This window comes from Scomber scombrus, chromosome 2 (genome assembly GCF_963691925.1).
Source record: "Scomber scombrus chromosome 2, fScoSco1.1, whole genome shotgun sequence".
Lineage (NCBI taxonomy): Eukaryota > Metazoa > Chordata > Actinopteri > Scombriformes > Scombridae > Scomber > Scomber scombrus.
Genome location: NC_084971.1, coordinates 7,878,411 through 8,021,524, shown reverse-complemented (window position 1 = coordinate 8,021,524; position 143,114 = coordinate 7,878,411). Strand labels below are relative to the sequence as shown.

At 39.6% G+C, this 143,114-nt stretch overlaps 4 protein-coding genes across 6 annotated transcripts in view; 2 read left to right on the top strand and 2 right to left on the bottom strand.

The window, feature by feature from the left end:
- Positions 1-14,359, top strand: part of chrna8 (cholinergic receptor, nicotinic, alpha 8) — a 40,123-nt gene extending 25,764 nt beyond the window's left edge. Inside the window, 6 exon segments of the mRNA XM_062427509.1 lie at positions 6,383-6,462; positions 7,119-7,286; positions 10,718-10,912; positions 11,427-11,513; positions 12,897-13,006; positions 13,760-14,359. Of these exon segments, the coding sequence (XP_062283493.1) occupies positions 6,383-6,462; positions 7,119-7,286; positions 10,718-10,912; positions 11,427-11,513; positions 12,897-13,006; positions 13,760-14,359 (1,240 nt within the window).
- Positions 14,360-23,072: 8,713 nt separating this feature from the next.
- dnah6 (dynein, axonemal, heavy chain 6) lies at positions 23,073-77,240 on the bottom strand. The gene is made up of 81 exons (XM_062440562.1): positions 77,171-77,240; positions 76,977-77,053; positions 76,633-76,809; positions 75,860-76,216; positions 75,578-75,712; positions 75,378-75,480; positions 75,221-75,287; positions 74,730-74,916; positions 74,500-74,592; positions 74,289-74,399; positions 74,034-74,123; positions 73,821-73,941; positions 72,437-72,588; positions 71,929-72,081; positions 71,550-71,801; positions 71,267-71,395; positions 70,997-71,110; positions 70,747-70,890; positions 70,435-70,590; positions 69,846-69,896; positions 68,987-69,079; positions 68,694-68,813; positions 68,137-68,317; positions 67,933-68,029; positions 67,526-67,754; positions 66,409-66,573; positions 66,151-66,261; positions 65,882-66,007; positions 65,592-65,747; positions 64,965-65,126; positions 63,118-63,255; positions 62,792-62,959; positions 61,967-62,115; positions 59,991-60,098; positions 59,681-59,807; positions 58,500-58,712; positions 58,193-58,414; positions 57,857-57,979; positions 56,504-56,686; positions 56,076-56,219; positions 54,212-54,433; positions 53,285-53,432; positions 52,776-52,933; positions 50,879-51,010; positions 50,570-50,741; positions 49,502-49,648; positions 49,305-49,378; positions 49,046-49,200; positions 48,085-48,316; positions 47,838-47,990; positions 46,410-46,550; positions 45,649-45,891; positions 45,383-45,550; positions 45,059-45,294; positions 43,762-43,906; positions 43,451-43,571; positions 43,108-43,227; positions 42,775-42,971; positions 42,212-42,415; positions 40,664-40,789; positions 40,297-40,461; positions 39,583-39,650; positions 39,220-39,400; positions 38,865-39,044; positions 38,520-38,753; positions 36,483-36,618; positions 36,040-36,212; positions 35,103-35,293; positions 34,819-34,979; positions 34,268-34,356; positions 31,976-32,122; positions 31,693-31,831; positions 27,785-27,904; positions 27,511-27,632; positions 26,796-26,925; positions 26,453-26,580; positions 25,967-26,152; positions 25,029-25,101; positions 24,305-24,456; positions 23,325-23,547; positions 23,073-23,176 (listed from the first exon to the last, which is right to left on the bottom strand). The coding sequence occupies exons 1-81, from the start codon at positions 77,238-77,240 to the stop codon at positions 23,073-23,075; spliced, it is 12,150 nt and encodes a 4,049-aa protein (XP_062296546.1).
- A 982-nt stretch (positions 77,241-78,222) lies between these two features.
- sclt1 (sodium channel and clathrin linker 1) lies at positions 78,223-93,204 on the bottom strand. The gene is made up of 22 exons (XM_062427847.1): positions 93,185-93,204; positions 92,711-92,758; positions 91,760-91,827; positions 91,467-91,519; positions 91,222-91,294; positions 89,909-89,964; positions 89,310-89,445; positions 88,508-88,630; positions 88,259-88,324; positions 87,291-87,361; positions 85,370-85,460; positions 84,965-85,056; positions 84,397-84,574; positions 84,105-84,203; positions 82,341-82,412; positions 82,106-82,180; positions 81,847-81,989; positions 81,498-81,690; positions 80,244-80,440; positions 79,223-79,301; positions 78,591-78,686; positions 78,223-78,459 (listed from the first exon to the last, which is right to left on the bottom strand). Exons 2-22 carry the CDS (start codon positions 92,742-92,744, stop codon positions 78,400-78,402), a joined length of 2,055 nt encoding a protein of 684 aa, XP_062283831.1. The 5' UTR covers positions 92,745-92,758; positions 93,185-93,204; the 3' UTR covers positions 78,223-78,399.
- Positions 93,205-93,331: 127 nt separating this feature from the next.
- Positions 93,332-97,375, top strand: c2h4orf33 (chromosome 2 C4orf33 homolog). Of its 3 annotated transcripts, none has more exons than XM_062427868.1 (6): positions 93,332-93,644; positions 93,991-94,184; positions 95,595-95,655; positions 95,761-95,812; positions 95,903-96,102; positions 96,657-97,375. In XM_062427868.1, the coding sequence occupies exons 2-6, from the start codon at positions 94,004-94,006 to the stop codon at positions 96,751-96,753; spliced, it is 591 nt and encodes a 196-aa protein (XP_062283852.1). In that variant the 5' UTR covers positions 93,332-93,644; positions 93,991-94,003; the 3' UTR covers positions 96,754-97,375. The 3 variants fall into 3 exon arrangements, with proteins under 3 accessions (XP_062283852.1, XP_062283859.1, XP_062283844.1); XM_062427875.1 differs by having other exon boundaries at positions 93,332-93,649; XM_062427860.1 differs by lacking the exon at positions 93,332-93,644 and adding an exon at positions 93,720-93,912.
- Positions 97,376-143,114: the final 45,739 nt, after the last annotated feature.

Below are 143,114 nucleotides of genomic sequence, written 5' to 3'. Positions count from 1 at the left end.
CATGAATACGATTGGACATTATTAGTCAGTTGTTATCCGCAATGGTAAACGAGCCAATGATTGTGACGCACAGCCAATCAGCTTCCATGCTCCTCTTAAACCAAAATTAGGCTTCACTGGTATGACCTCTTCTATCTTACGGACAAGTTCACAGAGAAAATGATCACAAATATTTTATAATGTCACATCAGTACTTGGTTCTCAGGAATTAAGTGTCATTTTTTCATTATCATATTTGGGGGGATTCCACTGTTTAATCTCTTCTCCACAGGCCTCAAGAGCTCCTAATTGTTCTGACAGGGCCATTTATTATTTCCCAATACTGAATTTAAAAGTCATCCACATAGGAAAGTTTTACTGTCATGAATATGAACGTGAATATATGAATAAATCATTATTAAAATGACCATTCTGGAACCTCACTGTTGCTGGTAATTATCAGTGGCTACTGGCTAGTAGCGTGATCAGCCCCGTGGTTAATCAGCTACTGTTCTCATTTCACCTAATTCTGCATACTCTCTGTTCTGTTTTTGTTCTTTGCTGTTCTCTCCTGCTCTCCTCTCTTCTCCTCTTCTATTTATACCAATTTATTTATTGTCAGTAATACATGGACACATAGTCTCGATTGCTGGGGCTCTGTTTACTCAATAACACAGCGGATAGCAAGAATTCCCCAGATGAAATTTCACCCTTGGTTACAGCCTCGTTAATGAGATAATTGAGTCGATTCCCTCTGGGAGGACATAAACCATAACTCCCAGGGGACTTTGCATCTGTTGCCTGCAATTGGCAATAAAGTGTGCCTGCTGAAAAGCGTCAAGTTACTGAAAACGTCAACAGATAAGCTATTGTGAAATACTAATAAAAAATGTAATATTTATGCTTTAATTTATATGAAATATTAATTATATTATTTTCTTTTGTCCTCTATTTTAGACATCAAATGGTTTCATTTTGTTAAAGAGCTGGTTCACATTCAACCTGTAAAGGTCTCAGTGGAAATCTTATTCTGGCTGAGCTCATTTTTATTCATACCTTGGTCAAAGAAGGAGACTTTTATATTGGTTTCTTTGATTCATAGGTCAGTCAAACAGAACCTTTTTTCCATTCGCCCTGCTCGGCCATCATCTCTGCTTTCTACTTGGTTTGGACGGAGATGAGGCTTCTTTCCCTGTTCTGCCACTGCTTGGTAGACGTAAGATTGCAAACACAGAAAGCCATTAGGTTGCTAGGTTTTTCTGAGATTGATATTCAGAATGTGATCTGGACCTGCTCACTGTCTGAGAACTCTTCAAAGACCTGCCAGTGACTGGATGATTTTCCACAGTCCTTTGTGTTTCAGCCTTTTGTTTAAATTAAAAGAACACGTGTGACGTCAGTTTTGTCCCTAAACACAAGCCGCTTTTAGACAGCTTGTTTATTCCAGACAGCAGCCTAAAAACACATAACATCAAGAACGTTTACCATCTTGCTAAACAGCTGTGACAAAAGGGAAAAAAAGGCTGAAAGGCTATTGAAGAACTGCAACTATGGAACACTAGGTCGTGCCTAAGTCAAGTAGGAAGGGAAGACTGTCAAAAAAGAGAAGTGGAAGGGTGTGAGTGATGCAAATGAAGCATGACATCCTGCGACAACTTGCATATGAGTTCGAAAAAATAAGATTACCGTGCGAAAATATTTGCTGTATCTGTCTTTCCGTTCCTTTGGCTCTGGAGGATTGCATTATTCGTTTCCAGGCCTGCAATGCAAAATTAGATTCAGATAATGCAGTAACAGAAAAACTAAATCAGATGCCGTACAATCAGGGAATTGCAATGTTATTCTATGCAGTTATAGTACCATACAAGCATAAGTCATATTAATCAGGAAGAGAGTACCAAAGAGGTATTTGTCTGGTGCTTCTGTTTATCTAACTGAAACAGCTTTTTTTTATACTGCGTCTGACTATAAAAAGCACCAGGGGAGAAAGGTTATGAGATTGTTGACCATTATTAAACTGTCAAGCACCAAGAGAGGGTATTTAACAAGGTAATATTTGTTTTTAATGCATCAGTCCTCCTCAGTGTCCTGTATCAAACACTATCTCTCACACACACACATAAATACACCCAAAAAGATCACACTTGTAGTGGCAGAAAGACAACACGATATAAGGCAGAATTGAAATTGATTGATGGTACGGGCTTGTCAGCCCTACCTTCAAGGTGATTGAGGATTCTTTTATGGGAGATTTCCAGCTTTGCCAGAGTTACGTGTTTGTGAAGGAGAAAGAGGGGGGAGAGGTTTCAATATCTAACAGGGATGATACAGAACATTAAGCAGCTTACGGTGGGGATCAGAGATCACGAACGATAACGACAATATAGTCCTGACATAGACCCAGATTGAAAGTGACATTCCTTATGCATTCAGTATAAATCATGAGTGAGTGAAATAATTTATTTCTATTTTTATGAAACAAGAAAGCAAGCAGGAAAAGTGATTAAATCTATGAGATAAGAGGAACTTTTACCGATCCCAACAAGGACATTAGATCAGAATCAAGATTCCTGCAGGTACAAATAAAGTATAGGAAATACAAACATTGTATATAAAGTTAAAAAAGTAAACTGTAAAGGAATATTACAACTAACAAAGAGAAACACTGACATCAGTCAGTATTTTGATTTGACCAGAATGAATACCGGGAAAACCTCTCTGAGAAACACCAGCTTGTTGTAATTGTTGGAGCTGTGTTTTCTGGGGCAACAGCAGGTTGGCAAAATTGGCCCCAGGCTTAGGGTTGGACTAGACCAAGACAGACTAAATATGTCAGAATGCTTCAAAAGAAGTCCTCGTCAGATTGTCGAATGATATCTAAAACCCTCTCCTTCAAAACCTTTCCGACATTGACAATCCAACAAGCAGCCAAAAAGCTCTTCCATGAATACCTCAACACTTCAGGACCTTTATCTCTTTTTTCATTCTTTCATTTCTTTTCATTCAACAGCTACTTGTATCGATTTTTTGTGTGAACAAAAATCTCTAAGGGGAGATTGTCTAAACGGCGCAATATTTTCCCTAATTCCCTAACCTGCTTTCAAAAGTGATTATTTGAACAGATAGAAAAACATTTGACTTCAGACGTCGTTCCACAAAACTTTTGTTTGTTTCAAGTGTGTGGACTAGGGTAAGTCTGGACCCTGCCTAGAGACAGGCCTGGCATAATAGCTTGTGGGCATTCCCACCACCCACAAGGTTAGGTGTAGGGATCTGTTGCTTTGTCAGTTATGCAGTAAATGAAGGTAGGAGTCCTTGTGTGCTAACCTCTCACTGTGAGAACTGACTGTAGGGATGCAGAATGTCACTTCTCTCTGTGGGGAAGAAGCTGCAGGTAGTGCAGGGGGTAGACAAATACCAAAGCCTCTGGCTGAGGGCTGCTATGTTGAAGTTTTCTCTGGATATCAAGAGGGTTGACTATGTGATTGTTTATGCCTGTGCAGTGTGCAGTAGATAAAAGTTTCAAGCTTTTTGGAGTCTTTTGGTGGGGTCCTGGAGAGGGCTTGCCTGGGGACTCAAGAGACCTGAAGAGACCTTCAATGCTCATGCGAAAAGAAACCTGGGATTGGACGCAACAGCCTGCTTGATCTGAACAAAGTTGGAGTTTTGTCATAGGACTTTTGTGATAGGCATGCTATATCCATGACATACTGTTTGAGGATAAGGGGGTTTGTACCTGGTAACACAAAACATTTGACCTAAGATCAGTGATCAACTCATTTAATTTGTAGACAATGTATTGTACAATGTATGTATTCCCTGCACAATATGCAGTATCAGTCGGGTTCTTCAGTCCACAGCAGGGTAGTCATGCAACCTGTGCTTCATCTAAGCTAGTCACGACTGTTTGGACATTAATGGTTGTGCAGCCTGACTGGTGGAAGATTTGAACAATAGGCAGATGTATGTTCTGTATATCGGCACAGCAACCAACCTTAAACCCATTTCAGATGAATAATACAGGAACCATTTGTTCAGTCCCAGGCATGACTCTAAATATTTCACCATCTGATACAGACACTGAGGATGCTAGAAACCAAATGGAGAGTTTTTTTTTTATTTCTTTATGTTTCTTATGTAAATAATGAAAGCCATCTTTCTGTTGAGCTGCTTTCTTGACATGTACAGGGAGTTTGGCTAGTTGTGAATCTAGACTGTATAACAATGTCTTCCCTGTCCCTAGCAGCATATCTTGATGAAGATCTTTTAAGACATACGGTAACAGTGTTTACAGGAACTAAATGTGAGTGCGAGTGGTGCCATTTCATTGAACTAGAGGACACTGAAGCAGTAAATTCTGTACTGTATGAGAGGAAAGGTCATTTGCCTAAAACCTTGGTCCTCTTCTGATTTTCCTTTTACTTTCTCTTTATCCTACCGTCAACATTTATAAATAGCATATTTTTTTCCCCTTTTAATGTAACTGATGACACCAAATAAAAAAACGGTTAAACTGTCAAAGAATCCCATTGCAGGCATAAGAACTCCATTGGGATTCAACACCTTTATAATGCCCTTATCTTTTCCACATGGCTTATGACCTTTTAGATACATGTTCTACTTAATCAGTGATCTGATTAAGATAATGCATTTAGTGATATCCTGTGATGCTCATGCATGCTCCCTATACATTGTTTAACCACAGCATAATAAATCTCCACATCTTAATAAGGCTCACCAAACAGTTTTGAAGAATCAATTACTTATCCAGGCATTTTCTCAACCTTAATTAAAAAGATTAATTAACTGTATATCCATCCCATCCTGCATTAGTGTTTTGATTGATGGGTTGAAGAATGGGAGACTGAAACCATGTAATTTCAAAAGCTAATGCTTCCCAGGTAATGTATGTTAGCTAGATCTAGTCCAAATACTATTAAAAGGCTAAATGCTAATTTAGCTCATTTATTTTAGGCAATGGATACGAGCTGTTCTGAAATATTGTCACAGCTTCTTTGTTTTTCCCCCTCTGCTAAGTGAAGAGAGTGATTAGATTTAGATTATTGATATTGTCCTGTTATATGTCTCCTGGGCTCCGTCCCAGTGTACTTTGCTGGAAATTTATGTTGTACCTGTCAACAGAAAGCCTTCAGGAAGAGTTTAGGCATACACCTCGCTCCCTCCCCCTTGCTTATAGGTGGGGGGAGGGAGCGAGGTGTATACTATAGGTGTAGAAATGTACTAATGGACAATGATAGATGATGGTTTGAGTCAGGCTGTTTTGTTTGGCTTGGGATGAGCTCTCATTTATTGTACCTTTTTTAGTGTATCCATGGGGGCACAGAGTACTGGAAAATATGAATAAATATGATACTTATGAATAAATGAATAATGATGAACATTGCGTTATTGTCACAGGGAGCATTTTTACTGCTTCGTTGCTTCTGCCATGGAAATGATTTTTTCAGCCATGTATGTTTTTGTGTCCGATTGTCTCTTTTGTTTGTTCCATTATTCAGCGTTATGGCTCAAAATGTGTTCCGCAGATGTAAATGAAATTGGGTGGAAGTTGGGACAGACACAAAACTATGTTTTTCTGGGTTCACTGGTTTACAAGCTATGGTTTTCCGACTAAATAAATGTTGTTATTCTTCTTTATCCCAAAAAATCATGTTGGCCACAAGACAATCAGTAACTACTGTCTATTACAATGTGTACTCTGATGTACATGTGGAATTAGATACAGATACAGTAGTTAAAAAAAAAACATTTTATGTTATCAAAACAACAAATTTGGAGGACTGTGTAGCCTTGGTGGAATGATTCTTTTTGAAAGAACTATATTAAATGCAGCTCTCCCTAATAAAAATTCACTTAGCCAGGATGACTTTTGTATATTTTCTGCTATGCCTCTTTTGACTGCGGTCAATGCCTCAAGGTACTTTTATATCTAGCCCAGAAGAGTCCTTAACATTTGTAATTTGACTGTTGTCAGATACGCGTCTTCTGCTTTTACTCTCTGAAGTAATAACTCGAATATTCTTATGTTCCCATGCATAATTTTATACTTGTTTGAAATGTGTAATTTCCTGATTATGATGTCTGTCCTTTGGTTCCTGGGGGCACATAATCCCCGTCTGTCTGAAGGACGCCTCGATGCCAGACGTGTTTGTTTAAGATAATCAGTCAAATTAAACTCTGTCTGCCTGTCTATCTGCCTGTCTGTCTATACCTACTCTAATCCCCTTCTCCTCTCCTCTCTTTCTCTCTCTGTCACCTTCATTCCTGCCTGCTGTTTTTTCTAGGTTTCTCTCTGTACTTCTGCTGTCTAGCTTTTAATCTTAAAATGCTCTATATTGTACTTTATATTGTGATTACATCCAACCTTTTTTTCTCCCTGTAGTGCTGATGAGAGGTTTGATGCAACGTTCCATACAAATGTGCTGGTCAATGCTTCAGGAGCCTGTCAGTACATTCCACCAGGTGAGACATTCAAGATCTGTCTCTTTTTACTGTAGTACATATTTTCCATTGATAACCTCATCTATTAACACTACAGTATTATTAGCATACACTATTATCCTCATATATAGTTGTTGTTACAATATCCTCACCATCATCAGCATCTTTTCACATTTGCACTACAAGAATCATCATCTAAATGAAAAATGTCACTACCGTCATCATCCTCCACAATCACGTAACTCACTGGGTTTAACTTCCACCTTTCCTGCAACACATGGTTTCAGTGAATTCCATACAAAAAAGTGCATGACCCAAATGTGGTTGACAAATAATTTGTTTAGACATCTATGTTACATACCTTTACATATTACGTATTACAATATCTGGCTTATACGTATTAAGATGCTATTGAAAAGTAGTAAAACATAGCAGTTCAATGTGTCTTATACTCTGTAAATTAAATTAGGGTTAGGGTTAGATGTCTTTTGCCTAACCCTAACCCTAACCCTAAATCTATGACAAACTGGGCTGTTTGTGATGCACTGGTCATATATTCAATATTTTGGCATCAGAATGGTCATTTTCTAAAAGACATTAAAGTAACTTAATAACATTAAAGTTAGTTTTTAGTTTCAAACAAAAGGCAAATAATTTACCTCAACACCTGTCTCCAGGCATCCTGAAGAGCACCTGCTACATTGATGTACGGTGGTTCCCATTCGATGTGCAGAAGTGTGACCTGAAATTTGGCTCCTGGACCCACAACGGCTGGCTGCTGGACCTCCAGATGATGGACGTGGACATTTCTACCTACATACCCAACGGGGAGTGGGACCTCGTAGGTAAGAAGAAAGGAAACAGACAGACACACTAAATCACATGTACACATTTTGAAGTTTGACACCAGTGGAACAAAGGAAAAAGAGATCAAAAACATGTCTATCCAATAGTTTTTAGCTGGTTATAGTAAAAATAATCATTTATGTTACTTATCTTAAAATCTGCTGTTATTTTTCTTACAGGATTAATGGACTTTCTTAATTCACAATAAATTAAACATTACCTACCAGGCAAAAAAGTTTTGACCAGACTGTTTATTACAGTGAACACTACAGTAACAGTCTTGCTTGTCACAAAATATAAACTTATATTTGAGGGATATGTTGGAGCAACAGACTGGAAGTTCCTGCAGGGAATTCTAAAGACTGTCAGACTCTGAAAAAGACGGACAAACTCTTTTAACATTAGGTATTCCCTTTATGTCATTCTCCATGGAGTAAGACAACCAGTCAGTGTCAAACAATTCTGACAGCAGGTGTTTCTGCTACTGGATGTCGACATCTTTGTAATATGTCATTCTCACTGACATTTTGCTGTCTATCAGTCCTAGTTGAAGAGTGCGTCATAGATAGCACAGGGAAGCTTGCTGCTGTTTTAGCCCAGCAGTATGCACAGTTTCTTTAGGATGATGAATTCGGGGACTCTTATACTATTTATTTAATTATATACAATATATTTGTTTTATAAATACAATATAAATATGCACATTTGCACTTTCTTATTTGCTTTCCCTGGCTTGTTGCTGTCTGTCCTTTACATTGTTTCTTTCTGGTCTTAGCTTCTTTAACTCCTTTCTCTCCTCTTTCTGTTGACTTCTTTCACTTTCCATCCTCTCTTTCCATGTGGGAATGAAGAACTCACATAATCTCTAACCCAGGTTTGGGTACTAATCAGAGGCCAACAGAAAAATACACTTCCACACACATGCACACCACATACGTATACACAAAGTGAGGGTACCCAGCTGGCTGGAGGAATGGAGGGGAAGGGGGGCATGGGTTAGTGTGGTGACAGCTGGCCTGGGGATGGTTCACTTAACTCAGGCACAGCCAGGCAGCAAGCCAGCCAAGAACACGCACTGTCCTGGTGCCTCAAAATCAAGGTTGTTTTTTTGTGTGTGTGTGGTAGCTAACCCCAAAATGCGGTGCATATTTTGAAAATGTTTCTGATTGCTTCATTCAGAACCACTAAACACTTGGAGTATGATTGGGTAATACAGCTGTACAATGATGCTCAAGACATAATCAAATTCAGGCTGTTCCAGGTTGATTTCTACTCAACGCTGATTGTTGACTGTGAGTCACAACTGAATCCCTCACTTTCTGTTTATCACACACGCATGCACACACACGCACGCACACACACACAAAGCTAATCTTTCATCAAGTAAAAAGATAACACCACCTGCAGTCCACTTTGAAATGATTATGCATATGAAATCCATCACAGTCATGCTTACCAATCTCCCCTGAAGCACAATAGATTTCACATTAAGATTCAAGGATGATCACAAAAAGCTTTTTACTCTTGTTTCACTTTGACCATCCCAAGGTGATGCTGATTTCTGTTTCTGGTCTGATGTCCGAGACAGATTAATCGAGTAAACGTGAATACGCCAACAAAGATTACTTCTCCAGCTGCTGAGATGTCTCGTGCTGGCGATATGTTTTACAGAAGGTATAATCTGGCTTGAAAACATATCACACAGTCAGTTTACTGGTTTTCTGCCTGAATCCTTTGAAACAGAGAAGCTACAGTGAACATGAATAGCTGGACTGATCTCAGCTGTCCCTCCTTCCCACAACCAGTGCTCGGTTTACACACAATTCAGCCACAATAAACATTAAGTACAACCTAATACACACACGCTCACATGCAGTTCTATGCGTTTATGGGTCTGTTTGTAAAAATGTGAATTTGGAATCCTTGTTTGAACTTTTTTTTTTTATTCTACCAATTTCATTCTCTCCAATCGCCTTTTCCTCCACTAACAGCACCTATTGAGCTGAGAGTTGTAACCAAAACAAAGCAACCAGTAACCAGTAATTTAGAGAATTGATTTTAAAATAACAAAACTGGTTTCTCTGGATTAAAATCCAATTATAGCTCTGCCACAGTTAAACAGTCAGCTCTTGTGATTTGAGTCTGCCCACTTTGTCAACACAAAACAAAGAAGATGTATTTTATCGCCTAACGCCTCCCTGTTGATCTTGGGTGCTGTCCAAATGTGAAAATGGTTAAATCTAAACATACTGATGTTTACAATTGAAGCTGCATCTTTTTTACAGTTTACTGATTACCTACTTTTAATGTTTTAATTTGTGTATTTTTTTATCCTGTCAAATATATTTTATGATGCAATTTGTAAAGCATATTGAACTGCCAGCGTGCTCTATAAATAAATGGCTCGCCTTGGATCAGGAGCTGTTGCTGATGTTGGCAGTAAAATCTATTGACATGCTGCGTGTATGACATTGGACCATACATAAACTTGATCTGACTGGTTTGTAAATCACTGGTTGGTTTCACTAAACATGTTCAGTGATACATCCAGTGAGGATGAAAGTTTTACAAGTAACAGCTGCCAACCAGTCAGCATGTAGATTCCTAACAGAAAGACTGCTCTCAAACAAAAGGCTGACATTTTTGAAGCAGCATTAGATTTGCTTTAGAAAAAAAATGTATGACTTAAAAACAAGTTTATGACCTGGAACTTGACTTTGGACCTCTGTTGGTCCATTTAGAAGGTGAACAGAGTTGAGTAGATTACTGTTTCATATACAAGATTACATCATTGTGTTATGGATTAATTTAGATAAGAGTGCTGTTGTTCCCAGATGGCTACCAAGAAATACGTTTATGGTAAAATCCTAATCTGACTAAAATGACTAAACGTACCTGTGCTTGGTCATGATTTTACCTGCAGATGAAGAAAATGTAGATTTAAGGGCACCACAGAAAACGGCCTTTGTCTTTTGTGTGATTTCAAGAAAGCCAATATTCAATCACTTCCTACAGTCTAGTATGTGATGAAAAACATGTACATAAACACAAAACGTGTTTTGGGCAGTAGTTAAGTGCCATGCTCAAATGTTCATGTGACAGTGGTTATGAAGGGGCAGGAGATCTTTTATTATTCATGTTTCTAAATGACACATTTTTTTCCTTCCCTTCTGCAGATTCCAACCAGAAACCTTCTCTTTCAATAATATTTAAACTCTACCATCACAGGTTGTATTAATGATAGTTGTTAAATAATTAACTGAACTCTCAAACACTTTTGAAAAGACATTCATATTGAAATCAATCGCCACAGCTGCACGTCAACGAGGTCTCTCAAAATCAGTAGGCCGAGCGCGACTGAACACTAGATCTTTATTTTATAATCCTGAGTCCTGACCTCTAATTGACCACCTCTTCATTACCCTCTAAGGTGTGCCAGCTAAGCGTAATGAGCTGTACTACGACTGCTGTAAAGAACCGTACCCTGATGTGACGTTCACGGTCACCATGCGCCGCAGGACGCTATACTACGGCCTCAACCTGCTCATCCCCTGCGTGCTCATCTCTGGTCTGGCCCTGTTGGTTTTTCTGCTCCCTGCAGACTCCGGAGAGAAGATCTCACTGGGTACGAGGCAGAACACACACATCAGCACATCACTACACACACACGTATTCTCTCACAGTGACACCGAGGGACAATGATTCATGATAGTATTTATACATGTTGACCAAAATGTATTTCTCTTTCCTCCACAATGGTGATCTCAGCCCATCAGGTCCCGACACTGTTGCTAACCCATTTATTTGTCATTACTTTATGTTAATTCTGACATTATGGCTTTCAATTAGCATTTTTTGCTCTATTCATTAGCAGATGAATAAACGCTCCATTATAAACACAGCAAACATAATCACCTGAACCAGAAAATGCCAGCTTGTTTAAAAATGCCACCCAGTGAGACAGGGTCACAGTAAATATATAACTTTGAGTGTTCCCTTGAGTTTAGAGAAGAGGGAGCGACCGGCTACGTTTATTTTAAGTTCTCTCGAGTCAAATCAGAGAAAACTCATCCAGGATGAAAAGACCATATCCCCTGTGTTAGCTAATTATCTCTGTGTCTACTGTTTTTTTTCCCCAGGCATCACAGTGCTGCTGTCTCTAACAGTGTTCATGTTACTGGTAGCAGAGATCATGCCTGCCACTTCAGACTCGGTTCCTCTGATCGGTGAGACACTTTTTTGATGATCATCTGACTTTGAAAAGGATGAAAGAGAAAGAAGAGCAATTAGGATGGATTACGTAGCTCATCTTCCACCAAATAGTTACTTGTGATGTATATGTGACATTTACTCTTAATAATGAGTGTGTAAAAGTGTAAAGTACATTCAAAACCAGAAGAATACACTTATTTGATTTCTTGCTGGGAGTATACTTAGAAGAACTCCAATAAGTGTATTTATCAAACTAGTTAGTTTCATGAAAATCTGTGTGAAAAATGCTGAGCTTCACATCTGAATCTGACCTTGATAAGGGAGCTATAGGCACATTTTGGACAGACTACAGCATGAATGCTCTTGGCTGGTTGGTCAGTGTGGATGTTCTTCCTCATTACCTGTTAGCATTTTTGTCCAACAGACAGATAACCTGGGAAAGGTGAATCCTTTACCCAGCAGGCGGTTGGCAACAATAGGTTGCCATGTTGCATTGGCCAGATTTTTCTACCTCATATTAACACCGCAGGGCAGTTCGTAGTGGAAAATGTCCAGTCTTCGCACAGCTTGACCGATATATTGTGGCCCTGTTGTGGGAGGATGGGTGGGAGGGAAGTTGCTGAAGCAGGATGCAGGATTACACTGATGCAGACCAGAGAAGACAAGGCGGCAGGCCATGAGGTAGGAGGGGCAGGCTGCAGATAGAGATGCTGCTCGGCGTCATTTGGCAGCTCAGTGATGTAAAACAAAGCCATTAGCAAAGTCGCCTTTATTGGAATAGACGTATTATCACAGCGTAGATGGAGCAGAACCTAAAGATTGATGACAGAACAAAATGCTGCACTGCATTCACACCGACAGCTTTTCATACAACTCTAATTATATGCTGACATGAAAAAGGAAACTGATATTTGATTGGTCTGCCTCTCTGTGCGGTCACTAATATTACGACTGAAAAATAAAAAATGACTTCTCTTTACCAAGGGAGCATATGTAATGTTTGTATGTAACTTGATGTGTGTGTATGGGCTAGTGTGTGTGTGCTTACATATAAATATTATACCTTTTTTCCCCCTGTGGTTGTCAATGCCTCTGAGCGTGTATAGGAGTTGGCTGTTTCATAAATTAAGAAACAAAATGTTAGTCATCCTTCCACCAGCCCCTGTGGTGTTATGACCTTAGGTTTGTTGACAGGGATAAACTGCCCACTGACTAATCAACTGACTGACTGACTTGGAAAACAGTCTTAGCAAAACAGTACGCTCACCTCTCTTTCTCACACGTAATCTTTTTTTTATTTAAATGCACCGTTCATTTTCAGATAATAGGCTGTTCATGACTCTGTAATAATTGTATTCTACTGAAACTGTGATATGCTGTTTGTATTTCCTTTTCAGCTCAATATTTTGCAAGCACCATGATGATCGTGGGCTTGTCTGTGGTGGTGACAGTCTTGGTTCTACAGTTCCACCATCACGACCCACATGCTGGGAAGATGCCTAAATGGGTAGGTTAAAAATGTGTTTTAAAGTCAATTTTTAACGTTTGATTAAAGGCGCATTACCTTTGTATAATTCAGAACTATTAAGCAGGATCATCTAGGAGACTCTTTGGGGAAAAATACAGCCTGCAGGGTCACATATTAGATGAAGGCAGCTCACATAGCACAATCATTTGCTATCATGATAACTGTCAAAAGAGCACTATTAGCTGTGCAAGCCATTATTATAATAGTACCAATAAACCACAGTGATTGTAAGTATGATGATGTTGTTTTATGAGTTGTTATACAATGGACACATTCCAGTAGGGACTGATTATTGAAAATGATGTTGTCGTTGTCAGTATAATTGAGTTGTGCCCTCCAAAAGGTGCTTACTAATGCCTGTGGCTGTCTCTGTGGGTCACTGGATCCTCATTGTTGCGATCCGCAAAAGTCTATGTGATTATCCACTAATCCTGAAACCATGTGGTTATCAAAAATGAATGCACTCTCTGAAGGTTAACCAACTTCAGCCTCTTGGTATTTTATAACCTCATGGCTTGTTGTGGATTATCCCTCAATCGTGACAAATGTGGTCCACATATAAAAAAGAAAAGTCAATGTTTTAAGATGCAGATCTTGATTATCTCTCCCCTTTTTAAATCTTGCCTTCATTTCTTTTATTTTACCCTTCATCTCTTGATCTATATCCTCTGATCTCTGCGCCCCTATCACCTCTGTCTGCCATCCTCCACCTCATTGTATCTCTTCATCCAGGTCAGAGTCATCCTCCTCAATTGGTGCGCTTGGTTCCTGCGTATGAAGAAGCCTGGAGAAGAAAGCAAAACAGCTGTGAACTCCAGTAGCCCCCCAACTTACAAGTACTCCCACGCACCTCCTCACCATACGAGCACCAGCAGCATTCAGATGAGCACCATACCAGGCCAGGCCTCCACCCAGTCCACCACAACCAACGGGAACATGAACCTCTATTTCGGCTACCACTCCATGGGCACAGACAACCCAGCTTTCCCACCGAGCACTGATTCAGGTGTGGTGGTGTGCAGTGGCGGAGGAGGCGGGGGCAGCCACCCTAACGGCTCTTCCCCTCACGACATCCATTCCGAGCAGTCGCGGACATTGCTGCTGGAGCAGGTTCCAGAAATTTCCCGGATCCTGGAGGAAGTGCAGTACATAGCCAGGCGCTTCCGTGAGCAAGACGAAGGAGAGGCCATCTGCAGCGAGTGGAAGTTCGCAGCCGCGGTGGTGGACCGGTTGTGCCTGGTGGCCTTCTCTCTCTTCTCCATCATCTGTACCTTCACCATCCTCATGTCGGCTCCCAATTTCATTGAGGCCGTGTCCAAAGACTTTGCATAAAGGCTGAAAGAGAGGCAAAAGCTAACATTTCAAATCCTGACATCATTAGAACTGTGCCACAAGAGCCTCCCTGCTTACTACGACACGGAGGCACACGAGATCCTGTATTTTAAAATTGTTGTTATAGTGCTTCAGAACCAAACCTGTCCCTGTGTTCTTACATATTTGTCAGTAATACTGTATGTACTAACACGGTACATACAGTATGACAAGTAGGAGGCTGAGGTTACATGCAGTAGTTAATGATGTAGAAACTCACACGTTTGATCTGTATCCCCGCTGCGTCGCATCATTTACCTGCAGTCACACGGGCTTCACATCTCATCCGAATATTCTGCTCACGCTCCTTTCAGCTTTTTCTGTTCAAAATTTTCACTTCCTTACACTAGTGTATTTCATCTTCTGGAGGTGTCATCAATAAAGTAAATGTTTTCAGCAGTTACTCAAGGGTCTAAAGAGTTCAATAAATAGTCCTGAAATTGTTGTCTCAGGCCTGATCTTAATGATCTGGTGAAGAAAGTGTAGTGTACATCTCATACTTCATACTACACCTCTTTATTATGATTATTTTCATTTAACATGAATCCGTTGATCATTTTCTCGACTATTTGATTTGTCGTTTTGTATATAAAATGTCATAAAACTGTGAAAAATGCTGTTATAATTTCCCAGTTGTTCAGAAACACAAAGATCATCATATATGACATAGAAAAGCATGACATTGAATCAAAAGTCAGAAAAGGTGAGTGTGGCATTTCTGTTTGAAAAAATGACTAAATCAATTGAACTGAAAGAACTGCTGATTCATTTTCTGTCAATCAACTATCTGCTTCAACTTTAACATCTCCATTTTGTCACCTGTTTTTCATATATAGGTATTACGCTTGTTACTTACCTGCTTCTTCTTTTTTTTGCCTTTCAAATCATCCTCATTATATCCTTGCCCTTCTTCTTTTTACTGCCAATCCTCTCATCTCCCTCCAGCACAGCTCAGACCCAGCTTTTATATCCATAAATGTGAATAGACAAAGTTTTACTATTATTGGTGAAAGTCATATTTAACTGTGATCTCAAAGACAAAGTTTTACTCTTTTTAGGTCAGTTTATTAAACCGTGCAACAGATTGAGAATAGATTCCCTAAAAGCAGTTTTTTGCCTCCAGAATTTGTGCTAATATGGCGTATTTAATGTTGATACACTTTGGCTATTTGTAAATCAGTCACACTCACTCACAATGTCTTTTGATAGTAAAATTTTGTCTGAATTGTGTGCTAGTTACACACTGTGTTGCTGTGTTTTGAGAAAAAAACTGAACAAGTGAACAAAGTCAGTCATGATTGAAAGATGATATTTATTCTTTTTTTAAATAATTATTATATTCTTATGAGACATCAGCACCCAGTAGAGATGCATTCGGTACTAATCTTTTGTAGTGCTGAGTGCTTTGTGTTTTTACTCTGTAATACTCAACGAAAGGCAAACGTTTTCTTCTCTAATCTCCAGAAAACAACATGCAGCAAGGATTACTGGGTGACCTTATAAAAGATTTGTGTTAAAGCTAGTCTCCTCTCACCACTCCTCGAAGTCTCTTCTGATCCCCAGTGGTACCAGTCTCATGTGAATTCTCACTTTTACTCGCGCAGCTGAACTTCCAGACTGTTTCTGACATGTAGGACTTAGGTGTTTTTTAGCATAGTTGTTAGAGGAAGGATGAAAGCAACAAGCCCCCTGTGTGACTACAATGCAAAAATAGTCACTGAAACATATGTCATGCTGTTACTGTTAATCAATTGGCTGAGTTCAAAAAGCTGCCACCCACTGACAACCTTTCATGCTGCTCTATGACTCCAACACTGGAAAAACACTCAATTGTTAACATCCACCACACTTTTTTTTAAAGTCTCTAACCAGGGATGTGATATAGCATTTACATTTGGTTAAACATAAAGATTGTTGTTTTTTTTTACAAAAATGTAATGTAATGCTAATGTTGTAATGTTAAAGGAATGAATTGCAATTTGGCTGTCTTGTCAAGAGTTACATGAGAAGATTGATACCACTCCCTACAAACATAAGAGTCATCTAACTCTAGGCAAGAAATCAGTATCAGTAGTCAAACTGTTCCTTTAATATTGGTCTGCTTGTCATTACACATTGTAGTTGTGGATTGTAGGTTATGGGTTACTGCAGGTGCAAGTAGAAAGCTAAGCATTCATGAGCTGAGAGAATGAAGCTGTTTTTTGGATGGGACTCACACTGTGTTGCCTATCAAAGCTCATGTGGACAAAAATGGAGAGAGAGTGGGGGCCTTTTCTGCAGAAAAAATTTGCGTAATCAGTCAAGGAATGATGCAAAGCCTTGACCGCTGGCTCATCTGGAAGAAGATAAACACTGGATAATGACTCATCAAAGACATAAGATGAAAAGCGTCTTTGAAACACCATATGACTGGGACTGACAACTAATGACAGCCAACTGTGTAGATACTTTGTGAGATAACCTGACCAATTTCTATTGTTACCAACTCATGTTGATGTCTAGTCAGCATATCTTAGTTTTTCATGTGACAAGCATTTATGGGACCGAGAGTGTTCAGATTGTGTCGAATGAAGAATGACGAAGAACTCTCAAATGAGACTGTAACAAGATATGAAAATAAATACTTAGGAAACTCAACAGTCAAAGCTGGAACCATTCAACACGCTCAAACAGTCGTGATGTACAGTTAAAATGAGGTTGTGACAGTTTTCTTTGGACATGCTATCACATGCTTTTTAAAAAAAATCACCAGTGTTGTATTTTAGTCAACTTGAGTGTCTTTTATTTTGTGGTCTGTGCCTCTCTGCTTTGTATGGTTTATTCTCTTTTAAAGGATGTATATAAATGCTCACTGAACATTACTATTTTGAAAAAAAATAAAGTAGAAATGTGCTAATAACTGGCATTTTGCTGACACGCTACAATACAGTAGATAATACACTTTAAAAAAAGAAATGCTTTCACTCACCAAAGTTAGACCATCCTCGCTCCTCTCTGGAGGTTATAGCAGGGCTGCTCTTGTCACTGTTACTGGATAGTGTATTGACAGCCTGTCATCTGACGTGCCTGCTTAATCATAGCATGTAATTGTTAACAGTATTGTTCAAGTAGTTATATAAAATGGGCAATTCTATGGCTTAAGAAAACTAAACTGACAGAAAACTGGGAAAGTTAATCCTTCTCACAGAAAGCTTTAAATCTGAAATGTTTAGCAAAAATTCTTAAAGTCAAACCCAGTGTTTCAGGTCTGTCTTAACAAAAACATAAAAACAATACTCACGTGCTACCATGTATTCTGAGAGAGCTATTGAGTTAGAAAAGCTCAGTATTGTCAGCGCAATTTTTTCTTTTTGTGTTAAAAAGCTTTGGGGCGCACTTGATTTGGCCTCATTTTAGCTTCAGATGAACTTTTGAATACATTTTTTTTCTGTTTTTTGTGGGTGATAAATGCAAATTGACAGATACACCAAAGTCTGAAAAAAGTCTGAGACCACTTGGTGTCAGACTGTATTTGTACAAGAGGGTGAATCATTGTTTCTAGCTTCCTCAACTGAAGTAACGTCAATTGCTGTGGAAGGAGTATTTCATTCCATGAGGTAGTTTTCAATCATATGATCAGGTATAGGGGAGTTAAAGTTAAAGAGAAGTTACAGACTACTACACAAAGTTGCACCATAAGCTTCTCTGCACCCACAGCTGACAGGTCGACATGAGCTCAGATATGTGCACATATAAGAGTGAGAGTTCAGCCGGCGAGGCTTAGCAACCTTCCTCATTTCCCAGCAGGAAGAATAGCTGAGATAGACCCAGTCGGGGGGGATCCAATCTCCTTACTGCCTGTGATATTAGTCAGGATATTTGGCAGCTTACACACACACACACACACACACACACACACACACACACACACACACACACACACACACACACACACACAACACACACACAAACACACACACACACACACACACACACCAAACAGCACTCAGCAGAGTGATGAAATGTTCAAATTGGTCAAATCTAATCTCAGGCTTCACTTCACGCAGACAGACAGCTGTTGGTGGCTTGAATTGCACCACACTGTATCACATCATGCAAACAAACACACACACACACACACACACATACACACACATACACACAAATGCACAAACCGCATATTTGACAACAGGCTGAGCTGACAGACACCGTGTCCCCACTCCAGCCTTCCCTTCAGACTGTCCAGCCTGTTCTAATTCTCAGGGCGTCTAATGCTGACGCTTTTAGGGTGACTTGTGCGACTGCATGAGACGCCAGAGGGGCGTGACAAGGCATATTTGACAGCCCGGGATGAGAACGGGTTGGAGTGTCCCAGTGCTGTGCTGCTTTACCTTCTCTGGTCGTGAAATAGAACAGACCACCTGGGCTGTAGGTGGGAATAGTTACGTAATCCCTATGAATAATGTTTGCTCTGTTTGGTGGCACTGATGGTGCCAGGTCAACTGGAAGTGATCTCTGCAGACTTTGTTCAGTAAGTGTAATGTAAAGACCTCACACCTGCCCCTCCTGTGAGATCTATATGGACATTGGCTTTGCAGAGCGATTGCATGCATGCAAACACACCCTTCTGGTCTTCAGGTGGGGTCCCTGCACTGGTTCAGACAGGGTTCTGCCACGCCTGACTTAACCTTTGCATGACTGATGTGGATGTGTCTCTTCATGATTACAGCCTCAAATACTCTTGATTCTAACCAGCATATAATAAGCTGTACATGACTCAGTCTCATTATCTAGCTCCACGTCCTGCATTTGGAACCAGAACAGGAGCCTGAATCATTGTGTTAAACTACACCAGTATCAAGATATAAAGTATTGTTTATTTTTTTGGGGCATTGTAATATTTTTGGATTTGTATTATTGATCAAAGGTATAGTTCAACATTTCCAACAAATACGCTTATTCAATTTCTTCCCCAGGGTTAGACGAGAAGATTGATACCACCCCCATGTTTTTACTCTAAACATGAGGGTAAAACCAGGAACCAATTCGCTTAGCTTAGCATTAAAGTTTAACTACTAGAGATACAAATGTCTCCTACTTCACCAAAAAGTCCACTCTCAGTGCACTGGAGAATTCAAGTTTCCACATCATACGCCACAAACTAACCATGATGTCACAAATCATGCAGCTACATGCTGCAAACTGTTTTTCTGTTAGCACTGAGAAACTTTTCCCCTTCAACAGATTAATGAGAAAACTAGTCTTCACATGCCAAATTTATTCATGAACACATTCATCATTCTGTACAGTGAAGTCCAAACATTCAAATAAAGTAACATTAAGCAAAATAAATGTTTTAGTGGAGGATATATAAGTAGCTGAAACTGTTTCCAGTCTTTATGCTAAAGCTAAATTACCCGGCTGCGGCTTCACATTTAGTGCAGCATAGATTATTTCCTAAAATGTCTAAATATTACTTTCAATTTGACTCAAGGCAATCTGCTTATTTTCTACATATAAACCTGAAAGTCACTGCTATGTTGGAACATTTAATGAACTGCGTTGAATAACCTGTGGCCCAAACAGTCCGATGTGATATATGCAAACACATTTTCTCTACAGCCCAAATGTTGTCAACATCATTAAATCAAATGACACATGGCTCCATTCAGCGCTTGAGGCTGACCCACTCTCCATCTGTGCTTTTCATTAGCGCAAACATGTCGATAAGTTGTCAAATATTCATGTTAACAGCTCTCCTGGTTTTCATCAGCGTTGGTTGCTTTATATCTCAATCTCACACTCATTTTTAAATTCATTCCCCCCTTTTTTCCCCTCTTCAAAAACCCCCCCAAAACACCTTAATTTTCCTTTGGACCCATCTGTTTCAAACATCAACCATGTTCTCTTCCCTCTGACTTAATCCACGGAGATGGAAGTGTGTATGTGTGTATGTGTGTGTGTGTGTGTGTGTGTGTGTGTGTGTGTGTGTGTGTGTGTGTGTGTGTGTGTGTGTGCGGGGATGATAAAACATTGTTAATCTGGTTTCAGAGTGACTGGGGCATATAATCTCATTTACTCCCTCAATCCCCCCCCCCCTCCCCCCTCCTCCCCTCTTTATTACAACGCCTATCCTAATAACAGTACAGCACATTCACAGTTATTCATAGTGCATAATCTTCACTCATAAAAGGATTGATCAGAAGAAAGTAGGTTAATAAAAGAGGTTAGGAGGTCAGTAGATGTTGCTGTTGGTGACACAGGAGCTGCTGAAAATTGTGCATGTGTCAAGTCATTTGTGTATGCATTCGTGGGAGGAACATTGCACAAAATTACAACTCTAATTAAATTGAACTGGATGGCCATATTTTTCCAATATAAGAAAAAACACTAGGGGAATATGTTTTTGTACAGCAAGTAAAAAATGTGTCACTTAATCTGCATGAAGGTGACATTAATAAACTGAAAGGTTTCACCTCTGAACAGACGAGTCCTGATGAGGTGTACTTAAAAGCCCCCACAAAGCCAGACAACTCATCACCATTTACAGCTTTAGGGAAAGCTTTGCATGGCATGTAACGCATCTGCCTCTGCTGTGGCTCCCAAACCGGCAAGAAGAGAGTCAGAAGGTATGTTAAGGTCGTCTGGTAATAACTAAAGTGAATAGCAGGCTGTTCATGTGGGACAGTGAGGGACAGAACAGGCGGAGGTAAGGTACAATCTAAGAAGACAGACATTGGAAAAGAATGAAAAAGTGAACGTGATAGAAAAAAAAACCTCATAAGAAAGATGTACACTGGTCATTTTCTTTCCTTTGACTGTCTAGTCCACATTTGACTTTATAACATTTTTTAATATGAAAGTCTACATTAATACCATACTCACAAACCCTAGTGTATGCTGAAGGTGTTATAGGACACAGATCCTGTACATATAAGCTGTGAAGAGATTCCGATTCCATTTCAGTGTAAGAGTTGGGGCACCAATCCACAGTAAGGCTTCTGTGTAAAAATGCATTGTGGATATCTTCATGGGTATCATCATTTTAGGGGTAAAATACACACTCTCCATTTTCCCACACTGTGTTTTGCTGAGCTGCAGGGCATGCATAGTAATAAAGAGAGTGAATTTTGTACTAAACTGACTCCAACTTCTGTACTCACTAAATCAGACTGCTTAAGTCTCACATTCATTTTGGTTCAACTCTTTGATGTTTTTTTGTTTTTTTACCCGAATGACGACTACCGTCTTTGTCCGCATATCATATCGTTCCAATATAACATTATGAGGAGATCTCTTCACAGCCAGTATGGAGAGAAGGAATGATTACAGCAACATTTTGCCTTCTATGGATGTAATATGGGATTTACTGCAGTGTAAAATCAGACTCTGGACTTCATTATCTACCTTTACAGAATAATAACTAAAATTAAAGGTTTCAAAACTCGTTATTACTCTGTATCATTTCTAATACTGACTTCTTTATTAATTGCATATTTCCTTTTCTATTTGTATAATTCTGAAGAAATAATATTGCCTACTTTGTTATGATGAGCACAAGTTACAGTTTGACACCATTATTTAATGACTATTTTATGCATTTATTTCACTTCAGTGATTAGCATACAATGTTGTTATGCTCTGATAAATGTACGGTGTCGTGTACTGCTTACAAATGAGGTAAGACGTCTCACATCACGCTGTTGTGGAAACGGAGCCAAAACTACTGTAAAATATTCTCCTGTCATTGGCATAAAATGTTATTTTAGTCGTCTTTCTCCCTCTGCAGCGCCGTGAGCTACTGTGGATGTTGTTTAGTGCTGTTTTTCCCTGAGTTTGTGTTAGAAAATGTTTATATATGCTGGTTCCTTGCAGTTACCGGAGCAGTAAGGTGTGGAGGAGGCAGAGTGTGTGACAGAGGCAGAGATTGAGTGTGTCGGCACCCTGCCCCACAACTGCAGTGGGCGTACTTAATGTGTTTGAAGAGCCATATTTTATGTGTTTGCACTGCATGCCCTAAGTGACACAAATAGGCTGCTGATGTGTGTGGGGGTTGTGGCGGAAACATTTCATCATTTGATGATCATCAGTCCTTCTCCTGTCTCAACTCATCGCTCTTAGCTACCCTGTGTTTTTTTTTTTTTTTTTTTTTTGCTTTACTGTTTGAGAACCATTAACATCTATGTGTCTGTCCTCCCATCGGTGTTCATACATCTACTGTAACTATTCTACCGTCCATCCCTCCGTCTTTTCTTTCCCTGAGGCTAGATATGTACCGTAAATTTCAGTAAGCACATTCATCCAATGACTTACCGCACAGCATGAATTGGAGCCCTCCAGTGAAGGATTCTAGTATATGGTGTTTACACCATGGAGATGGAATGCCCCATCTTCAAAGATCTGGATGTACTGGACTGCGCCGCTCTCATCAAGTGTCAGCAGAATACGACTTTGTTGCTGCATATAACTGATATTAATCTCCTGGGAAGGAAGAAGGAAGCTGATAGATCAGTCAGTGCTAGCTCAGAATTTTATTTATTACACTGTAGGTGGAGTGAAGTGCACTTTGAGCATAAATCTTGTCTTTGTAAAAAGCTTTATAAATAATTCGACAAAAGCACAGATGTTCATTCGGGGAAGTGGTGTATGTTACAGTCACATTTAAAATTCCCTTATTGTCCTTGCATAAAACAACTTAGTCATCCAACTGGCACAGCAGAGCTGAAGCTTTGGATATCCAATAGTCGCTGGGTCGCTTGGATGGAAGCATAACTGTCACAACAAAATTAGTAGAGTGACCTGGAGGGAGATAGAAATGAAGAGTGAGGAGAAATGTAAAACAAAGATTACTCACAACAATATATCAAGGTGTACTTTCATGCTGAAGTGCCCCTCGAACCAAACAACGTTCAGATAAATGTCTGAGCTGTAAGGACTCAGTAAGTACCGGTGGTGGATAGAGTCCCGGCTCTGGCTGAGGTCTTGTACAGAGGAGCGTGGTAAAGATCTGGCTCGGGCACATAGTTCTGCTGTGGCTCAAAGTGCACCACTGGCAGTATTGCGTTCATCACTCGAGGTAATGCATCCTCAATCGCCATGTTGTCATCGTCCCAGCGACTGGCATCCATGAACATGCCATGCACCAGCACGCCATCCTCCGTCTCAGGTAGCTGTTCCACAAATGAGCAATGGTGAGTGAAAGGGAGTCATTATCTCTTAAGTTTTTGCAATAATGCTTCTTAGCTGAGGTAGAACGAAGAAATAAACACTTTTCTTTGCCTTTGTAGGATGTTTATAGCTCTGTGGATTTTATTATGATTTGATAGCTTGGCTCTGGTAAAGTCACACCATTTACTTACCAACACATCTCTCATACATTATTTAAACTGTACAAAAACCTGAGTATAAAAACACGTTATTTACACTGTTAACCAGTCTCTGGTGGTTGCCTGGCAACCTCACAGTTAGGACAAAAGGAAGTCACTGCTCATATACTGCACATTCCCCCTGTAAAACCACGTGCTGCCTAGTTAAATCTGGTTTAAATCATACCTGTAATGACTGACTTCCACCAGCTACTAAAACAGATTTTCAGAAAATGAAATGATTCAGAAAATGAAGACACGCTGAATCACTGGGTAAAGACAATGAATAACACTTAATGACAGGTAGGTGGTTCTGCTCTGGCACAGAACACATCCAGGTCCTGCAGATACTTACATGTGACTGTGCAAAATCTCTGCAGGCAACCATCAGTCAACAATTTGCATAGTTAATTTTGCACAGAAAGGGGAAGGAAGCTCAGGGGCTGAAAAATCTAATTTGAGTGAAATGGTGCATCGGAAGCCTGCAGAAATAATTTGAATTGAGCGAAATTTAAGCCAACCTGAGCCAATCATGATCTTGATCTCAGCCAATCATAATTACCTCCTCATCCATGTCCAGTTTATCGTTGATGGTCAGAGTGCGTAAAGCCTCACACACTGCTGCCTGGTCCCTGTACGCAGGCACCATGTTGAAGCGGAAGTTGAGCTCATCAATAGGCAAATTGTAATGTCTGGCATGATTCTGCAGCACCCCTACACATCAGCAGGGAGAGCAGAAGGTGAACAACACAGTTCATCATGTTGTATTACAAGATTTAAAGCATTTAAATGGTGGCGATGCATCGTTGATTTCAAGACTACAGAAAACTACACACATTATTTTATGCACTTTATACCTGTGGGTCCGAACCTTTGGGCTGGTGAGCCCTAAAAATGAGTCTACCTGGGATCCCTTCTCACACATTGCATTGTCTACCGGTTGAACGGAAGAGGACGTATAACTTTTAGAGGCTTCGGGAGATAAAATATAGTAATTTACAAGAAATAAAGCAACATTTTTGGAAAGATTGAAAAACAAAATTTTTTCTGTTGTCTTATCCAGCGATCGTCATCTCAACTTCCTAAAATTAATCCAGTGACCTCTTGTGGGGGTCCCGACCCCCAGGTTGGAAATCACAGCTGTATACAATAATCATACTATAATAAAACATTGTGATCACTATAATTCCTGAATGTAGTATTTCTAACAGTTTTGGAACTTGCTTTACCGATATGGTTCATTAAAACCATGAAAGACACAATGTTCTAGTGCTGCAGTGAATTACCAGTAAGAAAGCCTTGAGGGAAGAAAAATCCTGAGATCCAAAAAGATTTGGGCTGACCTCGTGTGATCCAAAACTGGAAAGAGAGGAAAACAGAGAGAGGCAGAGATGCAATTAAATGTGTATCATTAAATAACCCATTCAGTGTTTAACAAGCCATGGTACATTACAGACGTCCAGTTACTTCTGAGACCCGAAAGTGATTCGAAAGTGACTCAGTGACTCAACTAGTACTGGCATAGTGAGGTGGATTCTTTCTACTCAGGTACTGAACATGTACAGTCTGAGTCAGCGGCTGCCGGCTACCTATCACTTTATGAAATAATGCGACTCTCCTCTGTTTCTGTCCTTTGTGTTTTTGTGTGTCTGTGTGTGCGATTGTGCAGCACACATGTTCAGACCAGTCTTACGGAAGAGCAGTTTAAGTCAGGGGAGATGAACCAAATGCTGGAAGAGGGTGCAGAGGGAGACAGAGAGAAAGAGAGCGAGAGAGTGAGTGAGAGAGAGAGAGAGAGAGAGAGAGAGAGAGAGAGAGAGAGAGAGAGAGAGAGAGAGAGAGAGAGAGAGAGAGAGAGAGAGAGAGAGAGAGAGAAAGGAGAAAGAGAACGAGAGAGAGTCTGTGCCCCAAGGAAGAGCCCAGAGTGTTTGAGTGTTTTCCAACTTAATGAGAAAACACACACACAATCAAATACACAAACAGGCAAGCAAAGATGCACACAAACACAATCAAACCAGTATGCACAGTCAGACCTCTCTCTCATTTCAGTGTGTGTGAGTGTGTTTCATATTGTTTTGGGTGAATTCAATCCTCTCTGATTAACCTATTTGCTTTGCAGTGAGCTTTATTGACCCAAATTAGTCAGAAAATGCAAATCTATTTTTCACACAAATCAAACGTGCATGCGTGAGTTTGTTCCATATGTTTTCTCTGGTTTCCCAACCTGGATAAAGGAAATCCTGAGGGCCAGGTCTCTAACCCAGGAAGCCAAGGTTTTGAGAGAAGGGTAGGCAGAGTTCGTCCAGTGTGTGGGAACCTGGTTTTTCAGGAAGCTATTGTAGATGCGGTCCATCTCCTCTGACATCACCACCAGACCTGCTATGGCCTTTTTCAGAGTGATGAGAGATATCTAGGAAACACCAAGAGAATCACATGTTTCAGTGAGGTGGCAGAAAGGAATATAAAAATCTCTAAAAACCAACATTTATCAATGTAAATCATTTAAAAAACTAGTTCAAATAAGAGCTTATTTATATTTTTGATGTATTATTAGTGAAAGAAAGACATTTCACTTGTATTTCTTCTCACAGAGTTGACTAATATCAATAAAACAATATAAAAAATGTTGACCAAAGCTGTTTCCTAGCAGCACAGGTCCAATGTAATGGTATGTATGTGTGTTTTTGTTCATGGGTGCAATGTCAGTCACCCTGAGCACTTTCAGCAGGTTGTTGAACCGATCTGTTTCCTGCCCCAACACGGTCGTCAGGGAGTTAAGACGACCGTTTTCATCCCGCACAAAAAGAGTTTCCACCGCCTCATCCATGTCCAGACGCTCTGCACACACACACACACACACACACACACACACACACACACACACACACACACACACACACACACACACACAAGCAAGCAGGGAAACAGAGTCATGCACAGACAGGTATATAAGATAGACATGTCAGATATTGAGTGGAAGTTTTTATGATGATACATGCTCTCAACAATGACAATAATGGTCTGCATGTGTGAGTGTGTGTGTGTTTATATACCGGGTAGTTTGGCTAGTATTGATTCAGCAAGCTCGCAGACTATGTCATCATTACTTTTTGCTCCATGCTGGGCTGAAGAGCGAGGATTAACGTCCATTATGGTGTTGATTAGAGTCACAGTTTCTTGGCGCTGTGGAGGCAAACACACAAGTAAACACACAAGTAAACACACACACACACACACACACACACACACACACACACACACACACACACACACACACACACACACACACACACACACACACACACACACACACACACACACACACACACACACACACACACACACAAGCAACAAGCATCCATTTATTGATATTTGACAGCTGCACTCTCAGGCTTTATGAATAGAAATGTTGTCCATAAACTCTACAGTAGCAGCTTCGGATTAAATCATGAATAGGCTGGTTAAAAAACGACATTTAGTGGCTGCAAAATGATAAATTCAACACATTCTCCATCTGCTAAATAAGCAAAAGGAAAACCAATAGCAATAAAAAAAAAATTTCATATGATTTTACCAACAAATATAAAAAAAAACAGTACATTGTTGTATAGCTGGTAAATGTGTGGTAAATTTAAAACAGAGCAACAAAAACTACTCAAATTGCCTCTCAAATTGAAACATCCATATAGAAGAAACAGAGAAGATAATTGTTTGTTGGGAATAAAGCTTGTTTTGACAGATTCAGAGTATTCTTCAGATTCTCCTCACCTGGAAGGCCAGGTTGGCGTTGCTGTGCATGCCAAAGACCTCAGGATCATCGATGATTGGAAGACTTTCAATGTACTTCTTATACTGCTCTAATTTGTCTGCTTCTGGAGCGTAGTAGATGCCTTATACACGTGGGGAGAAATCATTAAGACAAGCAAATATATGTATGCATTCACAGAGATGCACACACGTCTACTATGCTGAATTTTAATACAAGTGTTCCTGTTGTTTTGTCCTTGCCCTGGATAGATGAAAGCTGGAAATTGAAGAGTACCTGAGCAGGAGTAGGTGTAATCAGGTTTCAGTGTTGGAGGTGAGAAAAAGCCTTTGAGGATGGTCCTGAGGCAGCGCTGGTCCCAGGCATCTGTCACTCTGCCTCCATATGTGATCTCACCTGTAGACAGACACACAGGACCACATAATCATATCAGTGTCACTTTGTAACTGCTTTAGTCCCACTTTTGGTTTGAGTCTGGAGTCCCACACCATAAATATTCATAATCATCCCAACAAACACTGTTTGTGACATTTCAAATGAGAAATTAAATGTTAAAGGCCCCATGAAATGACCCCCAGTTCCCCAGTTTTAATATTGTGTAACTGTGTTAACTGCTCATTTATTTCTTTTTATATGCCAAATATATTCCAAAAAAGATCTGGATCCTGAACTGAAAATGGCACCCATTCAGCCCCTTAAGAATTGCTCAGCTGGCGCATTCACGAAAAAAAAGTTTCTAGCTTCCTGGTTTGCTTCCACATAATGTGACTCACTGAATATGCGCAGTAGTGTTTCTCCCATTGGCCCCACCAGCAAGTTCTCGCACTGCCCATAGACTTTACATTGTGATGACGTTACAGATTTTTAAATCACTTTTCTCAGCTCAAAGAAAGTTTTACAAATATAAAACCTCCATTATTGACAGCAGTTTTACAGACGTCTCTTTTATAATGGTGGTCTATACTTTTCAGACCGCAGGAGGATATTTTCGCTGCAATACTGCGAGTGACCACTTGGAAAAAATTGGCTGCAAGGCTCAATAGCGGCGCCATATCCAGCTCTTTAAATACATCCAAGCAAAGTCCCCAACTTTCTCTTCCTGTAAAATGGTTTCAAATGTTTGATGACTCATCCTGCACCCTGGGGCATTTACATAAGTTCATCCAATCAAATGTGACTTTGGGCCAGTAGCCAGCCACACTGGTCATGTAATATGGAGAGAGATAGAGAGAAATGTGTGTTGGGTTATCAGTTGAAGAAAATTCGAGGTTCAATTCATTCATCTCTCCCTCCTCTTCCTCCTAATCTAACAACAGGTGAGGGAGGTGTGTGTAAAGTCAACAGTCCTCTGTAGCTCTGTTTCTCTCCTCATCATACTAAATTCTAAACCCTTTTTTAGCACTCCAGTTAAATGCAGAGCATTAAAAAGAAGGATTTGATTTAAATCCCTCTTGTAACTATACACCGCTTAAATATTCTGACATTTGAATGTGGATGAATGGATATCAATTAAACCATGTCAGGGGAACGCAGACCTGAAATAAAATGTTTTCACAGCACAGTTTTAATAAGTGTGTATTACTCAGAGTGAGGTTTACTGATCATAATCATCGTATAGTACATATACTGTACTGTATTGTACTATACTGTGTACTTGCCTTGAGACTGCCATGTGTATTGTTTCCTTTGTTTGTTATGCCCTCCTCCTTCTCCTCCCTCTTTCTCAGCGGGGTCTGTTCACACTCATTCTGATGACCTTTTATGTTTACCTTTTATGTACCTAGCCCAAGGCTAAGAAAAGCATCATCTGTACAGCCACCACAGGCATTCAGAAAGCAGTTTTAAAGGAGTAAACACACATGAGTGAAACGCCAAACTCAGGTATTGGGGAAATTGTATGTATATAATGTAAGTACTGTAATCATAAATCCTATTTATCTATTGTTACTAAAATTCTCTTGAAAATGGAAAACATGCATTTTAAAACGTAATTAGAACTGATAATGGTAATTATGAATCTGTTTAAAGATTTAAGTGCTTCCCGACATTTAAATGGGAAATTGCTATTGGATGAGGCTTCTGCTTCTATCTGCTTTTAATGTGGAAACAAAGGAATTAAAAAAACACTCACACCTGAGGTTGATAAGAATGAGCAAAAAGGCATGAAGACAAGAGATATCTGTAACATCTTTTTATGTCACAAAGGGGGAGAAAGAGAGGGAGGGAGAGGTAGTGTCAGTGGACTCCACAGTGGAAACATTTAGCTGACAAAGCAGACTAGGATAAAAGAATTCTGTAACTGATATAAAAACAAACAGCTGCCTGTCTGTGCATGTTTCATGGCCAAGAGACAGTTTAAAGGCTCGACTAAAACGACAATATTTTTCCTCTTCACTTACACTGTGATGTGAAAAGATATAAATAATATTGTGATTGCAGTCAGACATTTTTATGGGCCTCCTTATAGACCAAAAGTCGGTTTAAAATGTCAGCAGTAGTTTTTCCAGCTCTTTGACTTCTCATGTAATATTACACAGCACAGAGGAGCAAACACCTGTGTGCCTGGTAGGCAATTAGCATAAAGATACACCATGAAGAGCAAAGAGCTGGAACTACAAAAAAAAAATTGGTATTGCAAAAAGAGACATGGATGGATGGTACCTATTATCAAAGACCAAAAAGAAACATCCATTTTTTGAAATTACATTTAACTTTTAACAGTGGAAACCTTAAAATCCACAATTTCTTCACAGACACAGTTACATAAGACAGTAAGGATGAGAGCGAATAATCAGACAAATCTCTGCTGAAGCCTTTAGTGAGCTGCAGGCGTGGTAAAGCTGGCAGAGCCCCCTTTTTTTTGCACTAGAAGAGAGGAACTGCTCCTTCTAAAAGAGGAAAGGCAATATCATGCTTGGTTTGAGCGCAAATTCTTCCCCTCATAAAGTGTGCAGCTCTGGCACACGAGCGCAGTTTGAATTAAGGATTAAACTAATAACACAGTAGTGTGATAACAACAATGAAAGGCATCAGTTTGATGGCGGAGTGCTGCGCTCCACTGACACTAAACACAAGACGTAATCAATTGGAGGTGTAATTGAAAACCAGATTAGGGAAACAAATGAGAGATATGAGTATTATAAATGACATGGATCCCTTTTCTTCTTTATAATAATACTGAAGATGTTATGGAAGTCCAGGGCAATCAGTATTAAACTGATATAATTAAATCAAACTAAATGTTGATTTGCTATATGTGTATCTAGGATATAAAGAAAAAAACCCACTACATTTAAAAAACGTTTTCAGTTAATGTTTGATGTTTCCAGGAATTTCGGACACTGTAATTTGGGTTACTGCAAATTATTTCAAATATTTAATCAGCCCTGCTTGATATAAATAGGGTAGACACATCCATGTACAGTACCCTGTGATGCATGCTGTGATTTGTCAAACCATTTCATAGTTCATTACTTTACTTCTATAACGGTTTGATATCTTTATTTGCAGTGTTTGATATGGGAAAAAAGAAAAAGAAAGAGACAGAGAGAGAGGGAGAGAGAGAGAGAGAGAGAGAGAGAGAGAGAGAGAGAGAGAGAGAGAGAGAGAGAGAGAGAGAGAGAGAGAGAGAGCTTCGGTGTGCATGGGAACATCTGCTCTTTTCCTGTTATTTTCTATAAACACACAGTCAAGAGGAAGAGAGTTTGGTAAAGTTCATTGAGTGAGAGTTGAACAAACGCGGGATCACAGCTGCAGAACAGAGTGAAATTGTGTTACGGAACTGTCCTCCTTTGTGAAATCAGCAAAACAGTTGTTTTTTTTTGTTTTCCCTCATTTGGCGTGAGGCTGAAAACGTGTGCGCTGTTGACAAAACAATGGCGTGCTGTCTGTGCCACATACTGGCAACACAACAAATATGCCGGCTTCAGTGATAAAAGAGGCTGTCTCCATGTATACATCCTGCTGTATTTAAAGCTTAACAGGCTGATTTATGTTATGTTATGCTTTGCTCTGTACTGTAATACTTTTTTTTGTCTATCAATCTGAGATAAATATTGTATTTTCAGACCCAAACTATACACAGAAAATGTGATTGGTGCAGAACACAATAAAAAGCACACATAATCCCAAACCCTTCAGCTACACATTTAGATAAACCTGTCATGCTGTGTACGTTTACCTACCAGTGATATAGATAAGAGCGTCCCAAGGGATAGTGCCGTCTTTGCAGTAGAGATTGAGGTTGAGCAAAGCACATTCCCTGTCACTGTCGTTGAACTCATAACGGATGTTCCAGCCTAGAGGACCAAACTTCTTTCGCTCCTAAGACACATAAAGACAAGGCACAAATTGTACACGCATACAAGGACAGACGCAGCCAAACAGACAGAAGAAGCATGTGACAGAGTTGGAATATATCCGGGCACACAATGCGGTAATAATGAAGGGTGTGTGAGTGTGTGTAACCTGGATGATTGCGTGGAAAAAGCAGACTCCGAAAAGGATCTTCCTCCACTGACGTTCCAGAACGTGGTCTTCAAAGAAATTGCTGGAGATCTCTGTGAAGGCCCGTCGCATGTTGGCCCGCAAGCCTTTCGGAGGCTCATTAGTCACCTGGCAACAACAACACACAAGCACACTGGGCTTGACGGCTGCTGCTGAGAGGACCACAGTGAGCTCTGCTAACCTTTATAACATAGATGCTGTTAATTAGTGAGGGGACAGTTAACAGGATATTTAATTGTTAATATCAAGGGTGACATGGCTGAAACAACTTTCCGGGAAAGTTTCTTTTCCCAGTTACAGAGAGTATCCAGCAGCATTTGTAAGGGATGCAAAATGAGTTAAATAAATGACTAACCTCTGGTAACAATCAAAATTTCCCAACATCATCCACTACAGGGAGAGCAATAATGGATTATTGTATAAGAAAAACTTGTTTAACAGTGTTTGTGTGCATGTAATAGTATATCAAACACTAATGGTCTCCCTCCCAAGAACGTCGAGACAGATTAGCCCTGAATGCAATTACTTTCTCTGCAGATCCAACGGGCCTCAGGCTGTATTCACTGTGCATATTATTCTAACCACCAGGAGCTTTGATAAAGACATGATGTACTATATCTTAGAAATTCCTGACAAAATGTATTTATGAATCTGCTGAACTTTTATTACAGAAGGGGGAAAATTCTTAGTAACAGAGTAACAGGAAGGTTGAACTCCATGCTGCTCCGTGATGACAGTAAGTGTCGCATATATAACAGCAGCTATACTAGATAGTTGAATGATGGTCTTGAAACCAGCTTTATATTTTTGTAGCTGTTGAAAATCATATATTATATGGACAATGCAAGGTCTAGCAAGGGGTTGATTTATCCTGTAAGTCCCTCCCCCACATAACTGAAATCTTCCATAGTCTTCATTGCTCGCTTTTCCAGTGAGCGAAGAGCGTAGATATTCAGTTACAGGAATACTGAGGAATTGCTATAGTAAAATGTTTATATATATCAAATAGGAAAATGTTTCAAGCTCTAAGCCTTAAAATCTTTCACAAACATTTACACTTTTAAGAGGCAGAATGACAGCAGCAGCCACTTTGAGAACTGTTTGTGGATTGGTCCAGAGACACAGAAGTCCTCTCAACTATCCTTCACTTTTTACAGAATTAAGAGTTGTTGTTCCTCAATCATACACTAAGATGATTTGTGAGTGATCCTCAGACCAAAAAGTAGTAGTTAAAATTAGGTTTGACCAAATATGAGCCCTTATCATTCTTATTAAATTTGTGGTTTGTCCCAGTCCCAGATGTTGTTCACTATTCACAGATCCTAAATTCTAAAATCAACTTTTCAGCAGCTGTTTAACTGTTTTTTTTTTACCTTTCTGTCTTCACTGAAGGGGGTTGAGTGGCAATGAATAGGCAAGCTATGAGGAGTGTATAAACCATTAATTGAAGGATCTTTGAAAAGATGACATTTTAGGTCAAGTCTGTTTTGCTTACAAAGCTCATGGAATTGAAAGCATGCAATCATTAAAAAGGAATAAATAAAACCTTTTAGGCTCATTTTATGACCATACAGTCTGGCATTACTGACTGTTTATACTTGTGACAGTTCCTTTTTGGGAAAAGGTCTGCCTTTTGTTCAGCTAATTACAAAGCATGCTAAATGTCACGTAATTTCCCAATAAAGATGATGTAAATCAAATGCATTTAGCATTTTTGCTTGCATGCCACAATCAGACTCCCTCATCCCAGCAGACACACCTATTGTGCCGTTATCTAGAACACAGCGTGCTACCATCTGGTTCTGCATTGTAATTAATTAGCTTTTTTCATTTCACTATCTCTACGATACAGAAAAGTACTGAAGTGAATTATTAATAGTCTTTTAGACAGATACAATATGTATAGTATCATCGGTAAGTTTTCTACAGAAGTCTAAGTTAAAGTCTTAGTTATACTCATTATAAGTATACAGAAAAGTTGCCTTCCTTGAATTCCATAAATTTCCCTGAACACTCTTCATGAAGAATGATGATGAAGGGCAATGTGTGACTGTAGAGTGCTTACTGGTGAGAATGCAGATTTGTTCAAAGCTGAATTTTTCACATTGTGAGAGAATGCAACAAATCCCTTTATTCAGGGAACATTAGTCCTGCAGAGCAATCTTTGACTGTCAATCTTCAAATGAAATGAACTGAATTGAGGTGAGATTATAGTGGCACGAGGTGTGTTGGTGTATGTGTGTGGGTGATTACCTTGACAGAGTTCTGGAGCACTGTAACAGGAAACACTTTGGTAGGCATGGAGCTGAGGAACAAACGGAAGTTCTCATCGATTGATGTGTCTGCACATGAAAAGAGAGGAACTTTACTCACAGCCAGAAACACAAGAAAAAAAGAACTTGATGAATGTCTTTCCAAAAAATATGCGGTATAAGTATTTTTTTTTCTCTTCTCACTAATACAACGCTAGAAAGAAACATGAAACCAACCACGAAAACACCGATCATTCTGTCATCTGTGTCCCTGGAAATATGACGATACACATTTATTTGTCCCACTGCCAAACATGGTCCTAAACTTGAGCCCCAATCTAAAAGTACTATAAAGTTTGAAATGCAGACCATGAAGTCAACAACAATGCCAAAATTTGGGATAATGGTTTACAGTAAAAATTGCATCACACTCTATGCTATATTTGGAAACCTCAGATAAAATATGTGTTACTTTCTTCCCCAGTAAAGGCCATGTTGATGCATCATGTAAGGTGTGTAGTTTCATGTGTATCTTTTCTCATGTCATAGTACCAGGATCAGTGAAGGTCTTGATAAGTTCCTCCATGTCTAATAACCAGGAGACAGCCAGATGACAGTTCTGCAAGAAGACCCATTTGCCACTCTTCAGCGCTGCTTTGATCATCTTCTCTGCTATTGGCCCTTGTCCTTGACCCAATGAGATGGACTCAACCCTGAGACACACAGTGAGAAGTAACTGGTAAAGCTGTCACAAGCCAAACTTCATTGTTTTGGGTCTTGGTTTTACAATTCACCCTCAGCTTCACTTCAGCAAACTGCCTAACTATTTTCTTTACCTGTCAAGACAACCTCTCTCTTTCGCAAAGCGCTGGAAGGCACCCATGGGATCAGAGCCTGTGCTGAGAATGAAGACCAGTGGGGTGGTGGGGGACATGTCGTTATAGAGATTAGCCAGATCAACTGGAGGGTTTTCCACAAACTGCTTCCCCAGGTTGACAATCACGAACTCTGTTGCTGCAAATACCACCTGGACGAAATAGAAAGAAGGTCAATCATAGAATAAGAGAACAAAGAAGATAGAAGTAGTGTTTGACAGAGAAAAAGAGAAAGAGAAAGCGAGAGGAGAGAGGGGTCAACATAAAAAGAAAATGTAACCAATTTCTAAGGTACAGCCCTTGGCAGGTCTGGTATCATGGGAGTGGAAAGTACAATTTGTTGCTTATGGTTGATGAAGGTCGAGATTTTTCTTTAAAACACTCACTGAAAGCACATTTAGGTGACATTTGAACAGAACATTGGGCAACTTCAATTAAAAAAAGAAGTTTAATTATCCAAATCTGTGGAAACGCCACTGATCTCAGTGATAAAAGTTGGTCCCCAAAAGTTGGTTTATGAGTCATTGAGAGTATCATTCATCCTTTGAAAACAGTTATATAATGTCTTCTGTCTCTCTGGAATGAGCTTTGTCAGAATAATTAACCTCTGCATTATGGGTGCTGAACCCATACTAGGGACTAAAAGTCAGGATACCTTTGTCTCTGCTGCATCTATTTCAATTAGACTTTCTTCTCTCTTTTATGAGCTTCCCAGATTTATGAAAATGTAACACAATACAGCTGGAGTGCTTTTAATAATACAAATTTAAAAAAGATCTGCTTACATGACCAACAGTAAACCTCATTATAAATCCCCTGTGACCCTGTAGACCTGAAAACAAACAACAATGCCCAAAACTTTGAGTAGTATCTTGCTGTAGCCTTAATCCAGGCTTACCTTCTCTTCCATGAAGCTCTTGATAAGGACCAGCTTCTGGAAGGTCCCCAGCCTCTCATTCCAGTAGCCTCTGATCCCGCTCTCCTGCTTCCCCTCTTTGGACTCCCCAAGAGGAGGCAACTCTGACACGTAGCCTTCCCAGTTCTCTGGATTAATAGATGCCTGAAAACGTCCTGAAGGAGAGGCGACTCTGATTTAATACCACACCAATCTTCAGAAGCGATTGTATAAGGCCTTTGCCCAGTGGTGCACATATAGATTTGTACACTGTTCGGTAGGTGAATGATAGATGAATGATTAGAATAACTAATCCTGACAGTGAGAAAGGATGTTCTATGTAGATTGGTCATTCTAGACTTTTAAAATATTCATCAGAAACAAATTGCCTGATAATGCTAATGCTTTCTAGATTAGCCAGACTAATAACACAAGGGTTGGGTTACCAAACTCAATGTAGATATGGGTTCTGGTGATTTCCTCTGAGATGCCCTTGAAGCAGGGCAGCGTGTCCTCCAGCTCACAACATGTCCGCCAGTCAAAATCACTTAGCCACGGCACATCTGGCCGTTCTGCATAGTCCTTGGAGATGGAGAAATAGAAAGGGAGATCATGTGCATACATGTCAGTATACTTATATATGTAGTGTATGTGTATGTATGCATAAAATATACATACGTATGCAGGAGTTCTGTACGTGTATGTGCAGGGATATGCATGTATACATGTGTATGGGTATACTGTTTGTATAGATATGAGTATGTAGGGTACATGTATGTTGTGTATGTTTAACCATGGAGATGTACAACTGTGTATCTGTAACATGAGATCAGTGTTTATACCAGGACATGGATATATGCAGCCAACTTACTTAACCATCATGATATTCTGTTTTTTTTTTACTTTTACTGATATATGCAAACCTTTGTTTCTGTAACTTTTTCCCAAGCATGAAATGAATTTAGTAAAAAAAAAAAAGGGAGACGATAACAACAGTAAAGAAACAGAAGAGGAGATGGGGGGAAAAGATGGAGGACAGACCTTGAAAAGAGAGGCAGAAAAGAAGAATTAAAAGCATGTCAATTAAAATGTGAGGAGCGTATCATTCAAAACATTGAAGGCAGGTAGCCCTACACGAAGATACAGATAAGAGACGGTGATGACGGCGGGCATGGAGACGCAAAGGCAAATTTGAAATTCATTCAAAATGAGCGAGAGAAGCGTAGATGATGGATGCATTGAAGATGTGATGTTAAACACAGGAGGCAGAAACACAGAAGGTGAAGGAGAGGAAAGAAAGGACACCGTTAGCATGACAATTACAACGGCTGACAGGCAGCGCCTCCAGCCTAAATAGAGCCATATAAATGGGAACCAAATGGTGGGTGAAAACAGGAATATACCCCCAGGTTACACTGACTGATCTGTATTGTGGCCTCAAAACCATCTTCACTTGTTAGTTGAACCAGAGCTAACTCTTTTATTTATTGCCGTGTCCTACATTCCCCTTCTTTATTACCCAAACTAACACACCATGCAGTTTTAGAGGAAACATCAAAACTATTATTGAGAAATAGAAAGTAAAAGGAAAGGGAGTAAGCAAGTGAGAGGAAGATACTGCTCTGAGGATTCTAAGAAGCACAAATGACGTCATGAGGACCCTCTGGACTTTAGGGGTGTTCAGAAAGGCATTATGTGGTACTTAAAGGCAAGTAAAGGTTGTATGGATGACTCAGAAACAGAGATACTCTCCCCTCTTCATCTCCCTTTCACAGAAATATGTACTTTGTTAACCTCTCCAAAGACAGACTTCCTCATACAGTATGTTCTGTTGTCCCTCTCTTACTGTGTGTGTTTTTCTCATCAGTCTCAGTAGTTCCTCAACAATACACCAGCTAAGCAGGAGAGGAAGAATGCCACTTTGTGACAAATGACTTTATTTACCTCTATCAACACAATCCCTACATGAGAGGGGGAGAGAATGAAGTCATTGCCTACAGGCAAACCTGGGGGCATTTTTGTAGGGGGAAATAAAACAAGACCTTGTTTATCTGCTGTTCAGAGGATCCAGCCAACAAACTGTAACAAATTTCTCTATTTTCTTCTAATATAAGAATACCTGGGAGCCAAATAAGATGGTGAAAAAAAATGTTTTGTTTTTTTTCATTTACAACTTATAACACAGTTAAAAATGGGCCGTTATCTCTGTATTCCTCCAGGCAATTTATCCTCATGCCTTGCGATTTGTTCTGGCTTCAATGGTCAAATCTCCTGACAGTTGGCCATTTTTCGCATATTCTAACTGATTTAGTGATTCCTCTTCTCTGTGCCCCCTAACATTATGAAAACTAATTTTCTATTTCACCGCTGATACACTGATATCTCGTTATATAATTCTAAAAACACCAGCAATCTATGCGCATGAACTTTTTCACAACCAATTTGATATCCCCCCCCCCCCACACACACACACACACACACACCTTTTCCAAAGAAGCAGCTGCACTTAGGAAGTGCTGCCACTCAGCGTCCGAGATCTCGTCACACTCCTTCATGATCTCCACGCACAACATGAAGCTGTAGATGAGCTTGTGCTGCTCAAAGAGGCCGCGAGACACATTGATGTAGGAGTTGAGCAGGATCTGGTCTAGCAGGATCTGGAGACGCTCTTCCAACACGCTACTCTTCTCGGACGTTTCGATGGTGGAGTTAAAAAGCTGAATGTGGAGAGAGATGGGAGAGGTAGAATAATGATGCTACAGGGGTAGAAATTCAGAGGAATATTTGTCTGTGGCATGTAAAACAAAGCACAGTTGCTTTTTACTCACCTGTTTGAAGTACTTGAGGGAGAACTGGTACATTGAATCGATCTCAGAGAGACTGGCGATGACAAAGTACAAGACAGAGCCTCGTGTGGCTACAGGTCGGTAGCGCTCCCTTGCAGAGTTGATCATTACCTCAGTGGCCTCTGCCTCCTCTAAACGATGCTTTATGGTCTCTGATGTCACCTGAGAAAGGTGAAACAAGAGCGGAAAAGACAAAAGAAAGACAGGAATAGCAGCAAAACAAGAACATCCAGGATGTTTTATAACAAAGGAAGGGGAGAAAAATGACAATATGAGAATGAAAAAGCGATAAATCATAGTTGGAAGTGATCTATGTAGATGATATTATGTGTTTTACCTTTGACTCCTGGAGAGTCTTAACTAGCTCCTCATTGTCAAGTATATTCCCCTCAGAGGTAAAGAGAAGCTTAAGGATTCGGTCTTCGATATCTTTCAGCTGGTTGCGATCAGCATTGATGCGCACAATCAGCTCATTCCTCTGCTCTTCAAGATGTGGACTCTCCAGACGCACTACATCACTGGGGAGAGGAAGCAGGGTTGCAAGAAGATTGTAGTAAGTAAAGGAATTTTGGAGAAAGAAAATAAATGTCAAGGTGCTAAAGAGTCATTATTGAGGTATTGAGAGGTGTATAGTGGTTTGTAAATGTGGAGCATAGCATGTGATATATATGTTTTTTAGTGTGTCTACGTGTGTATGCACCTAAGCAGCTGGTCCTCTAAGCCGGACTTGGTCACAGTGAAGTTGATGATTGTAACTTTGATGCATACCTGAAAGGCAACAGGAAAACACACACACACACACACACACACATACACACACACACACACACACACATACACACACACGCAGACACGCATGCACACACACATACAGGGCATTAAACAATACACAGATTGTCAGAGAAGTATTTCCAGTATTGTTTTTCACTACAATTCGACACATTTCTTAATTTTAACTGCCGTGTCACTTTGAATCTTCAATGCGCTGCTGAGCTGCATTAACACAGTAGTAAAAGCTTGCTTTCACAGGTTTGCTACTCTCCTGGGCTCGTGTCGAATAAAAGGGCACTGCACGCTGGGTGAGCTGGCAGGTGACTACATCTTTTTGACAGTGGCTGAAAAGCAACCATAGTTGATGCCATTGCAGGAAGCCAATCATGGCAGAAGGGCACCAAGGTCCTTGCTTGTGTTGTTGTTTTTGTAAGTCCACAAAATGTGTGTGCCTTTTTTAAAACCTTGAAATATCAGGTTGCCAAAGGTGAGAGTTGTTTGGAAACTCTTTTCAAAATTTCTTTTAAGGAAACCAGGAGAGATGTTTTAGTATTTGTTCAGTCTGAGAGAAATAAACACCAACTGCCTCAACCATAGTTTGATCAAATGTGGGGATTTTAAGGAGTGTGTGTACTGTCCTTACCTCTGGTAGGTAGTGTGGGTTGGCCATCTTTGTGGTCATATAAAATCTGAAGTTTTTGTCATAGTCAATATCTGAGTCCCCAAGTCGGATCAATGTCCGTCCACCAGCCACAAATGTCTGCTTCAGCAAGATGGGCTCCAGAGCTGGATCCAGGTTTTCCTTTAACTGTACACACATAATTCAAAAATGCAAGAATTTACACACAAATGGTAAAAAATAAGACTGTTCAATAAAGTTCTCATGGTTAATCAAATGCCTAAAATGCCTAAATGCCTTTCACCTAATTAAAAATGGAAGAATATTTTTGCTGTTTATCATCTTTGATAATCAAACCCATTTTAACATGACACAGGCAGTGTGTTCCTACCTCCTCTAGCAGTACAGGCATGCCCATGCGGATGGCATTCTCAAGGGTACGGAGAAAGTTTGGATCTGTCAGCTTGATCACCTTTAGCCCATGCTTTGCCTCTTTGGAGCGGATCCATCGGTTGGCCTGAGAGAGAGAGAGAATTAACCTTCATCTAATGTGATAAAAAAAAGCTTGTTTACATACTTTGTATATGATGAAAATGAAAGTAAGCGCTTGATGTTATTGACATCAAAATACAAATAGTGACTGCAGTGCAGCATGAAAAGACGTAACACTGGAGTATGCGGTCATGTTCAGTGCTGTGGAAGACACAATCAGACATGGAAGCTGTCTAATCCATATTTGCATGTGTCTGTCTATGTACAGAGAGAGAGAGACCAGCTGTACTCATAAAAAGAACAACAGAGGGGGGACAACGATGAGGGAGGAGGCACAGACATGACAGGAGAGAAAATTCGACTTGTCAGTGGTCAGATGCAAGGAGGCTTAAAAAGCGAAGCTGTGACAGTATTTCCATGAAAGTCTGCGTGTCTGAAAGAGCAGGTTTTTGCATGCAGCTGTGTTGGTGTGAGTTTGGTGCTATGTGGTGTTCAGATATGAATGAATGTACAATATGTATGTGTTGTATAGATGGGTTATCATGTGTATTGTGCTTGTATGCTGTATTACTGTGCCTATGAGAATATTTTAATATCTGTGTGTGTACGTGGGAATTTATTCATGTAAGCATGTCTGAGTATCTTTACATCTATGTAAAACGCAATATTTGCTGTGTCTGTGCTGTTGAAATGTACCATAAATATGTGCTGTCCCAAAGAAAAACAGTTTTGCTGAACTAGACACATTATTTTTGTGTAGGGAAGCTGGCTATTGTGAGTGTGTGCGTGCGTGTGTGTGTGTGTGTGTGTGTGTGTGTGTGTGTGTGTGTGTGTCCTCAGGCAGGGGCAGAGGACAGTCTGTGACTTTGTCTCACAACACAAACTTTTGTATCGGGTCATCAGACATTCTAATCTGTCCAAACATGTATTAATGTTCTGGACTGTTGCTGTCAAAACCAACTCATAAAAAGACAAGACACAAAACAAGAAGATGTTTTCGAATAAATGCTTAAAATGTAGTTGAAATGTTGTTTTTGAGCATTCATTAAAGAGGAAAGAAGTGCGTCCAAGCAGAGGGTCTCTTAGTGGTTTGAACATTCGACAAAATAAGTGATGCACAGATTCTGCACATCTCAAAAGACGTTTTATTTTACTGCCATTTCAATGACTTTTAATTAGTAACAGGAGTTCTGCAGCCATGTAACTTAAATTATAATATACATTTTAAAAATCTGCACTCAATTACATACTTTTGTACTTTGACTTGTGTATTCATTTATAGGTCCTTAACATTTAAGTGTGAAACTTTGGGGTGAATGGATAAATGGGAAATCAAAACCATGTAACAATCAACTGACTGGTTAACTGATCAATTACAACAGACGACAAATCAATCCACACCTGAAAGCCACTGAATGCTGGCTGGACACACTATTTACTAGTTCACCTGATCCTGTGGGTCAATCATGAGAGGCCAGCGGCGGCCCTCCGTCACCAGGATCCCATTCTCTGTAGAGACGGTGTCACGGGGGAGACCCTCTGTGTTCCACTGGCGGATGACATATGGGTCACCCAAGATGTTGATAAGGCTGAAGCTGGAGCTAATGGGAATTTTCAGGTCCTGGCACTGTATTATCCACTGGTCAATTAGCTGAGGGGAAAAAGGGTAAAATTGCATTATGCATAAAGTGAACGATTTCTCCTTTTTAATCACTTTCTTATCACAGATTTTATTGCTTTAACTCTGTTTTAATAATGTAAAAAACAAATTCAGTTAAGGGTCATTACCATATATCTGTTCTGTGGTGGGAATTGCAACTTAAGACAGTAATGCAAGTGCACCACTGAAAAACAATTGTGCCTAATTTAAAAAGGCAGACTGTGCTGTATTGCAGTGAAATGTGAGACTCTAGAGTATGCTCATAGAGGACCTACCAGTGGGCAATACTGTATGCTGCAGTAGCTCTAAAACCTTTGTTCAACCTTTGTGCGACATCATGCTGTACCTACCAGCTGTCTGTAATGAGAAGTGAATGCTCCATAATAGGCCACACAGGCAGCTGCAATGAAGACATTCCCCACTACGTTGATAATCTCTTGCTCAAACAGGGCAACACTCTCCTCCCAGCGTACTTGCTCGTCGCCAAGAGCAGAAGTTAGCTTCCCTGCCCTGGTCAACCGAGTCTGGGTCAGAGCCATGGTGTTAACTGTGAGGAAGGAAAAGGGTCACAAAAATAGAGATGACTTACTGTTAGAATTCTCTTTCTCTCTACATATTTCCACACAACAGGAAATAATTTATAAAGAATCTATAGTTTACAGTGGTAACATCAAGGTCCTCACCCAAATCCTCCTTCTCATTTATGCTGTATTCAAACTGATCCTGTAGGACTTTGATCTGGTTCTCCACCTCCTGAAGCTTTTCCTGCTTTTCCCTCAGTGTTTCCATGGTCGCATCCAGCTCTTCCTGCAGCGGTCGGTATAGAAGTAGAAAGGGATGTCGGAAAATACCATTAGTGAACAGTTTAGACAAAATTTGGTCGAGAACGTTTTGATTGTAACAGCCTTGACGAAGCAATAGGCAGAACTGATATTTTAAAGCATGGGTATATTAAAGTTGTAATTTGTGCATGTGTATTGTTAAAACTTACCAACTCTCACTCTCTCTCACTAAACTCTATGATACTGACCTGTGCCTTGGCCAGTTTTTCTCTCTTTGGGCCGACTTCTTTGAGGACTCTGGAGTAAAGATCCATGGCTCTGACCCACATACACATTGATCTGCAGGCTTTGGATACCTTCTCCACCTGATACCATTTGCAAGAAAAAAGAGCTAAAAAAAGAAATCTACATAGCTCTGTTTCTATCCCAACTCTGACATTTTCAGAACCGACAAGATGTTTGAACACAAATGTCATCACGACCTGTTTAATCTGAGCCCAAATATCTGACAGTTTGCCGACATATCCGGCTGTTTGACATGAAATCCAAACAAACCTTCTCAGGTATGAAATCAGGGTTGTTGATGTACTTTTGCAGCTTCATCAGGATCTGAGCCTTGATATTATCCTTATCATAGTCTGTCAGCCGCCTGAGGAAATTGGCATCTCCCAGTACTTGTTTGGCTCCGGCCCAGTCCGGCCTATAAGCAGACAGGGATGTTAAAAGGTTATGAAAAAAATGATGGACTTAGAAAATGCTTAATAATAATTAGTTAATGTGCATGTGAAATGGAATTTCCCCATTTTTAAAGCTAATTTTTGACAGGAAGTAACAATATTACGAGAGAGGAAAAAAACCTGCATTTAAAATAGGAAGACAGATAGTTTCCACCTGTATACGCTGCTGCGCATTGTACATTATTTTCATGATAGTACCCAGTATCGTATCCATCATAAATACTTAACACATTCATATTCATGTAACTTTTTTAAAGGACTATTGGCAGTGAAAGTTGTGCATAGTGCTGGCAGAGTGGAACAGTGGTGGTTAAAGGTTAAAAAAAGATAGGATATTGGGTAGGATTGGATTTAGTGCAGCAATGCAGTAGATTAATGACTGATGAAATTTAAGGGTTGACAGAGAGATGAGTGTCGAGTCATGAGATGGTAGAGTAATCCCTCTGGATGCTGACTTAAACAAAACACGTGGGATTAAATAAAAATAGCCCCAAATCTCATACATTTGGCAGACGTGCAAAACAAAGAATATTGAAGATGAGAATGATGATGGTTCAAATTATGTTGATAGTAATTATGCTGATAATACTTATGCTGAGGGTAATTTAACCACCTTTAAAGATGATGAAGCTGGCTAAAGTGATGATCCTGGTTATGGTGATGGATCGTCATGACAGATGGAATGAAATCTGGATGTCTGATGATAATCTTTTTTTTTTAAGTGAATGCATTTTCCTGTTTGATATTCTTGTTATTTTGTATTCAGTGATCCTTGATCAAAATTGAGGTGGGGGCGCATGCCAATGTTATGTTTTGGTCCAACAGAATTAAACACAATTTAAAGATAACAATTTTCCACTTCATTTTTGTAAGAAAGTCAGAAGAGCATGTATTTTGTTGGCATCAAATAGCATCGACCATCTCTAATTCATTGTATTTCCTTCTGAAATAGAATATCAGGGTGTTTGCATAATTTAGTAAGTTTCCAAAGTTTGAAACAATATGATATCAGACTGGGAGACGAGGACAATTTTGTGTGATTAGAGAGTCTTTTCAACAATGTTTGAAGGAGAAAAGTCATGATTTTTAGAAGAGAGAGTGGAAAGCATACTGACTTGGAGTTGAGCAGGATGCAGACAGCCTCCATGACAGTCATGACTAGATCTGGGGGTTTGGTGAACACCTTTATCTCAGAGATGTCAGCCTTGTCCAGGGAACTAAGAGCCTGATTGGCACCTTCCAAGGCTGGCAGAGCCTCATCCAGGTCTCTCTGGGCGTCATCAGCTATGGCCTGGGTATCTTCAGCTTTGACCTTGGCTAAAGCTTCATCTTCTTTCACTACTTTACGCACCTGTAGTTTAGATTTATTGTTACACACATACACTAGTGCAATGAGATAAAAGCTTTGTTCAGTGCTTAATAGGAAGGGACAAAATTACCTCGTCAGCTCTCTCCTGATCGATAGCAAGTTTCTCCATTAGGGCATCAACATCGATGGATTTCTGTTTCAGAACCGGCTCCAGAGCAGACAGGTCCACTTTCATTTCGTCCACCAGCACATTGGTCTCAAGCAGCTTGGTCAGACCATTCTTCACACGATCCTTGGCCTATACATGAACACCACCCCACATATATTTATTATGCATATTTTCTCTGTAGAAATAATCTATAAAATACGAAAAATGTGTTGCAGCCACAGCCTTACAAGCACTAACTGCTGCCTCTTGTCTTCAAGCATTGACAGGTAGAGGTTGATGAGCTCAAGGTAGGAGGTAGGTGTTGTGTAGTATCGGCGTCTCAGCTCTGAGTAGAAGCGCTCGGCCATGTCAGTGACGCTAACATGTATCTCCACACAAAGGGTCGAGAAGCTCTCCTTTAGTTCCTCACTACCAAAGTCTACATTCTGGAAGAAGACCTGGGAGACAGTGAGCAGCGCCTCACGGGGCCACTAGGCATCAGATGGTTAAAGAAAAGAGAGGAAAAAAGCGGTACAGTTTTTTTATCGGGGTGAGGAAATGTAGCTTTGTTTTTGATCTACTTTATTTTTTATTATAAGCAATTTAATAGAGTAGCAACATAAAGACATAAAACAATTTACAAATGCACTAATAAAGAAATTAATTGAAGATGTAAATTACAAGCTTCTGCAACTGAGTTAAAATAAAAAAATGTATATTTCAATGGTCATAATTGAACAATATGAATCCAAATCCATATACTACATCCCTGAACCAGAGCACAGATGTAGAGAATGGCTGATGAAATAGTACATATTTGTACTATTTGTATTTAGTTACAAGTTACTTTTTATAGACTGGTTTAAGACAACAGTGATATCCTATGAAACATGTAGAGGATCACTTAAACATTAGTATGCTTGTGCATGTCTAAAATTGTTCTGTACATAGTAATTAAATGATAAATTCCTTAAAAAAAAGGGACGTGGTCAGAGCTGTTTCAGGATACCTGTACAAACCAGTCAATGGTGCAACAGTTGACCAGTGATGGGAACATGCGACAGCGGGACCTGAAAGCATCGCCCACAGGACTCATACACAGCACAATGTGCAGCTTCTCCCGCACACGAGTGATGAAATACTGGAATACCTGTAGGCCACACACACACACACACACACACACACACACACACACACACACACACACACACACACACACACACACACACACACACACACACACACACACACACACACACACACACACACACAAACAAGGTTGCATAATTTCCGGATGGTTGGTCTCAGTTGGCAGCTAACATTAAAGGTTAATGTTTTCCTACAGCTTGCTTGGGTACGCTTCTCTATGACTAACTGCTTTTGCTCAGAGTTTATGGAAATGTTTGCCATGATATGTGTGTTGTTTCTGGAAGCCAATATTCTTAATTACCTTCTTTTAGCAAATGACAGTTTTACTTCACAGCTTTTGATACTGATGATCTCTTGATTTTATTTGAATATCTTAAACATCAGATGGGCATATCTGGTATAGTTTTAAATTGTTTTTTGTTTAATCTCTAGGAAATAACACCTGTGTTGCCATTGATGTTGGAAATGTGTGATTTCTATGCTACAGGTTTTTATTAATAAATTAAACAAATGAGATATATCGTGTTAATTATTGAGCTTTACAGATGCTGATAGGCAGATTTCATTACCTTTGACAGAACCAGGCTTGCTGTTTCCTACTGTTTCCAGTCTTTGTGTTAAGCTAAGCTAAGCAATGTTCGTCGTCTGTTGTTGTTAACTTTACATTTGCACAATTGTAGCATATTAAACTCTCTAACTTTTTGCTTCTGATGGCTAACTTTTTTCTGGGTAGTTGTACATTAACCATACAGACATGAGAATGTCATCAATCTAACTCTTGACAAACTATTACTTTAAGTGCATTACATGTCTTACTGAGAGCAAACCCCTATCCTTTTGGACATCCATTAGAAAGAGAAAGAAAAAGACACACTCCAGACATCCACATTACTTAGGTTGAAACTTTTATCATCATAGCTTCAGTGTCTGGACATTAAATCAGCCTGGTTTACTTGCATCTCAATTCACCCTCTTTCAGCATCCCATCTCACAGCAGTATCACTGTTGACAGTGTTGATTAACACAGGGAAAAAATGTCTAATCCTATTTCCTTTCTACCATGTGATGAGATAATTTTACATATTGTGTTGATATTGACTGTGACAAATTATATGAATAAATTACAAGCAGAACCTAATTTTGCAACTCAATAACTTTGAACTCGGTAACAAGTGATAATATTCACATAGAATTTGTTTGTTTGTACATGTTGTCTGTAATTTATACACCAAGCTATATTTTTACTGGATTTATGTTTTATATATTGTGTGTTTGTGTCTGAGCATACCTCATCCCTGTTCTCTTCACTGATTCCAGCCTCTTTGGCTTTAGGGCGTGTGGCAGCAAGCACTTGTTCTAGCTCATCTTTCTCAAAAAGGTTGGGCACCTCGCCGGAGTTCAGCATGTTGTTAACATCCTCCAAAAATTCCTCCACCACAATCTACAACAAGTGAGAGGGTGCAGATCTTAATACAAACGTATGTCTGCATTCACACATCCTGCTACTTTCACATCAGCCAAGTCTTCCTTCTTACCTGAGTATCTGTAAAAAGGAACACCATATTTTTTCCCTCCACCCCAGCCATCTTGTATAGCCTCCTCAAGTCTTCATGAAAGCTGTCGTAGTTGTAGCCTCGGCTCAGCTCAATCTCGAAGCATCGGTATCCACACATGTGGGATGCCAATCGTGTGAGAGACTGCTTGCCTGTGCCTCCCACCCCTACAAGCAGAGCATTGCCCCTCTCCTGGCGAATCATACGGGCAATCCTAGAAGATGTGATAGGCAAAATTATTAACACAAAACAGGATGTGTTGGGGTTAGAAGGAAGTTTGCATATTTACAGATCGTTGGGTCCATGCCAAGAAGGCTGTGTATCCTTTCAGCATTTTGTCTTTGAGTACCACACTGTAGCCCTTCATACTTTTATTACTAGAGAAGAGATTTGCGTGGCGTGACATAGCATGATAAACTACTACTGTTTCACAGATGAACAAATCCAAACTCTTTGTGGGTATAACCATTAGAGTCAGGATCAGACTGAACATGCCAGTTTTTTTGGGGTGGAATTTGAAGGTGAAGAGAGAGTCAATATTTGGAATGTCTTAAGGGAGAGCGTTCCAGAGAAGTTGTTGGCCCCCAGTTGGTTGGCAGAAGATGATCTGAGAGTAAGGGAGGGTGTACTAGGTTATGAAGGGTATTACAGGTGAGAAGCAGAATCCTGTGATGTACACAGTATTTAACAGGGAGCCAATGAAGTTGCTGAGGAAGTGATCTATGGAAGGACTTCTGGTATTGATACAGGCAGCGGAATTGAGGCTCATGAAGATACAGTATTACTGTGCACAGACAGTATCATCACAGATGTTGAGCGTGTAATCATCTCTCTTCCCTCTCACAGTTGGTACCACCTAGAGCTAAAATCCATTAACCGCCAACTGAGAAGTCATTTTACATAACATCTGCCGATTCAGTGGTGTAGTCTTGCATGTGCTCACCTGGAGACATGCTCAACGGCGTCCTGGAAGAAGACCAGCTTGGTCTCCTTGCAGAAGGTCATGTTGTAATCATCGAGGTAGTCCTGGAGAACCATCTTTATCTTATTCATGTCAGTCAGATCCTCATACAGACGATCTTCTTTCGCTGCACCCACCTACAGATATATTATGTGATGGAAGGCAGGAGGGGAAAATTAAAATGTGTCAGTTATTACAGTGTTAACATGGCGAATCTTTCCAAAAGAAGATAGAATCTGACCTTGATAAAGTCTCCAAATATGATGGGCTGTGTCACAAAGTACGAGGGCTCCAAGGTAATACCAAAATATTTGCCTGGCAAAAAGAAAGAGAGAGTCAAAAAGGGTAAAGGATAACATAAGGGAAATGTGCAGGATTCACACAGTTTGTGCGTTTTGAAAAGTGAGCCCTCGGGGCTGTGTTTGTGACAATCCTTACTGGCCATCTCACAGACGATGGTGTTGAAATACGCCTTATCTTGGTTGTTGATGAGTCGATCGTGGAATACCCGCTGACACTCGTGGCAGAAGAGACGGAAGATCTGGGTCTTATCTCTCACCTGACTCGGCTCACACTGCAGCATACCTGGACATCAAGAGAGTAAAAGATGAACAGACTGATCTTTTTCTTTTTTTCTTTCCCTGATCGCACATTGCAAATCCACAGGAGCCAAAAATGCTGAACTGATCTAAGCTAAGACACAGCTTGATTGGGTTTCAACATGATCAAAAATGCTATAGAGCTATGACACACATACGATGACAAAGGAAATTAAAATAAAATGAAATAGCTGTCATGATGAACCTTTAAATGAATGTGTGTGACTTTTTGGAAAATAGATACATTTTCACATTAGTGTCTCTAAAAGTGCTTTAGATTTTTAATGTTCATCTCCAAGAAACTGCTTTACTAATGGTTTGTAGTGAATGAATAATGCAAACCAAAAGTAACCCCTGACATTGCTCCAAATTGGAGCCATATAAAAGCCACAGACAAAGGCCATGTGAGGTCAGCAGTAGGTGTCAGTTTATTACACCTCAACAACAGTATGTATCGCTATTGGGCACTTTGTGTTTGAAAAAGTAGTGTGTGCCAATGCTGAGCAGGTACTGTATGGAAGGCAGTCATAGTAGTCACTTTAGCTCATCTTCGTGCTGTGCTGATGCCCGCTGGGTAAAGGGAGAGAAGGAGAGAGCGAAAGGAGGCAGAGGGAGTGATGGTGCAGACAATTTCGGAGCGTGAGGCTGAGACAGAGCTTGTAAATATTGCTAATGTGGCTTGAAGAGATGATTCATAGCTGTGCTCCATTGCTGTGGAGGTACAAAAGATGCAGACGCTCTCTATCTGTCAGTCTCTTTAAGTAAAGTTTAGTTTGTGCCGTTGGGGAGGAAGAAGGGTCTATGTTCTGCATGCCAAAATTTCTGAAAACTAATAAAAAATCCATTTCTACGACTGTGACAGCTGAAACTGTTCTCTGCGGAGGCTAGTTGTGTGCTCATGTCTCACCTTGGACACACTTGGAGAGGTCCCTGAGATTGAAGACATAATGGGACTTAGCTGGAGTGGGCAGGAGATCCACACTCAAACGGTCGTAAATCTCCACTGCTGCGTCCACAATCTGTCCGGCGGAGTCCTTCACCGCTTCAGAAAACTCACTGAGGAAACCACTGAGGATAGCCTGGGGGAAGGTTGGGAAGGAGAAGACATTGGAACAAACATGACAGAAAGAATAAAGTGTGACTTTCATTGAAGGCCCAAATTCTTTATATATTGATGTGTGTGTCTGTGTATCTGTGTGTGTGTGTTTGTCCTGACTTTGAAGATCTGTTTGAGGCTGTGTTCCGAAGGTGTGGGCAGACACAGCATGCTGAAGTGGCGGATGAATCGGGGGGTCACGGGGTTGCGTCCCCCTCCTGGAGGAGCGCAAGCTGCAGCGATGGTCATGTCCTGGAGGAGAGAGGGGAAGAAGAAGAAGAAGAGAAGGAGGGATTGCCAAACACAAAAAAGGAAGAAGGTCAGTAAAGGATAAACATGTGTTCCCATCAGAAACTTTATGGATACATGTACACATTCACACACTCAGTTACATTATAAGATTGCAGTCTAAATTACAATCAATCGTGTGTGTGTGTGGGTGTGGTGTGTGTGTGTGTGTGTGTGTGTGTGTGTGTGTGTGTGCGTGTGCGTGTGCGTGTGTGTGTGTGTGTGTGTGTGTCTGTGTGTGGTGGTGGTGGTACAGATGCAAACACAGTCACACAAGATGAATGGGCTTGTGATATAAATGGACAAACTTCATTAAAAGTTCAACTAGAAAACAAATGAAGTCGATGCTGACTGCGTAAAAACAAAAAGAGCTTTCTCTACACTTTTTTTAACTGAACAGAAAACCGATCGAACATTAAAAGGCACTCCAACATTTCGTGAAATATGTTTGCCATCTCACTCGGAGTTAGATGAGAATGGATAGTATCAATTTAATCTCTGTGAGCCAACAACAGCTCCGGGATAGTTAAACTAAGGCCGGGAACAGGAGCAAACAGCTAGACTAGTTGTCTAAGGTCCCTTCCAGCAACCGTGACTCTAACTGCACTGGTTTTATCATCTGTGTTTGACTTTTTAATAATCCACCGAAAGGAATTCATCAGAAATAAATCACATTTCCTAAAAAGTGTAATCATCATATAGTGAACAACAAAACATGAAATGAATTTCGTGTTTACTTTCATCTAAATCACTAAACAGACAATTTTTTTCTTGTAAAGGAGACCAGTAAATCTGCCCATTTCTATTGCTACTGGTAGTGTACCTGAACGTAACTCCTTCCTTACATTTAAGAAACAATCTGCACTGAGCATCAATAATATCATGCCGTAATCTATATTGACAAAAAAGAAAATTAATTACTCATATAAAATAAAGATTTCACCTCAATAATCCAGGGATGTTCATGCAAAGTGTCCCAGTTAAAGATTTTTCTAGTGAGTCGCTGTTCTGTTCCAAAGTCAAATCATCTCACTTTTGTCATTGATCATTGGAGATCCCCATCCCATATTACCACACATGGCCAAAACTGAGTTAATCTAACTAACTCCTAAAAACAACTGAATCCCTCTGTTACAATTCACATGTTCACAGGACCTGCTTAGTGCCAGAATCATAATCTGAAACAGCACACACACAAGACTTAGTACAGAATCAGAGATCCTTACAATGTGACTTTGCACAGCCCTGATCCCAGCTCTCTACCTGCTGACGTCACCAAAACAGTAATACCCTCCTTAAAAGTCAGATGCTCATCCAAAATAAACCATGGCAGATAAAATATGACAGCACTGTTGACATAAGATTAAAAGTAACTACTCTGTCTGCAACTACTTTTTGCCTGAAATGTACTATTTTGTGTTTTATCCTGGCTTACCACTAGTAAGTAGTAGAAATATAAAAGTAGACACTACGACGTAATGAGTCCTTAGATTATAACAGCTGAGCCCAGTAACTGCAGCTCCAGAAATAAGAAATCCTGCCCTAATGGTTAAGTTGACAGCTAACTCTCCTCTATTTCCTAAAATGTTAAATGCTCTACTTAAAACAACTGTTCTAACTGAAGACTGAAGGGCACATTTACTAGTTTATTTGCAGATTCATAAAAGGGACACACACCACATATAAAAATAAATGTTAAATGCACTTTCCTGTTTGTGTAAGTTTGTACCTGGATCTCCTTCCAGAAGAACTTGTTTCTGTCATAGAAGCCAGAAAAATCCTGGAACTGACGCAGCAGCTCTATAGGAGGCTGAGAGCCATAACTGTCAAGCTTGGGCATATTCAGATCATCCACAAACACCACTAACTTCTTGTTACCAGGAGCACCTGCATACATACAGGGAGAGGGAAGGGAGCATGAAGAGAGAGGTGCAGATAAAAAAGGAGTGAGAATAGAGTTAACAGATGTAAGGATTGGACAGATGGACAAATGGTTAGAAAGGTTGATACTGTATGTAGATGAATTGAGGAAGCTGGAATAAAAAGGGGGACTGTATGAACAGATGGATTAATAGATGGGCCTAATTGTCCCCCATTGAATAACTACCTTATTCAATGACAATTAGGCCCATTAACTGCACATTAGCGCCAACCATTGTTACCATTCAAGATTATAGACAGATTTCCCACATTGCAGTATATGAATGATGGTGTGGTAATGAATCTGTGACTCTATACCCAGAATATTTTTCCTCTTTTTCTCCAGTTTGGACTCAATCATTTCTTGGGTGCGGGCGGAGGAGGTCTGAGCAGAGAAGTTGATGTAGATAGGAAGGTATCCTTCCTTTTCCTGGATACTGTTGATAAGGCCCCGAGCCACCACTGACTGTCAGGGTTAGACATGAAGAAATTCATGAATATCACTGACACCAATTACTCTTATATGAAATGCAACACCCATTTCTGTTAAATTTGTGTCTGGGAACTCAGAAATTCCAACTTCCAAGTACAAATTGAACACACCAATAACCTTGACTGTGCATGATATGTATCTAAAGTCTTCTGCATCCAACAAACTGAAGGCTTGACGTAAGAAGAATTTCTAGAATAAAACTAAAGATAAAAACCAAATAGCAAACACAGACATTTTCTTTACAGTATTTCCTTTAAATCTGTTTAATAGGCTTCTTTTCCAGGGTTTCCACTGGAGTTTGTTCTGTACACTCTTTTATGGTAAATCCAATGCTAATATAACTGGTTAACATCTGGTAAATGTGCATTTTTACATAATATTCACACAGTGCCCACACATGTTTGATACAGACACAGAATCATGTCTCAGGCTTAACGCAGGCAGAGGATCCTTACTAAAGAGGTGCACAAAACAACCAGAAGAACTTGATTTTGCAGCAACACCGCCAGTTGTATTCACTGAAGCACCTGGTGATGCCACAAGAACTACTACTGGGAACTGAGCTTATGTTTCAACTGTGGTGGGGCAGTGATTTTCCTCTATGCTACCCCGATGCCACATTAATGTAAAATAGTGGGCAAATAGATTATCCTCACAGGGTTCTCTCATTAATTTAACTTTTCCATTAGGGTGCAGTGCTACCATCTTATGTGTTGTGTCTCTGTGTTGCTACTGTATCCACAAATCCTTACCTTCCCCACTCCAGTATCGCCAGTGAAAAGTACAGAACGTCGCACAGACAGCAGTTTCTCCATTAGATAGCCGTAGCGGACAGTGTCTGTGGTGGGAACCAGCATCTCAAAAAAGGGCTGCTCGTTGTTGTATTTGAACGAAGGGATTATCTTCTCCCATGGCTCCAGACGCTTGTAGCTAAAGTTCATGTACAAGCTCCACAGGGTGCCGTTTTTTGGGAGCTACCAAGCACATTTAATACACACACAGAAAGACAAACACTTTAGGGGAATTGAATGTAAATGCATAAAAGTGGCTACATTAGACTGTATGTCATTAGCTACAAAAAATCCTTAGAAATCAGCCATTAAAGACACTAATTAGACTGTGTGTGTGTGTGTGTGTGTGTGTGTGTGTGTGTGTGTGTGTGTGTGTGTGTGTGTGTGTGTGTTCACAGCTGGGAGTTGACTGCGCTGGCTTCATCTTGAGGTAAGTAGACACGAAACATACACAGAGTTCTTAGATACAATAGCTTCTTCACATTCACAATCCACCACAAAACAAAAACAACATTAGTTCTGTATGAACAGACTGATGAGCAGATGTGGGCGCATGTGGCAGACTCCAGGTTTAATTATATCCTTCAACCCTTTTACCTACATAGTCATTCCACCTTCAAATAAGTGAGTCATGTTTGTACCCTTCTGTGTTATGCTTCTGTCAGTGTCAGTAAGACATTACCTCAATCGTCTGCCACGGCTGCCAGTCAAGACAGAACTCCCAAACAATTAACTTCCCATTTCCTGTTAGGCTGAAGGACTCATAATATAAGCCTCTGACTTCCTTCATTTCTGTCTGCAACTCATTCTTTACATATAAAAATGATTTATTTAATTCTATTACCCCTCAATTCATAGTTCTCTATATTGGCAAGGTAGAGTAATGATATGCACTAGACTTTTATAACCTTGGCATAAAGCTCATCCTTCTATCTTATCAACCTTTCCAATATGTTTCTTGTATCTCACTGAAGGAATTATTAAAATGTACAATACGGATTCTATTTCTTAATGTCTTCATTTTACATGACTGACTGATATCATAGAGTAGAATCCTCTTTTAGATTAGCTGTGCTCCAGCTAGATATATCCAGTGCCCTCCAGTGAGTACTTTGATGTAATATACAATATGAGCTAACCTCAGGCCTTTTCACATATATCATGCTAATACCAGCAAATGTGTTGGCAAATGGATTTGACTCTCGGTAATACAGATGAGGGAGAGTTTTAAAAGCATAACTGAATATTTGAGGTGCAGCTGACATTTTGTCATATATGTCAGTGTATATTTATTGTATCTGTAAATGTAGTGTAGTGCAAGCAAGATAAATAATCTACAGCCATGTTAGCAGATAGGCACAGTGGTTTTATAAGGTAAATGCCAACATCTGGACGCTAAAATGTGACAATACTTACATGCTGATATTTAGCAGGTAATATTTACCAGATTTACCTTCTTCATTTAGCCTGTTAATTTCCTAACATTTGCTAAATAGCTAGAAACACAAAGTACAGCTGAGGTTGATGGGAATGTTTTGTTGGTATTTAGTGATGAACTAAAGTATTGGGCAAATTGAAATTTGACCTGAAAATTGACCTGCTGATGTGGGTAGATTGAAAGTCAGGAGATCATCAAAGTCAGTGGCCTTCATCCACTAGATATTATGAATGTCTGAACAAAATTTTATAGCAATGTATCCAACAGCTGTTGAGATATGACCAACTGACTGACGTTGCCATAGAGTTGTTAACAAACAGCATAGCATCCAGTCTGTCTAACTGTGTATGCATTGTATCTGTCGTTTTGTGTACATCATGTATATACCTTAGCATTGCTGTTGCCTTCAAACTGCTCTCTGACGAAGGTGTCAAAAGCATCCCAGTGAGAGCTGGTCAGGTTGCCTCCTACTGCCCATAAGTAGCTAAATATGAAGGTCTGACATATTACAGCGTTGCGATGTTTGGAATCCTGATGCCAGTACACACAAAAAAAAAAGAAGCTCAGTTATGGTATGGTTCAAACTTAGACATACACATTTAACATATGCTCTTATCTCTGTGCACTTCATTTCATTTCATTTCTTGCATTTCTACCATACGGTCATCTATCAGGTATTGTCAGTTAAAGTAAAGGAGCTGCCTTTGTTTTGAATACAGTGTTGACTTATTGTGCAAAGATAATTATGATCTGCACTGGTCACAGAGTTGTCCTCTAAAATTGATTAAAATGACAGTTTAGTGTGTTTAATGTACCATTTTAAGGTCTGGCCCCTCTTTGCCCAGCAGCAGTGCTTCTAGCAGGGAGCAAAGAGTGTTGACTTTACTGATGTCCACCTGGCGGATCGCCTGGGCGCAATGCTTCAACACAAACTGAAGTCCCTTCTCCACATACTGCTCAAACAGCTCCAGCAGGTATGTGCGCACCGGGTCTGGGAGCTAACAAGACAGCAAGGAGTGAGAGGAGGAAGAAGTTTACAGTGAATAGGATGTAGGCAAAGGGTTTTAGGGTTACTCAGCAATTTCTATGAAAACCTTATGAACTTAACCACTTAAATAATAATCTTTACAGCTTCACAAACTGTTGGCTTGAAGATGAGTAATGGACAGAGCAGACGGGGAGAAAACAGTAAAGTGGAAATCACCAAAAATGTATTAAAAAGTCTGATGAATTCAAACTTTAACAACTCTACACAATTATTCTAAGTGCAGTCAAAGTTATTCAAGAAAAAAAAGCGATCCAAACTATAAAAAAAAGCATTGCTTATTAAAAGCCTGATTGATTGTGTATACGTGGAAAGAGAACCATGGGACACAACAGACTGCAAGGAATAAATTAAACACTATTAACACACAGAATAGTCTCAGTTAATTATACTGTATATCAGGACAGAGAGAGTGAGAGCGGTCAAAGATGTGAGGAGAGATGACCCACTCTCGCTGCTGTGTTTAGTCACCCTAAAAAGGTTCAGGGCTGATAATGCAAGCTAATAACTGTGATGTGATGTACTGTCATCAAAGTCACTCTAAACTCATCCTGATTGTAATGCTTGGAAATGCACACCATACCAGTGTACCAGTGCACACGAAATCAGGAATACACAACAACAGAAACACACAACAACAGAAACACACACACACACACACACACACACACACACACACACACACACACACACACACACACACACACACACACACACACACACACACACACACACATACACACACACACACACACACATACACATACACACACTGTTATTGGGACAGATGGAAATTTAGTAGTCAATGACATAAAGGATGGGGATGTGTGTTTGGTGTTTGATGTTTGAATGATGCTTGGACTTTAATCAGTGGTGCATAACTGTGACCTGAGAGAAATTCTGATATGGTAAATTTAACAATTTAATTATAGTATTCTGTATGTCCTATCACTAACTCATGACCACATTCCAGATAAAAAATATATCTATAAAAAAAATGAAATACTGTTTTAAAAGCAGTGATATGCCAAGCGTCTGTCTACTTTCAAATGCATTTTTGCAACTCAACATACTTTAAAAGAAAAAAAAATAAACTAAACAAAAAACACCTAGAATTTACTACCTTGTTTCCTAGACCACTGATCCATGTCTGGACATAGGGCATCCACTTGAGCTCAGCAGGATCAATATAAACCATCCCACAGCGACTGACGGTAGCTGGAGATGCCACAGCCAAGTCCTGGACCTGAAAAACACATAGTTGTGCATGTAAAATCTCTTTTGACCTTTTGTCATAAACCTACCAGGTTATACAGGTACAAAGTAATAAGGGAGACTTGATAGGTGATCTAAGAGCACAAAATACTGCAGAACTACAGTACATACATATGAGAAGGAAATACTGCTTACTAACAAGACAACATCATCAAAGTCAATTTCAACTATGTTATGCTCTTACCTCAAACACCATATGTATGGATGGAGTAAGTTTGATTCTCTCGCTGTTGGCCAGACAGAGCATCTTGTTGTCATCCAGCACAGTGTTCATGTTCTCAATCCACAGGGCGTCAACTGGTCCATCGCAGATCACCCACTTGTGGTCATCAGTGGTGTCGCTGACTGCATCACGGACACTCAGTGCCATTAATCCGTCACGCCATTCCAGTGTCAATGTATTAACCTGATGAATTAAGGTCAAAAAATGAATGAATGTAAAGAGAGAAGAGAGTAAGTCATTCGAAAATGTACTCTCCTGTCTACAGTACCTCGCCATAGAGCTCTCCCATCGTGACAGATTTAGGATTGAGAACATAACTTCTGACAGGCTGATAGAAGGAGCTGCTATCCGCTTTCTCTGTGCGATGGAGGGTCTCCAATGTGTCTGCCAGGATGGTGTAGACGGTGGTCTTACCTCCACCAGTAGGCCCGACCAACATCACACCATGACGCACTAACATGGTCTCATATAGTTGGATCACCTGGTGGTGAAGGAAGAAGGGTAATGGAGAAAAAAAGTGGACATGTTTCATCAAGATAAAACAAACATATAGACACAAAATTCTATTAATCTCTATTGTATTGTGATGGTGTCAGAAATCTCTGAAAGAGTAATATCTAAACCTAAGCACGTAAAACTAAAAATGTCTGCATGTTTAGATGTGATTTTTGTAATTTGGGTGAAGTACCTCTTTAAAGGAGGGTTGATGTCAACAATTCTGATGAAAACAGCTAAATCATAATGAAGTGATCATCATATGTATTTTCTGTCTGCAAAGTATGATACAGCTTATTCCTCTATGCTATAGATCTTCAGTGTTGTCTAAGAACTATCAAAAAAACATAAATAAGACACAACACTGCACTATGTGACATATTCTTTCATCATGGTGAACAGGAGTAGTGTTATTTTTGAGTCACTCTGACACATACTGTACTAAAACCCTGAATTCTCACCAGCCCACCAATTATGTATCAATCCGTGCAAAAAAGTAGTTCCAAAGAAATTCACTACTTACTCTTTTTACTTTAAACTCCAGTACATGAAGTTATTTTAGGAAATGACTGAACCTCTTTTATAAGTTAAGCTAAACCATTTCTCTTAAAGATGGAGCTAAACCACCAACTAAAACATTTTTTTGCAATGTTTTTTTTTTGTAAGGTGTCCTTGAGAGGTCTGAAAGGCACCTATAAATAAAATGCATTATCATTATTATTGTTAGAATATTTATTCACTAAGACTGATTGGGCTCGGGGCTGAGTGCAAACGATAGGGTTGAAAAAGCCAGAAGGTATTGTGATACAGGCTTATTAACACAATGCTGTTTGTTCCCCTTCTTTTAACAGGAGTTGTTGACAATAAGATACATTTACAAAAGTGTTTATTACATGTAGAGAGTTACCAGAAGATTTTACAGAAGTCAAGAATATATTCAACAAGATAAAGTACCTTGTTGGTCATGCTGGCCAGTGGCTGCAGGCTCCGCTTAACTAGAGACTCCAGGATGGTGGAGTGCAGCACACCATAGTCATGCTCGGGGATAGACACACCAGGGAACAGGTCTGACAGGATACCACTGGACGGTTGTTATCATAGGATGATGCACACATACATAGAGACACAAAGAAGGAAAATAATTGAAGTAAAGGAAGAACACACCATTTACTCATTTCAATATATATATATATTTATGCTTGAAAGGATGAGCAACAGGAGTAACATGCACTTACTTCCTTACCAAAATATCTAATAAGCTTACCCAAACAGCACAGCGTCGTCAGTAAGGAATTTTGGCAGGTTGGAATCCCTCAGGGCTCTGATAAGGACCACATCCTCACTGAGTGTGGGGTTAGCTCTCTTAAGGGACCTAAGAACAGATAATCAAATGATATACATGTTATGTAAACGTTGATGGATTTTTTTCATACCAGCAATCTCTATCTTATCTATTAAGAGTCACGGCATGCTCACAAATAATTTGCATCCTGTATGGTTTATTCTTTGCAGTCCTAAAGCTTGAAGTGCTTTCAGTCATATGTCTGTTAAATTGTTTGTTTAATCTTTGTTTGTTTGATCCACTGGTCCCTCCATCTTAGTCAAACTGCAGAACAATTCTCAGTTTTTGGTTTATGTTCACAATTATCAACAGCAACTAGTCAGTTTCAGAAGAAATGGCATTAAAATAAAAAAGAAAACACATTATTTAATTAAAAAAAACACACTTTGAATCACACTTCATTTGACAGCATGAAATTTGACAATACATGTTTCATCTCTTTAATAGTGGTTGGTGCATTCACTGAAAATAATAATAATGTTTCCATAATAATATGGAAACATTAACGTTCTAATGGGTAAATTAATTAGAGGGAAATAGACTCACTGCAAATAAGTAATAAAGATAATAAGCAGCCACCGTGGGCCGCTGATTCAATTTTACACAACCTGATCTTTACAACAAGCTGGCTCCACTCCATTATTAAATAAAAAACAGAGTAAAAAATATTAGAGTCATTAGATGGGAGATACTGAATGTGTGCTTAGCGTGGAACAAGCAGACTCACAGGAGTAATATCTAAGCAAAAGACAGACGATGAATCACAAGCCAATTAAAACAGTTCCCTGAGTTTCAGCTAATAACAAAGAGTCAAAAGCATGACTTTCACTATATGTGGTCAAGAGCATCCATTCAAATTTATTTATACACTCACGCAGACCAGGAGAAATTGCCGTTGCTTCTCTAAAATGTGTCCCTTATCTCTTCATGTGTCTGTACTGTCATCCATATATCCCTCCAGATAATTTAATTCACTGATGATATCACAGGGCTTTTCAGAATCAGCAGAAACGAACATATCCACTTCTATTCATTCATTATTAAGTTCCTCTGTTAAACTCAAAAGTTAGCAGTTACTCGAGACATTTACCAGTTACTTCAGCAACTCCATGAGCGTCATACAGCATTATGTACTACTCTGAAGTGAGAGGATGTAGGCAGAGTTCAAGCTCAGAATGCTACTAAGCACAATCTCTCAAAGTAAATAAATGTATTTCACCATATACCGATATCAGTAAGAACATCAAGTCTCTAAGTTCACATGGATAAGATCAATTAATAAGTCTGTGGGGACTCAGAACATATTTCAAGTGATGGAGGGCCATTTAAAGTATGATGTGCCTTTGGTTGAGTGAAGGAATTTCACTCAGAGGGTACTTGAGGTGCAATTGGTGCTTTAGTGGAGCGCTTATTTTATATTAGTAGTCATAGCATGAAAGAATGGGGGCATTCCTCCACAATCAGAGGCTCTCACCCTCTGTAATCAGAGTCATCATTGATACAGTATTTGACTTTTTTATTCTTTTATATTTGATTATAATATTTGCAGAATATATAAAAGTTTAGCACCAAGTATCACCATCTAACTCACTGATAATGGACTAAAATATGATAATTGGGTGCTGATTATCAGTATATCTAACTCCCACATTAGTACGTCTATGTGAGTCTGTGTGGGTTCAAGCAAGGCTCTCCTGACACTTACAGACACGCACACACACAAACACTAACACATCTATTAATATATGCTGTTGATGTTCACTTAAATGGACATATTACTAATCAGCACAAGAAGGTCCTTCTGGGACTTTCCTGCAGAGGTGAATGTTTGTTTGTCTCTACAACTGAATGCACATGTGTGTCAGTTTATGTATGAGTATGATGAGTGTTTCTCTAACCCCGCCATAACCAGAACAGACTTGACAGCTCTCATGCCAAAGTCATAGTGGTCCTGCTGGGACAGCTGCTCAGAGCACAGCTTGTACATCTGGGTCATCTTTCTCGCTAGAGTCTTACTGGACTCGAATCCCTCAGAGTACAAAATCACCTGTAGGGAGGGAGAGAGAGAATGATGGAGACATAGATATAAAGGAGGAGATACAGCTGATATTTAGATAGTACGGAAGCCCTGAGAGGTAAGTGAGAAAAAAAGGATTCTGTTGAACTATTTTCTAAGTCTGATGTAAACTATTTTCTCTGCTGTATTTATGACTTAAGAACAGGTGAAAAAAAGGTTTTGCCAAGATAATCTTTTTTTTTCATCTGTGAAACATGTAGAAAAATAGTTTTGGCAGGTGATTTTTCTTTTTCTTTGATGTTGTAATACTCATTCTAGCCACAAAAGGCTGAAGTGGACCGCCACCCCAATTTTATAAATAGGACTAAAAGCTTTTATGTTTTCTTCCAGGTGACTTAAGAAATACATGAGAGTAATGTTACATAACTTGCTAATACATAATATAGAGTTCATGGAGAAATTATAACTCACCTGGAAGAAAACATTAATGCATTTAGTCCTATTTAGAACATGGGGCAGTAGTGCACTTTAGAAAAATGATTTAAAAAAAAATACAAACAAAACTTTACAAAAATAACCTGTTCTTAAGTTTTAAACACAGGAGAGAAATAATTTAGATCAGATATAGAACATGGATCATTCTCTCAGGGCTTCTGTAAGATAGGCACAAAGATAAGAAATGAGGCAATCATAAATTGCTTGTTACCTCAGCAATGAGTGCATAGTTTGGCACCATCATAGCTATGGGCCTAAAGAGAGCTTTAAGATTGTCAGGTAGTTCTGTTCTTCCAGCGTAACCCGGGTTCATAGTGATAAATGCAGCACATGTCATCACCAGCTTGATCTCTCGGCCCTCAAATTGAAACCTCGACATCTACGGAATACAGGGAGATGTTGTTTTTGGTGTGTGTGAGTGTGAAAAATCTAAACAAGCAAGAAAAGTCTGTGTGTGGCTGCAGTTGATGGTCTTTCTTTAGCTCTTATATGGAATATAAAGCAATGCACAGTAGATTATTTGATGTTTGTGTGTACCTTCGCAGCTTTAGCATTCCTTATGGTTATGAGCTGCTGAGCAATGACTGACAACACTTCAATGTCGATTCGGTTAAACTCATCAAAACAACACCAAGCTCCAGACTGAGCAAGCCCACTGAAGAAACGCCCCATCATCTGGAGGAGAGAGAAAATAAGAGAAAGAAACATTACTAACATTAGAATGGGTAAAATAACAATGCAGCGCATATAAAGGCATGGATAGTAATTTCCATTTCCTCATGTATTGTTTCATAATGTAGGCATAATGTGTTGAAGCCTCATGAGACTATTACTGTGATTCAAGGTTATGCTACACATACAAGATAACCTTGATTCAACTATTAGAGGCAAACTCCTCAGATTGATTTAGGTGTATATTTATATTATATTAAACCCACATTAACATGGCTTAGAGACAAAGAGCATTAAAGGAGAGCAAGAGCATAATTTGGGTATGTCATTAAAGCAAAGTCTCAGTGGACCAGAGGAATGTTGCAGTAGAAGACAAAAGCAACATGCATTCATTAAGATGTAATGCTAGTAAAATAAAAAGTGTTAGATGTGTTTATATGCATTATAGATTCCCACTGCTTGCTTAAGGAATCCTAGCACAAAAAAGTGAGATTTGACTACGTCTGTTGCTTTAAGTGTGAAACCTTTTTAGCAGGAGGCAGCTGTGAAACAAGGTAGTAAACAATGTGTACGTTTGCAGCTGATACGTCATATCAATCAATTTCCCCATACCTCAGAGACAATTTAATGTAGACTTTGCACCATCCTGGGTGACATAAATACCGAAAAAAATTAAACGTTACAGTAAAACATTGAATTCTGTGTTTTTTAAGTGCTAAGCCTCAGTGGTGGTGCCACATATAAGCAAAGTGTAACACATGAAAACACACTATAGCCCATTTAAATCAAAGCCATGTCCCACTCTAATACATTTCAGGTGTCTGCTACCAGTGACTAACTACAGCAGACACAAGGAGAATGGCTTTGCAGCGGTCTTATTCATGTGTGCTTTCAGCTGTACTGACTCCAACTTCAACGCACTGCAAGACAAAGCACAATTTAACATTAACTTGAAATGCACTGGGCATCTCAAGGTTATAGCCCTATTTGTAGTTTTAAAGCTTAAAGAATACTAATACATTATGTGGATGAAATATTATCACATTGGGTGACTGTCAACTGATCATAATTGATGGAAACGTATTGATGTAAAACAAAATTAATAACTTTGATTTAAATAACTCTTAATCAAAGTAGGAGTGATAGCAGATTCCAATCCAGTGCTTTGAATATTGATGACACATCCCTTTTTATTTACATTTGGATTTGACTTGATTGTCAACGCAATAAATATACATGCAAATAACACATTTTAGGTCATTATCCACCCCACGCAGTATGATTCCTATAGTTAGATTGTTGCGTTTATGTTGCTGCTGATTGGACATGCAGAAGTTGCAGATAAAATACTTAAAAAGACAAAAGAAAGAATCAAATCTATTTGAAGACAATGTCATTATGGCATGCAACTGTACGGTTTATAAATGTTTTAACTGGCACAAACTGCTTTTGTAATACTGCCATCTAATGGCACCACCTAGTAGGCACAGTTGGAGTTAGGAAGCTAGAGATAATGTAAACAGAGTAAACATATATAGTGGTAGTGGAAGTCATTAGGAATGAAATGAGAAAAGGTGCTGAATCATATGTTGTTTGAGAGGTGATGGAGAAATAATTAGGTACTGAGTGGACAAACAAAACAAACGGAACAGTCACAAAGTCATAAAGAAGTATTATGGAAGTATTGATAAATGCAGTTAGTCATGGCTGACCTTGTAGTCAAGTCCATCAGAGCAGTTGAAGACCACACACTGGATGGCCAAGGCTTTAGCCAAGTCTTTGGTGGTTTCTGTTTTTCCTGTCCCTGCAGGCCCAGCTGGAGCTCCCCCCAGGTCCAACTGAAGGGCCCCCATCAGACACAAGTAGCAACGATCCTGCACATCAAGGCAAGGTGGGAGATATACGACAGGAGGGAAACATTCACGTGTGAATGTTTGAATAAAACCAAAAAAAATAAGATAACAGATAAACATTATTACTCACAAATGATTCTGTGTTTCTGCGTCTCATTTTTATTTCTGGTTTGCAGGAAACACATTATACAGGTTTCTAAAACACATTCCCCTTTATTGGTTTGGTAGCCTGTGTCTAGGTAGTTTGTGTTTTGTCCTTACTTTCAGTCTGGGAAACGTTGATGGATTTATAAGCAATCTAAATGAACTATCACACTGTTTAAGAACATCTACGAAATTGTGTTTTCAATCTGATTTCACAAAAGCTGCATTAAAAAGAAAAAAGGTTTTTAAAAAAGAATGGGTCAGGCAGGGTAAGGTATATATAGGTATGTCATGTGTGTGTGTATGTGCATATGCAAACTAAAATTGTATATTCTGTGTTACCGTAAGTGGTGTGATGACCAGCCTTGGGCAGGCTCCCAGGTACTCATAGCCATAAATATAAGTGGACAGAGCCATTGTGGCTACACAGTTGTCCAGGTCAAGGTCCCAGTAGTAACGCAGCTGTCTCTGCCATTCAAAGTTCATCCTTGAGTCCACCTGAAAAAGAATGCTGAAGTTACTTAGAGTTAGTGAGGTATTTCCATGTTTTCTCTGATCACCTGGGAATAAGTTAAAACCTTTCATACAAAGCTAAGTTTGAGTGTGTTTGCACTAACGCTGCACTATTGTACCTTCTGCTGAACAAGATCTGTGACGATGTCCCTGGCATGAACATCAGTGGTGATGAGAGCAGTGATGATATTACGGTGTAAAGTTGGTAGCTGGCCTCGTACCAATGCCGCCAGGGAATTCAACCGCTGAAATACCAACAAACACACATTCCCCAGCTTCAAAGTTGAAGTTAGACAGATGAACGTAATACAGCAAACACAACAGTGCAGATTAGTTTTGTCAAACTAAATATTAACTTCACAGTGAGTAATTGTATAGTGTGGTTTACATCAAAGTTGGTGAGTTCAAATTCCTGCAAGGCAGCAAAGTGGTCATGATCTCCCTCCAGGCAGGCATCCATGTCTCTGCACCACATCAATTGTGAGATGGTCAGCACCACCTGGTGGAAACACACACAAACTGATGTTATTAAAAAAATTGAGCAACCAGAGAAATAGTAGAAACAGCTCTCAGTTTATTATTAGGGAATACTATGTCTGTAAAAGTGAAATTTACTAGTTTATAATGCATGCATATGTGTGAGTACCTGTGATGGATGTCCTGCCACCACCCATTCCTCCCTAGACTTCACTTGGTAGTCTGCAATAGAGGCCTTGCTGAGGCGTCGCAGTGAGGAAAACATAGCCTCCTCCACCTTGCAAAGCCAATCCTCCACATTGCCTTGCGCCTTCAGGCCTTTTGTCAAACCCACCTACACGTACACACAGAAGGACAAGAGTTAACAGTTAAGGACATGATGTACTGTTTTTTAATTAAAGGTTTACTGTGAATCCTCTGTCAATTTTCACAGCCTCGAGCCCTACGCAATCAAAAGACTGCAAGGGTGATAACTAATAACTTCTCGTGGTCATAACTGACAAACCTTATGACTGATACAGCGGTTGACTGAGCAGTCAGAGCATGCTTTTTTTGCCTTAGTTGACACCTGGCAAACATGGTTTATCATTCTTGTTGCAGTATTAGAGATGTCAATTATCCCGCAATGAAGTTTGCCATGGTTTAATCTACACTACTACTGAGGGGAGAGTGGACTTTATCTAGTCACAAAGACATCCAGAGCAGAAAACAGCTAGCAACCACAGACTGCCTGTGGTGGAGGATAAGACCCACAAGACCTCAGCTGGCAGACTAAAATATTAACAAATAATAAGTCTCTAAAACAACGCTACATAATTTATTCATTATTATTTTTTAGTAATCAGTGCAAACCAAAAACTTTGCATGTCCAATTGTTGTCTTAATTACTTTTTGTACAAGTTTTTGCATGATTTGAGTCTAATTTATTCTAGTATTATTTTAAGTTTGGGAGGTAGGAGGCTGGTGGCATTCAAGATGGCTGAAATTTCAGAATAACATGAAAGAAAAATGAAATATTCTATAACTGTGACATGGTTAACTGATGGTGTTTATACAGTTGTTGATGTCCAGCATCTCTTAAAACATGTGTTGGAAGCTTACTAGCCTTCAAGTAAAACACTGGTTACTTTAAAATAAGTAAACACCGGCTAACTCAGTAATCAGCAGTATAACAGCATATCTTTTTCTTCTCACGCACTCTCACTCTCTGCAAGGACCGAGAATAACAAGTGGAACACAATCAGAGAGAATAATGACCAAAGGAGTTAGAGTTCCTCAAAGCTGACCTTCTCTCCCTCAGGGGAGACCATACTCAAGATGTCTTTGCTGTAGATTGTGTCCTGTTCTCCAGCATCCAGTGCAGGTACTGCAGCACCGGATGACTGTTTGGGCAGCAAAGCAAACTCCAGATGTGTAATTGCATCAAAACACTTCCTAAGGTGGGGCTGCACTGCCTGTGGGTTTCTTGTCTGGGCCAAGATCTTAAGCAGTTCATCATTGGATAAGAAGTAGAACCTGCGAAGGACAAATAAGAGTATTCAACAATACACATCATTTTAGCTTTGTACACAAACTACTAACTAAGAAAGGAAATGAAAAGAAAGCACAAAGTCCAGAATGATAAAAAGAAGAGGAAGACTTGTGATGTAAAGTTCTGCTTTTCTACTATGGAACAAAGCAAGCATGTGTGTACCTGGGGAAGATACATCTCTTGGACTCCAGGTAGGCTTCCAGACACTTTTGAATCTCATCCAATAGAGCATTGTTTTTCTGAAAGGTCGTCAACAGATCTGTGAAAAATAAAAGGAGGGGCTTGTAGGCTTTGCGACCATGTGTTTACCTTGGATGCATATCTGTCTGCCTGTTTTTTTTCCATACATGCTGCGAGGTCACTTACCAGGCTGTGTGGCCGCTTTAAGGGCACTAGGCATCTTGCTGACCTTAGTCATGATCTCTTTCCAGGACTTGTCCACTTTAAGAAACATCTTGGACTCAGCAGGAAGCTGCCTCTTGATGTCTTGGGCTAAGAAGATACTTTCTAGGTACAGCCAGTTCCTTTGGCATATAAGCCACTCTTCCTAGTAATGTACAAGGAGGAAAGAGGGAGGGAAGGCAGTAGGAACAATGTGAGGGGAGGGAGAATAAGAAAGTTATAGATATTTCATATTAAGAAAATTAAGTATCACAAATAAGACAATTAAATGTGAAAAAATGAATTTAATTAATTAATTTCACCCTTTCTCTAATGTCTTTTTTTCAGTTGAATTGTAATGATTTTGCTGGTGCCTTGACTTTTTGTTTGCAGCCACTAGGGTGAGCTACTGTATAACATTTGAGGCCAAATACAAAGTGAAAATCTGACAGACAAGCTTGTGATATGTAGAGAAGAATTGCTTGCAGCCACAATATACATCATTCTGTTTTATTTTATCATATTGTATTTGAGAGCTTTACCAGTGTTTGGTTGAAGAGCATCAGCTGTTTCAGTAGTTTTTCCACCCTGGATTTGATGGGACCTATGTAGCGAGAAGATGCTGCTGTGCCCACATTGATAATGCTGTCATCCAGGAGCACCTTCACAGTTAACAAACATGGAAACACATGAACAAACACTGTTAAATATACCGAAACACTACCAATGTGTTACTGTGTGTGTGTGTGTGTGTGTGTGTGTGTGTGTGTGTGTGTGTGTGTGTGTGTGTGTGTGTGTGTGTGTGTGTGTGTGTGTTTGCTGCATGTTATACTACCTGAATATCATCTGTGCCTCCCAAGATGAAGACCTCTTTGGAATCACCATGAGGCAGCACAGTTAACTCTGTGGTCTTCCATACGTCCTCCACCTGCATGGCTCAATTGAGAGGGCAGAGGTCAAAGGTCAAACATTATGTAAACTCTACCCTGCACTCCAAGCTGTCTGAGTGATGTTTCAGTCATCAAGTCTGAGGTTTGAAAACCAATCAACACACTTTTGTGCACATATTAAACTCAACTCTGAGTACAGTCTCACTGATCACTATGGTTTATGTATATTTTTATATATATTTTATTGTATTATATTAATAATGAATGTACATTATGTTATTGCGTAAATTATAATGATTTTCAATTGAACCATCCAGTACAATATTAATGACGGAAAACATCATCTTCTTGCGAGAAGCCAGTCTGAGCTCTCCTCTTCATTAAAAAAACTGTTGGTCTTATATGGCGGCGAGGGCATTGCTTTTACAGCAGATCAGAGAAAATGATTCTAATTGACTGTAATTAATGCCATGGCCTCTAAAATATTCCCTAATAATGTATTACTCATAATCCCACCATGTTCCCACCCACCATGGACACCACCAAATGCCACCAGCCATAAAAAGCACACAATACACCATACCTATTTCACTTTATGCCCTGTGTGCAGATTCACTATAAATTAGGGGATTTAGCTCAATATAATACTGGTTATGCTGTTTCAGCTTGAGAACAAGATGTAGCACCATTTACTCACAGAACCACCCATGTCTGAGCATTTGCTTCTAAAACATAAAGTAGGTGCTATATGCTAACCCGCATCATATTATGTATACATATTCATATAGCCCCTTTTTCACACACCTTAGTAATAATGTTCTCCACTGATGCCTCTCCTGAAGCCTGTCCTGACACCTGAAAATCAAGGATTGTGTTAGCCCTCTTTATCCACACCAGACTTTAAGACATTAGGTATAACAATTGTTTGTTTTATGAAGAACAAAGAAAGTTATCTGAAATAATCCAAATCTTATATCCAAATTATATCCACATTAAAGATGTCCACACACATCCATACATTAACAAGAATTTAGGGGATATGGGTCCTTGTGTGCACAGTTAAGAGCTGGTACCTTACTCTTGGTAATTGAGGTACACAGATATAAATGCATTCCTGAAGAACAGCATTTGGGTTTTTTGTGTGGTGTTTTTTGGTGTTGCTAATGATGAATTTCAATTTGTATTTTAATGCCTGATCTGCAATGACCTAAAGGAGGCTGCTACTTGTAAAACATTGTTTAAGAATCCTGATTTTGTTTTGGTTGCATGAAGGTCATGAGTGGAGTGTATTTGTGTTATGTCGTGTTTTGTAAATTGGAGCTTCTGAAATCCAGTAAACAAAGTCTCACAAGTACAGCAAGAGAAACTCAGAGTATCTATATTCATGTGTTACCTCCTGTATCTCTGTGCCGTAGGAGAAGATGTCCAGCTTCTCCATAGCAGCCAAAGTAAGCTCCTCCACATTCAGGGTGCTCCCCACAACAGACTCCAGGGTGTTCCAGTGCTCTGGTTTCATACATGGATTACGCAGATCAGTGATCATCGGCAGCTGAAGGAAAACATATGATTAGATAGAATCACAAAGATATAGTCATAAACGAAGTGGCTATATCACCAGCAATTGCTTGCCGTCAATATTTTAATGTTTATACCACATCTTACACACATTGTCAGTCACTACGTTTGAACACGTTGTCTTACTCACCCTCTGCTTCATGATTTCCACCTTGTCTTTAAGGCTTGGCACTACATTGTTACGTGGCAGGCCTTTCTCCAGCTGGTTGACATGCTTGCTGTATTTGTTGACCTGTGAGCTGAACTGCTCCAGGTCCAGTAGCTCCAGTGTGCTCTGGGGAATGTGTGAAAATAGGTGAATTCACTCAAGCTGAGAGGAAAGGAAGAGCGGTTAAAATGTTTCTTTGCATTACATGCATGTTCAAGAATATATACAATACCTGCCGCCATCCGACTTGTAAAGAGTCCCATTCCTCTATCGAGTCCCACAGCAACTGCTTCAGCCTAAACTCTCCAGTTAACTCCTCCAGGGTGTCAAACTTGGTAACCTCTGCCTTTAATGATCAGGAGATCAAGGGAAAAAATAGTTTGGGTTGGGTTGAGACTGGTTTGTTGGTTGGTGAAGGTCACTTTTCTTGTACCCCCCGCCCCCTTTTCTTTTGAAAGAATTATTTTTGGAATTACACAAAGACCCTAAAGAATAACAGCACCTTGAATTTCTTCTGGTAGGATGTGTAGGCAGAGGCCTGGGCCTGAAGCTCATCCACAGAAATCTGGATCTCATCCAGCAGCAGACGCACTTTGGAGGGATCTGCATTGATGTCTAGGATTTGTGGATCCTACACATGAAAAGGCAAACAAGTTAAAAAGGAGCAGACACTTCACATGGATATTTTATTTCTTAAGTAACAAGTCTCAGTATGAAAAACACCCTGGAATCTCATCCACACCTGAATAAACAAATACAAACATTCATGAAACTTCTCTACATACCTGTGACTTAAGCTTGACTTTCGTGACCTCTTGTTTCAGATGCTTTATATCTTTTTTCAGGGAGCTGCCAAATTTGTCCATGCTGGAGTCCCTCTCTGCCACTGCCCGGTCGATGATGTTCTGCAGTGAGTTAATAGAAGGTTGCAAGGTGGCAAACACCACAACATCCTCGGGTGGTGTGGGAACCGAGTACATGTTGATCAAATTGTACATCTGACACACTGTCTCCTGCTCTTCCTCTAGCACTGTAATCTGGTGAGAGGGAGAGAAAGAAAGAGGGGAGAGAACGATGTAGTATAAACGAATCGGATGGGAAAAAGGTGTAGAAGAGAGGAGAGTAGAAGGAAGTTACAGAAACAGCTTAAAATGAAGATTTTACCCTCTCCTGAATCTCATCCAGGAATGTGAGGTAGTTGGCTAATTCAGCTGTAGTAGAGGGAGTGAACTCTAGTTTAAACTGGGCCTCATTGGTCTCTGCAATGACAGCATCCAGCTTCCTTTTAGCCAGCTGGGTAAGCATTTCATTGATGACCTGAAACAGAGATTCAGAGCAAAGCAATTATTCCTTCTTCTTTCTGACAATTTTACTTTAGTGTTCATTTGATATGTGGTTGTCTTAGAAACTATTTCTTACAAATGTATCTGAGTCACTGGACCTTATTCAGTTCAGTGAGGTTTAATTTGCATAGAAAAGGCCTCACTGTCCTCTTTTGGTCAAAAGCCAAAAACCCTCTGTTATTTCAAAACCAGTAATTCCAATTCTGTTCCAGTGGTAGTTTAATATTAAAATATATCTCTAACTATTTCAAATCCAATGTACGTTTTTCCCAGGAAACGGTTTCATGTCTGTGTGTACAGTATGGGTGTGCTTGGAGGCATGTCCTGACCTCCAGACAGCGGAGTGGGGAAGACACAAGCTTGTCTTTGAGCTGCGTTTTGTCGACAAGCAGTAAGCCGAGATTTCTTTTCTGCTGGAGGGCTGATGCCTCCTTATGCTCTCTGTGGTATAACTCCAGTGATTTTTCAAAAAAGGCCAAACCTGTGAAACAAAGCAGTCAATATGGATCAGTCTAAAACAGCCGTACCTGTTATGATTAATTACAAATTGTATATGTGTGTATTTTATTTTCCTTTGTGTGACTAAGTTTTTTTGTCATACATGCACAACACTGAGAAAAAACGACTAAAATGTACAAAGGTGTATACTGTTCATATATGTGGACACATTCACATCTGCTAGCAAATGTAAAGTATTATTAGTTTCCAGAACAAATTAGGTACTGTAATAAAAGCACACTACAAAAAAAAAACGATACTTTACCTAGTAATAATGATACTATCTCACAATTATTGATTAAGACAATATATCAAAATTCTAATAAAATATCTCAACATTACAAGAAAAGAATCTCATAATTGCAAGACTAATGCAAGAATGTGTAATTATGAGATAGTTTTCTTGTAATTCTGAGATATTTGCTCATTAATATGAGATCCAGTTAATTTCAAGCTTTCCATGAACACCTCAAGTTTAACACTCCTCAATTTGCTGTGAATTAGATTAGAAACTATTTAAATTAATCTTTGGACACTACTTTCTTTTTTCCTATATTCACCTCATAATCTTAACCCTAACCCTAACCCAATACTAAAACCTACACTATTGGCAAAAAAGGAAATATTTGGAGATGATGTTTAAAGATTTTAGGTAAACTCACATGTTATAAACTGGTATAGTAAAGTTTGACTTTCTTAAAGCTTCCCACAAGACTTTAATACCAGCAGAAATGATGTATTTCTAAAAAGGTTGCTCTTATCTGCATTACCTTGCCATGATGTAACTTTAACATAACTCTGGCACAAAGAAATGTCTTTGTGGGTTGATTTTCACATCGCAAAGACAAAATAGTCAACCTCTGATAAGCTTTAGAACATCGTCATTTGTAGTTCATAAACAAAAAAACAGATGATATGGTCAAAAGGTGTCTTTACTCAAAAACTAAGATATCCTGCTTGAAGAAGTAGCTGGTTCAAGCGATCACATTTGGTTCAAACTTGTCAGGTGTTTTTCGAAGCCCAAAATATTTTAAATGCTAATCCAGCTGTTAAAGCAGCTGTTTGACAGTCTAAGGATAGATGATTTTCTATTGCTGAACAGATTGTCAAGCACCCTGAGGCAAAACACAGATACCCACATGAGCACTGCTCTCAATTGACCTGCTCTTAGTGCTGCAAGTGGAAGATGTTACAAAAATTATGTTGATAAATCACCGTGATCATGTTGCCGTAGTTCATCCAGATCCAGACTTTCGTTCTCCTTATAGAACAGCCGGAAACGTTCAAAGATTTTTGAGTACACTTTTGCGGCATCAAAAGCAGACTGGAGGGATTCCTAAGGGGAAAAACAAGTCAGGCCTACTCATACACTATATAATCAAAGTACAAACTGCTAAAGATAGAGAACAATACAAAGTGAATACTGACCTTGATGTTTTGAATGATATTTTGAAGGTGGCCATCATTCTCTATGATAGATTCCAAACTGGGGCCATCTTCATATTGATTTTCTCTTTGCTATAAGTCAACAGCCGCACATACTATTCATCACACATTAGTTTTAGACTAAGATCTGACAGTATCCTAATATTTGTGACATTTCATCAAAATAAACATTCAGAAACAAAACCTTAATAAGCACATCTTAGCTGTCATGTTATGGTGACGATTCTTTTTTTTAACTACCTCTTCATCTTCAAATTCTGTCAGTGAATCAAAATCGTCATCTCCTGTAAGTATGTTTACTGACATCACCGTCTCTTGGAACTTCCCAATGATCTCCGCAAAAGCCTCCTGTTGGAAATAGCAAATGCATAGTTTAACACGTTCACATTGTGGTGTGGAGTACACTGTTGAATGCTGTTAAATAGGTGATAAATGAATCCCTCTAGACCTGAAAGTTCTCTTCAGAGGGTTTGTAGGACAATGCATTTGTTTCCAGCGTCAGCTCAGAGGTGAACATAGGTTGTCCACGGGCGGTTTCTGACTCCACGGGCTAATTAGGACACGCACACGTAAACAAAATCCAAACACGCAATTGAAATGTGTCTGATTCAGAAGTTGATGGCGTGAAGAGAACAATTACAGTAGCTTTATTCAAATAGTACTGAAACGATGCTTTACCTTCTTATCAATCTCTCCCTCAGCAGCGTCAGTGGCGGCCTCAGTCCGCTGGCCCCAGCTTTGAATGATGTCATGGCCGGGTGTTCGACCTACCTGCTCCTGGAACGCAGCCTGCAGTTTGGTCACTGCATTCACCACCAAGTTGTGCATGGTGTTGACAACCAAGTAATCAACAAGTCGGATGAAGCTAGGTAGGTGCAAGACAAGGAAAGGTTGGACTGGGTTAATGTGATAGACATTTTGACTTGGCACGGTAGGCAGAGCACAGGTGTTACTAGTAACATTAACAAGTGTCCCAGGAAGCTAAATGGAATTCAGCTGTGATTTATTTTTTTTAGTTTTCTGACTGTAACATGTCAAAATGTCTTCCATGAAAAAAGAGTATTGATTTTAGACACAAATCAGAGTGGTGGAGGTGTTCGTCTCCTCCCCAATATCGATGGAAAGCAGACAAAACTGACTGAAAAAAAGAAAGAAAGAAAACTACCCACCAGATGAGACGGTTAGAGAGGAAATTCTGGTTGATCTGTTCCAGAATTTTCAGTTTGGCTTTATTATCTGTGACAAACAAAAAGTACTGTCAACTGTTTAAAATTGCGGTCTATGTATGAACATTCAAGTGTGTCCATACACCCGACGTGTACTGACTTGGTGCCTCAATTTTGTCTTGAGGATCCGACAAGTAGTTGCGACAGGCTGAAACTGTCACCTCCTTTGCCAGGTCTTGAAACTTCTCCAGGTCACTCATTATCTGACAAACAATGAACAAATAGAAACAAAAATATATCGATGTACACTTATTAGCTCACTTAAACTGGACCCATTTTTGCATGAATGCACAGTTGCACCTCTTGTAGTTTGTTGAACTGGGCGTCCAGGAATTCCTGCAGTGTGTAAGTGTGTTTTTTCTCCATGTTGCACAAGCCTGTGTCACTGATTTGGTAACACATTTTCCTGATGTCCACCAGTGCAGGACTTAGAGACTGTATGACATAAACATACGTTAACAACACCATAACATCAACATATGTTATTGTGAATGCGTTACAATGTGTGGTAATCCATCTTCAAGATCATTAAGACAGATTGAGAGTAAATCTGGACATCAATTTATGCACACAATCACATACCTCACTGATAATGAACAAACGCAGTTGGAGGGTCTCCTTGGCCCCTTGAATCTTCTTGATGCTAACTGTTTTGCGCCAAACATAAAAGGGTTTCCACATTTTGTAACGGGCAAAGAAGGAGATGCGCATGCATTTGCAGTAGAAGTTATAGTCCTCTTCCCAGCGTTCGGCACTTATAAAGTCGTAATCTTCCCCATGCTTCGATAGAACACCTCCTTGGCTGATCATCATATAGTCATCTTCACCGTAGTCATAGATGTGAACTTTGGAGGGACTATCCAGTTCTGGATTGTTCTTAAGGGAAAAAGGCCATCTAGGGGGACTTGGGGGAGTCATCACATTCTCTGCCAACTTCCTCTGGTAAAGTAGCGAGGAGACACAAGCAGGAAGTTATCTTATTAAAGGCACAATCCCTTTTCCAAATATGAAGATAGCCCCATCACCAAAAATAAAAATAAAAAGACAAGAGCCTTCTATCACTCAGTCATTTATGTTGCAGCGAAAGGACTGTTGAAATCAGTCACATTTGTGAACATAGTCCTTTATTTACATATGCATGTACACCCATGCACAAACAATACCAGTCAAAAGTTTGGACACACTTTCTGGTGAAGAACATTTTGACTGGTACTTTATATGGAAGTTTCATGAATTTTCTAGTTTTTACCAGTTGCCATCAGTCACTTGGCTTGGCTTTTCACTCGCTTTATTTTAGATTTATAATTTAAGAAAAAGTAAGTCTGGAGATTTTTAAGTGATGCTTAGTCACTGACCTTGGCTCTGGCTGGCAGCGGAGGTAGTTGGACAGATAATTGTTCACGACGCTTGTGTGGAGGCTCTTTAGGTTGAGGTGGAGTTTGAGTGTGCCAGCCTGGAAAAAACATCCTGTCACGGGTATGTAAGTGCTGGAGACTGGGTTGTGTCCGGGTTATACGTCTCTTCAGCACAGCCTGTGGATGAAACAGACATATACAACAGTCCCTATCTATAGTATGTAATAACATTAAGAGGGAGCCATGGATACCATAAATTAATAGAATGGCAAAAATTAAAGTGTACATTTTGAGTGTTTATTTCATTTCATGTCTCAGTTAGTTCTTAGTTTACCAAGTCATACCTGTGTGTCTTTAACGTGGACTGGAAGTCTTGGTAGGATGGTTGAACTCTGCAGCTCAGGGAGCTTGTGCAGCCGCTCTGGGACCATAAGTTAAGTGGAATTTAGGTTTATTTCTGATGTAATTGCTGATGATAAGCTGTGATGGACACATAAAATACAACCAATTCATTTTTTAAAATACGTGTCTATAGTACCTCTGGATCCATTTCCCCTGCTTGGGCCAGCGCGGCTCAGCTGAGAGGAGCCGGGAGACGCAGAGGCCATGAGCGGTGTCCTCACAGGCTCAGTGGAGGGACAGCAGGACAGAGGAGGAAGAAGTAACGCAACTAAAGTAGCGCTACTAAAGACAGCTACAGGTCATTTAGGAATCTATCTTATGTGAACACACATCAACTTTATTAGGTAACTTCAGACTAATTTAGCCGCACGTACCGGTTATAATTTTCAACACATAGTCTATACACGGAATGTTACGCTATGAGCTATTTTGAGTAAGGTAGCCATTACCTTAGCTGTTGTTAAAGTTAGTTTACGTTAATTAGCTTAATGCTCATTAACGTTTGTTCAGACAGTTGGTTCAATTAGCAAACTGTATTAATATTCATTTAATAATGAGTAACTAGTATTTAAACAGGCCTACCATCAACTGCTCAGCTCCCAAATCGTTTAAATAGTATTTGCTTTCTAAAACTATCTGGCGGTGTTTATAAAGCTGACTAACATTAAGGTTTACAGTTTCCTAGCAACGGAAAGCTTTCCCAGCATGCAGCGCAACCAAACAAAGTCACGTTGTGGGTTTTGAGTGAACTCAAGCACGATCAGCACTCTGGATTTTGAGTGCCAAAAAGCACATATTTATTTTCCCCTCTAGTCACACATGTTTCGCATGTTGGAGTTTGACATTAGAAGACTCTCATCTCATCTCACTGTCATCTTGTTAGATTTATTTGTGCTTACCTACAAGCATGGTTCTGCGACATCCCACAGTTTCATTGAAATGAAGTAGGGTACATCTTGTGTCAAGTAGTTGCACATTTCAGATTAACCATATTCATAGATCGAGTTTTTCAATGAGGGAGAATAACGTTGATGTGCTTGTTAGATTTTTCAAAGGTGATTTAATTAAAAGCTTTTAAGTCCAATAAAACCCTATACCTATATACAATAAAGACCATTTTGCATTCTGAAGGTGTAAATATGTAATAAAGTTTATTTTACATACTAAACATCAGACATCTTTCCATCCTTATATATAGAGTGCACCAGGCAACATTGAAATTGGGACTTGTTGCCATTCAATCAGACAAAACCATTTCTGTCTGATGCCTTTGGCCACAATGTTGATATCACACTGACAAAAACAGCAAAGTGTTTTACTGTTAAGGCTACATTATTTATTCCTATAGCACTGTGACAGTCGCCATTATATAGAGTCTGGATCAGCCATGGCTGTTTTCCTTCGCTGGGACGCCAACATGCTCAACTGTAGAAATAAAAACAAACAAAAAAACAATATATGAAAGAACACATAAATAACATAACATTACACTACAACACACACATTATATGTATCACCATATTCCTACACAGGGCATATATATTATTTAGTCATACCTGTTGTGTAGCAGTAGTTGCTCTTTGTTCAGCCTGTGTCAGTCTTCTTTGGAGACGACTAGTCTTCTCTTGATACTCCGCTAGCTGCCTCTCATACTGCGCAAACACACATTCAATTTTGAATACATGAAGACGAATATATAAGTAATTGTGCTTAACATACGGTGCAATGTCTGCCAGCTCTTTCTCATCATCCTTATTTTACCCTGTGTGTGACTAAAAACCTCATAATTTCTTGTATATGTAAGACTATTTCATTGCAAAATGTTATGATTAAGTCCACAGGATGGACTGCATTGACTTAAACTTTACTCAAATGTCTTGGTCATGCTGCTTGATTCCGCTTGGCTCCCCTTGACGCTAATGTACAAGGTTTCCAGTCAAAGTGCCTCCCGCTTCGTGTCTGAGAGCTCAAGGCAATAGGAGGCCTGACATTTGCAGAGGCTAACAGCGGATGAACAGGCCTTAACAGCAAAGGCCAGCTCCTCCCAGACAGTGTCCTACAGTGCAGGATGAACATCTTATATTCCTCTTGTGAGACCAAAATTTTGTAGGATTGGTTCCCTGTCTCAAAGCTTTACTCTCATCTACTACTAATCAAGGCTGTGTGCGCAAGTGTGTGTGTTGCAAACCTCAGCGATTGCGTTGTGGTTAGTTTCCAGTTGTATCTCTAGCTCATGTGAACGTTGCTTCTGGCGATTCAACTCTGCTCTGAAAGGAAGATTCAGAATTTTTGTTGAATGTTCAATATTTCCAATACATCTCAGTATTAAGTGCGCTTTTTTTTCAGTGAAATTGTTGGCGCTTCATCTCAGCTGTTGCTCAGTCTTTAAATCCAGTGTTTGTGATAAAACAGACTTACAAAGAAGTCCTTAGGCAGTGCAGTGAAGTATCTGAAGTTTTCTCATATTAAATAAAAAATACTATTTGTATTGTATACTTAAAAATAAATAAAAAGTGTATAGTTACTTACATTAAATCATGTATCTCATCTTATTTTAAACTATCTCATCTCTGGAGATACTAGAGTTGAGTAATTGCTTTAACAGCAGGAGTTTCCATTACTGATTTTTATATGCTTCATTTTACAGGTAAGCTCCATTACAGTGGATGTAATTTAGCTGATTTTGTTAGAGTGAACAAAAAATGTGTGAAAAAAAGTTTTCATGCCCATTCTTAAGGTTTAAACTGGCAACCTTTGAGTATTCAATCATATTTCTCAGCAAGTATTTAGCATCAATCCATGTTTTCTGTTTAAAAATAATAATTTTCCCTTTTATTATAATTACAGAACATCATTTCAACAAAAGATCCTTAGAAAATGCCATTTCACATAATCCAGTCAAGAGTTCAAGTAAGCCCTTACTGTATCCCACAGACCCTCCAGATCCAGATCAATGTGCCTTAGTGTAGTGGCTGCTCTTTTCATCCCAATTAAATCAATAAACTCTTCCAGCCAACTACTTAAACTGAAACAGTTTGGAGCTCTTATCTCCCAGTTCATAATAATGTTTTTGTTTAGCAGCAAGACAATCCAGTGTTACAAATCCCATTTTTTTTTTGTAAGTAACCCATCTATTTTATTTCCTAAGCAACTTTTAATGATAGATGCTTTCTTTAGTAGTGTTAAAGTCCACCTTCGTCCGTTCTTACTTGAGGCTCGCAATTTTTGTTTCAAAGGCCTGAACCAGGTTCTTGGCCTCTTCCTTCCAGCGCTGAGTACTTTTCTGCTGTGCTGCCAGGAGGCGTGTCAGATCGGCGCTCGAGCTTCGGCTGCTTTCCTCCATTTCCCTCACCCGTGCGTCAAGTCCCGTCTCCTTCAGACTGTACTCCTGCTCCATCTGTGACACCTGGATGAAGGGGGGGGGGGCGCAGCACGGGGAGCTTATGTACCATGTATTTCATTTATCAAGTCTCTTTGTATCTTGTTAATCTTCTGCCAACCATTCCATCACCTATTATGCAAGTTTCTGAATGTTTAATTAAGTGATATATCTTCAATTGTTAATTAAAATGGATGTTCGGGAAACACATCAAATAAGCAGGATGAACAAATCAATTTTTCTTTACCTACTGCTTTCATCTTTTTTCCCCCACTTTTCTTACAGGCTTCTATGGGGTTTTGGAGCTTGAACCATTCTCAGGACTAAGGGTCAGGATATTTTGGCCTCTGCTGCATCATGTTCTTTTTTTAAAAAGGTGCAATACTAAATTACTGGAAGAACACGTTCAGCAGGCAGTCCACTCCTTTACTTCCATCTTTCCTATTAATTGTCCTAATTGGCCATCACTCTGACTTTATATCATTTCACCTGTTGCCATGCAGAATCACTTCCTTCCCTTTCTTCATTACCTCTCTGCCTTCTTCCTGTTCAAACCAAGCCCCCAGGAAGAGCACTAGGCTGTGAAACCAGTTTGACATAAGGGCCAAACTGTACAAGTACACAGTGGCCCAAAAATAATGTTTCCTGCATACAAAAAAGGAGTAGCTGTAAAACAGTGAATGATTTTTTTGAGCATCACAACCCCTGCAAAATGGCTCATTTTATTAGCAGAATTTGATCCATTTGGTCCAATAACATTTGGAAAAAACTCTAAAAGAGCCGCATGATTAAATTATTGTATCCCAATATTATCCCATTCATTCAATGAGCAGGGAGCCAACCAGAAGTTTGACGGAAGTGTGAAACAATATCCAAATAATTTCTTGACAGTGGGAATCCAATTTTTTGGTTTTTTGGTTTCACTGAACAACTTTAATAGGAAATGAGTGGATGGTATCTTTGAATCCAGTATCCTATAATACATCCATGATTTAAATACAGTCTTTCCTAGCTGACACTTCTTGGAGTGCAAACTTGCCGTCTCTCTTCACATCCTTCCTTTTTCTAGAACCCATTCAATTACCTGTTGTTTGGCCTTCTTTTGGACCAGCAGCGTGGCTTTCCGCAGCTCATCCATCTCCCTGCGGAGCTGCAAGTTCTCCTGTTGCAGTTGGAGTCGCTCCTCACTGACACCGACACAGTCTTCCCGGGCTGTAGCCAGAGCGCCCTGCAGCCGCCGCACTTCCTCCTGGCACCGGGATAGCTCCTCACTGTAACTACAGATGGACGGATGGAAAACAGAAGAGAGGAAAGGGGACAAAATGTTGTATTTAGACTAATCTCGTTATTAGCAGAAGAAGGGAGGAAGTAGGAAGTAAAAATGTAAGGTTAATGGTAAAGGTTAAATGGTATGTGTTAACTATTCCACTTACTCCATTTCTATGGTTTTTAGTTTGTTTTGGGTGCTTTGCAGAGTGATGCTCATCTCGTCCTTCATCCTCTCTGCATCCAGACACCTCTGATGAAGGGCATCCATCTTCCTGAATTCTGGCTCTGCTCTGCCCTCTTTATACACCTAAAACAAACAAACAAACAAACAAAAATCAGGTGCTCTGTTAACATCATTCATAAAACCATATAATCAAATAGTATCAGGAGCTAGCTTCAGCAGCTTCTTCCATTTTGTGATACCTTCTCCAGTTCCTCCTCTACAGCTTTCCTCTCTCGCAGGGACCTTTCAATCTGAGACTCTTTATCTGCACACTCCTTGAGAGAGGTGGAGAGAGAGTAGAGTGAGGAAAAGGGGAGCGCCATAGACGGAATGAAAAATAAAAAAATAAAAAACAGATGAGTAGACAGGTAGAGATTGAAAAAGGATTTAGTGTGATGCTGAAAGGAATTTGTCCTTAGCGGGGTGAGTTCTCACCAGCTGCAGCGCAGACAGCTCCTCGGCCATGCGATGGATTTGAACGTTGCACTGCTTACGCACATTATCCACCTGTGAAAAGATAAAAGTCACAGAGTTTCTAATGTGGGTAGTTACTACTGGGATCAAGCGAGTGCAAATGCTTTGCATTTCACTTTCCTTCAGACAGACAGTTTCTTTATTAGACAAAAAAAAGAAGAAGCTGCTGCTTGACTTCCAAATCACCGGTCCACCTCTCTAAAGGTTGTAAGATTTTCTTATGCTGAGCTTTTGGGGGAATTAGGTTTTCAAATGTGTCAGAGATTTGCCTTTAAGAGCAAAGATTTTGGGTTAAAAGGAAAAGCAGACTGATAAAGCAAATGCCAGTCATGTGTGTAATTTCAATAAATACATAGGGAATCCTGAAATGGAATAAAAGCAGAGTCTAGTTTACAAGAATGAAATAAAAAATATGATGCGAGGATGCAAAAGAAAACGTGTAATAGTAATCTTTTTCACCAGTGAAATTGACTGTCATGAAGAGTCTATATCAATGATAATGATATACATGTTCATATTCTGCCTATTTGCCAAAGTGGAAAGACAAAAGGCTTAAAAGAAATAAGAGAGGAGAAGCATTACTATATCAATGCTCTAAGGCTAATACAGTGTCTCAACTGGTTCATTTATAACATTTTATTTCTAAAAGTTTATTTAACTAATTAAATCATTATTCATAGGAAATAATGCAAGCCTGGGGGATTCTGGTGGCCCAGACACATTTCTGAAAAAAAAAAGTATCTCAAAGGAACACTTGACCTTAAAGAGAGAGTTAGCAGTCACAACAATTCTCTCTTGGCCGAGTGGGAATTGTGTAAAAGAAATGAAATGCACCGAAGCTCTCCGTCTGACTGGTGGATAACCCTGTATACACCTCCTCTATTTTGGGGAAACTCCATCTCTCAAATATGACTGCCTGAGTGGCACTAAAGTCTTAGGGCGAGCATGTGGGCCTGACTACCAATGTTAGCATTTTTGGGATTAACTCTTCATTAAACAAGCTTATCTCAACACTTCAATGTGGCTTTAAGTGAAGAAGAGGCAGAGAGGAGATTAATGAGAGAAAAACGGCTTCACTTTGGCAGCATTGTTTAACAAACTCAATAAGAAGATTACACACTACGTAAAAAAAGTCAAAAGCAAGATAAGGTGTGTGTGTGTTTTATACAAAGTTAAACAAATCAACAGTTACTCTCTGGAACGCCATCGTTTATTGAAATCGAGCCAAGTGACTAAGATGACAGTCAGTGCTGCAGTCACTCTAGGCTTCATTAACAGGATTAAACAGTTGAAGGGCTTGATGAAGAAGACCCATTAATAGAGCATTAATCACCATGCCTTTGACTGAAGGAAGGCAGAGGGAAAGAACAGTTCTTTTGGCTCAGTGCATCATGTGTTAAAAAACAAACAAACAGCAGGGCTGAGCAACTGGTGCGGCTCAAGGTTGCGTTTCCATGTTAGGCTAATTATACATCAAAGAAATCTGCAGAGTGTGAAGTTTTTGTGATTTTCTTTTTTTAAAATTTGCACCAAATATCTTCACATCATCCAGAGCTTTTAAATAATAGTTTGGCAGAATAAGATACTAAGTCTGGTATTTTATTTTGAAAGCCTTTTCCAGACAGCTAGCGTTCTGTCATGAAGTTTCAGTGCCCTATCAACTCCTGCAGAAACACCCCAGCACTTCTTGCTCGGGGAGCCATCTGACAAAACAACTCCCCCCACCTCTTTCCTGGTGCGAACTGCAGCATCCTGGATCAAATGTTTGATGGCCTCCTTTGTGTTCTCCAGCTCTTCTGTCTTCTGTTTCTCTCTTAACAGGGCCTGAAGGGAGAGGGTAAAGACAAGACACCGGCCCGCCTTTTAGTTGGCCAAACTTTTATAAGTGCTGAAGGGATGTGAAGAGTTGTCAGTGTTAGTGCAGCTGCACAACAGACTCAAGGAGAAAGGAAAAAGACTAAAAGGAGGAGGAGGGGGGGAAGGGGGTGACAGACAAAGACAAAGTGACTGCGGTCACCTGGTCCTTCTGCAGTGCAGCCTCCTCAGCCACCTGAACGCTCTCTCGGACTTTGGCCAGGGCTTCGTACTTCTCCTCCTCTAGGGTGCTGCAACGTGCCTGGAGTTCTCCCACCTTTCTCTCCCACACATTTTGCTCTCTGCGCACCGCCTCTGCCTCCTGAGATGCAGCTTTCAGTCTGGTGATGGAGAAAAGTAAAGAAGTGAGAACCAGCAGCAAGGGGGGGGGGGCAGACAGAGGGAATCAATGTTAAACTCCAGGGCTTGCCCAAAGGAGAGTGCTTCGTCTTCACTGGTTCATTTTGTTGGATTTCCTGTTGATAGTTCCAATAAAAGGTTTTCAAATCCAATGTCAAAACTATTAAAATATGCTGTGATCATAAAACATGCTGAAATTCTAAAGATTTAAACAACAATGTACCACATTTTCTCACCTCTTCAATCTTGAACTCACACCTCAGATTTATATCATACTGCATACGTTTTATAAGTGACTGAACTGCTTGACAGGGTGAGAAAAGGATGGAGAAAGGGCCGCAGGTGAAGCAGCAGTTTTATCATGTGCTCACCTGGCCTCCAGCTGGCTCAAGGCTGACTGAAGCTGTTGGAGTCGTCTGTCTGCTGCCTCCTCTCGGCCCTGAGCCTCTGCCACGTCTTCATCCTATATACATACACATTAATGGCCTTCAGGGCAGGGTTGCAAGGAACCGTAATTGTCCTTACAGATAAATCTTTTACTTTTTTAATTTAATACATGGCTTTATCTTTCAATTCACAGAAAAAAAAAACTCAAAATGAAACATACATGGCAAGAAAACCTTGCTTTTGAGATTCTATAATTATGAAATATCTAATATTTAATTTAATAAATGTCTATTATCATGGTTGTCCTTGCTCAGCCAGCTCCTAGTTGAGTTCTCTACTACTTCCACCCCCTCCCATTCATCCCGAAGTCTATTGATTTTTTGGCTCACCCGTCTCTGTATCTGCTCCTGTACACTCTGCAGAAGTTTGGTCATCTCGTCCACTTTGGCTGTGGCTGTCCTCAGCTCAGCTTTGGTTTGCCTACACCGGGACACACAGAGGGAAAACAGTCATTGTTTAGCCTTATTTTGTTATTACAATTCTCCTGAAAGTCAAAGGTTTACATTCCAGATCATAACTGCAATAAATATCTAGAAGCAGTACACATTTTAACAAAGAAAATGTCTGTTGTAGCAGTGCAATGCAGAAGTGGTGATGTACACTACACTTTTTCTCTCACTGTCTCACTGTGGTTGAACTCTTCCGCACCACAGCCCAATTCATTACAAGTAATTAATAGATTCAATTTTTTTTTTTTAAAGTAAAAGATTAATCTGTAATGACATATCTGTAATGAAACATTTTAATAATTCTCTTCAATTAAACACAGACAAATCTCAAGTAATGCTTTTTGGAGCCAAGGAAGAATTTCAGCTTCAATGGGTAATGTTCAAAACCACAAACCGAGCCATGAATCTTGGTGTAGTCATGAACTCAGACCTGAATTTTAACAGCCACATTAAGACAATTACAAAGTCGGCCTATTATCACCTGAAGAATATATCAAGGATTAAAGGACTTATGTCTCAGCAGGATTTGGAAACTTGTCCATGCATTTATCTTCAGTAGATTTGACAACTGTAACGGTCTCTAAAAAATAAAATAAAAATCAATGAGACGGCTTCACAATGAATCTGAAGATTCAGTCTGTCAAGGAATTGATTTCAAAATACTGCTGTTGGATTAAAAAACACTGAGTGCTTTAGAGCTAAAAGCAGTTTCTGATCTTCTGCTACGTTGTGAACCATCCAGACCTCTCAGTTGGTCTGGAACAGGTCTGCTTTCTGTCCTTAGACTCAAAACTAAAAACCTGGAGGAGCAGCATTCAGTTTGTATACTCCACATATCTGAAACAAACTCTCAGAAAACTGCAGGTCTCCTGCAACTCTCTGTTATCTTAAATCAAGGCTGAACACTTTTCATTTCTCATATTGCACTTTAACTTTTATTTTCATATTTTATCTCTTATTCTAGTTGAGTTTGTTTTATTTTCTATTCTCTTTAATTACTTTTTAAAATGTCTATTCACAACATGTTTCTTTTCCTTTTGTCTTAATGCTTAATATTTCATGTAAAGCACTTAGAATTACCTTGCTGTTGAAATGTGCTGCACAAATAAACTTGCTTTGTCTGACCTTAGCTATTTTTTGGGCACAAGGTTTATCTTTTCTGTTCAATATCTTTTCTGTGCTGCCTTGATGCCATATGAAGCCTGGGATATCTGAAGGACACTTGTAAACCTGGTAAATGCGCCAACCTACTATGTCTATCTATACCTTAGCATAGTGCCTTGGACATGAATGGTTTGTTGCTAGTTGAGCTTTGAACCATGATCCTATTTGAAACCTGTTCACTGACCAGAGGTACTTAAGAACTGGTGAGTGCCCAGCTGGCAGATAGAGAAACAGGAATCTTAGGAAGTGGCACTGCTATGTTTCCTCTCTTCCTCTGAAATGTAATGCATTGTACTTCCAATTGTGTTTTTGATTACATTATTTCAAAACCTGCAAATGTTCTTTTTGTGTGTGTGTGTGTGTGTGTGTGTGTGTGTGTGTGTGTGTGTGTGTGTGTGTGTGTGTGTGTGTGTCCTGAGTGACAGGTCAATTTTCCAAATCAGTGCATCCTGTTGTCTTGTACGTGAGTCCACAGCACACAGGACAAAGCTTTTCAACTGATGTTCAAATACTACAAGTGTGGAAAATTGTTGGCAAAGGGGTTTAAGTAATATCAGCATGAATCTACCTGCTGTTCTACTGCTAAACCACACAACGCATACTTGGCCATTTTGAATCTACACTGCATTTAAGTTACCTGTGCTGGCTGTGTAGCTCCTCCATCTCCGTGCTCTGCTCCGTCACCGTCTTCAGGAACTGCTGGTTCGTCTGCGTGTGGCAAGACACACATGACTGCCATTTGTGCGGCATGATTCCAAACACACGCCTCTAACTTTATGTCTAAGTTAACCTACTCCTATGACGTCTCTATTAAAACTTTTTTCCTGCCTTTTTTTTTAGAGAAAATGCTAAGGAGCCTCTGTCTGTCACTGTGAAGTCAACCGCTCGCAAACACAGAGCCTGAAAGAGGCTGCTTGTATGAAAAGTCAAAGAGGGGAAAGCCCAAAGCTTGCCCTGTCATTAAAAATGCATCAGAGGGATATAGTGTTACTCTCTCCTCACACACTGTATTGTGCACAAAGTAATCATCAGTAATGCATGTGTGTGTGTGTGTGTGTGTGTGTGTGTGTGTGTGTGTGTGTGTGTGTGTGTGTGTGTGTGTGTGTGTGTGTGTGTGTGTGCATACATGGCTTTTTGTATGAATAAATTCTGTTACCATGCTATCCGCCTTAACCTCTAAGTAAGGTAGAGCACCTCAGGTAACTGTCACTGTAAATAAAACGGTCTAAACAGTTTGATGCCGAATGTATTTATGTGTGGCTGCAGGTGTTTGTGTGTATGAGTGTGTGTGAAAGAGAGAGAGTGAGAGAATGAGAGAGTGTGAAAGAGAGAGAGAGAGAGAGAGAGAGAGAGAGAAAGAGACTGGTGTGTTAGAGCATGTGCTGGAAATAGCTAAGGTAGTTAGAGGATTACCGAGCAAGTTGACAGTCCATTATGCAACCGAGACAGTTCTGGCTGACTACCAGAGTGATTCAGAATCCGTTTCACTTAGTTACAAGATTAATTATTAGAGCGGGGGTTCATTTCAGAGGAGCAGGGGCATTTCGATCCTGTGGCTAATTAGGAGGCAATAATTTAACACGCTTTTAATTAACCGTCACTTACCGATTCCAGTTTGTGATTGGCCACTTGGAGTTTGTGCGTGTGTTGCTGGAACTGAACAAGCTGATCCTGCGAAGGGAACAAAAAAAAAAAGTAAGGGGTTGGGGGGTGTTCAATAAAAGTTAAGTGCTCATAATTGCCTCATGCATTAGGTGAGGCCAACCTAATTAAACTCATTTCTGTGATACTGGCTCCATCTAGTGGTGAAGGGTTGGCGTGCTGGCCGTGCATACTAATGTGGGAACACTCCACCTTGAGCTGCTGCCTCTGAGCGTCGTGGATCTGTCCATCAGAGACCGTCTTCTGATAGACCTGCTTGAGGCGGTCCAGCTCCTGTGCTGCTGTCTGCCAGAGCTCCATGGCCTGCAGCCGTTCCTACACAAACACACACGAGAATACACACACACTGATATACACTCACTGGCATTTATGCATGTTTTGCGAAATTGCAGCTTCAGTACTTGTAGTTAGATGTCAGTAACAACACCAATCTTCTCTGCTCCAAAATTGGCTATTTTCATGTTAGCTAGAGAGCGAGTCACCGCTAAATAAATAAAAGATCTGGGTTTTGTTCAGAGTTATTAAAAAGTGTGTAAATGTGGCAACTCTATTATAAGAGCAATGTTGTGTGGACCCACTGAGACCAGCTGTTGTTGTCGGTTAGGGTTAGGGTAACAAGAGCTAACTAATCAATGAGCCATTATGCCATGTTTTCTATTACTACACATGTACAATATACAGTATACAACAAAAACTGTAAATATGAAACTTGTTTGAAAGGAGTTTTGACAAGGCTCCGCTGGTTGTTTTTCCTCCTTTGTTAGCTTTGTGCTAACACAAGTTAAAGACACCTTGCAGCAATCACTTTACTGAATACACACTTCAAAATGTATATTGATTCTTTCCCCTAACTCCCGCTAAGACGGCAAACAAGCGCTCGCCCCACAATGTCCTTCAGACTATACCAAGGACACTGTGCAACAAATATTAATCACAGTTAAGAAACATAACTGTAGGTTGTATATCTACAGCTTTAGACATTACATGTACTGACCTTTTCAGACAGCTGGACCTGCTCTTTAAGGTTTCTAATGACTGCCTCCTCCTCCAGTGTGCTTCCCTCCACTCCTGAAGCCACAGGCAGGGCGTGAAGCTGCCTCTCCACAGACTCCCTCAGCTCTGCATGCAGTCTGCAGCAAAGGTGGTGGATATTGGGGGTTAACATATATTTTTACATATTAGTAAATTACAGTTAGTTTTCTATTTTCAATGAAGTATCACCTCCTAAACTGCAATCAATCAAACACACTTTGTTTATCTGTCATTTTAAATGGTGTAGATGCCTTGATTACCAACCAAACTAAGATTATTACTGTATACAACTCATTCTATTTTTGGCGACATACCGACACAATCACTCTATGTATTATAATCAGGGCCCGACCAATACTGGATTTTTGGGGCCGATGCCGATATTAGGGAATAAAAAAATTCTAATATCGATATATTGGCCTATAATCTTATATATACAGAATATATACATAAAATGCACTTTTTTTTGCAATGTGGTTATGAAACACGACATTAATGCAGGGACACAGTAAACTTCACTACGAATTTAATAATTATAAATTCCTCTAAATAACAAAATACCTTTCGTTCTCCTTGACGAGCCTCTCCAACTTCACTTTGACTTCTGCCATCGACACCTAATGATTTAAAGAAGTAGATCAACACTGAGTGATAATTAGTTAAAACATGCTTATATATTTTCTGGCACATTTGAAAATCAACTGAAAAAAATATGTATACAAATATGTTTATGTTATGTTTCATAGCTCAGGGGGGTATTCCAGAAAGCGGGTTATGTGAAAACTCAGAGTAAGTTAACCCTGAGATGAGGGAAACTCTGTGTTATCCGTTCCAGAAAGAGAGGTAACTGAAACTCTGAGTCAGTCACCATGGTAACTGACTCTGTGAACATAACCTGCCAGCGAGCAGGTTTTCTTTAAGAAACCCTGAGTTTCTACCTGTCTCCTCCCACCTGAAGCAAGCTGCCACACATAGGTTGTCTGTTTCTTCGCAATCCGATAGATATCGAGGCAGAATTAATTCGCAATGCCTTATGTCGGGAGATGTATTCAGGGCTCAATTGGATGTGCTTTCATTCCGAGATGAATATCTGTTAGAACGGTATCACTGTTCATTACACTCAAGCATTTCTTAACATTGTCCGGCCATATCTGCCTTCTTGTTAAGTATTTTATTTAATATTCATGTACACATCGTCACATGTTAGTCTTATAATCAATGACTCCAATATGTATTATATGTAAAATTGTGTTAAATAAAAGTGTTAAAATAGTGTAAAATGTTAATCTACTAAGCAGGATATTAGATGAGAGGACATATGTGTTAAGCAGCTTTCTGTTGGGGGTTTAAATGACTACATGTTGAAGTAGCCACTGAATTAATATTTACTTTGTTTAATAGCCTACGTCAAAAATGAATAAAATCAAAGCGAGGTACAATCATAGCTTCTCCTTAGCGTCTGCAGCGGTGTAACTTTTTGTGAAATATATGATCATATTCACCACAGGCCTGCAGGGGGAGCTCCTGTTACAGTAAGGTGACGTAACTCGAGCTTTTTTTCTCAGTAGTTGCCATGGTGAATCAAGGTATCGGGGCTCCATTGATGATGGCTTTGTATAGTGGTCGCGCACGCGCTAAACTCAAGGTTAACATACTCAGAGTTGATTTACCTAATTCAGATCAGCTGTTCTGGAACCGGATACTCAGAGTTTCCCATCTCAGAGTAAGCCAACTCAGAGTGCTGGGTTAGACTCAGAGTTTGTTGAACCTCCTACCTGGAATACCTCCCTGGTCTATCTTTTAAACCCTTTAACCTTCACTTAATTTAGCATTCTTTATGTGCTTCATTGTTCAGGTTATGATGTGTTTTTCACCTGGTATTTCTGCAGCTGTTCAGTCATTTCATCCATGTGCCGGTCATACTCAGCTATCAGAGGAGCCATTATACTGTAGTAGAGATACATAATGACGTCACTTGTGGAAAAATGTATCTGCACTGCAGGGCATCCACATCAACAACAATGGGTTGACTGTCATATAAGAGTGACTTGCACATTTTGAATGATTCTGGTATATTGGGGAATTAGCAGGAGATACACAGTATTCTGTTGTGACCGACCTTCTATCAGAGATCCAGGGAGCAGGAGACTCTGCTGGTCTTGCCTCCTCAACCTGATGAACATGAGGCATGCAGAATGAGAGGGTAAACATTAAGGGCTGCCTGGTAATAGTTCAACTCACTAAATATTTTTGTTTCCTTCAATAACAAAACAAAATACAAATCAAAGGGTAACACAGAAAATAACTTTCATTAATTAAGTTTCCCACGAATTTCATGATACCAAATAATGATCCTGAATCATTTTAGTTGAGTTAAATATTTTTAAGTTTATAGTGGTTTAAGATTTGTACCTGAGATGATGTGGACTGAGTGCGGTGCCCATGTTGATACTGGCTGAGAGCAGAATTTAACCTGTGGACTGGAAACACAGACACACACACATGGTCAAGTATATACACTAATGATGCTCTACTGTTCAGGGTTGACAGGTTGTCAGTTTTGTTTTGAAATTGCACATTTTCACAAATGGGCTCTTAGTTTTAAATAGCACCATTCACCAGTTAGGTATGGTTAAAGCAAGAAAAAACCCAAACTGATGTCGAACAACATAGTATAGTATTAGTATTTTCTTAACCTGCAAGTGCTTTTAAAGTTTTAATTAGTTGGATTTGAAATCAATCAAACTTTATTTATATAGCACCTTTAATACAGGCTGGTGTAGTTCAAAGTGCTTCACAGTTGATTGGCAAGCTGATAATAAGACAGAACAAGTGGCAACATAAAGAAAATGAATAAAAACAATGAGAGAACAAAAGCATAGTCAAATTAAAAGACAAAAATTAAACCAATGCACACAAGAAAATAAGGATGATAAACATGTTTAGAAAATTGAGTAACATAAATAAATAAGCTAAATAAGAGAGAATAAGAGAGAGGGTCTATTAAAAATTAGAGTAAAATTATAATAATAAAATACCTTAAAATAAAATAGAACAAATGACAAGTTATAATTATAGGCTGATTCAAAGACTCTTGCAATGTAGATATGTCATTATAATTCACCTATAAGGGTAGCTGTATTTATGGCTAACCTATATCACATCTACATTAGAGTGTGGGTGTTGTTATGATGGAGCAGACATGTAGAGTCGTTTGACAGCATCCATACATTTGCTGTAGTCATGGTGGATCATAGTCTGTTATTGCTCTCAATCTGGACACACGTTTAAATCTTTCTTGAAAAATTGTAATAGACATGAAAACCAGCTGGTGCTAAGTTACCCTCCCTGGTTCATCCTTACCTTGATCTCGCAGAAACTCAACTTCTGCCTCCATGCTGTAGGTGTGGTCTAGATGGAAGCAAAACAATGTAGGTTGACAGGTAATAAACGACCACCAATGCCTCGTAAACAACTAACACATTAACATATAGAGTCATATACAGCCTGTAGCAGTTTAACTAATGTAAACGGTTTATTTCAAGGCACCGTTTCTATGCCTTCCAGCTAATAACGTTACAAAGCTGCCCCAGACATTTAACTGTACGGAGAGCTAGGAGCAGCTAACAGCTTAGCTCGGCGTTGCCTGTGGTTACCCTGCGGGCAGCTAATCAGTCTCAGCTAACACTGGGTGAGCTAACTTAACTATAACATTACGTTTTCATGTGTTAAACTAACAGCTAAATGCAGCACAACACGTATTTAGTTAGAGGTCACGCTTACGAGTAATAACAGAGTATTGTTTGACACCTTTTAGTTTAAAATATTCAAACATACGTAGGTTTATTGACTTTATATTCGGTTCCGCCGTCCGTTTTTAAAGCAAACAAATAACCAATGGCAGCACAGAAGCGCTCCTCTCAAGTTGTCCGGTCTGTACAAGCGATACATTTAATTAAAGGTTCCGCTCTGTGTGTCGGGAACGAAGCTTCAATCGGATATATTTTGAAGGCTGGCTTAATTCAAACTATCCTTTTTTCCCCCCTTAATTTTCATTTTGATTTATGAACGACTTTTTCAAGTGGAAAGAGATTGTGCTTTTACCAAGTAGAGTCTGGTTTGTTAGAAAGTAGGAAACGTATTTGTTCAGTTCCTCTTGGTTTAGCTGGTTATATTACATTTGCTTATAAATAAAATTAGATTTTAGGTATGTTTCTGACATTTTGTGCTGCAAAATAGTGTCTACTTAGTCATTTGTTTCTGTAAATCCAAAATTGGAGTCGGGACTAATCACAAAGTACTGTAAGTCCATTTTCTGTTTTCCTTTATCAGGAAGTCAGTTTTACTATCTTGCAAAGTTATTGAGTAACAGAAGTGATTTTGACATTAACCTAATTTGATAACAAACTGCTTGAAGGGCTAATCAATGAGTATATTAGGACATGACAGGCTCAGCTGCAGCTTAGATGAGAGTATTTCAGCTAGTGAGTCTTTGGCAACATGGGGTTAGCTCTTGGGCTTCAGTTTATGACACTCATCTACGTCCTGCTATGCTGTGAATCTCTGTAAGTTTGCTATTTATTGATGCATTGTGTACTATGATCACATGGTAGATTCTCATCCTGATTCAATCTTTCCTGCAGCCCTCGTGCGCAAATGCAGTTTGAGATCCAGCACACCTGGGATAGCAACCCTGTGAATCATGACCCCATCAGGATTGTTTTCTCTCCCAGTGAATGGGGGCTAAAGATGCAGGTGTTTGGTCCCTTCTTTAATGACCCAGCAGCTCCTCCAGGGCCCCCCGGCCAGCCTTTCCCTGGACTCTGGGATTATGAAGGTGAGTAAGGCAGGTGGGAGTGCACGTCCAGAGATGATTTTCAACCAAGCAGCCTTTTAAACATGCAAATAGTATATCTGTGGCAAATCCATTAAGAATGTCTGTCAGTAAAGTGAAGTAAAATGTGATATGAAGTCAGCAAAGCTAGCAAGTGGAATAACTAAAAGTACTTTTAAAAAAAAACTGTTTTATTTTTCAGTTCATTTAAAAAGTAATTACAAATTAAATCTGTGCTAATTATAATCTAAATTGTTTCCCAGATAGTTTTCAACTATCCTTTAAAACCAAGGTTTTTTATAGTATAACTTCAATAAAAACATTAATTTATGCTTTTTATTTTTAATGCATCACTTCATTAATGGTTATATTAACAATTAATGAATAATTTGACATGTTGGCAAATATTAATTTTCTTACTGAGTGTCATAGGAGAAGATTGATGTGGATGTGCCTCTGTGGAAATGTTAAAAGATCAAATCAATCTACCAACACCAATAAATCTGGCTTATACATATGTTTTATTGTGTATGTTTGTTTTTATAAAAACAAGAAGTTGCACTTTCCCTCTATTTCCATGTCTTTATGGTAATCTAATATGACTTTTCAGCTTTAATTAGCTGTATATTGAATGAACAGATATGAGCGGCTTACTCAGAAAGGTGGGAAGGTGTATTTAGCAAAATGTCAAACCATTTCCTTTAACTGATTATAATTACCCTAACCCTCCAGGCACCTTTGTGTTGTCTCAAACGGAAAATTATGAACCTCACAAAGGTTGTGTTTATGGCCTATTATAGTCGATAACATAATATTGTACAGGTGTTGCTTTTATGGTTCCCAGGCAGAGTAGTTGTATTCTCATTACACTTTAATTCCACACATGTTGCCTTTTTAAGCCACTCTACAGGCTGAGATAAAAACTATGAATATAGTCCAATGAGGATGGAGAGACTTGGGACTAGTTCTGTTTATGAGGCCATAATAGTAATTGCATTATCATTATTATGGTGACACAGCAATTAAACCCTGTAATGAGGCTGAGTAATAACAATCCTATCTAATTGACCTTAAGTAAGTTCGATTTCCAGTTAATGAGCCCAACATATTTTGGCCTCATTAATGTAACTTATTAGATTGGAAACCAACCCCATTATCATCTAGGTAGATAATGAGCGTGCTGTTAAATTAGTGAATGTGCTAGTATCTTGTTTAAATGTGTATACTGTATATCTGTTATTTTTTACATATTATTGTTAAACTGTAACAACAGTACATTATACATTTCTCCAATTATTTAATTATCGTCTATTCTGATGAAGTTAATCATCACCACTTTGCAGTTGGGAGCAGTTTGTTAACGTCAAATTAAAGTTGTTTTTCTTTTCTTTTTTCTCCTTCTTATCTCCTTAGTTGTGGAGTCCTTTTTCCTTGACAGCACTACTGAAAATTACCTTGAGGTGGAGGTTTGTCCGTAAGTACATAACTAAGCTGTTGTAAGCTTCCATAGACATTCTGGACACTAAGAAGTAAAAGCACAGCACAACAATGAGGCATCTTCTCCATGTTTTCATTTTAGACATGGACAGCACCTGATACTACTGCTGTCAGGGGTCGGCCAAGCATTCCAGGTAAGCGTACATCAATGGAGTTATTGAAGAGGGTAGCAATAAGTTGTACTTGGTGTTTTAAGTATTTCATTTGTCTCGATTTGTCTCCAGCAACAACTGCCCATGGTGTTTGGTGCCACAATCACAGAGGGCAGGTGGATGGGTGAAGCTACAATCCCCTGGTCATACTTCCCTCCCAATGTCAACAAGATGAACTCTTACGCCATCCACGGCTCTGGCGAGATGCGTACATATGAGGCTCTCTACCCCATCCCAAAAGAGGAGCTAGTGGAAGGGCAAAAACCCAACTTGTGAGTATACCATGTCCTATGAGTAGAGTTGTTTGAGGTCACATATAGCTCATATGGGGAAAAAAGAAAGAATGGTCAAAATTGAAGCAGCAGAAATATCCTGACTTTTAATATCTATTTATCAAGCTCAAAAAAACACTGTATCCTATAATTCCCACAATGCAACTCCAAGATCTCTTTCCTTCATCCCTGTCTGCCTACGTCTTTTAAAATACACACCCCAGTTCATAACACAGATTTTCTGTGATAAACTTGAAGTCTCAAGCTCGAAAAAAGACAACAATGATATTTTCCCATACTTTAAAAAGCTCCCTCCATAGCCACAGAAGATATTTTCCAACAGTTTTCACAGGTTGGGGTACCACTTTTCGTGTTGAGTAAACGGATCTTTATGTGTAAAAGTGTGCTCCTTTATTTAATTAATTGATTCATGTATTCAGTTCTCTTTTCTTTTTTTCTTTTTTTACAATTTTGAATCCAGATTCATGAATATTAGTATACGTTTGAAGGTTTTGTGCAGTCTATTTTAAATTCTCTCTCTATCTGTCCCTTAGCCACCGCCTGGAGTATTTCCAAAATTTCCGCCTGCAAAGCATCATGGGAGAAGGTTGGGTCCAACCTGAGTCTGATTTGTGGAAGGGAAAGCCTTGAGCTTTTCAAAAAAACACCCCCTTTTTGTCACACACACACACACACACACACACACACACACACACACACCATGGCTGCAGGGTTATAGTACAAACACTCACTGACAGGGAACAAAGGGCAATCAATCTTTATTAGTTAATGATGTGAAATGATATGACAAGAAATATGTTATCAGCTTGTCAGAGCGCATTAGCGTTCACACACATCCGTGGAAGCACGCAGACACACACGAACACACATCGCACGCACGAATCAGGCGGTATTGGACGTCGCCTGAAATTGGCTCGGCAGCGTGTGACCTACAGTGGTTACACTGTGCATGGTGGCAACGAATGCTCACTTTGACATTCAGCTCCTGTGTAGCCTGTTCATTTCAGTTCAGTGAGATAAACCACAGCAAGTTCTTGATTATTTGCCCTGACTGCTAAGACGCACACACACACACACACACACACACACACACACACACTTTTGGGGAGATTACTTAGCCTTACAATCATTTTAGCCTTACATTTAAGACTTTGGTGACCAAACAGGTTACCACCAAAATTATGTAATAATTTTTTTAAATTAAATTGTTTAATTAAACTGTTAAATTATTGCCAAACTATGATCTCTGATTATTGTAATTATTGTACGAAACTATGAGTGTCAAACAAATGAGTTTAACTGCTCAGTGTATTCTCGAGTTTAAATAAAGCTTGAATGAATGAATGAATTTCCTGGAGACGTACCCTAACACTAACCATAATCTCTACTTGCCTAATCCTAACCTTTACCACTAATCCCAAAATCAGCTGTTTCCTAATTGGTGACATGGGTTTTGTCCCCAATTGGAAAAGCCATCCCTAATTAACTGGGCTTTAAGTTTGTCCCAAAAAGTAGCCTATGACAGACACTCACACTCACACACACCACTCAAGTGAAAAATCTGTTCTCCAGAGATACGTACCAGAGCTTTTGATGGAGTGCTTTATTGTAATTACATCCAATCCCTTTGTCATTTCCTTTTACAATTAAATATGTTTAATATATTGATTACATTGTGCTGATGAAGTGTTTTTTTGTTTTGTTTTTACTATGTGAGTGTTTGGCAAATTTCAATTTAATTTAATTTCTTGATGTGTGCCATATCTGTCCATTTTCTGAAATGTGCTTTTTGTTGCTATAGGGCAGATGAGAAGATTGATACTGCTCCTATTTCTACAATGTGTAGTTAGAGATGGTTACTTTAACCTAGCTTAGCATAAACACTGATTGCAAGAGGAAGCAGTCAGAGTGGATTCGTCCAAATGTAACAAAATGAGCCCATCAGCACCTCTAAAGCTATAACTAAATAACATGTTATATTTCATTTGGGATATATGTCCCCTTATAATGCCAAATAATCATATGATATAGATTATTCATGGCAAATAAATTGAAAAATAAAGTAGGTCAAAACCTACTTGGAATATTGAATTGGCTCATCCAGACTCCGCCCCCCCCTCATAGACTATATTAAAGTCATCCTCATTGGCTTTTCCACCTACTATTGAAAGCTGAGATCACAGGCCCTCTGATCCTCAACACACACACACACACACACAATGACTTGGGACTCACAAATCTTTCCATGATACTGTGAGTCTTCCTCCCCTCCCCATACCCTTGCTACAGCCCCCTTGTGGAACCCATGTATTTATCAGAGGATCCTCTCAGATCACTGGCTGGCAAATCGCTTCTCTCCGACCAGGAGACGGGGGGGCGATTGATTTTCATGTTGGATGTGTTGCTCTTGGCCATGGCAGCCCAAAACCCCATATTGAGCCCTATCAGTTTTAATTGGCGCTCTCGCCTTTGAAATGCCCACTGCTTAAGCCCCCTCCTTATTGCCTGCGGTGCCTTGCCACCACATTGCACATTATTCACATGCACAGTTGGCGCATTGTATTTCCACCGGTACATCTCTTACTAATAAAAATGTTGACCCAAAAATGTGTTCCTGGTTAGTTTAGAAAAACGCAGGATCCTCATAAAACACTTTGATGAATACACGTGAGCACGAGCAACCACCCACCCACCTGTGTGCAGGCAGAGGATGTGTCCCCCACTAAACCCAGCTCTCTCTAATTAGTGTGAAGAGATGAGAGGGGAAGGCAGAAGAGGTACCTGCCTCTCCTCTACCTCCAAAGCCCCGGCAGACAAGCAGACACAAGAGCCGTCTTATCCCCTTCAGAAAAAGAGACCAGCCTACTCTAAAACATTCAACACCAGCTTAAGGGTGATTCTGCATGTCAGAAACTTTCTGGTGATCACCTAGACCTAGTTCCTTTTTTTTCTTCCTTTTTCCAGGAGACATGGGTCTCATTTCTTCAAGTTTAAAGAGTGTTTGAGGGTATGAATGAGGATAAAGTTGTGATGAAAAATAGAACGCGAGGGATAAAGGAGTGATCTTGGAACATGAAAAGAACGAGAGATTGAAAAAGTGAAAAGGGTAATGACTTTGCCTAGTTTTAGGGGTTCTGTGATAGAGACCCAAATGAAAGATTCATACTGAAGCTAATAACATACTGGGACATTACGTAGCCTTTGTGGGCTAACGCCAAAAACAGTATCAAGATTGTATGGAGCGATAGAACTTATCAACACTGTGCAGTACACAATCCTAGTATGGCCAGCTTCCAGTACACCATGAGTAGGAAGCAACAAAATGTGCTTTGTCTCCTTTGTGGTGCAAGGAATCATTACTCCCATAGATCCAATTCTGTAAGTAAAAGTCAATTCCCAAACACACTTATCACCTCTGCACTGATTTATTAAATAGATGTTTTCGGCCACAAGGGCCATCCATAATGTGATGCAGTGCTTAAGTACAGTCCTTAATTGCATGACAGTCCACAGCTGTGCTGGAGGTGTGTCCATGATAACCTACAACAGCTGATTCATTCAAGATACTCTGAACTGTCTATAGTCACACACATTCAAAAAACATACATTACAATGCAAAATCTTTTTTTTCAGGTCAGTGCTACAATATACAAATGCCCCACAGGGTCCTATAACTTTACATGAATCCATGTACAAACATACAAAACATAAACACATATACTTTATATAGACTCTTGTTAATAAATCAATGCAAAGGTGATAAGTGTATGCAGGAACTAAATACACCACAGTGCACAACACAAAGCAAACTTTGATCACTGTTCATAGATTTATCTTACCTAATCACCAACGATCCATTTTAAGCACCTTATCCCCAATCTACTTTCCAAAACCACCAAGGATAAACCATTAAAATACAATAACGCATCAACAGTGCTTGCTTCTGCTAAGGTTAAAAGAGATAGGCTTATAATGGAGGGGAAACAAGGCATCCTAGTTTTTTTCCCTGGATTAACTGAATGCTTATTAACTCTGTCTAATTATTGTTAAAAAGTCCATCATTACTGAGAGGGCTTCAGAGGTGAAGGATGGGAGAGCGGTGGCGGGCACATAAAGATCCGGACCTAAATGATTTCTGCAGTGTGTGTACGTGCGCTTGACTGCGTGATGACACAGGTACTAATTGCAGTTGAAGCCACTAGTGTTGCGCCTATGAGGATGACATGGTTAGAATGCGAGATGAAGCCGTAAGAGGCTGGGGAGAGGAAACGTGTGATGCAGAGCCAAACGAATGCCAGGGACATTAATGAGGGCCAGACGAGTTCTACTTCTCAATAACACTGCAGTGAGCGAGAGAAGAGAGGAGGAGGAGGAGGAGGATGAGGGGAATAGAAAAAAAAGGAGGAGGAACAGAGAGGGGGTTTCATTACAGAGGAATGTGAGACAACCGTTTGCAAACTTAGGCAAGCCAGGGTCCTTTTCTCTCGCATCCAAAGATATGCAAGCATTTTTCATGTCAACATGATGACAAATTACTCACAGCAACACACATAGAAACAGAAAGAATAATCTACTCCAACCAGATACATACAGAAATCACCCTCATGTTTATGAATCAGTGCTAATATAATATGCATTAACATTTTCTCGAGTTAATAATTAAGAGTTACTTCTGCTTTATATACCCATGCACACACACACACACACACACACACACACAAACACACACACCCTTGTGCACACGCAGAAATGTAAAGACGGGGGCCGCTGCTCAATTTATTTGTCACAATAGGGAACAGGATTCATATGTTATCATTGCATAAAAATTAGAAAGAAATGATATCAATAAGATGGAAAAAGAAAGCAAATTAAGCTTTCTTTATTATCAACACAGAATATAAATCATGAGCGTTTGCCTAATTGATTCCATTACATTCACACCTGCCTGCTGAGTCTCTCCTCCATCCGTGTATTGTTTATCTTCATTTCAAGCTAGATGGATGAAAAAAAGTTATTGGATGTGAAGTCTGCTGAATTCCATCTTTTTTAGCGAGCGCATTAATTGCCAATTAGGTGTAGCACACAATTATTAGAGGATATTTGTTCTCGTACAATAACCTCAGAAATAAAGCGGACTCTTGATGAAGAAGTTTGCTTGTTTTGGGAGATATAAGTCTGTGATATTCCTTTGTTTTTTAATGGCAAATAGACCGCAATATGCTTGAAGGTAATTTGTGTGCAGCTTGATATTACTGGTTGTTAGTGAGCAAGTTCACTAACTCTTAATTGGGAAATAAATCAACACTGTTTCCATAGCAACAAACACTTAAAAGTGCTAATGGCAAAATGAGAGAATGCTGATAGTGTCTCGGCACACTGAGGTTGTGTTTGTGTGCATGTCCACTCATGCGTGTTTTTTTCCCACCTCCTCGAGCTCATTACCATACAGCCTTGTTAGTATAGCTGCTGCTATGTTATGTACATGGCATGCCGTTTCATTCCATTAGGCCTTGTTTTGTGCATATTGCTCTTACAGGGAGTAGCTCATTTAAAACCATGACAAATGTTGAAATAACATTGTAGATAATCGGGGAATAGTGAACCTAAAATAATAATTACATCATTACTGTATGTGTCACCATCTAGTCATGCTCTTCTTCCATTTAGCCCAAGTGTGTGATTCCTTTCTGCTCACTTTTTCTCCTTTTGTTTGTATCTCTTTCACCTCGATTCAATCTATTATTTACACCCTTTCTTTTTCCTTTTAAAAACCTTTTCTTTGTTACTTTCCCCTTCATTCCCTCTCCGTCCCCTCTGTTCTCCTGTGCCCTGTCCTCTTCTCTCCAGTCCCCTTCAGCTCATGAAATGAATGGAGGCAGAAAGAGCATTAGCGTAGATGAATGGATTGACTGGCCTAACACAATCTGGCCCACTTCAGTAGACAATTTAATATGAACTCGCCCACAGTGCGGTTACCCCGCCAAGGTGCGGCACTAAATCTCACTTTGACTTAATCACACAAGCTATGATGGATACAGATTTGACAGATGAAAAACAGTGTGTGTGTGCGCGCGTGAGTGTGTGTGCGTGAGCGAGACAGAGTTGTGTATGTGTAGGCATGATGGATACGACAAACGATCGGCAGACGGGTGAGCTGTGAGAGGCAGAACTGATAATTATAGTATTTATCTGGGTTAGGTGTCATGGCTCCCTATGCTGCATTATGAACAGATAAAAGGCTGAAATGTCTTTCAATGCATTCCATCAATTCAACACCTGCACCTCACTTTTTAAAGCGAACAGACCATACAGGAAAGAGATGAACCGTATAATTCAAGTAAATGTCTTCAAAGACTAAATGTAGACTGTTGAGGCCTTATGGTGCCAGAAGAGGATTTCATGCAACTATTAATATAGATCCTTATGAAGAATGGTAGAAATTACAAGGAATCAACCCTGATGAAATAAGACGTTATTCTAAAGAAGACCAGGCCTGGTATATAAAATAATATCCTATCATATGTACATAAAATTTCTAGGAATTACATCATTTTGGTTTTATTCTTAGAATAAATGGGTCCATGTCTGCAGGATGTGTAAATAAGGGAAGGATTGCTGACATGTTCACTATATGAACTTGAAAAATGATGTGTCAGTGACGCGTTATTATGAATCCCACTGCTTTTCTTGGCAAGATTTGCCCTACACTGCCTCTGATTGGTTAGTACTTCTTGCCTTCGTTAGGGCATTTAGAGGCAGGGTATTGCTGGTCTTGCCAAGAAAAGCAGTGGGATCCATGATAATGTATCAGTTATTTCTGCTGTTCCCAAGTGGCTAAAAAACTAGTAAACTAGTAAAGAACGCTAAGATTTTGTTAAATGTTATTTTCTTTACACAAAAACTAATAAGTCTTACTTTTTTTTCAAATCATTTCTTCACTCATAAATCTAAGTTTAAGACCATCTATTTTTTAGATGTCTTACACAAGGCCAGCTACTAAGCAGAATTATTACCTTGATATAATCAAATACAATACAAACATCATTGCTACCGCTTTTACTACTATCACAAACTATCCTAATACTAATTGTGTTTGTTAATTACGTTTTAATGGCTGCAGCTAAAGGAACAGGTAACAGTAAGTGGCTTAGGTCTGAATAACCACTGCCACCCGCCTCTGCACTAACACCATCTTATTAGCCGAGATAAGGCACAAATCAATGGTTTGAAAGTCACTGGATGATCAGTGCACACTCATTTATCTCCAGTGACTCAATTAATTCTACCACTGTCATTATGCGGATCAATCAACACGACAGAGTGCTTTTCTAGGTGACAACTTTACTAAGATGCCCTAATTGCACCTTATTAGAAGAGAATACTATTACTATAATACTATTAATTCTTACAATTACAATCTTACTCTTATAGCCATCAACAATCACTAGCACTCAATATAAACTGCTCTCTGTCAAAGCTACAACACTACATAGCAAGTACTAATTTGTCATATTATGTTGCTGAATTTTAATATCCTTCTGAGCTATGCAGTGCTACAGTGTCAGGCCAGGAAAAAATGATTCTGTGTATAACTATTACCCTGTGGTAAAATGTGATAAAATGTGATGTGTGTTTAACTTCAGTGTTGAAAGCGGATGGCACTGACATCAGGCTAAAGGGGTGTGAATTGAGAGACACCGTCATGGATTATGAAAGCAGTTAAATTGCGGCTCTCGGGTTGCAGAAGTAGTTGGTGGTACACTGAACTCGAGTCAATCTGGCTGTAGTGTGGAGCACCGGCTAGTTCTGCAAACAAGCACCCAATATGAGGGAGAGGGTAACACTCCATGATTACACTCTTAATGGGTTCACAGAGGTCAACACAGAGCTGCAGCCTTCCTCTGCGTTTCCATGCCACCAAAAAGGGTACTCGCCCATTCAGATGCATCCACACAATCTATGATGCCTGCTTGCAATAAACGGTTGAGCTCCGCTGACACTTCCTTACATAGACTCAGCGGTAGGTGTCTCATCTTCTGATGTACAGACCGCACTGTGCTGTTTACCTGTAACATGTAAATGAACCCTTTCACACATCCAAGCTGGTGGGGTAGAGTAGAATTGACACTGCGGAATTTTGTCTGATAGCAGGGGGTGTGCGTTTGCATCATCCTCCTTGATGTAGCTCACCTTACCTCTAATGATGCTGACATTGGGTGCTTTAATCAGGTCCAGGCCTAGTAAAGGTGATCCAGCTTTAACAATGTAGACAATATAGGTAAGGCCCTCAAAGCGGCCACATACTGAGACACGGTTTTATCGGTTCGTTGTCTGAAGAATAGGCACGCCACCACATCACCTTTGATAAAGTTAATGCGGACATAGCCTCTTCAAGTGAGTGTGGACAAATCTTGATCAAAGCCAATTAACAAGCCAACAAAGAGACTACATTTGCTACTTATTTTCCACGTCTATGACAAACACTGCCAGTGTTGCATCATGTAGAAGGAGTGTGATTAATAATAAAGAAATATAATTAAGGTTTGATGCAGGGCCTCTTTGATAGGTGCAGAGGATATGAGAACGCAGGGCTCACTGTATATCGGAAGGTAGTGTTGCAAATTCACAAGCAAAATTGCAATTAATCAAATTACCAAAAGCCAAGTGACAAATGGCGAGTTTGGTATTTCCAGGTCCTTGCCAGGTCAAGGGGCCCTGAAGCAGTTTGACAGTGTTCACCTTTGATGGAACAGAGGAGAGTCTAAAATGGAGGAACATGACATTATAGCAGCTTATTAGCTGTGCTGCACCATCCATTTTAATATCTGTCAGAGTATAAACTGCTTTACAAAAAAGGAAATGTTTTCAGACAGCTTTGAGACAGGAGTACGGTTTCTGAATACACTGTGTGAACTTATTGTCCCATTAGCCGTCAAGCTAAAGAACTTGCTGACAGTTAGCAAGCTTGCTTTTTTCTCTCTTCAGTAAAACTCATTGTTGAACAAAACTGTACAAGCATGCAGCAAACAGCATAGTACAAAGAAAATAGAATGAAGCTCACAAAACTGTTTTGACTGACTAGCGATAGCATGTTCCCAGGCAGTTAGAGTGTCAGCATGCTCACCAGCTACAGGAGCTATAGCCTGGCGAGTTGTTACTACTCAACAAAGCTCCTAAAGCTCAAATATTTCACAAAGATGAATTTCACTGTGCCACTTTCTGAAGTGATCAGGCCTTTATGCTGGTGAAATGTAGTGAAGATGGCAAGGACACAGTGTTCCATGAATGCAAATGACACCAGTGTCACTCCATGGCAAGAGCCTCTAAAATGTACCCCTGAAGTGACAGTAGAGATGCATGGCCCCAAATATGATGTATACCACAATCATGATGTATACCAGAAAGGTCTGTTGTGAATTATTATGAGTGCTGTGAAGGGAAACTCAACCAACCTCTTAAGAAATACTGTACACAGATCTTTGTATGCTGGTGGCATGCTGGACACGTTGACACCCTTAGAGTCTCCTGGGTGGACTCCACTCTTCCGACAAGCTCACATCCACAGTATGGACAAGGAATAATATTGGGAAAGTGTTGAATATTCTAGAAAAAAGTGAAAACTGGCACACTGTACAGTACTTTAAAGGAAGACCGTATATGGGAGGCTGAGTTATTGTAAATGACAGTAAGAAACTTGGATAGGTTCCACCATACTAACAGCTCCAGGACCAGCATTTTTGGACAGCGCCTTGGAATGCGGCCTTGACAACTAGAACAACTTGTAAATGCAGCACCACAATGCGTAACAATGAGTTATGGATTTAAAGCTATATAATGAAATTAGATCAATGAAAACATCTCACAAAGGCTTGTTTACACATAAAACTTACACATAATTTGTTTGACAGCTAAAAAAATTCTAGAAATTCCACCTCGGTCAAGTGCAGGTAAGAAATAAGTTGAGTTAAACTAGATTCCTGAGATGAAACTGGATTACTGAGGCAGCCAAGAGGAGAATATAAATTGTATACAGTGCAATATATTAAATATACCAAACTCAAGGATTCAGCATTTTCATCATATATCACTGTGTCCTTTTCGCTCTAACAAATTCCACTGTTGACCTCATGCGGAAATGTTAATTTGAGTGCTTTTTGCTCTGAGCTTGCAGTTGGTACATTAAGAACAGTAAGTACTTTCCGAGTCAGAAACTGACAAAGAAGCCTTGTGTAAGTAGAAGGTCAATAATGTGAAGGTGTTAATATTCAGCCTTGGCTTTTACAGCTTTGAAAGGATTATAAGCAAGTTTCATCACATGAAAGTAGTACCGCCTGGAGGGTTGGCATCTTTGATATAAAGATGTGATCAGAATATGATTGGAGTAGTACAAGCAAAGTGCATGGGGATACACAAAGAGGTGGTGCAGAATATTATAAAGTTAGGGAGTTGAAAAAGGAAAGAGGAAAATGCATAAACAGTGTAAAAAGAGGGGGACATGGGGAAACAGATAAAAGCAACACAAAAATAGTATAAGACAAAGAAATTGTTTGTGAGAGAGAAATAGACGGCAAGCTAAGAGAGAAAGAGCGGAAGATAGGAAATAAATGATAAAAGTCGAAACTGGTCCTTGCTCCACTGGGAATGTGTAAACCTGTGCAAACCTCCAGAAGATTGGAGATTTACTTCACGGATAGAAAAGGAAGGATTTTTTTTATTTTTTTTATTATTGCTGATGTTTGTTGGCTAGCAACCAGTCATACTTCTCTGGTGAGAAGAAGTGGCATGGTAATGAGTGAGGGAGATAAAAAAAAACCTCCACTTTCACCGATAAGACAAAATTAGAATATCTTTTATTTATCTCTCTTCATGCTCATTTCTTCTTTCTCCATCTCTTTTGACCCACTCCCCTCACTGTTCCTTTCGTTCTCTCTTTTTCTCTCTCTCATCGCTTGAGAGCTGGGTCTTCGCCCCATTTCTGCATCCCCTTTTCACTTTTTTATCTTGCTGATAAGGGTCTATCTGGCTGCCAGTCAACTCCGATGCCAAGCAGACACTGATAATGTTCTGACATCTCCTGCAACCGCAATTAACTAAAGCTCTGTGTCTTCCCTCAACCCCCCCCCCCCCCCCCCCCCAAAAAAAAAAAAAAAAAACCCAAAAAAACATTTTCTTTCTGCTCCCCTACCCCCACCCAGCATCCCTTTCTTCTCACTCTGAGTCACCTTGTGACAGTCACACATCTAACTTTCAAAACTGAAGAGCCAGCTCCACTCCTCTGCTCTGTTTTGTGTCTCTGTTTCTGTCGTTGTTGTTGAGTCAGACTTTGGGCAGCTTGGCTAATCCCATTTCCAAAAGTAGGTTTGCATTTAATTTTGTTAGCAAGTGTGTGTGTGTGTGTGTGTGTGTGTGTGTGTGTGTGTGCACGTGGCTCAGTGAGTGAGTGAATGAGGATAAACTGTCACAGCTGCTCTGCTCGTTCTCAGCATTACATGCGTAACGAGTCAACGACAGCTAATAGCTCATTCGCTGCTTCAAATTAAAAGACAATCACCTAATAGGAGTACAGGGAAGGAGGCGGGATCTAACAGGATTTATGAGAAAATGGAAAGTGATTGGATGTGAAGTTTGAATTAGAGGAAAGCAGTCTGGTGTCAGACTCTATGAAGGTGACTGACTGGTCTGGTGAACGGCCGACTCTCAGTGGACCGAATCCCATCCAAAACCTGTCTGTCAAATTAGTGTGGCAGGTAAGCCCCTCCCAACAGTTAGGCTGGGAAAGCAACTTGCCAGCTATTAATTGTGCTATAGTTTCAATGGCCTCATATGCCCTTTCCTCTTCTGCATGCTGATGCAAATTTGCTCATATGCCTAACTTTACATTTATCTTCAAAGTTACCCTCCACCCTGAGATAACCATATTTTAAAGTGAGACTATAGAACTCTTTTGTAATAGGAAATAACATATTCCCATTACAAATGATATGTTGAAATCATAAGCCAGCCCTCGCTCTGGCTGACACACTCAGGGGTACCAGTAGCTTGGAGAATAATGTTAGCTAATGTTATCACACTTGCAAAAAGATATTGGTGGGTACTGACTTGACTGATTCAGTTTAATTACTTTTTTCCCACTACTGTTACACTATGTTTTGGCGTTCCACAGAAAATTGGTTTAGCCCAAAAGTAAACCAAGGAGTAAACACACCTTACCTCACAGCAAGACACGTCCTGTCATGATGTTTCCTGCTTCTTTTCCCAATCCACTCGCTCTCAGTCAGGTCAGCTCACGATAATATCCTTAAAAAGCAACTTAACACATGCAGAAAATATAGTTCACCCTGTAATTAAACTTCTCATCTCGCTGCGTTAATATAGAAGTGTACTCAGGGTGTGGTTAATACACTGTGACATTACTGTTGGGTGTACTTAAGTGTAGACAGAGCACACCTCTGACCCCACCTATATGCTGGGTTTGATCAGCAGTGCAACACATTGGAAACTTTCAACCAAATGGTGGCAAAACACTGATTTTCTGGTGTTGTGTTCTGACTCTAGAGATACTTGAAGCCAACATCCATCCATCCATCCATATTTCTACATTATATATAAATCATTGCCTCCCATCTCATTACTCACACTACCCTTAATGAGGTAATAATGTGGCATATTGAGCACCATATCTAACCTGGATAACAGCAACAGCAAGCAAGTGCATCTGTTCTTCTTCTATTAACATGTCCCTCGCACATCTGTCTTACCAACCCCTCACCTTCATGCCCCAACCCCCACTTCCTGTGTTGGAAGGTGCTGTAATTAAAGTCCTCAATGTATCTTGGAGAACATGGTGACATGACCAGCACTGGGAGCCAGATGAGATTGCCAACTTGGTAAAGGGCTTGCCATTGGCAAGCTAGGAAACCCTCCCCAAACCTACTACACCCCTGTTTTGTCTCTCTTTCTCTCAACCCCTCCTCTGTCACTCTCAATTCTCTGTTTTCCCTTTGGACATCTCCTCTACTTCTACTTCTCCTTGTGTCCCTCTCAGAAAGTGGCTTAACCTGAAATCGTCCCCCTCTCTCGTTGCGTATTTCGCTGCCTTTTGTTCCTTTCTTTCTGCCTTCGCCGTCCCCTTTAGTGTAATTACTGTGGCAGATACAGTCAGGTAGGAAGCAGTATGGATATATATATTGAAGAGGAGAGAGTAGAGAAGAAAAAAAGAACAGTAGGCCAAAGAAGGCAAGGAAGAGGAGAGATAAGGAGGAGTGGTGGAAAAAGCAGAATAAGGCAAGAGAGGAAAGGGGTAATGCAATCTTACTGTGGGAAGTGTGGTAATATATCACCTGCCACAGTTAATAAAATGTCACTATGCCAAGGCTTTAGACTGGAAAGAAAGGTTAACTGGTGCTTCATATAAATGTACTTCAACAAGCACAGGTGGAGGAGATTAAGACGCTGCATGCATGCACACACACACACACACACACAAACATACATATACATATGCATACATATGCATACTGTAAAGAGCCGTATATACATAAAAGCGTGCAGGCTTGGAGGTAAAGTAGACAGATAAGCTCATAAAAGACCAGAAACGCTAACGGAGAATTCAAGAACACTCAAAGACATGCATGCAAATATATAGGAGAGAAAGCAACCACTCATGTGCACACTTTAACACACATGTACATGGGTCATATATGGTGGAAAAATCTCATTTGCAGGCCATGCCTTATCACGCATCCTCACCATCACACTCTTTCTGTCTCTTACTTCTCATCTGTGCTCTCTCAGCTCCTCTTTCTTTTTTGCATTTTTCTCCTCAGCTGTTTTTTTTCCTGCATTTTTTTCTCCTCCCTTGTGTCTCCCTGCTCCTCTCTTTCTCTCTCCCTCCCTCTCTCTTTCTTCTCTATTCTCTTTATGCATATTTCTACTATTCATTCTCCACCTCCCTCTCGCCCTCACCCTCCACCTCCTCTCCTCTCCTCCCTGTGGTCGGTTCATCCCTCTCTCCTACTCCTTCTTTTGCCCCAAGGATATCTCCCCTCCTACATGGCCTCGCCTCATCCCTCTCTCTCTCTCCATTTATTTATATCAATGAGCAAAAGTCATCCTTTCATCTTCCTCCAGATGAACAGACTGCTTGTGGAAGAGGACAGAAGAAAAGAGGAGCGGAACACAGAGGCACACAGTTTCTCTTAGTCCATAAATTCAACTGAACCAAGCAGTGGGAATATTATATAAACTCTCCCTTGTAAGAGGAGATTATTCAGTGTGTTTTGGCTGGCTGGCAAAGGGATTGTTTCACCCCAAACACTCCAAACACATTTTAATGTTGAATTAGTGAAATCAGGCCTTTATTCCAGCATTTACACTATGGAATATAGTGAACAAAAACATTGCACAGCATCAAATTCACCTCATGCTTATACTTTGGCCTTAAATCCACCAACCATACTAAAAAAGGTAATTTTCAGTGTGCAAAATGACTTTCTTTGAAAACTGTGAGCATAAAATAAATAAATAAGCAAACTGAAAGACTGAAAAACCCCATGATGTTATGAGAATTAACAGGATTGTCTCAGGACTGTTGTTTTGAACGTTTTAATGTTGATGACAGCCTGCAAATTACAGTGTGATTCTTTTTTTGCAATTTTGAGACATTTATAAAGTGATTGTGTGATGTATTTATAGGGCAACATAAATTAAAACATAGCTGGTTTTAATTCTTTCTGCTGCGCCTGTCTGTTGTTCTGCTGCACTGCAACAAATGCAAAATATGGTATCGTGGGATAATAAAGAACTGAACTGAACTTGAACTGAGCAGAAAAGCTTATGATCTTTGGATTGGCCAAGCAATAGTAATGGATGTGTTGCTCTCTGTAGTCCTTGGCAATTCTGATTCTGCATACAGAGCTGTGAATCAATGTCACCCATGTCAATATCAAGTGCCAATATCATAACCCACTCTTTAATACTAATTTATACAGATGCACATACACCACAGAAGTAAGGACTGCATACAAGGATTTATTAAAATGCATCCTGAATCAGAGTTTCTTATTACTGTTGCTGTCATTTCTGATTTGCTGTAATAGTAATGTGTTATGTTTGTGTAAATATGTGCATATACTGCATGTGAGCAGAGATTAAATTGACAAATCACATATGATAGGAGATGTGTCATATCATATTTTATATACAGTACATATTGGCATGGTCATAAATTGCCATGTGTGTTTTTGATTGGTTGCCAGCTTCAAGAAGGCAGGACTTATGTAATATCAGCCAGTCTGAGGGGTCAGCAACTTTCCGTTGAGACCATGATGGACAACAACTATTTTGATTTAGTTGCTGCCTCTATTTCTTAACCTAAATGTACTGAAAACACTGCCAAGCACTGTAGGGAACAAGTGGAATGATGGAGCACAGACAGTTGACCTCATCTGGAGTTTCAGGGTAAGGCTTGCGTCCTTTCTTGTGCTGGAAGTCAAGGCATTCAGCATATGTTGTTGACTGTGTAGGTGGTACAGTTGAAAGGCTTAGTGGTATTTAATCCCCTACACTAAACAACAAATCATTTTACCAGTGCTACCTGTGGCTTAATGCCTTGCTTCTCTCTACTTCGCCTATCATAGAAAAGGAATCAAAAGCCCCCTGGAAAATGGAAATAGTCTAAGACGTAAATCCTATTTGGTAGCTTATAATCAGCCCTGTTAACATTCATTGACTTTATCAACCCACATTGAGGTCTTCATTCTCAATAATTCCAGTTAATCTTTGACTGCTGACTAATTTGTATCTCCACCTCAACAAACCATTTAAGTTATTATTCAGTCTTAAAACGTTAACAAGCTAAAACAAAAAACCCCAACAATCTGTCGATGAGGTGAGATAATTACACCTTCAGAATGTAAATGAACTCACTACAAGAATTAGTGAGACTCGAGTGTTGTTTTCACAGTGCAGCTCCCTTATTCTGTCTTCTCACAATCAACTTGACTCTCATTTGTAAATAATTCTAGAGACAAGGGAAACAAAGTCGGGCACAAGTGGAATTATCTCACCCCTCAGGATCTTTTCACGTTTTATTTAAATATCTCAAAGGCTGAAAATGAGACAATGATGAAACTTCAAAAGGGAATTTTTTGTACCTTCAAGTGTCCTTTACAGTCTGCAATGTGCATATATACACTTCCATTTCTTATTTAAATGTATTGCCCATATGTACAGTATGTAAGTGAACTCTTTTTCTTTTTTTTAACCAGCATCTCCATTGCTAGCATGAGGAGTTCTTTCAAGTGGATGGTAATCTTTCAAGTTTATTTCAGTGTACTTAGGAGTTTGCCTGAAGGTCTGTGTATGAGAGACTGACGGTCAGGAGAGTTGATGTCTGACACGTGTCTTTCCAATCAGCTCTCCTTCATGACTCACTCATCCTTTGTGACTCAGACGGAGAAAACCTCACACTGTGACACCTGATAGCTCTGTTCTCAAATATAAAGCTCTGTCGGGACTTCTTAAAGCACCAGTGTAAAAGATTTAGGAAGATATATTGGCAGAAATGAAATGTAATATTCAGAGGTATGATTTTATTAGTGTATAATTACCTGAAAATAAGAATCATTGTGCTTTCATTGCCTAAGAATGAGACCTTTATATCTACATAGGGAGTGGTCTTCTTCCATGGAGCCCACCATGTTGCACTGCCATGTTTCTACAGTAGCCCATACTGGACAAGCCAAACACTGGCTCTATAAAGGGTCTTTTGCATTAACAGTTGGATCTCCTACACACTTGGAAGGGGTGAGGAAGGGGGAATTTACAATCTCACTCCTAGTTCTCACACCAGCAATAATAGAATAACAAGCTCCATTCGGAGAGTTATTGCGTTAGACTCAGATGAACATGGAATGAGCCGGAACACCTTTAGTTTTCCATTAAGGGGGAAGCCGTGAGGGGGGGGAAGCTGCCCTGAAATCAACGGTCTGTGTCTGGGGGGAAACCGCAGAGCTGGATGGAGAGAACATGATAGAAGGCAAGAAAAAGGATGATGGTGTTATTGGTTAACTGCTGGGACTGTGATTAAATCCTCCTCACTGAGATAAGTCTCTCTTTGTCAGTTTCCCTTTCATTCTCAACACATACAGTTTGGCTCAGTTCTCTGACAGATTCTTTCTCACTCTGGGTCAGTCTCTGCGCACATGCACTCACATCTCTCTCTAACTGTCTATCTGAAGACATACGTTCACATCATCTGTTTCAACACACACTTAACCTCTCTCTCTGCCTGCACTCCTCTCACTCTCTATCGTTGTTGTCATTGGCTGAACAGCTGAATCTCAGTCATATTATCTCCTGAGGATCACATCAAAGCTTTATCACAGCGCCCCACCAAATTCTACCCAAACGCCAAGCCACTGCTAACTGTCAACTAGCTACCTACTGTGTGTGTGTGTGTACATGTCAAAGGAAATAGATTTAAAGCCTTGAATTCAGATAAGACAGTTATGTTTTCATTGAACAAAGAGATGGGCTAAGGCCCTATATAAAAAAAAACTTTTGAAACCACAAAAATCAATATTAGTGATGATCATCGTTAAAGTCTCTTCAACAGCACGCAGAGAAGTGTGTTTTTCAATATTCCGTCAAATCGTGTAGAAAGAGAAAATTATTCATAATGCCACACGGAATAAATGATTTAAAAATATCTCTCAAATGTGTCAGTTTTTAAATAAATGGAAAAGCGAAGAAGCGGAGGCACATTCTTCACAGACTTCACAGAAGCCTCTTGTATGGGAGTTTCACTTAGCAGGGTGTTCTTCTCTTTCTGTGCCTCTATCGCCTCTCCCCTCTACTTCCCTATTTCTTCACAGTTTGTCATTTGTTCTCTAATACTCCTTTGCTCTCTGGTGGAAGATGCATGATTAAATCGATTCCTATTGCTTTTGCCTTCACACCCCTTGAGCTACGGCGGGCAAAAAAGCTTTATAACCTCTTTTAATGTCCAACAGATACACTCATGTAGGATGCACATACGTGTGTGAAAACAAACACAACACTTGGCAATGTGTTGGCATGTTGAGAGTTTGTGCTCTACCAGCTTGCGAGTAGTGGCTAAAAATAACACACTAATTGGAGGAGCATTTGTTTGATTAAACTAACATGATAACATCAATTAGCTTAGTGCATTGGCTAATTATGTTCTGCAGTACTGTGTGAATAAACAGAAGAAAAGTAAAACACATTAGAGAATTTGAAGACATTTACCGAGGAGCACGGGGAGCAAGACACAAGACAATAACGATTACCTGGGCATAGTAGATGAACCTTCATATGAGCAGTAATATATTCCACTCATAATCACTGTAGTTTGTCCCCATTTTTGTCACACTGGGCCACCACAGGAAAATAATGGGAGTAGTAAAAAAGTACGCAGGAACAACTAATCAGGACTTAATTAAGATGTGATCCAAAAATAAATGCTTGGGTGTTTTCAAAACTGCACTGTTAGGCTGAATTGGCCCCTTGGTCTGAACACAGTATTTGTACTCAGATGTGGACCAAAACAACTGTACCAAGACCCTTTGAGGACCTGCTCTTGGTCTAATCGCTGAGGAACTCTGGAGTTGTAAGTTTGCAGTGGCAATACGATCAGGACTTGATCGGGCCCAAGTACAATGAGAACTCTGCAAGTTTGACCTTCACAGCTCCCGTAGCATGGTGTGCTTTGCAGATGAGCCAAATCATCAGTTGCTAGCAGCTACTTGGAGAATGAATCGATGTTGCTGAGCATCTTCAGGACCTTCTTCCTGTGTTTATCTTCTTTTTCCCGCCTCAGATAATATGGAACCAATGAGTATTTTTAATGTTGTATTTTGGTTGCCTTGAATATTTCTCTGTGTAGAAGGAAACTGAAGCAAAGGAAAAACTCACCTACTGATTCAGATCAGAACAAATACACTGTCGATTTAAATACACCCTGAGATGGCCTCTTATTCAGAGCAGGACACTGGAGCATTTGACTTGGGGTCAGGTATGTAGACTCTTTCAAAAGGCAAGTGCTTAGCTTGCACTGGGGGCCAGTGATAACATATCTCAAGCTAACAAAGAAATCATTGGGTTTCTAAGTGTATTTTTGTTACAGTATATATCTTTACTTAAAGCTCTAGTAGCAGTCGTTTCTAATGTCAGAATCACCTTTTGGTACCCACTCAAATACATGGGGATTGATGATAGAACAAAAATATGGGGCGTTGTTACTGTTGGAACGCTCAATGGATTAGCATCATCAGTTATTTTATCTCCTGATTGGTAGTTAGTTCAACTTGCTGTGATCATTCAGAATCATCTCCAAAGGAGAGCTGTCCAGAATTTTGAAGATAAAGACACAATTGTTGAGTGCAATGGAAAAAGATTGAATCACTCTCAAAATATTGATATAGAACAATGACACGTTGTCGCTTTTGCAGGGTTTCCTAAAATAATTGTAAAAATGGACAAAGCGCATACACATCATATATGTGTGTGTATGCCCAGCACCAAATGAAAGGCAAGGTAAGTTTGCGACTAGCTGGTGAACATAATCGACCATTTAGCAGCTAAAGAAAAACATAATTTTTTAGAAGTTTTAACAAATACTCGTTGTTAAGCCAGTAACATGTATGCAAAAAAAAAAACAGCTGGATGTGTAAATAAGCAACTGTTTGCTAACACGTTCCCCATATCAGCTTTACAGTGATAATAAGTGTTAAAGCTTGTTCCACAGCTCTGTTGGGGTGGAGGAGATACATTGCAATCAAATTTATATTGGAATATAGCCAATGGTAAACAGCCTGACTGGAGTAGAACTGCTTGACATTTTTGATTGACCTTTTAGCCTTTTATTAACACAAAGGCACCCAAATGTATAATGCACACGCACGTAGTAAATGCACTTCTGCACACACATACACATGGACATGCAAATACACATCATACACATGTGCATTACTCCATCCAAACAACATTGTAAAATTGCCAAAGAACAAACATTTCACAGAGATGCTTTAATGCCTGTGAGACATCAGTGAGTAAGGCAGTCTTACACTGAGGCAAGGTGATAAGATTCATTGTAAAAGTGGCAACAACATCAGAGAACGCTGCTGCCTTCTAACGCCACTTTCTTCCACCTGCAAATGAGGGAATGAAAGAATTAAAAAAGATTAAGGAATGACAAGCGCTCTCTAAAAAGGTAATGAGTCGCTCATGGCCTTCTGAGCTGTCCTGTGAAACCACTCTGTCACCTTCTGATAAGGACAGAGAGAAACAGAGGGATGGAGACAAAGAGAGAAGGAGTGAATGAAGAGAGGGCGTGAGACAGAAGAGATGAGAGGGAGGAAGGAAGTGAATAGACTGGACAGCAAGTGTTCTTTTACTGTTTTCAAACACATTATAAAAACTTAGAAGAGAAGATGTCTGCTGGAACTTTCACTGCTGAAATGGACCATTAACTAGTATTTGATCAACCTTTTTTATCGTTGATCCACACAACTCTATACACTCCTGCCTCACCTTAACACACACACACACACACCACATCGAAAGCCTGCGAGCACACTAGACAAAATACACACACAATTTCTCCCCGGTATGAAAAAGGTTGTCTAACCTTTCAGCATCTTTTCCCAGCTTATTAATATGCCTCATTGCTAAAAGGCAAGAAGGGAAAATGTCTCATTTAAATTTGGAGCGGCGATGAGATGGATGTGGGATTCCATTAAAGGTACCTCTCTCTTTTCATGATATATACACACAAGTACACACTCACACCCGTACGTACACACCTTGGTGGTGTTCCACTCAGCGTTGCGTGACTCAGTGATTAAAAGGATGGCGCTGAATCTCAATCTGAGCACGTTCTTCCCAAACCTGACATTTCAACTCATTGCTCTGCTCTAATCTTGCGTCTATAACACAGTGCTAAGTGGCTAGTGGAAAAGTTTATGTTTCTTTTTTCTCTCAATCTCTCTTGAAATACCGGGTTTTGAGCCAACTACAGTAACCTTTGAATTTATTTTTTTAATTCATCTAAGTTTTCTTTTGAATTCACTTCACTTTGAGTTCTTCTTACCTTATCTCACCTTTATGTATTTCGTTCTGAAGCTGCCATATCCTGCTTTACTCTTGTCCACCCTTGAAACTGCCACCACAGTCTATCTCTGTTCTGACAGCAGTGTTGCCCTCACTTAGCTTCAACATTTCGGGAAATGATAATGTTTGATAGCTCCCTACTTTTTTAAGAAAGTAAGGAGCTTTTAGTTTGTAAATTAGTAAGTTAGTTATAAGCCCAGCCCACACTGACTTACAAGACACCAAAATACAGTTGAAGTGGTGAAACATTTGTCAAACACAGACAAGAGTAAAATTTCTCATATTACATTACAAACAAATATCTATGTCCTCTGCATCAAGCTCTACAAGGAAAATCAAAGTAAATTTCCCTTCCAGAAACACAGTCCAAGTTTTATAATTATTCATATATAAGTGTGGTGTGACTGCGCTACAGAGATAATGACAAATCAGAATGATGGAAATTTAGAAATCAACTTTTAAAACTATTTCCTTCTCTACTTTTGTCCAGCATAAAAGCAACATTAACATATTATGCTTACAGAGATGCGGCCCTCACATGCTTGTGCATTCCAGGTGATATTAATATGTCTGAGAGTTTAAAATAAAACTTGCTTTCAGATCATTAGTGTATTGTTAGCATTGTATTACACACTAAAAATCACTGGGTCAAAATCGTACCTAGTTTGGTTTAATGTAGTATAGATTACCCAGTAGCAAGCTGTTATTCTGACTTTGTGTCTTTTATAAAATGTGCATATGACATTCAAAAGATACACAAGTTACACAATCAATTACAAACTGATACGTAACTTTAAAAAGCATACAATAGCTTTTAACTAGCTTTAGTTTGGGTAAATAGCCTTACAATAACATAACCCCCCCCCCCACTAAAACTGAGTCAAAACAACCCCTTAAGTGGCTTTCTGGCTAACATTAACTCAGTTGTGATTTTATATGCTATTTCCTAAAATCCTGTTTAGTTGAAATAAAAAGTCTTGCTTAGCTAGTGTAGCACTACGGTATAGCTAGCAAGTGTTACTGAAGCTAGCAAGCTATGCCTGTTCATTAAACCAATCCAATGCTTAGCAAAGGGCACCATTAGTCAGTTAATAAGATAGTTTTGTATATTCTGACTCAACAAATAGTGGCTGTGTGTGCTGCAGTTTATTCTTTTACTTTTCCTTCATCTTTCCTCCTATTGCATTCCTGTGTCTTTTTTATAGTCTCATTAATCACTACTCCAATAGGTTGACATTTGTGGAACTGCTTTAGATTGGTTCTGCTTCTGTTTAGATATTTTCTGTTTCCATTATACCTCAAGTTATTATGCCTTATCACACTCAGTGTGCCGCAGGGTTCAGTTTTAGAGCCATTCGTTCTCTGTTTGTCAGTGTCCCTGCATCTCTTTCCAGTGCTTCGTGAGATCTATGGCCAGTTAACTGTCAGTAATGATCATTGACCTCAATCACGAGGCTACTATACTTGAATATTTAGTTGGATGAAAGGCTGAAAATGTTGCTGCAGTGTTTTCTGCAACCAAGAATAATACAGTATTTTTAAAAATTTGAATTAGCAATTTTGAGCACCAAGCTGAAAAACAAGTGTGATCCTATTTTATGACTCATAATTTCTAAACTGTAAAAACGGCAACTGTAAAATACGCAACACATTTACAAACACATTTTTACTTTATTCCTTACTTCCTGTTTCACATATAGAGTCCTCTGTAAATCAGTTGCAACATGATACATTATACAAACAACATTGCATATCAGCATTATCTTTGATATTGATTATTTCACTTATTGTTTAGTGCTTTATTGTAATTTTAATTTGTCTTGTCCAATATTTTAAGCTACATTTGTCTATTTAGTGCTTTTTTCTACAAAGCACTTTTTAACTTTGTCTATTGCACTATAACTTTGTGCTGCCACCAGTACAAGTAATAATTCTACGTTGGTGATCAAAAATTACCCTAAAATTCCATTTGGTTAATGTAGAAAAACTTATGGCTGTGGTGGCTGAAGATACACACACACACATACTGTCCACATACAGAAGGTGGACACACTGTAATGAACAGCTGTAGAATATCATGCAATTCAAAAGAGTAGCCCTGCAGCAAACACCTGCTGTTCCAGTACAGCACAATATTATTAAAATGATGAAACACCACAACCAGTGGTTCCACACCTGCTGGTTGACAACTCTGAGTGAGATGATTAAAGGGATAACAATGAAGAAAAAAATTACACAAGGTTTTGTGAAAATGTTCTGGTGTTTCTAACATTTTTCGCAGTTTCTTCTCAAATACTTGATGCTTTCACTTATTTGGGCCTTCTTATTGAAAAAAAAAAACCTCACACAGGCCATAAACTGTGATGAATGACCACAAGTAGGCTGTGGATTAATTTTAGAGGGTCACAAGCCAAAAAGAGTTGAACCTTTCGAAAGAAAAGAGCATAAGCCTAAGAGAGGTCATATTTACTGTAGGGAAATTATATAGAGTGGCATAAACTACAGCTGCTTATAATTTTGTGTCAACTCTCGACATGCATGTCCGCTCATTCATGCGCACGCACGCGCGCACGAAGGCACACAAGCACGCACGCACGCACATACGCACACACACACACACACACACACACACAAGCTTTCAGACAGAAACATACACAGTGATACTCACAGACTTCAGGCTGTCAGGTTTGACACACCAGTCTGAATACCAGCTGTCATCACTTTTCTTTTTCTCGCTCACCCAGTCTCTTTTATGCTGTCCCCCCACACCCTGTCACTCTTTGTATTCTTTTCATACACCCCCACCCATATTCCTTGTATCTGCTGTTTTCTCTCACCTCTCCAAGTGCGAGGCAGGATCTGGCATTCTCTTAGAGTGTCTGTTGATACCGCCAACATCCTAGTTGTGTAAATGTCACACCCACACGTCTCCATCAACAAAGTCTGCGCTGTCGTCAGCTAAAAAAAATTCTGCAAGCAGATTTTCAACTGCCACAGCTCTAAGTAGTCAACAGTGATAATTTATTATAGCATTAATAATGGGAATGTGTAATTATTTAATATATATATGGTCAGGAAACTTCTGTCAGTGATAATGTGAAATACCATAGGCAGGTATTCACAAGTGCAGAAGAGAGCATGAGGAACATACACACAATACAATAGACAAAAAGTAAGCCAGCAGTACAACAGAACAACAGTAAGTCCTTGATCCTGTTCAGCAGATAAAAATCACCCTTATTTTTCATAAAGTGCAAAGTCTGGACAAGCAGATACCATCACCCACACTGCTTCACTGCACAAAAGCAATGAGGTTCAGTGGTTTATTTTGCCTTTTCACCTCAGTTGGATTCAATGAACATCTTCATTAACTACACTGAAGAACATCAATTTGCAGATTACAAAACAAGTTATACTCAATAGATATAAAACAGAATTGATGACCCATGAGCTGAAATCACACAGGTAAAAAAAAAACCCACAAAGTTACTTGGCCTGAATGTTTAACCACTGGGTGAAAACCACAGATCATTCCAAACCTCAACTGCAGACCAGTATTTCAAGTGTCATTACATCTGCCTTTATCATCTAAATAAAGGTTGCTGGAGAGTGGTGTTTTCTCTCTTAGACTGATGCAGAGAACCTAGTGAATGAATGGACAGCACTTATATAACACTTTCTAGTCTTCTAATCACTCGGAGCGCTTTACAATATATGTCAACATTAACCCATTTACACAGACTTTCATACACTGATGGCACAGGCTGCCATGCAAGGTGCCAACCCACTCGTCAGGATCTAATCTAATGCACATTCACACACACTCACACACCGCCGGGGAAGCCATCGGTAGCAATTTGAGGTTTAGTATCTTGGCCAAGGGCACTTCTACACGCAGACTGGAGGAGCCAGCAATCGAACCACCGATCTTCCAATTAGTGGACAAACCGCACTACCTCCTGGGTCACAGTATGCGAGGGGAACATGAATGTCTGTACCAGATTTTATGGAAGTCTTTCCTGTAGTTGTCAAGATATTTCACTCAAAACAACCAGGTAAAAAGCTTGACCTGCTGGTGGGGCTAGACAGCTAGTCAGGAGATCACCAAGGTAATAGGAACCATGAGTGTGTAGACAAAATATCATGGCACACATGTCAGGTGGGCTGTTTATTTGTCTGAAGGAAGGGGAAAAAACTGTATTGGAGGTCACAGGTCACTTGTCCATGATGTTTCCTTGCTCTCCAACAAATGAATACCAAGGCAAGTACAACTACACCGATACCAATTAAACAAGAACAAACAGGATATGATAAGTGGGTATTGAAAATGTATTGGTGGCTGGTTGGATGTTTTTTTTTTTTTTTTTTTTTACATGAACCAGTGTTTTCATACACAAATTCTATGTATTTTACTTGACTTGCTAATGTACAATCATACTGTCTTATTCACTCATACACACCTGTGCCCCACACATTCAGAATGATGTAGTGTGCTTACTTGTTCATTTCCATTCCTCTGTCAATCACATGCTTACTCTTTGCCCAAAACTGATTCATTTATTGATTATTCATTCATTCAGTATGTCAGTCAGTGACTCAGTGCCGAACTTGCCTCTCCTTCACTCTCCCGTGCTCAGCCTCTCTTGTTTTTCTTTCTCTTCGTCTCTCCAAGGAGTTCAGTGAGGATGAATGTGAGATCCTAAATTGTTGAACAACAGCCTGAATAAAGCTGTGTTTATGGTACACTGTGATAGACAAGCAGAGCAGTGCAGCAGAGGAATGGAGATGGTGGTAATGTAACCACTTGGTGATTAATTACACATTGAGGGAGGTGGATGTTTTAAAGGTGTGTGCATGTGTCAATATTTTCAGTTATTTGCCAAGTATACTTGGGTATCTTAGTTTGATATTCAGTGTCCATGTGCATATACTGAGTGACAGTACATTAGTGGGAGGATTTAAAAGTGAATTTTAATTTGGTTCAGAACCCTCCCAGGCAATTAAGGTACGTGCACAAATGAACAGTGGAGGAAAGGGTACTGAAAATCTGTACTTAACTAGAAGCACTGTTACAGTACTGAAATATGAGTCAGCTACAAGTGAAACTGATAGTGTACAAAATACTCGAGTAAAAGTACAAGGTATTCTTCTCCTCTAAGGGCCTGATTTACTAAGAACCCAAATAGTGGGTACTAAATTGCGTGCACAGTGCAGTTTTGTGGGTGATCTACTAAGAATAACTGCGTAAATGAAAACAGGTGCAACAGGGTGGAGACAGTAGTATTTAAATGAGGGTTTTGCATGTCTTTATTGAGAGTTTGGATGAGCAGAAAGCTGCAAGCGCAAAAGGAAATGTGATAACAAATATATTGAGTTATAACAAAAACTAATATTACCAGAGAAACCGACATATGGGAGAGTATTTGTGACAAAGTCGATGCTGTTGATAAAACCAAAAATATTCCACTCCAAAAATATTAACACAGGTGGAAAAAATCTGTCCTGTGTGTATTCTGTCATTGTGCCTCCGTCTCCTCCTCTCCACAGTAACAGAAGTCATCTGTGCCCAGTGCACAGCCGGTTAATACCTGTCCTTCAAAGGTATCATTTATAGACGAAGTTAGCGTCAGAAATAATACCTTCAGGTTTGGTAAATCACAATGCGTGTGCTAAATAACATATTTGCATTTTCTCCTCCCTGTATTTTGCACACTGGGGTTGAAACGCCTCATATTACATATTCATTATGGCAAACGTACTAAATGGACAGGGCGTACTATCTTGAACAGTTGAAAGATGCAAACCTCAGTGCACTGCATTAGTAGATCAGCTTGCATTTTTTGCCGATGATGTCAAGTTTGCACACGTTTTTACACACGCAAACATTTAGTTAATAAGGCCCTAAGAGTATTAGTTACTTTTTAATCAATGATGTTTTATGCCTTCGATAGTTGGCATTGAATCAAAAGAGGAGATCTGTGTACAGTAGAAAATCTGTGTGTGTGTGTGTGTGTATTATTCAACCAGAGTAGTTATTTGAGGCAGTCATTCATTGTTTAGCATGATATGAAAGTGTGGTAAATGTGGTTTAATGTATACTGTTTTACGTAATATGATGAAGGTGGTCATAAAAAACAGAAGTTGAAGTTCTTGTGTTTTAAAAAACAACAAAAGAACAACAGGAATCTCTACTTTGTTACAATGCAATACAAACTATTTACATTTTCCCTCTCTTAACCAATCATTTTTCAATTATCTCTTTTTATTTTTTATACTATTACAGCAAATGTGGCGAAATTGCTCAGTTTCCAACATCAATGGGACATAAAAAGTGGGCATATGTGTATCTGTGGATGAATAAGTGGCAACTCAGCCTACTTGGACAAGGATGAGAACACCTGCTTGTTGTTCCCACAATTCACTTTTGTGTTGTTTTCTTTTCCTTTTTTCGTGGCTTTAGGGATAGCTGTGCTTCATCTTGCCTACTGTTATCAGTAAATATGAGTACGCTTTGTAACTCAGGTGCGGACTTGGCGGTGGGCGGGGCATTTTCGGACGCGTGGAGCCCTACGCAACCTGCGTATAGGCAGGACCGGTTCTGCAAATAGCTGTAAATCTTACCTCAATGTGTGTGTCTTCGTCATTTTCACTGTTTTCAATGTTGTTGTCTGTCTCCATTCGGTTTCTTCAAATCTGAATTGGTCAGTTCGCCTCTCCAAACCTGTGCCTGCTGCAGTATTTTTATTTTTGGCTAAATGAAAAAAAGTTATATTAATCATGTTTTTACACAGGCCAAATACACATCTCTGCTACAAATGAACGTGAAGTTTGTTTGTAGGATTTACTGTTCTCGTACACTTGCAATGAAAGTGGCAGAAGTGAAATGTTACAACTTAACTTATGGACAGGGTTAATTGTAACAGACAGAGGATTAGTTGTTATATTTGTAAGGGAAGGTGGATATTGTTTGTGGATTTATCTATGATAGATAGATAGATATCCACACATCCATCCATCCATCTAACCATCTATCGTGGATAGAACGATAATTAAATTGATGGATAGATAAATGTGGATATTTTGTCCATCTCTTTCAATCCATGATAGATGGATGGAGAGATAGGTATGTGTCTGTCTTCCCTTCTATATCATGGATGGATGGATAGGTATCCATACAGTTCTATTTATCAATCGATCCATTGGTTTATTACCAATGAGTATTCAAATGGATGGATGTAGATATATGGAGTATGTCCACACTTCAACAGATTCTAGATTCAAATTCATTCAGTTAAATTATAGACTTGAAAAAGTACTCAAAAACAAAGACTTAATTACAGTAATGGGAGTAATTGTAACTAACCCTTCCACCCATGGAAAGGTAATGGCACAAATAACACACATAAATACACACACACACACACACAGCCTGAGGAAGAACACCGGGGACGCAAAACCTTTCACATCTCAGCTTGAATTTGTCTGTTTATGTATCGATGAACACACCAGGCCACACACACACATACACACACACCATGGTTCTTGTCTCGCAACCACATGGAAACACACAAATAGCCCACACGCATGTTTGTGTACTCACAAAACCATGAGTCTGACTGTAAAAACACCATGATATGACTGCAGGAAATAGGTGTCCGTCTGTGAGCATGTGTGTGTGTGTGTCACTAGTTCTTTGACAAAGTAAACTTGGGCTTAACACTAACTGTTCAGCTCTCTGTTCTATACCAGCACATATGCAGTTTACAATGGCAATGATGGCAGATTTACCACTCAGGCAAAAAAATTAAAGGGGAATTCCAATGATTTTAAACCCGGAAGTCTGAAGGTTCAAGGCTTTGTTATTTGATTGAGCATAAAACAATGAGCTGAACTGTCAACAGTTGAACTGCAATGTTGGTAATTTGTTGACAACCATTTTTGAGTAAAAGGAATTTGCGGAAAAAAAATTAGGACTAACAGATGCTTTTAACAAGTTAGTTCAGATGATGTTGTTGGGGGTTGTTGGTGAGTAAACTTCCCCAAATCCAATAAAAAATATCTTTAACTAACTTTAGCCTAAACTGTGATAGCAAGTGTGCTATAATCATGTATCACTAGCAGTGTGTGCTAAAATAACACTGCTTAGGTCAGCAAAAATGGAATTTAATATTGTTAAAGCATTAAGGTACAACCAATCAGTAAAGTTGAATTCTATGAGTTTATTAAAAATGTGAACACCATCAGACCCACAGAAAGGCACTTAAACAAAAGCTAACATATGACACACATTCCAGTAAGAAATGGCAGCTAGTAGTAGTGATAACGCTAACGCAGACTTCACAAAATTGACCCTACAAGTAGTGAAAAAGTAGCCGAATGTGTCCCAACATCAACCAGCAGCATGAGTTAAAAGCACCAAAGCTTCTTGCACACAAGTAAAGCTAACATTAAAATAAAGTAATGGTAGCATATAATTCCTGCTGCACAGCACAGGTATTCGTGACACTGAGGTGATTTTGAAACCTATATCTATATCAATGTCTTTCTATAGGCTACCAATAAAAATGGGAGGGTCCAGGATTCAGAGAGCCGCATCTCGTGGAAAATATAAAGCAACCATTTAGAGAGCAGTCTCAGGTCACCTGTTTGCTCAAAGTTGAAGGACCTAAATACACACTCATTTGGCCGGCAACCCTCATAAAGGAAGAGGAAACATTTTTATTTCATAGTTATTTTGTAGTACATAATTAATCATGTTTAATATAATAGCCTTCTCGCCTTCGTTTCCATCATAATAGCCTTTCCTCATAATAGCCGATAATTGGGACGTGGGCCCCGGCACTCCACATTAATCAGCTGGCAATGGTACAGTAGGTTTTCTTATTAGCTGCACATGCTAACAATTGCTTTTTTTGTTTGAGCAAATAAATACTCTTGTATAGTCCACTCCTTACATTTTTGATCTTTTGTTTTTAGTTATTTGTGGTTTTGTAAAGGCCAAAATAAATTATACTAATGGCACAATACAACTGTTATTAGCGCCTCATGCATGCTGTTTCAACATGTGGAGAAGTCTTCAAGTTATTTGTTTGCTATATTTAAGTATAGTTGAAAAATTATGAGTGGATAATGGCTATTCATGGAGGTGTTTAGCTAAGAGTTGATTGCTGGCCAGTGTAAACAAACCTTAAATGAACAAACTGAACCGGCAAGTGAGAGAGTGATCAAGCGAGTCAGTAAAGGAATGAGTCAGACTGAAAAAGTAAAGAGGTAAATGAGTGAGTGAGCAAGCGGCTGACTAATCAAGTGAGTGAATGAGCAGGTAAGTGACTATGCGTCTGACTGATTAAGTCACCAAACACTTAAGCCTAGAAAGCAGTTGAGGCATTTTATATGTTAATGTGTTGGAGAGGAAAGTTAGGGAAGAATGTGGCGTGACAAGAAATAAGAGGGCAAGCAGCAGTGACAAAAGGTGGAAGCCAGGCAGAGGAGGAGGGAGGGATGGGGAGAGCTGGGGGTGGCGGTGGAAAAGATGTGGGTGAGCCGAGAAAGAAGGGGAGAATCATTGGAGTGTGTAGGAGGGATGGAGAGAAGGAGTGAGGGTGGCTGTGGAAGCTGGTGGTAATCAGAGGGCAGTGATGGGTGGTCAAGCTGTGCGTATATGTGTGTGTGTATGTGTGTGAGCCCCACTGTGGCCAGCGCTCTGTGACAGACCGACACCAAGTTCCTCTACCCTCAGAGTGTGTCTGTCTCACTGTGCACAGCTGTGTGTGTAAGTTGTATTTTAAGGTGGCTGAATGGATTTTCAGACACTTTTTCCTCCATCCTGCTGCTGATTTGCTGGGTGCCACTACCAGTGGAGTTCCTGTACCTACCAGTGAGCAGAGGTATAAAGTTTGCATCAAAGCCAACTTTCCATTTTTAGTAGGATATTTTACTTTTTCAAACGATAGCTGGTAAACAACACACACACACATACACAAAGAGTGTAAAGACTGTCAAAACGTACAATAATATATATGTAAAAAATGCTAAGGAGAGTTACATCTGTAACTATGGTTATACGAATTCTGAAAGATACATTATAGAGACATTACACAACACCAGGATTTCTGCCATTGGAAACACTGAAATAGAGCTCTCACAGCTGACGGTTATGTTCAGTTATATCATTTCTGACGGGGGCCCATATCACAGGGAACATGACGATGTCGCTTAGGTTAGTTCTGTTGATTTTTCTCACATTAATATCTTTTTATTCATTTATTGTCTAAATTGAGGATGTAAGAAGAGCTCAACAAGTCCTTTGTCAATTCTAACTACCCCCTATGACACACATTAGTTTTTTTTTTAATGTGGCCCCCCTAGTGGCAGGAGGAGGTATTTTGTTACTGGGTGAGGTTTGGTTAGCTGACAGTCCGACTGAAGCCCTTCAATGCAAACTGTGATTATAGGATATATTTTGGGCTATCCAAATAAACTTTATTGGAATTAAAAGACAATACTTGACTCTCTGGGAAGGAAAGCCAATAAATGCTATTGCACTGAACACTGGGACCAAAATTAATAGTATTAGGATAACAAAGTGACTGTATGAGTTTTTACACAATAATAGATTGAAGATGATTTGATTTAAAGCAATTGAAGCATTTTTTTTGCCTCACTTGTCATGTTACATGTGAACTGTCCCTTTCTTCTATTTCGACTTGTTTAGCTGCTTACTGTGTATATTTCTCCATGATTAAATGTGTGCATCTGTGGGATTTGAATTCATCTGCGCTTGTCTGTATGCATTTCTGCGTGTGTGGGATGGCGTGCGTGTATGTATGTGGGTGTACATGTATTTAACGGCTTTCAGTGTTTGTTCAAGTCACATAGTAAAGGCTTTGAAGTTGCTGTGCATGCATTTAAATGGATCGAAACAGTCATTTAGCATCTTTTAGATGCATTTTCTAAATGCATAATGTAGGTTTTGTATCCATTCAGTCCATCTCATACTGAATTGTAACCATCCAGGCTGATTTCCATTTAGCACAATAATAACTTTGTGTGATCCGTGTGACCCTTTATAAATGTTTCATTACTTGTAACTAAAAGTTTTATTAATGTAAGTAAATAAATTATGAATACTTTATAGGTTTATTTATAAGCCGTTAATTAGAACAGATTTTGGGTTTTCAGGTTGTTGAAAATCCTTTCAGCTGTTTACCATCATGAGCAAGATGCTTGTTTTTATTAAGTTTTTTGTTCACAAGAAAGCCCTCTCCTGTGGACTGTTTGTTTAATTAAAAACTGATTATGAAATGAGATGGCTGTTAATCAATACTCATGGGTTTCTTATCGTATTAATGGTGTAAAACCAGCTCGTCCTCCCAAGAACAATGACAGTATATAATAGTATAGAAATATGTCTAATAATAACAGCGGTAGCAGTGGGCAAAAATGAATATAAATAATAAGCAGCAGCGGTGGGAATCACGCTGGACAGCAGGCGGTTTGCAGCCAAAGGTCTCCTGCCTGAGAAGATATCACAAAACTACAGGGAGGATGCCAAGTTAGTAACATGCATTAATGGTACATGAATGTGTACAGATGGAGAGGGGGAAGAGGAGACAGGAGCTCAGTGCATCACAGGGAGTCCACCAGCAGTCTAGGGCTATACCATATTTCAAGCGATCATTTTAGCCCGAACTATCATCCCTCTCAAACCGTAACCAACTGTTTTTTTTGCATAACCTTACCAGATATTAACCACAGCCTTATCACACTATACAACTTAATTATTTTTAACAGGGATTTGTGGTGGTTTTGGAAAGCCGGTGATGTTAGAATGTTAGATATGGCCCTCGGGGGCCATATAAATGTTGCAATGTGGTACCAAAACTTTAAGACCACTTGCATTTTTTTCTTATCATTATCACTTGACTGGTGTGTTCAAGAGCTGGTGGGAAACTTTGAATCCATAGAACTGAGATTCAGCCCCTGAAATCAAAGACAAACCAAGTGAGAACGATTTAAACACACATAAAAAAACACATTAAAATCCATCTATATGGTAAACTAAATGTAATTTGTGAATGATTGTGTGTTGTATTCATGTATTGATTTCCATGCTCTTATTAAAAACATCTATATACATCAACAATTAGGAAATGGTTAACCAAAGCTCTCTCAGACTGTTTTTTTGTGGTTCTGTCGACTCACTGTCTTCTAACTGGCTAAGCTTTGAGATCACCTTTCTGTGATCATTGTACTTACTACTGTGTGTGGGCGAGGGAGGGAGACACAGAGAAAGATAGCACATTGTCTTGCCTGTGCTCTTCCCTTCTTCCTCTTTGCTAGGGCTCTGCTTTGATTTCACTCCCTCTTTCCTTTTCCCTGTCTTCTTCCATTTCATCCTTTTTTCAAACCCTCCAGATTAAAAAATACACACAAAAACACACAAACATGTTCACCGTCACTCATACTGTATGCGCACACAAACTGGCGTCCCATGAGGATGGGACACTGAGGAAAAGACACACACCAGTACAGCCCAATGTGAGCCCAGTCATGGATCACTGGTAATCCCTACAGTGGATCAGTGCCCCTGTGTGTCTTTGTGTGTGTTCATTTGCTGAACTTTTTGGATTCAGTCACAACTGTGAACATATGTGCGCACACACACACACACACTTAAACACAATAAGTACGAGTATCATCCACCCCCCCCCCATTGACATTTGCTATTAGTTTAAATGCCAACATAAACATCTCCATTCCTTTTTATAGACACATTCTAACACGCTTACACATACATACTCACACAGGGAGACCATCACTCTGCTACTTTACATTCAAATCTTACCTTGGCTGTGCTTGTGATTAAATTCCTTGTCTCGGAGGAGAGCAGATGCTATTGTTTCCTCCCTTTGGCTGCCATGAACGGAATGAGACTTGAGATCCTCATTCTGGCTCAACCGCCTCGCAGTTGCACTGCATCTATGAGCTCCGACATGTAGTGGGATGAAATTACAGGGTAATATATGGTTGCCATTAACCCAAGGCCTGCCTGCTTAACCTTTCTCATAGATCTCCCAGCAGAATCTCCTCTGTGTAGTGTTCAGAGTTAAAGCTTGTTCTCTCCGAGCTGACTTGGGGCACGGGCATATGACCAGCTCTGTGCTCTTACATTCCAGCTTTATTCACATATGTATGAGCATGTGAAAGTTATCTGTCCTGTTTCATGAGTAAAACAATCGTTTTCCTCCCCCAACATTACATGTGTGTGCTGTCGTGCTCACGCCGCCCAACAGGTGGCACTGCAACTCTATATTTTCACTGTGTGAAGAGCTGTCCATGGTGCTGAATGTAAATCTTCTCCGATCTGCTGTTGCAAAGGGAGAGAGGGAAACAAGAGGAGAGAACGGATGGGATTTAGGGAATGTAAACAAGAAGAGAAGGATGAGAAGAGAAGAAGAAAGAGAGGGTAGGATTTAAAGACAGGGCAGGAAGGAAGGCAATTTAGGAGGGAAAGGTTAATGGAGATAGAATAAAGAAATGACAGGAGTGGGAGGAGGAGAGAAAGGGTTTAAAAAGAGGATGATCAGAATACAATGAAAGAGAAGAGTAAGCGCTAATGCATAAACAAAGGCGCATATACACAGAAATGGCAGAGGCTAGACTAGATCGGAATGGAAAAGAGCAATAAATCAGATAGAAAACACAAAGGAGAGAAGAAAATAGGAGATGGAAGTTGAAAGAGGGGAGCGTAAAGACATGCTTGCCACATCAATAAACAGTTGGTAGGTTAAACAGGACATGAGTTTCCCCTGTAGACATTTAGAAAGGTTTCCATTAGTCAGTGAGCAGAGGTAAGAGGCAAAATTGTAAACATAGAGGGAGGATGACCACGTGGACGAAGAGAGGGGACCGCAACAAGAGGAGAAAGATGAGGAAGAGACTTGAAAGTGCCAATTGTGATGATTATAGTGATGAGGTGAGGATAATATGACAGCAAAAATACTGAGGTAAAAAACTGACGCAAAAATTAAGGACATCTTGCCTGAATGGCATAAAGATGTGTATTTCGTGTGTGTCTGTTTGTGTGTGCATCGACACACTCAGTTGCTGGTGTGTATTTCTGTGTTTGTGTCGGTCACAGTGACAACAGTGTTTATGTGCACATGAGAGGGGAGAGCAGCAGAACAGACGTAGACAGATGGGGCTGAGTGGGGTGGAAAACATTAAGTGTGGTGTGTCCGTCTGTGTGAGAGTGTGTGAGCGTGCTGATCATCTGTGTGTGTGTGTGTGTGCTGATGATCTCTGATGCAGTGGCAGCAGCAGTACAGTATGCATGACACAGATAGCAGGATTTATGCTTTCACAAGACTACAGATGGTGACAGGGGAAGCCTCTGCTTCCCTCTATTCCCTCTGCCTGACTCTTTTTCTCTGTCTGCTTCCACCCAATCTCACCAACATTCTCCTCTGCTCCTTCTGTGTATATTTGCTTTGCTTTGTCATACTCTTACAATGATCCAGTAATGGGATTGTCAAAGTCAGAAGTCTCTATCATCTGTAGCCTCTCTGTCTCTATGGACTATTCAGTAGTGGGGAGAGGGTGCACTTGTTATAGTTGACCTCTTAGCCTGAGTCCTTGGTTACCTCAGGAGTGTTCATGAGGTGATCTGAGAGGGAAGAAAGGTGATATGGCTTTTCATATAAAACATATCTACATTGTATTTTTTGTATTTTTAACCTTCATGCTATATTTTCTTTTGAGCATATACATTTTTAATAGTCTGTCACTTTCCACCCATATGAAACCTGGTGGAATATCTTGTAAAATACAAATCACTAGATGTTTAGGAAAAGGACAAAAGAAGCATGACTATACAGTTTAAACCCATCTGGGGGGTTGAGATAATTGAATACGCAATGGTAGCTGTGTTTGGAGTTCGATTTAGGCTGGCCTCTGGGAGGTTTGAGCCATTTATCTCATGAATTGAGAAGTCAAATGTGTACTTATACTGTGAAATTACACTAACTTGTTTCAGTTGCTGGTTATTGTCAGCTGCACTGCTAGTGGGTTTATCATTGGCAAGAATACCTACCACCTTTGCTTCTAATGCTTCAGCACTGCTGCTAGGATTGACAGCAAACTGATTATCAATACAATGCAGTGGTTATTTCTACTATGCAGCCAGTGTCGCAGCAACTCTCTAAAGGCCACAGTATGCTTCAAACAAACTAAGCTCTATAATGCACTGTTTGACCACATCTAAAGGCTTTTTCTTGGTTTATATATTTTTGTAGCAACCACACGAACAGGCAAGAAGAAAAGCTTGCTATCTCAGCCTCCCACCTCCTTCCTCACTAAGAAATCTGTGTCATTTGTATGGCTGCATGTCTTTGTTGTCTCGTTGTTATGAATCATACGATGGGCGAAACAGCACATACATTGAGAAAAGTATGTCTTGAAAGGCAGTCATGGTGTTGGACTCAATGCACATAAAAAGTAATAGAGGTAGTTGTGTGACGAATGAAAAAAGGGAGCTTGAGGGGTGTCTGGTCGGTGAGTGGTCATGACACTTACCACATAACTGCAATGTCCCTGGTTTGATGCCTTTTTTATTTTTTACAAAAGTTAGATTGAGATAGAACTTCAAACCTTGCCTTCTTTCACTCAACACACCTGGCCAACCACTGCATAAAGTGCATGTAACTTTTGTTTTTGAAAGTTAAATAAATCTGTTTGATACAGCTCCCCCTGATTCCTTTATCAGAAAGGGGGTATCAGTAGCTGTCAGTCAATAGAAGACAAACTTCGCTTGAAGCATAACAAAGTCTTTATTGCTGACCACTGTCCACCTGAGACAGACTTTATCCTGCCAAATCTGTTGTGAGATAAAGAAAGCTCCGTGCAGGCTGCAGCATCGTTGTGTACTTGTGCGACGGGTTTCCCCACTTTTTCATCGGGATTAAGTTTGCTCTTGAGTTACATCAGTGTTGAGCTTCTGCCTCCTGACCTGCCCCACTAAACCTGTCTCTGCGCGGTTGCCAAAACTTACAAAGTGTTGCCTTGAGAAAAACTCTTGAGTGAAGTAACCATGGCAAGATTCTCTGCGAAGCTCCTCTTTATAGCTTTACAGATTTCACTACAGCAGAGAGGAAGACCGACACTCAGTACCAAGGGCATTCCCTTAACTTCATAATTATCTAGCTGCCCGCTCTGTTCTGGGTTGTGCTAATTTGTTGTGGAACTATATGCTGCAGAGCAAGGACAAGAAGACAAGCAGATGGTGAATTCTGTGGGTTGGGGGGCACAAAATGTTCTTCCTCGTCCATTTTACAGTGGTGCACAATAACATGCCCTTGATTGGTGAATCCCTGTCAACCCTTACAAATGATATGGCCTTCGTGTCAGCTAATGAGTTACTGATGATACATTTTGCTACTACTTTGGGCTGTTTCATGCATGGTATTTAACCAAATAAGTTTTTCTATACAAAACTACACTTATGGGTTAGGATGATCTCATCCATTTCATTAATTCAGCACAAGTTATACATTTTATGGTATCATCACAGGAGGAACCACTGCCTTTTCATGAGGACAGAACCTGAATGACAGAGTAAACTCATTCTTTTAGACTGAGTACTTAGGTTTGGGTGGATTCAGTATGTGGGCATGCAGCGACAAGCAGCCAATGCCTACTGAATCTTGTTACGGCCTTAAGTTATAGCTTCACCTGATCATTGAACCTGAAGCATTCTGGTTTGTTTTCATCAGAAACTGCTAGATATGTTTGCAGAAATAACAAAACTCCATGCTCACAAAGACCTGTTCTATCAGTGATCTCTAATGCACGGTTGGGACAGCGGTATGTAATGAAAATTGTTCAGTTTACAGTTTTATTTTCTTTACTGGTTCTGTGTCTCTGGTTATGCCTTCTTCATGTCTGTTTTCTACTGGTTTATTCAGTCTCTGTCCATTCCTGTCTTCTCTTACATTCTTTTTTCTGTTCCTGCTGTAAAGAGAATTTCCTTTCTATCTCACCTTTTTCAGTCTCTCTACCTTTTTCTAACACACACGGTCACACACACAAGCGCACTGATTTGTTCTTTCTCTCTCAACCCCTAGTTGTGAGATCAATGCCTCCCTCAGGTAAGCTGAGTCTGAGTTATTCTGCCACACAGTGTGGGAGAGTTAAAAGGCATACCAGTGGCATATTGAGTCAAATTTTATGTGCATCTCAATGCTCCTTGCATGTTTTCTGTATTTGAAAATCATTTAATGGGAGTCAGACAAGACGATTTCTCTTATCCTGCAAAGATCCAAGGGAAGGATTCAGTGCTATGCTTTAGAAATGAAAATAGCACAGGGATTTCAAAAAGAGAGCCTGCAAAATAAGGATGAAAATGATTTCTTCACCTTGGAGCTAGCCATTGCAAAACTATTCTTAACTTAAATGCCAATTTTCATTCAACTAATCAATATTGAATATCTGGAAGCTTTGAAAGGTTGCTATTTATTCTGATTTATATGTTTTTGTTGTAACAATATATTTGGCACAGCTGGTCTAATAAATCCCATGGTGCAACAAATTCCAAGCTTTGCTTGACCACATGCTGGGTTAACTCTATGGTAGTGCCCTATTCCCTCCATTGTCACAGCTATGCCATTAGAGATAGACAACACAGCTTTAGAAGCTGGCATCCAAACAAAACAGGACTAGTGTTAGCATTTACTGTAGGTGTCTGTATTAATGGATAGAAAGATTAAAATGGAAAGAGATCAGTGCGACAAATCAGGGGATTGAGGAGGAGGAGTCGCTCTTAGTGATGAATCCACAGAGCATTTTAGCTTCTTTTAGCTTCTTTCTCATTGCTTTTGCTTTATGACCCTGCAACTTTGGAACAGTTTGGATCCGTTCCACATCTCTCATCAACCTTTTGAGCCATGACAGGAAGTTTTTTTCATTTCTACTCGTCTACAACTATATCTACTTACTACAATGTGACAGTATGTCAATGTTGTGTTAACTGTCAAAAAAATGAAATCAATCAATACTGCTATGATTTCAAACCTTAACTGACTTTAAAGTTGGACTTTTCACAATCGCCAGCTTTTCTTAACCCTCTTTCTAGAACTCCACCCCACCTCCACACCATGTACCTTGGTGGGCTACATTGTCCTGAGTGTCCCCTCTACAAAGTAAAAAGACCCCCACCCTTCGACACAAACACTCTGATGGTGATGCTGGTCCTGAGATATTATCTCAACTCTTCTTTTGGCAGAGCATGGAGCGTTTATCATTCTCAGTTTCACTTCACACCCACTCACTTTCACACTGGCTCAGTTGTATTTTTTCTGCTGTGTGTGTACGTGCGTGCGTGTGCTCGTATGTATTCATCCTGACATAGAAACAATATTGCTTATATTACCAGGGGGGGTGAGCCTCCTAATTTCCCTTCAACAAGGTCATATCCTGTCTTGCGAGAAACAGGAAACAAAGGCCATGCTTTGGAGGGGGAGACCTTGATCCCACTGCTGCAAATCACCGGTGTTACGTTCATGGGTGTACACATGCTTGAATGCATAATGCAAGCCAGCCATGCCGTGTTGCTTCGCTGTGACAGATAAATCCAAGTTGTGGTTTGGTGCATATGTGTGTGCATGCAGCGCCCACGGCACCTGCCAATCAACTCTGTCGGTTTTGAATGAGCTTCACTAGGAGATGAGGGCCTATTTGATTTGATCGCTGAGGGGAAGCATACGGCATGTATCACTATATCACACACACACACAGACTCAAGAGAAAGTTGCTATTCCTGCAATATGTCAGATCCTCTTGAATGCACACACACTGGCAGCATGCATAAAGACCAGCAAAGCTCCAGTGGGTTAAAATTAACACTCTATCCTCATCATGTAGAGAGGAAAAGAGAGAAAGAGAGATACAGATCAATCTAAAGGATAGACAGTTATGATAGCTAACAACTGAAAGCATGAAAACAGTTATAGGGAAAATGAGGGGAAGGATGTAGGGATGACAGTGTGAAAAAGGGAGGACAGCGAGAGAATGTTTGTGTGTGTATGGTCAGAAAACCAGAGTCCCCTTGTCCCCTTACCCCTGCTCATTGTGGCCTGGCCTTTCCTTAGAACACACTATTAAAACTTTTAACTATTAAACTGGCAGAATTAATCTAAATTTGTTTATTAAACTACTTATATATGCCATTTTTTATCACATATTGCCTGGCTTTGTGCTGTTTAATGTAAGCTATTGGATTCCATTTATGGTTTGTAGAGTCCCAGGACATCTGCTGATTTTAAAATTTGCGCGTATGTTTTTTTTGTTTTTAGCTAGCCACAATAGCCAGCTGTAGCAACAGCCAAGACACCAAACACAGTCTTGTGGTACAACTGGCCAGAGTGGTTACTGCTCATGTTTTGTTGGGTGTTAAATCAGAGCTGAAAGCCATTGAATATCTGATCAATGAACTCCTGAAGCTCAACTCGGTTCTTAGCTGGCTGCATTGGAGCCTGGCATCATTCCACGTGTCCCCCTGGTCCTTTTGCTGGATAAAAATGCATGTTCTGTTAGTGAGCCCTCCCACCAGGCTACTATTGTCTGGTGAAGTTGCAGGCTCTCTCTCCTTCTCTTTGACCCAATGGGTGACAAGGATTTCTCCTTGGGGGTGAAGAAGAGGGGTCTCTCTCTGTTCCTTTATCAATTCTCCTGCTAGATCTCTCAAGAGAAATAGTCCTTTGTTGCAGCCTCCTCTGCTAGGTTTGGGGAAATACCAAGGGGAATTACCCAATGTTTTTTTCTGGTGCAAAGACTTTGGATATTATTGAAAACATCCCTCTGGTCCGAGACCGTTATCCCACTGTCCACTGTTATTATCCATATAGGCACAAATGACATTAAGCTCAGACATCAACTTCTCAATAACAGGCCACAGACTATCTGGGTCATAGACATCTAAACATGAGTAATCTCATGACCCTTGTTCACTGCAGCCACACTGTCACAGCTAATAATCAATACTTCTTAGCTTCCTTAATGATGTAGTTTTAGTAGTTGAAAATGGCCAAACATCTGTTTTATTGCATTTAGATCTTACTACAGCTTTTGATATGGTTGACCATGTGATTTTGATGTCTTGGTCATTGGATTGGCATATAAGGTACAGTTTCAGACTCCTATCTTTCTAATAAGAAATTCTGTGTGGCCATTGGTGACTTTGAATTCTCCACCTCCCATTGCTCCTGTGGAGTAACTCAAGACTCAGGCCATGGCCCTTTATTATTCTCCATTTATAGCTTACCTTTAGGTCAAATCTTTCATAAGTAAGGGGGTTTCCACAAGGATATAAACTAGCCAGCCAGTAGGAGAAAATAGCCAGATAGGGGGCACACTCTAATTCCACCATTCAATAACATACAATTGCATATTTTAAAGGGTTTGCCTGACTGATACAGACTAATAGGCATGTTTCTCTATCATGCTCACATTGTTCTAAAGCAGAGGCTACTGGTTGTAGAAGGAATGGTAACTTGTTTATCAAAACTTTTATATCAAAATCAAAAATGAATATAATAAAGTAGCCGGCTGGACTTAAATGAGTAGTCAGCTGTTTGGCTGGCAGCTAGCGCTGATGGAAAACTCTATAAGATCATCAGTTTCCATTTTAATGCAGAAGAACAAATCAATTTCTTTTTAGACACCAACAACAAACACAACTGGTCAAAATACAGATATCTGACATATTCAAAACTGGCTCTCTCGAAACTTTCCATGACTTTGGAATAACTGGCTGGAGGTGATCAGGCAGACTAGCTCTGTTTTTTCTTCAATATCTCTCTTTAAAATGTACTTTTTCAGAATAGTTTTCCCTGAATAGATTATTATAATTTTTTTAAACTTTACTTGTTTTTGCTGTATTTTAGTAATTCACACCTCACTTGTCATTATTACTGTATCAGCTCTACTTTTATTTATTATTTATCTGGCTATTTCTCTTGTTTTTATGTATGTATAAAGCACTTTGTAACTTGGTTTTTGAAAAGTGCTGTATAAATAAAGTTATTATTATTATTGTCTCCTGCTGTAGAGAAAGTGCTTGGAGTGCAGACAGAGTGTGGGCTAGTTTGGCCTGCTAACCTTGGAGTGCTAGTAATTGGCACTTAGCATTAAACAGCCCCTCACCCTCTGGGATAATAAGATTCACAGAGAAAAGAAAGAGCTGAAAGCTTTGAGATAACAAAAAGAGTTCACTACACAAGCCAGTATTACTTTTGTAACCAAAAAAAATATCTTAAAAATACAAATGGTCTAAAACACACACACATGCAAGCAGGCACACACATACACTGTATAAACACAGATGATCGATAGCACTTTCAAACATTCATAGATTTTTGAATTTCATAAATTTAAATATTAAATAGCACATGCACTTATCAATCCAAACAGATAAATAAGAGAAAGACAGAGGGGAAGTTATTCATTCAGACCTATTTTAAAATTGAACAAAGACCACTTGACCCATATTCAGCACTGCTCCACTTTCATATGTCTGAAAAGCAAATTAAATCGTTCAGCATACATGACTGATGTGTTAATTAACATACTATATATAGCTGTTTGCCTTTATTAATGCTGTTAAACGTAATGCTACAGGAAACATTATCGTGACCTTCAAACTAAATAAACACTGTGTTTGTGGCCTTTAAAGGGTGAGCTGGATGGTGTACCGCTTCGGGTTGGATGCCAGTTACGACTCTAAGTGGAGGAGCTCAAGTATCTTGGGGTCTTATTAATAAGCCGAGCATATGATTGACAGGCGTATCTGTGCAGCATCTAAAGTGATGCAGCCGTCATACTGAGTCCGAAGAGGAATTTGAGAGAAAATGATTAACCAGGAGATTTACCTTCCCATCCTTTCCTGTTTTCATGAATCATGACATCTGATTTAGATAAATATGTGATTTTATCATGATTTTGTGATTACAAACCAACCTGAATGGTCCAGTCTCCAAAATGTAGAGCATAGAAAAAAGCTGTTTTGTGTTTTGTTGCAGTGTTTCCTGTACCTGGACCACTTTCTTTAGGCTGCATACATGTTGGTCAAATTGGTCAGTGTGTTTCTCTATTCAGTTGTGCTTTTTTTTGTTTTGTTTGCAGTCTTTATTTCTGCATGCAACATATGCATTGTCAATGTGGTGAAGGTATTTTCATCATTAACTACCTTCAGAGACCAGGGGGTAGTATAGCATAGCAAACATACACATCTAGTGTGGCAGTGAGTGTGGGTAGCAGCTTTGCCCTGTTTATTATTGGATTTGGCACAAACACAGTGCATCTGCTTTAACATGTAATTATTCATTTTGAACCAATCAAATATTTGTGATTGCACCTTAAACAAAAAAGGGGGGGGGGGAAACCTGTAAATCAATTAGAGAGTATACATATCTTAGTACTGCTCAGTTTGATTCACAACACAGTATGTGTAAATTGTAAAAATAAGCTGAGCTGAGAAGTTACTCAGATAACCGGAAAATTAGTCAAAAAATTCCTAGGCAAAGAAAATATGCTTTTTTTTTAAAGGCAAGTGTACACGCTTTGTTGCTACAAAAAGATCAAAATACACTGTTATGTACTAGAGATTGATGTATACTGCTCAAGAGGCTGTGCCACAAAATCACATACTTCCTTTAGATTATGAATATGTGATCTAGCAGTATGTCTTCCTTTATTCTGGCTATGGCTGGTGTTCAAAGCATCTTGGGGATGAAAGGAGGATGAAATCTCCTCATTCAACAGGCAGGCAAAGTCATGTTTTTTACAGTAGACCTCTCCCTCATTCATTCAACACTCCTCCTCACTTTCCTTTGTCTTGTCTAATTTTACTCTTTGACAAATACCCCTCTACTAGACACTGCATTCTTTTTAAAGCAAGCCTCATCATAGCAGCTGCTGTGGTCATCATTTCTGTGTTAAAAAAACAACAAAAACACAGGTGTCCTTTCTCACATGCTGTTGGAAGCGGTGGATGCAAAGTGGCTCCATCGTCGGGGGAACTGTTTAAGATATTTTATTTTCACTCTGGTGAAATGGTAATCAACATGTCATAATGCACAAAGAGGACTCAAGAGTGTTTTTAGGTCTGACTCCTGTTTACTCACTCAGATTTAATGACACACTTGGAGAAACAAGTATATAATGCTTAATGCCTTAAAGCTTGCCGTTCTATATTTAATAATATTGTTAATATAATATTGTAAAGCTAAAAACCACATAAAAAACCTCTGAAATAAAATCATGTCTTTTTGACCTTTCCTAAACCATCTAACAATGTAAAGCAACTGAAAATGTGTTTCCAAATATTGTGTTTTTCTGTAAGACTTAATATTCACAGCTTAATTAGCAAAATCTGAAAGTTCAGAGAAAAAAAACCCCACTTGTTATTAATTACTTGTCTAATCTGCCTCATCAGGCCTGTGTGAGCATGGTTTGATTAGATTTGTTGGACAGTGCTGACCACATGAGCAAAAAACTCTCATCCTGATTGGTTTGTTACAGTATGTGACATCATGTTTTACATAAATCTTTCATGTAAAATCATCAAAACTGTTGTAACTTTGGCACAAAGTTTTGTGTTGATGTAGAAGCCCATCACTCACTGTCAGAATCTTATTGAGAAACTATCAGGGTCATTAACGATCCTGCCCTGCAAAAAGTGTAGATAACATTTGCATTATTTTTAAAAGGGGACATATTGCTCACATTGACCGATCTATTCTTTTAATTCAGGGCTCTACTGGAATAACTTGGCATGATTTACAGTTAAAAGAACTCCTTTAATATATGCAGTCCCTCAGTTAAGCCTCTGTCAGAAACAGGTTGTTTTAGCTTCTGTTGGTCAGAAGAGAAAAAAACTGTTGCAAACGAAGCATTCAGGGTAGGTTAAAGTCCTTACTTCTGACTTGGAAGGACCATTGCTACACAAGTAGACCTCAAATTTTGGAGCTCGTTGACCATATTTAGCATAGACAGTTTATAAATAACAGAAAATCACAAAAAAGCATAATATGGCTCCTTTAATTTAGCCTAATCTATTACCACAGTTAACATAGTTGAAATTCAAGTACACAACTGGTAAGAATCCAAAACGGTAATATTCATTCTCCCACTATTTTTTGTTAAAGTGTCATCTGTTTGGCCAAATTCACGGCTTATGGCATCCACAAAAATTGCTCTGCCACTTCACAAAGGCACATTGTTTATAAAATCCTGTTCTCTCTGTGACTGGACCTCGTCTGCATAATCAAGCCCACAGATCATTACCATGTGTGCCATATTACAATTCTGCCAAACCCTAATTAAGGTAGGATTACCTATGCATGGCCAGCTTCATCCTAATTTTGGAAGTGTGGTGCCTATCCATAAGCAGCCCACGGTTAATTTGGGCTTGAATCTAACATGAACCTGTACTTGCTTTTGCCATTTGGAACTGACATTGCTTGTGCAGGCTGCATATTTACAGCTGGAAATTCCATGCTCCATTTATGACTGGTGGAAACTTTCTGTTTCTGAAACAGCAATTATCTTAAAACTTTCCTCCCTTTCCAGTCTCAGTGCAGGACACATAATTGACTCCCATTAATTGCAGGTGCTGCTGCAACTGAGCTGTGCATAAAATTAACACCACATACACACTGTCCCCCCATCAGGAAATGTATCTCTCCATGACAGACACTGAAGGTTGAATTAGGATTTTAAGAAGATGAAGAGCTCTGCGCAGAACTCATTAAAAATAGTTAACAACTGACATTGCTTTATTAAACATGTGCTTACAGTACGCACACACGCATGCACACACCCAAAAGACACACATTCACCCACTGCCACTCCAGGGACTTAATTATTGCCACATATGAGCAGAAGGAAGCTCCCTTATATTATTAACATAGTTTCATTTTCCTTTTAATATTCAAGAAAAATCTTATTAAGGGAAAAAACATCCTTGCTGAAACAGAGAGGAGATCTTGATTAAATAAAAAATATCTTTGTTCCTTTCCTGTCAGAGTGAGAGATGTGTTAGAATGATGAGGCTGGGAGGTTTAGCCTTTGAAGTAAAGACATATATTAATATTAACAAGACTCACCTTACCCTCCATTCTGACCTCTTATTCTTCTATGACATCTTTCACTCTCTATGCCTCCTTTTTTCTTTTTTCATTCCTACTTTCTTATTTATTGGCTTTCTCGAGTCATTAGTTCATACCTGTTTTGCCTGTGGCACACAAGAGAAGCTCCTTTCCTTAATTACATTGCTGGTCTTTCATTCGCTCCCTCCTTGCTATTTCCCACATGACTTGTGACCCTGAAAGGCAGAAAGAAAAAATGAAGGACTTGTCTTATTGTGCAGCATTTACAGCCAAGTGATGCAGTGTTTTTGTTTTGTTTTTGACAGGGGTGTGAGGCAGCTGGTGTGGATTTGAATCCATTATTCAACTGAAACACTATCATTTGGCTCTTTTTTTTCACCCACACCATTCAGCTACTAGACAGTATGCCACTGGACATTGATGTAAAGCACAGTGTTTTATACTCTCACAACAGATGTGGTACTGTACACAACAACCAAAGATCTGAGATCCTTTAAACTTCCACCGCCTGACTGAACCGCGTGAATAAGCTTAGCAACAGGGCTTATTTCCCCCCCACCCCCTTATGCACCCAAAGACAACTGAATATGTAATGAAATCACATCCATCTTGTACATATCTGAATCTTGTATTTCATATTCTGTACGTTATTTCACGGTATTTCATTCAACGTTTCACTTTTGAGCAACATGAAAA

Coding starts and splice junctions, on each gene's coding strand:
- dnah6 (XM_062440562.1), bottom strand. CDS start 77,240: ATGGCCTCTGCGTCTCCCGGCTCCTCTCAGCTGAGCCGCGCTGGCCCA. Junction 68,030..68,136: donor TAAAGCGGCCACACAGCCTG/GTAAGTGACCTC, acceptor TATTTTTCACAG/ATCTGTTGACGACCTTTCAG. Junction 40,790..42,211: donor TGATTGACCCACAGGATCAG/GTGAACTAGTAA, acceptor TCTCTCTCTCAG/GCCAACCGATGGATCCGCTC.
- sclt1 (XM_062427847.1), bottom strand. CDS start 92,744: ATGGAGGCAGAAGTTGAGTTTCTGCGAGATCAAG. Junction 89,965..91,221: donor AACAGCTGCAGAAATACCAG/GTGAAAAACACA, acceptor TTAAATCATTAG/GTGTCGATGGCAGAAGTCAA. Junction 82,413..84,104: donor CAGTTCGCACCAGGAAAGAG/GTGGGGGGAGTT, acceptor ATCTTTTCACAG/GTGGATAATGTGCGTAAGCA.
- c2h4orf33 (XM_062427860.1), top strand. CDS start 93,848: ATGGGGTTAGCTCTTGGGCTTCAGTTTATGACACTCATCTACGTCCTG. Junction 95,656..95,760: donor CTTGAGGTGGAGGTTTGTCC/GTAAGTACATAA, acceptor TTTTCATTTTAG/ACATGGACAGCACCTGATAC. Junction 95,813..95,902: donor GGGTCGGCCAAGCATTCCAG/GTAAGCGTACAT, acceptor ATTTGTCTCCAG/CAACAACTGCCCATGGTGTT.